Source organism: Uloborus diversus, chromosome 7, assembly GCF_026930045.1.
Source record: "Uloborus diversus isolate 005 chromosome 7, Udiv.v.3.1, whole genome shotgun sequence".
Classification (NCBI taxonomy): Eukaryota; Metazoa; Arthropoda; class Arachnida; order Araneae; family Uloboridae; genus Uloborus; species Uloborus diversus.
The window spans coordinates 72,000,074-72,144,252 of record NC_072737.1 but is presented as its reverse complement, the minus strand read 5'-3'; the positions used below and the strand labels follow the sequence as shown (position 1 = coordinate 72,144,252).

General features: G+C 37.9%; 3 protein-coding genes across 3 annotated transcripts in view; all 3 read right to left on the bottom strand.

Moving 5' to 3' along the window:
• The window catches only part of LOC129225688 (serine-aspartate repeat-containing protein I-like), a 12,668-nt gene extending 1,972 nt beyond the window's left edge, over window positions 1–10,696 (bottom strand). Inside the window, exons 1-2 of the mRNA XM_054860162.1 lie at window positions 10,515–10,696; window positions 5,992–6,200 (exon numbers count right to left, since the gene is read on the bottom strand). Coding sequence (XP_054716137.1) covers window positions 5,992–6,195 — 204 coding nt within the window. The 5' untranslated portion in view covers window positions 6,196–6,200; window positions 10,515–10,696. The remainder of the gene's footprint in view (window positions 1–5,991; window positions 6,201–10,514) is intronic.
• A 53,984-nt stretch (window positions 10,697–64,680) lies between these two features.
• On the bottom strand, window positions 64,681–88,133 carry LOC129226738 (pneumococcal serine-rich repeat protein-like; the record flags this gene model as incomplete). Its single annotated transcript, XM_054861367.1, has 3 exons — window positions 64,681–65,191; window positions 74,112–77,009; window positions 77,130–88,133. Coding segments are annotated over 3 exons (14,046 nt in total), but the record flags the coding sequence as incomplete, so codon positions are not given.
• Window positions 88,134–89,380: 1,247 nt separating this feature from the next.
• Window positions 89,381–130,786, bottom strand: LOC129226737 (pneumococcal serine-rich repeat protein-like). The gene is made up of 14 exons (XM_054861366.1): window positions 130,703–130,786; window positions 114,989–125,599; window positions 114,061–114,204; window positions 113,749–113,988; window positions 113,539–113,592; window positions 113,263–113,358; window positions 113,101–113,172; window positions 112,909–113,034; window positions 112,657–112,788; window positions 112,393–112,554; window positions 112,207–112,278; window positions 111,136–112,151; window positions 109,963–110,569; window positions 89,381–90,971 (listed from the first exon to the last, which is right to left on the bottom strand). The coding sequence occupies exons 2-14, from the start codon at window positions 125,586–125,588 to the stop codon at window positions 89,521–89,523; spliced, it is 14,772 nt and encodes a 4,923-aa protein (XP_054717341.1). The 5' UTR covers window positions 125,589–125,599; window positions 130,703–130,786; the 3' UTR covers window positions 89,381–89,520.
• Between the last annotated feature and the right edge of the window lie 13,393 nt (window positions 130,787–144,179).

Below are 144,179 nucleotides of genomic sequence, written 5' to 3'. Positions count from 1 at the left end.
TTTTCCTAATATACAATTTTGAAAACAGCCAGTCTATTTCAGGACACCTTGTAAATAGTGACTTTAATTAAACAAAGAAAAAAAATCTGGTATGTACCACATAATTTTACCTTTGTTAAACATTCTATTTCTTTTTAACAACTCAAAATAATAGATGCCTGTACTCATGTACGCGTATTCGAAGTAATACTTCTTTAATTCATATTTTATGACACTGATAAAATGCTCCAACTATAAAGCTTAGAAATATTAAATTTAAAGAATTTCGATGTGCTTGCAGAGGTAATCAAAATTGAAAGGAATACGCTGTATTGATTTGCATAAAAAGATGTTTACAATAACTAACATAAAAATGATTAAACTATTAAATGACCTTGAATGACTTTTCATCCAAAAGCAAGCTCACACTTCTTTTCATTGAAAAACGGGTTCCTTGCAACCCCGAAACACGCATCCGCAATAATTTGCAATTTTTGTGCATTAAAACGTTAGTAATTTGTCATTTAATTTTCAAGCACAAAGGTATTTAATCGTTGTTTTTCATAATAATAATGTTCACATAATAATTTATCACGGCTATGAATTTTGAAAAATCAAGATACTAACAATCACTACAAAGGCAACATTTGGGGTCCGATTTTGTGATCTTGGGACAAAAGGACTGACACGTCTGTAGTGCTCCTTTGAATTTTATATTTGAAGAATTTACTGTAGAGTTGCAGCCACACATCTGTTTGTCATTGCATATGCATGGAAGTCTTGAAGTTACTTAATTGTTGGACTAAGGCATTTGTTCTTATAAATATAGCACAAGTAAAAAGCAAAAAAATATTCGAGCAAAATTAAAGGAACAAATCAAATGCCAAAGCAGTAATACTGAGCTCCGTGAGGAAGGAGACTAACTATACTCACTATTTAAATAATGAATAGTGTCTGTTCTCGAACTCCGCGACTATCTATGCGAACGACTTCAATTGAAAAGGGGGTGATGGTTTAAAGAAGCGCATTTCTTCCCGATGCATTCAGTTTTTGCTTGCTCGTTACTTCCTTCTTGCTATCACCCCTGTTTTGATATAATCAGAAGAGACCTTACGCATGCGCAAATTCGAGTAAGGATTCGCGTTAAAATATCGGACAGTACATGCAACATTTGAGAGATCTAACTCTATTGTAGGTGTCATTTCTAATAATTATGTGAGTAGAATTTTTCAATGTCAGATGATGTTTTTAATTTCAAACCAAAAGAACCAACACTTCTTCTTATAGAAATTAGTATAAAGCCAGTTATAACTATTACAATTTAAAAATTATACTGTAATAAAAATATTTGTCAAAATTTTATCAAAGAGTATAAAAAATGGAAAACTTTATAAAAAGAAAATAATATTGGTATACAATTTACCGTGGGCATCAGTACTAGGCCAAATGAGTTTAATGTTAAATCAAGCCTAGCAACATTAGTTTTATTTCTACCGAAATTCTACAAAAATATAGATTTTTTATTTTTGACCCTATACTTTTATCCAACCTTTAAAAAGTTTAAAAATATTATCCTTGCATTTTTTATGAACGTTAATTGAGTTATTGAATTCATCACTTATACAAGAGAGGGTTCCCAAATAGGGTGTCACAGGGAAAGATTATTTTGTCAATTAATCATATTTTTTTTAACAAAATAACATTAAACATTAAATGTTAAGTTATGACTAAAACTAGGGTTGGCCACCCTCCTAAGAGCAAGGGCGCAGCTCCCCCCCCCCCACACCCAAAGATCCCAAAGACACCCCAACAGCAAGAGCCAACCAAATAAAAAAAATTACCCCCTCTAAACACTCCCCCCCCCAAAGAAAAAAGTTTCAAAGGCTCAGTCCGCGCCAGGACCCCCCCCCCCTTCCTCTCCCCTAGGTGGCACCCGTGCTAAAACAAAAAAATTTCGAATATGATCTTTCTGCCTTGCAGTGCATTCTCACTTTTTTTTTTTTTTTTTTGAAGAGAACCAAGAACAGACTTTCATTTGCTTCCGCACGAGATAAAAAGCAGTCCTGATGGAACTAGTGCTACCATCTATTGACGACTTGAATAAACGGCGACATTTAAAATCAGGTAGAAGTTTTATACTCGTGTTAAATATTACATACATCGGGGGCCGCCATTTAATGGATCAGGAGGAGCAATTGCCTCAAGTCCTTCCTTGGGTTTTAGAAAAGTATTTTATGTCTGCATGTGAGAACTTTATCTTTTCTTTTCTTTCTTTTTTTTTTTTTTTTTGAAATGTGATATGCATTGGGTGTATTAGTATAATATATACACTTACTTTTCTCATCTTTCTGGAAAACTTTTAAATGAAGGGCCTGATTTATGTGAGTTCTACCAAGAACGATATTTCTTAACACAAATGTTTACAATCGCGAATTAAAAAAAAATATTCGAATAATAATTTATGATTACAAATACATAATGTAAAAAGGAGACATTTTAATTTAATTTAAGATGGCCTATGGCTTTTCTCTGTTGCAGATACTTCTGTAATATGCTTTGCAGTCCCCCTTATCATAAAATGTTGAATTTAACGACCTATATATGTCGATATATCGAAAATATCGATACTTTGAGAGCGATATATCGCGGTATTAAAATTCTGAATCGCCCAGCCCTACTGGAGATCTATGAGTGGCTGCCATGTTTTCAATTTAAATAACAACCTGGAAAGAAAGTTCATTTCCCTAAAAGAATCCCAAGTTTTTTTTATTGACTTTGGCGTTCATTTTAAATGCTGAAGGAATCTTGCAAACATAAAGTAAAAACAGCAGAGAGTGGGAAACTTACCACATTATTCACAGTTCAAGTAATGAACTTCCAACGAATTAGTCAGAATAGTGTATGTATCACTTAATACACACACAATGGTGCCCGACCTCCAGTTCTCGGACCACATGTGCCTCCCCCCCTCCTCCCTCCTAAACTTATCTACATGGCCCGTTGATCTTTTTAATGCTACGAATCGAAAACTATGTTTTGGGAGATTATGAAGCAAATATTCATCTTCACTCGGTATTAAGACTGATTGTTGCAAACTAGAAGCCAAATGATCAAAACTTGGATTCTAAAACACTGATTTAGACTTCTAGTTAATAAAATAATCATGTAGTAACGATAGCAGCAATTATTTTCTTTTCCCGTGTTTTCTATGTTATCTAGAAGAAAGATTCAACTGCGTACATTTAAAATTTATGTGTTTTGGCCTGCGAGATTAATCTTAATATGAAGTGCGTCCCTTGGGTAAAAAAATGTTGGGCACCACAGACTTATTAGGTCATGTGACATGTTTTAGTATAGAATTTGTGATGGGAAGTCTTGCAAAGACTAGACAGACTATATATCGTCGCCTGAGAGCAACAGTAAGACATCTAATCCCAGTAATAACACTAAGATATCTTACTGATGCTCTGGGGCGACGATATGTAGAAAGTTCGACGTTTTCTTCATTTTAGACCAGAGTGCGTTTCTGCGTAGTAGTCTTTTCTGATATCATCTTTTGGGAATGTTTCATAACGAGCAACTATTGACTGAACGGAATTAGTTAAATAAATGAATTTTTTATGCAGCTCGTTTTCTACATTGTAAAAAAAATGGGCACTACTAAGAAATATCTTGCAAGCTGGGCTTCCATAGAATTTTCAAGAAACGATGCAGCTTCTCCTTAAGTGGCATTGAAAACATTACTTTAGAAGAAGCTGTGTCGGTACTGGGAACCTTTACGGATCCCAAGTTTCCTAGTAATCTTCCTAGAATTCTTTGCGAAACCCAAGCTTCCAACAATCCTATATGGAACCCAACTTTCCAAGAACTTTTCTTAGAATCCTATGTGGAGCCCAAGTTGCATAGAAATTTTCCTAGAGGTCTTTATGGAACACAAGTTTCCTAGAAATTCTCCCGGAATCCTTTATGGAACCCAAATTTCCTAGAATCCTCTACGCAACCCAAGTTTCCTACAAATTTTCCTAGGAACCTCTATGCAATCCAAGTTTCCTAGAATCCTTCATGGGACCCAAGCTTCCTAAAATCGCAGCAAATATGGTATGCGCTAAGATGAAAAGAAATTTTACCGCAAGTGAATGTTTTTTGTCAATACATTTCAGTTAAAAATGTGTATTTCAAATGAAGTGAAAACCTAAACATAAAGAAATCTGTTATTGGCATGTAAGCTTGTACCAGTTTGGCTATGTCCTCAAACTTGCTCTGGTAACCCGACAGTGGAAAACTTAAGCTTTAGTTTTATCACATTCGTGAGAGTAAGTTTTTTCTAAAAATCGCATGACTTTCTTTTTTTTTTTTTTTTTGAGAGGGAGGGGCGAATGGTGAGGGAGGGGGGTAACACTTGAAATTACCGCCCTGGGCGTCACTGATGTTCGCATGGTTCATAATTTGTTTTGAACTTTTAAAATCAACTATACAATAAATTAACAAAAGAAGTTTATTTGTTCAAGACTACAGCACCATGAAAGTACACTAATGCCAACTACGATACAATATCAGAAAACTAATTCCAGAAGCTGCAAAATTGTGTCTAAGTTCATATTTTGGGAAGCAGAATGCAAATGAGACGAACGTAAAATAGAGTTCAATTCCCTGCCGAACGATTAAGTATATAAGTCGAGGTCAGTGAGACAAGCTTGAGGATTTCAAGAATTCATATCCGTTGAAAAGACTTCCTTTATTCAAAGGCTTCCATTATTTTCCCCATCATTATACTAGCCAGGATCATAGGTCCCATCATATCGTCGAAAGCCTCTTCCTGATTAAAAAACAAACGGGGAAAAAATCAAAATGTATCTATCGTGTCGGGGGAGAAATTTAATATTGAAAGGAAATAGATCATTAAAATTAAATAAAAAATAAATACATATAGAAATTTAGAAAAGCAGAAAAAAAATCCGAACCTCTTGCTACACTATTGCATACGCATGCTCAAATCTCATGAAAGTTTCGTTGTATTTGGCAAAATGGCCACAGGAAAAAAGCTCCGGGAAAACTTATCGCCAAACTGCGATCATTTCGTAAGATTTAAGCATAATTTTTTTAATCAGCGAGAAAACAACCGTCTGAAAAGACAAAGTTTTTGTCTTGCGAATACACAAAAGCGAGAGACTTTAATTCTGCAAATTGAAAGAGTATAATGTTGTCTGTAAATTTGATAGTTTTTAATTAATGGTGTTATACTATAGCATAGGGGCTGTCCGTAAATGATATAAGCTTTTTTTCTACGTATTTTAGCCATTCCCCCTCTCTCAAAGTTTCACCTTACCTTGTCTCCTCCCCCTTGTCGCATGGGACTCTATGTTATACGAGTACAAGTATATTATTATTAAAATGAGCAATGTTACACTTCTTTTTATCCCCCTCCCTCTCCCTTATCACAATTTATGATCACTCCTCCCTTCTCAAACTGGGACATCAATTGTAGATGACCCGATACATTTTTTTTCCTTTCAAATCGGGCTACAGTAGAGGCATTGGCTTTTGCACACCTAGTGCGATTCCCCGGCATATAATCCACCATTTCACGTTGCACCACTATCGGTAAGATGCCATTGCCACGACAATTTTGAAGCTCAGTTTCCCCACTATATGGAGGCACCTGGGCTCTATTCGATGCAAAATTGCACTAGGAATTTAATTTTGTCAAGGGATAGTCCATGCCAAACGAGTACTCGAGGCATCTTTTACATGCCACATAATCATAGGACATGGACGCTGTCGATTTTCCGCATCTTAAAAATCCACCGACTGGAGCCAATGATTAATTTGGGTTACTTTGAGCCACTAACTTTCGTCATTTTCAAATTTTTATCGCAAAATTTTTTTAAAGATTTAGCTCTCTCTCTCTCTCTCTCTCTCTCTCGACGAAAATCTTCTGGTTTTGTTCCTTTTATAAATCTTCAGATAAATACAGCATTTAATATTAGCTGGAAACGTTTTAAACACACTTACCGCTGCCTTTTCAGCCTCCGCGTCACTGTCAGCTGCGGCTTCAGTTTTGGCAGCAACTGTGGTACTTTCACCATCGGGGGTCGGAGAAGCACCTGAGTCTGCACTGGCTGCTGCTTCATCGTCAGCTGGTCTGCATGACGCGTGGTTAATAGTGATGCACAATACCACTGTGATGAGGAGAACTTTGCTCAAAGCAGAAATCATCTTGCCTAAAAATATATTGAAATTGACATGAGCTGGGTGAAATATTTTTTTTCCTAATGGCAAAACGCAAAGTATGGTTTATTGGGGGAAGTGGGACACTGGAGTAAGTGAGTCACCCCCTAAAACTGAAATATGGATAAAGTTTTCAAACTTTTTTGACCAGATCATGTCAAATTTCATCACAGTGATTGGTTTTGCACATATTTGGGATTCGCTGAATTTTTTTTCTAGGTTATAGCATTTAGTCCAAAAAAAATTTTTTTTTCTTTTTTTGCTCGCGCGTTTAAGCAACATTTTTCAAAGAAGTGTTTCTAGGTTAGTTTTTTTTTTATTATTACAGTAAGTTTTTCACGTTTTGTTTAACTTAAAGTTCATACAGCAAAAAGAATTGTTGTACGAAATATTATTAATAAGTGCTTCAAACGAGAGTCCCACTTACCCCGTACATTTTTGCTTTGCGGGGTAAGTGGTTCACCTCACTATGGGGTAAGTGGGCCCCTCCATAATAATGGGAATTTCAAAATCCAAAGCGACTCGGATTAAATAGTTGCATTGGTGAAATACGAAATAACTACGATGACTTAATAGGAATTGATAGTTTAGCTACAAAAACTGCTAAAGCTGGTGATTATGTATTTGTGAAACATATATGAAAGAAAATCATTAAGATTTAAGTAGGTGTAATGTTGGAAGGTGATGATACAAATTAAAAAATACTGTTGGATTTGCAAGAAGAATAGAAATAGTGACACTTTTTATTGGCATAGTGCAGATGATGCTGGAATAATTACTGAGGATGAAGTGATAATTAATGGTTCTTCCTTAGCCAACTTTACATAGACACACTCATTTAGCGTTTTCAATTTCTTTTTCAACTTGTAGTTTCGGCAAATTTACTCAAATTGATCTTAATCAACTGTATTACAGTCATTAAACACACCTTTATATGTAAAAGTAAAATATATCCCTATAGGCTCTCAATAAGTTTCACAAACGAAGTCTTTTTTTTTTTTTTTTTCGTTTTAAAATGTTTTGTAATGCAGATTTAAAAGACAGTAAATATTTCATAAATGGATGCCTTTACAAAAAAATTATTCACACTAAAAATTTAAGTATTTTATCATCTAATACTCTCTTATCCATTTTTTAGATGTGCTTCATTTAAATTTAAGTAAGAAAAGATGATGACCCACTTACCCCTTACTTTGGGGTAAGTGGGACACCCATCCGATTTTTCAAAAAATATAATCCTTAAAAATATTTAAAGCATTGTTTAAGAAAATAATGATGATTTTTTGTTTTTTAATAATGCCGTTGATAAAATAAGACGATATGTTTAAATTTTTTGTTTCAAAACTTCTGTATAAGGTTTCAAAAACGAACTGTACTCAAAAAGGGTACCACTAACCCCAACCACCCTACAATCAAAAGCTCACAGAGAACTCAATAAAGCCCAAAATTGCCTAAGACAGCGTTTCTTAATTTCTGTGATGATTGAACAATTATTAATGTCCACTGTTTTCATTGAACCCCTGATATTTTTTCGGTCGTTAAGCTTGAATGCAACAAATTGAAAATGCTTTACTTGAAATAAAAATGAATAATTCAACAAATATTTATTGCCTTCAAAAAGTAACCTAACATAAATTTCTTTAACATAACTTCAAATAACTCATTCAAACGAATGAAAATTTAAATTTCAATGAGTTGTATTTAATATATTTTCTCCGATATACTAAAAAAAAAAATAATTTTTTCTGGATTAAAGATGAATTTTCATTTCTAGTTTAGTATCAAGTCTTGGGGTATTTAATTTGCATGGACACATAAGTTAAAAATTTTATTTCATACAATATTGTGTTGCAAATGCTAAACGTGCCAACACCGCTTTTCGTGATTATTCAAAATATTCCTGTTTTAAACTGATCCAAGATTCCAAAATTAACGTAAATTTAATTTTATTCTGCAAGGAGAATTCGAATATCGTTGGTTTCAATAAAAGCTTTTTTTTTTTTTCTATACACTGACGCTATCGAAACATTGTCGTTAAAGCTCTGTTTTTATCACTCTTAATGTTGATGATTTCTTTGCTTTTAAGTCGGAAAATAGTGATTAAAAGCTTCACTCGTCAGTTGTTTTTTCAGTTTCTTTGAGTGGCTAGTATGCATTAAAATAAAGAATGCAAGTTTCACGGAGCCCTTGAAAAATCTACCACACATATTTCATTTTTGTTTGCGTCTGTTAAAAAACAACATGACATAATCGAAAGTTTCTCAAGACTTGGCATATCAGAATCAATGGTGAATTTAAATACGTATTGAAACTCATTTCTCGACATTTCGAAAATCGAGCGTTGAAAACTTGAATACAATTTCCCAATGAGTAACAATTTACGAACCATAACGACTGCTCATCACATATTTCAAAATGCACCTGTATCAACAAGACGGTAGCTGGAACTTGTTACCTGCAATTCAAAGTGCCAATAAAGCGCACTCATAAACGTTACCTTCGCAACTTGATTCCTTATTAGTGTAAGTTTATTACATTTCATAAAATAGATTTATAGCAAGAAATATTCTAATTATGCTTTGCGTCTTGGATTTTAAAACATGTTCTCCAACCTTTATCAAAAATTCTGCCTTTCATTCTTATTATAATTACTTATTCATAATCGAACATGCATGTGTTCCACCTCTAGGCGTGCACGAAGTAAGTGTAACGTAACGAAATAACAAAAAATTGAAAAAAATTGAACAAGATATGCAAGAACTTGAAGAAGTAGTACAAATGCAAAACCGACAAATTTAAACGCAACTACATTTAAACAGCAGAACTTTTTTTCGAATTTTAAGCAAAAAATAAGGATTTTCAATCTTCTCCAACCCGATATTCTCGACTACCACCATCAGTAACAGTAGTCAAAAATAGAATTAATTTTCTTTTTCTTTTTTGAAACCAAGAGATTTTCCCCAGTAAAGTGATCGACGTTGAAGAAAGTAAAATTTCTGCTAAATACTATTTTCATTATTGAATGCATTACTTATATATAAATCAATCATTTCAACAGCATTCAATCTTCAAAATATCGATGCCTGTTCAAACGAATTTCTCACCCCAAAAGCACTAATTAGGAAGGTTAAAAAAAATTTTAATTTTCTTTCAAAGAATTTTTTATGACTTCGAAAAGATCTAATACTGCATTCCCTAAGTTAATAATTTATTCCTCAAATTTTCAAATAAAATGTTGGGAAGTTTCAGATGAAGTAAAAGTAATATTATTAAACATTTGTTTTAAAATAAACTGAAGAAAGAAATAAGTTTTTAACTGATACCGTAAGAGAAATGCAATATAATTTTCTTTTTTTAACAAAGTTATGAGAAATACTTATTTGGGAGCAAAATGATTTTTCAAATTTTTGATTGAAAATAAATTTTGGTTCCCCCGAATGTCAATACTATTATCCAGGAACAAATAGACATTTCAAAAATCTTTATTGAAAATAAAATTTTGCTTCCACAAAGAACTATTATCCCGGAGCAAAATGACATTTATTAAAACTTGATTGAGAATAAATTTTGGTTTCTCCAAAAAACAAAACTATTTTTAAACAAAGAAAACTGTCTAGAAATACACAGAAATTTTGTGCAAACGCTGTGGAAACGGTTACTCATCAAAAGTTGTATTTTCTTTCGAATAAATGCAAAAGAAAAATTAAACTGAAAAATTGCTGTCGGCAAATGAAAACATATTTTCAGCAATCTTAGCAGTAGCGAGTAACTGCTATAAATTTAAAATGTAATAACTGGTGTGGTTTTCTAAACATTTTCCTTCTAGAAAAAAAAGAACCTTATAAAAATTTAACCGTAATCGCTTGAAAATTGCCGAGTGGTTTCTAGTTATTTTTTGTAAAGAGAGTTTATTAGTTTAAACGTAGTTAATTTTAACTAAATTAACTAATTTCAGCTTTTAAGCTAAAATTTGGATTATTTCAACAACTCTCCAAAGCAAAATCCATTGTTAAGGTAAAATACAATCTCTGAAAAAAAAAGAAAAAAAATATTTGTGAGAAAATATTACGTTATATTGTGGTAAGCCTGAATGGGGAAATATTTTTGCAACAAAAAAACTTACCGTGAAAGAAATATGTTCAGAAGTCAGATTTTGTAAAACTAGTCATGACAAAAAATTTTTAACCTTTATTTGATCTAAACATTACCAAAGAAAATAGGACAAGATATTATTTTCAATTCCTGATGAAACCTAAAGGTAATTTTCTTCCCTTATTAAAGTATAGATTTTTGAAAAAAATACTTACGAAATGTTTGTAAGTGAGTGCTCTCTGGAAACCTGAAAACGAAGTGTTGTTTGTTAGTAGTGCGAAAAGCGTTTTTATTTCTCGGGTCCTACTCGTGCAGATCGTGAGTAAACTGATGCTATCAAATCGCCTCACCCACTCTTTACATATAGCTTTAATTCTTGCCTCTTCACATTCATTATGCATTTATCAGAATTGCACGCATGCTCCTATTCCATTTGAATGGCGTCTCCTGATTCGTCATCCCGCCCTCAGACGTCATCCTGCAAGTGACGAAAGAACAAGACTGCTACTTTAGCAGGACACTGCGGTTACGAAATCGTGAAATATCTGCTTGCAGATATTTGTCAGATGAGTGTCATATTTCTTTAGTTTTCACGCCATCTTGGTTGCCCGCGGAACAGCCAAGCCTGATGGCAGCGATAACGTATGGTTCGCAGAATCTCACAGGAAAGTGGGATGTCATTTGGGAAGCTTAAATGCGAGGCATTTATAATAAATCTGGCAACATATACATCGCTGTTAGTATCTAACCGTCGAACCCTCTCAAGTAAATCAAAGAAAAACCAACATACGCCATCAGCTACACAATAGCATCTCTTTCCATGTCTCTCTCAGACACATTTGCATGAAAGATTCGTGTATGCTGTCATAGGTTGCTAGACCGAGAAGTAAACTTTTATTTTTTTTCTTGAATGAAATCAAGGATTTTGCTTTGTCGAGCAAAATGCTTGCGTCGTAGCCTTCCCTCCGACCAACTCCCTCCATATTCATCAGCAATACAGCAGTGCAATATTTTGAATAATTCGCCCAAAATGCGCACCAGATGAATAAAATAATGCTGATAGTAAATACAAAGTCTGCTTCTTACCCAAATAAACATATTTACTTTAGCAACTTAAGACGTATACATAGAACCTTCTCGTTTCTTGTTTTCGTATTTATATGCTAAGAGGAGCATACCACGTACAGAATATATTTCTATGGACTTAAAAAATCTACTAAGAAGTATTTCAGACAGCCACTTATCGTTACTTGGTATGAATACGTAGTCTTATCTCTAGTTATCACCACGGCTTAAAGTCACGGTGACCTCCCAAACATTTCCTTATTCGGCAAATTTTATATGTTGATTCGACAGAAAATGGAGTTCTATTCGGCAAAATTATCATCATTCGGCGAAATTTGGAGTTCCATTCGGCAAAAGTTGTAGTTCTATTTGACAAAGTTTGGAGTTTTATTCCTTAAAAATTGCAGTTCTACTCGGTAAAATTATCATTATTCGGCGAAATTCGGAGCTTTATTCGACAAAAGTTTCAGTTCCATTCAGGAAAATTATCGGTACTCGGCAAAAGTTGCAGTTCCATTCGGAAAAATTATCATCATTCGATTAAATTTGCAGTTTCATTCGACAAAATTATCATCATTTGTCTTCGAGATCCATTCGGAAAATTGAAAATTTCCGCTGTTCTAAAAATTAAAGTACGGGACGCCCCTGGTTAAGGGCTTTTGCATTTCTTTTGTTAGAAATTAAGCCCGGAAGGTTTCCATAAGGAAAAGTTTTCCGCTCTTGCTCAAAGAGCGGAAAAAATTTGGCACCACAGCTTTATTCTACTCAAATTTTGAACTTTTTTATTGTATCTTCATTTGATCAAGTTGCGAACAAAATATATATTACTTTTCTAAGGTTTTTTTCGTGGAATCGCCATACCTTCGTTAATATCTCGATAAAATCTGTGGTAAAAGTTGAAAAATAGCGACATTTGGCCATTTTTTGAATTTTATAGATCATTACTAGAACATGGCCGTCATCAAGTTTACATGTGATGATGTCATCCTTCCAACAGTCAATCAGAAGTGATTTTTAAGGAGACATACATACCAGTACACACATATACTGGATATGGTCCGATTTTAATAGTTTAGATTTTGATTCTACCTTTTTGGAAAAGGTAATCAATTTCTGAACGTAAATGGTCAACTACTAACGAATGTAATTTTATAACTATTATTGAAATTAATATTAATTAAATCAAATAAAACAAAAAAATGATTGATTATTGTTAGTCCCGATACATTTATTGACACGTAGGTATTTTTAGTAATTTTAGCAGGTGTCAACTAAATCGAATTTGTAGACATTTCGACTAAAACGTTAATTACTGGCAGTAGAAGCTCCACGATAAGAGGTCACTGTGACCTCCCAAAAGTTACCTTACTCGGCAAATTTTGTTTCACGATTCGACAAAAATATCATCATTCGACAGAAGTTGGAGTTCTATTAGGCAAAACTATTATCATTCGGCTAAATTTGGAGTTCCATTCGGCAAATTTAGAATTTTAGTCCCCCAAAAAGTTTTAATTTAAGTCGCTCCTAACTGGGAGTTCACATTACTTCACTTGATGAATTTGTCTCCTATTGTAATGTTTTTTTAGTACCAGCACTTAACTATCCGTCAATGGAAAAAACGATGCATAGAAATAGAAAACCTTTGTTGTTAAGAAAAAGGAAAAAAAAAACGATCATAACGATAAACAAACCCAGAAAACTTAATTATAATAGTTATAATAAAATATTTAATACTTAAGAAAAATTAAAGTCTATAACATAGTAAAATACGACACAGTTGGATAAAGTTCATTTTTACTTTCTTCTATATCTAATATATAGAAGAAAGTATTGGATTCGTGCAAATTTTCGAATTTCGAATTTTGACGGATTCGAACGTTTTGAGGTGTGCTGAGTCCATTTCGACCATTTTTGGAAAATGTCTGTCTGTGTGTGTGTGTATGTATGTGTGTGTGTGTGTGTATGTATGTGTGTGTGTGTGTGTATGTATGTGTGTCACGTCTGTGTGTGACCAGTTTTTTGTGGCCGCTCTACAACAAAAACTACCACATGAAATCGAACGAAATTTAGTACACATATGTGCCCCTATGTGAACTTGTGCCCATTAGTTTTTGGCGCGAATTCCTCCAAGGGGGGTGGAGCAATGGGACGTTTTTCGAGTTACGCGTGCTTGCTATTCCTCAGGAAGTTACTGGCGGAATCAAACAAAATTTGGTCCATATGTTGGTATTAACAGGAACAGGTGCTGATTCAATTTTGGTGTCAATAACTCAAACAGGGGTTGAGCTATAGAACGTTTTTTGTCGTCAATTGTGACTGCTGTATCTCAAGAAATAATGAATGGAATGAAAGAAAAATTTATCGGCAAGTAGCCCTTAGTGGGTATAAGAACTGATTTTATTTTTGTGTCAACAGCTAAAAAGGGGGTAGCGCAATCACCCGTTCTTTTTTTCCATTTTGAGTGCCCTATCTCAAGAAGTAATGCTACGGTCTGGTTGAAATTTGGAATATATGTGAATCCATATGTAAACAGGCTTTGGTTCTATTTTGACGCCGATCGCTCCAAGAGGTGTTGATTTTTTTTTTTACTTTCTTCTATATCTAATATATAGAAGAAAGTATTGGATTCGTGCAAATTTTCGAATTTCGAATTTTGACGGATTCGAACGTTTTGAGGTGTGCTGAGTCCATTTCGACCATTTTTGGAAAATGTCTGTCTGTCTGTGTGTGTGTGTATGTATGTGTGTGTGTGTGTATGTATGTATGTGTGTGTGTGTGTGTATGTATGTGTGTCACTTCTGTGTGTGACCAGTTTTTTGTGGCCGCTCTACAACAAAAACTACCGCATGAAATGGAACGAAATTTAGTACACATATGTGCCCCTATGTGAACTTGTGCCCATTAGTTTTTGGCGCGAATTCCTCCAAGGGGGTGGAGCAATGGGACGTTTTTCGAGTTACGCGTGCTTGCTATTCCTCAGGAAGTTACTGGCGGAATCAAACAAAATTTGGTCCATATGTTGGTATGAACAGGAACAGGTGCTGATTCAATTTTGGTGTCAATAACTCAAACGGTGGTTGAGCTATAGAACGTTTTTTGTCGTCAATTGTGACTGCTGTATCTCAAGAAATAATGAACGGAATGAAAGAAAAATTTATCGGCAAGTAGCCCTTAGTGGGTATAAGAACTGATTTTATTTTTGTGTCAACAGCTAAAAAGGTGGTAGCGCAATCACCCGTTCTTTTTTTCCATTTTGAGTGCCCTATCTCAAGAAGTAATGCTACGTTCTGGTTGAAATTTGGAATATATGTGAATCCATATGTAAACAGGCTTTGGTTCTATTTTGACGCCGATCGCTCCAAGAGGTGTTGATTTTTTTTTTTTTTTTTTTTTTTTTTTGCGAATAAAAATATTTTTATTAATGCAACAATAAGAAAGATAAATCGTAATAGATTGTCGTCTGCGTATTTCTCGTGATTTTAATTGTATGGAAATGATAGGAAATATTATCTCAATGATTTAAAATTTTTAACTGTTGCCATCTTATGTTTGTTAACAAATAAAATATTTGTAATTCATTCAAGCAAGGCTTTTAAAATAACTTTCAATTTTCGCTCTTTGCTTTGCTTTTGCAATAATTCAGACATTGGGTCAAGTTTTTGCATGTGTAATTTTGTTTTTGTTGGGAATATTGCTTCCTCGTCAAGCATGGGGAGGGATCAGAAAAAAAAAAAGAAAAAGAAAAATATAGAAGAAAGTTTCGTGATGGCCACAACATACTAGTTTTTTTTTTTTGCGAATAAAAATATTTTTATTAATGCAACAATAAGAAAGATAAATCGTAATAGATTGTCGTCTGCGTATTTCTCGTGATTTTAATTGTATGGAAATGATAGGAAATATTATCTCAATGATTTAAAATTTTTAACTGTTGCCATCTTATGTTTGTTAACAAATAAAATATTTGTAATTAATTCAAGCAAGGCTTTTAAAATAACTTTCAATTTTCGCTCTTTGCTTTGCTTTTGCAATAATTCAGACATTGGGATGGTCGTCAAGTTTTTGCATGTGTAATTTTGTTTTTGTTTGGAATATTGCTTCCTCGTCAAGCATGGGGAGGGATCAGAAAAAAAAAAGAAAAATATAGAAGAAAGTTTCGTGATGGCCACAACATACTAGTTAGTTACAGCGACATCCGTAAAATGAAACTGCGAAAAGTTGGGTAAAGTAGTCATATTTTTGCCGCCAAAGCTTCTCTGGTCTAATTACAGGTGTCACCATTGTTGATATTTTTTTCTGGTTGCAGTCAAGAACACAGTTTATTTGTGAAGGTTCTATGAATGAAGTTCGCTGCTTTCTCATTTAGGAGCACTTATTCTGATTTTTGAAATCCTGATTTATTCTAATACTATTTGTAAATGCTCTTTTTGATTGAATATAATGTTTTTATTTAGTTGTATTTGACAGAAGTGTTTAGGTTAAGATGTAAACTGAATGATCTGTGTGTTTTGTTACGTAGAGTTCACGTCACTAAGAGCAGAGAGCCGCCACCGCCGTATTCGCGAATACGAAGTTCCTATTTTTCGTCCCCTACCAAAATTGGAGTAAAAAACGTTGATGCAGAGTATCATATGTTCCTAACACGTTTCTATGAGGGCAGACATGAAGAAATATAGGTACGTTGCCCTCAATGAGCCTCGTGGCTAACACAAAATGTGTTCTGGTGCAAAGAACAAAAAAAAAAAAAAAAACTGTGACGCTTGTCTGGAGGTTTGAACAACTCATTTCATGTTCAACAAACTTTCGTTAACAAACTCACGTTTGTTGACGAAAGTTAAGTTAAAAGTTGTAAATTTCGTTAACAAACTCACGTTTGTTAACGAAATTTTTTGTAACAAAAAATAAGCAATTTGTGTTGTTTATCATTAACACAATCAAAAAATCATATTTCATTGCCTGGTTTTTATCCCATTGCTGCTTCTTTAAGAAGATGTATTGGAGGGGGGATGAAAATAGGATAACAATTTTTAATTCTGTTAAATTGCTTCTTTTTTCTTTTTTTTTTTGTTTAATTTTGTTTTGACGGAAAACCACTTTTCTTTCCTGTATTTAATCTTAAATGCCATATATAGGCTCAGTTCGTGGTGTTGTATAATTTTTTTAGAGTAATTTATCGTAACACATGCTACTCAGAGACCCACAAGCTAAGGGGGGACAAATTAAGGCTACTTTACCCTACAAGTGTGTCGGAATGCGTTGTGACGTTTGTCCCGTTTCGTAAGGTACATAAGTCAAACAGCATAACTACCTGCCTTCATCAAAAAAATGGCTTATTTATACACACAGTAGTCCAAGGATTCTCCTACTTTTTCGACTCGCGGCACCTTTGAAGATTTAGAATTTTCCCACGGCACCCTAGTCCATCTCTATTATGTAAACCACAATTAGTCGTTATCTTATTTTCCCACACCTGCGCACAATGTGTGCCCATATGTGCAGCACAAAATCATATCCTCTTCCCAAATACTCCGGTGTTATATTACAAGGGCAATTATTACTAAGGCGGACCAAGGTCCTATCGTCAAATTTTAAGGGGCGGTAACTTACTGCTAAAAACCCAAGCTTTGCGTCGAATTCATGAGTCGAACCATACCATGCTGCGGACACTCGCTGGTGAGATGAATTTATTTTACCAACCAGTTTGTTGGCGCCCTGGGCTTCAAAGAGATGACATCTGCCCCCAGCTCTGTTATTCACTAATCCTGACTGAAGAATTTTCACAACAACGAAGAAAGTTTCGGAAGAAGACCGGAAGCGAAATTCAATCTCTTTGCGTTGCTCTAACGAACTCTCCACATCACCGTGTCACGCACCACTGTATAGGGGCTACTGTTAAAGCCGATGGCCGTCAAACGGAACGCGTTGCAGGGTGCCCATGCGTTATTATAACGTGAGGCACATTACTTTTGAATCTTACCTTGTATTTTAACAAATATCTTTTTAATCTCTGAGTTCAGGGAATTTTTTTGTTGCATTCAAATGTAATGGAAGCATTTTTTCTTGTTTTTTTTTTTTGCAATTCCATGTTTCTTTCTTAACATGACGTTAGTGCCATCAGTTGTAACAAAAAACAATTGTCCTTGAGATATAATTTTCAAGTAATATTTTTATACAAAAATTGCTTCGACAAATTGAAATATATTTTTAATATTCTTTTGAAACTTTCCACGAAATTTATGAGAGGGCGTATGCCCCTTTTGCTGCCTCCCTAAAAAAAGAGACACCAAAACTTCACAACTGTCGAGAGGGTCATAGACATTAGGGTGGGCCAGAAAGTGATACTTCCGATAAACGACTTCCAATAGCAAAGAAAAAAAAAGTATGAGTTGGAAACCTAAATATTGAGAAAATAGTCTTTAAAATAAATATGTGTGACTTTACATCCGAAATGGGTTTCAAAACTTGGTACAAACGGTAAAAAAATGTCACTTGGCAGAAATTTAGCACACATGAGAAGAAGAAGATTAAAATGAAGCGTTTGAAAGGTGTTAGAACATAAATTCAAAAGGGCGGTAACTTACTGAATAATTGTACGCTATTTATTTATTTTTTTTTTTTTAAATGAAGTTTGACATTTTCTTACCCTTTTTTCAAACATTGAAACTCATGTGCGATCTAAAAGATATAAATATTTATTTTTACAAATATTTTGCCCGTACATTATTTTTTTTTCTCTCAAATTGAAGAGACCTTAACAAATTGGTAACAAAGACAAAAATAACTAAAAACGAAGAAAAGGAGAAAAGAAAAGTCATTGGCTCTTTTTTCCCACATTAAGGATGTCAATAGAGGAAAAGGTGTTAAAATCGACACAGGTGTAAATATGGCCTCCCTAGTGGCTGCGAGAGGTACTGTAAACTGGGGGTGATGCAGATGGTGCCATTTACAAATAAAAGATAGCAGAGAACAGTTGGAAACATTCCTTCAAGTAGTATGGGTGAAGCATAGTTTATTGCGCGTTGTTGATGTTTTTTCTTGACTGAAAACGTTTAAGAGGTATGTGAAATCGTTTTCTTTTCATGTTCCTATGTTTAGTTAAAAACACTTTCACAATAATATCCGGAAAGAGGAGATCTTAAGCCACTTTTGAGCATTCCTTTAGTCAAGCAAGCTTTTACGTTACATGTGATAGCAACCATCTTTGCTTGGCCAAGGCTTCACTGGATACGCGTCAATAGAAACACATATCAAGTGAAGCCTTGCTTTGGTTAAATTGGTGTAAATATAAACCCCCCATTTAAAGAAGCCCATAATTACACCTCTTTTTTTAAACAACAGACATGCAACTTGCATTTTTCGTGACGGAAAGCTCTCTGACGACACTGTAGTGAAAAGGAGAAGTGTGAGTAAAATGTGTTATGTGTTAATGGGGACGTACATAAATTGTGTCGGGGCTGAAAGAGCTAGTTGTGTTAGCCATTTCTGTATTTTTTTTTATCCTGTAATAAATAAATTATCTGCCATTTTGTGTAGTTTTATCCTGCTTTTAACTTATTTTTGAATACATTTTTTTGAAGAGGGCCCACATATACACCTCATTTTTCTGGTGCTTTTTTTTTTTTTTGCTTTTGTAAATCGTAGTTTTCGAAATGAAATCACTGATATATTAATCATTGTTTTGACTTCTCGCAACTACGCTACATTTTATAGTTGTTCGTTAAAGACAAAAATATTTAATATTTTTTGAGTTGAAAGAAACTTTAAATCAAAAACAAAAGAGGATGCCCTTATTTACAGCTTCTCCGATGCACTTTTTTTCCGTTGGAAAACATTTGTCGAAAATACCTATTTTTCCGCCCACCACAATAGGCATTCCTGAAAATTTGGGATTTCGGATCCCCCCCCCCCTGCCAAGCTTTGAAGAAATTGTACGTGACTAAGCATTTTCAGCGAATCAAAGGCATGTAATTAGTTATATCGGAAACTCAAAAAAATTACAAATCGTACTTGTGCTATTTTTTTATTAATAGGCAGGATATCGCGGTACCTCTGGTGAGTGGTGACCTCTGTCGTGATCAACAATTTACTTTGGGCCGCAACTTCAGCTAGGTGATGGTTCTCGATATGGAAAGTAGTATAAGAATCTTCTGCAGTAGAGCCGATGAAATGCATTTTTTTTTCTTTCAGATGTTGAAGACATATCTCAATTAATATTTGATATATAAAAGTTTGCTCGAAAAGACTCTAGTTCATCCGTTATTTTATAATCACCGAATATTTCAATAATACGCACGTTTTACAAAAAGCCTGTTTGCACTAAAGAAAAATAAAAAAGTTCACGCATCAAAGATAGAAAGGGAAATTCAAAAGTCAAGGTTACTCTGTTCGAAGTTATGAATTGCAAATTTCCCGGAGCGGGCGTTCCAGTAAAACTCTCTCTCGGCAGTTGTTAGCAAGATTTATGAAATTATTTGAATAAATCCTGAGCGGTTTCGAAATTCTAAACGCGTTTTCCCACTGTTTTATTGACAATGACTTTTATAGGTCTCTATTGAGGAAGAAATGAAATGTTTCATTTAGGATAACGGATTTCCTTTTTCAAACCATCACAAGGATATGTAAAACTTTCAATTGTTGTTTAAGATAGGGGTATTCGAACTTTGTGCCGTGGCATCCTGGGTTGCCATGAGAAGAGGTAAGGTGTCACAAAGTGTCCATAGTATCAATATGCGGGTTGATTATCATTACAAATACGATTTTAAAATGTTCTAACATTTACACCTGTGGTCCGAATAATTTCATGTTTTACCAGAATAATTGTGAGGCAATGAAATTTTGTTATTGTTTGTTTGTTGCGAAATAAATCAATAATGGCTCTGTGGGGATAATGTATTCGATAAGTAAGAATTGAGTAACAATATGACAACGTGAAAACATGTGCAAATAAAAATATTCAAAAAGAGTTTAAAAAACTCTGCAAACAGCTGTTTCGTGGGTTGTAAAACCAAACCCCCTCATTAGTGCATAAAAGAGCGATGAAACACAAAATCCGACGACGGACAAGTGAACAAGAAAAAGTAAGACGAGAATGAGTAAACAGACTGGAAGTGGCCGGAACCGGAAAACGTTGCGACAGCAGAAAACAGCAAGGACATCTGTACCTAAGAAAAACGTTATAGACCGAAAAAGGCAGCAGATCCTTGCTGTTTTCAGTTGACGAACAAGTAAACAAGCAAACAAACAAAGTCACTTTCACATTTGTAATACTAGTAAATATACTTAAAGCCTCCGGCAAACTTCGAAACTGGCGTAATTGGCTATTTTTCTCAGTTCTGTCTGCTTAGTTTTGACTGTTATAATGACAGATGCTGCAATTGCGCAAAATATTTTTTTTTACTCTGTGGTATAATGAAACTATTTCTATCATCCGCCCTCTGTCTCACAAATCGGTCTGTTCTTGTCATTTATCCAAGGAAATATGAACCGTATAGAAATCGATATGTTCTGGATTCAAGGGCTCTAAGGACCCTTAACCTTCAAAATTTTCGACTCTGGAAAAAATATATGTTCTGCATATTTTAATTCTGAACAATTTGATACCTTATTTATTACCATACGCCAAAAACTTTTCAAGTTATTGTAAAAATGCGTAAACTTTCCCCATAGAGATTTATGTTAACAGCAGCTGTTTAAGCCTCTTTTTCTCAGGTGCCGGTTTCTTCGGTTTTCTCGTTTTGCGCGCATAATATCTCAGAAAGTTTCTTATATATTTCCTTAAAACTTTTCATACTTGTTTGTCTGGTTAATATTTATGACCTGAACCTAAATTTGCTTAATTTTTTTAAAATTATTTATTTATTTTTTGAAATTTTACAAGTCATAATCAAAAATTTCCAAAATTTTGGGCAAAAGTATATATATATTTTTTATCACCTTTCATTTTCAGGAAAAATTTAGGTTCAGATCATAAATATATACCAGACAAACATGTATAAAAAGTTTTACGGAAATATATAAGAAACTTTCTGAGATATTATGCGCGCAAAACGAGAAAACCGAAGAAACCGGTACCTGAGAAAAAGAGGCTTAAACAGCTGCTATTAACATAAATCTCTATGGGAAAATTTTACTCATTTTTACGATAACTTGAAAAGTTTTTGGCGTATGGTAAAAAATAAGGTATCAAATTGTTCAGAATCAAATTATGCATAACATATATTTTTTCCAGAAAGTCGAAAATTTTGAAGGTTAAGGGTCCTTAGACCCCTCAAGTAACATATTCTGGAAATTGTCCAAAATCATTGTTCACCAAACCAGCAGGTAAGCTATCTCATGCAAGGGGATTGGCACAGCAACAGCAAACAGATTGCTTTTCTTATATATTGGTACAAAAGAGCCATCATATGAAATAGAGACTAGACTATAGTTGAATACAATGTAAAAGTGTATGCTAAAGTGTGGTTTTTCAGTAAAGTGAGTCTTCATGCACAGCCGGTGCGCAAATCTAAATCCAGCCCTGTGGAGTTTACAATCTTTGAACAACACACGCACATGAGTCTGGAAACAACAAAGCTACATTGAAATTAAAGCAGCAGATTATTCTTTGTTCATACACATTTACGAATACCTGCTGATTCATTAAATCTTCGCTCACACTGCCAAAATGAGGAGAAACGTTTTTCCAATGAAGTGGAAATTGGCCTTTCCATAAACGTTCTTTGATTTCAAAAGAACACCATACTGTGCTAATGTTGACACAGGAATGTGTGTATCTAAAATATTTACACACCTTCAAAAAATGCCAGTACATCGCGCATAGTACGATTGCGATTTTTTTCACATTTGATAAACACATTAAAAACACAAACAGTTTCACAAATTTATAACACCTTTTGTTGTCATTTTTACTTTCAGAATTATTTTTTGCTATTAGTTTTCCAATTTCTTTTCTTTTTAGGTAACGATCGACACCCAATGGCGGACTGGAACGCCGGCCCGTCGGCCGCGAGCTGGTGCGCCCTCGGATCGAAAAAGGGGATCCTTTTAACTCCGAAACACGTGTCTGCAGTAATTTGCAATTTTTGTGCATTAAAATATTGGTAATTCATGCTGTTAACCATTCCTCCATTGTCTACCGTCCCCCCCCCCCCCAAAAAAAAAAAGAAAATAAACTGCTTTAAAACGTGTTTTTAGGTTTCGAATCTTTCAAACCTTTCCCTAATCAAAGACAGCCTAAAAATGCGTTGTTAGTGCATCAAAGTAAAAAAAATCCTCGCCGAGTCCTTGAACTCTCTCCGTTTCCCTAACGTAACAAATGTAGCTTTTCAGGTCTTCAATTTTTAAAATGTCCGAGCGAGAGCACTCAGAGCTCCCTGAATTTCACACATATAGCCTGAAATTGCGGTTTTAAAACTTCAGTATAAAAATCAAACTGGGGGGGGGGGGAGGGCAGTCGTCTAATTCTGACCTTTTACCTTAACAATTCCTTAGACCTCTATCTTAAACTGTGAAAGTCAAATTTCCAAAGTATACTTTATTAAATTGATGTTTTTGTAGAAGTTCTAGTTGTAAAATGGAGTTCACTTAGGCTTAATTCTAATCCTTCTAAAAACGAACGGTACACTTAAAACATGTCAGGACGTCCGCATTTTTTTTTTTTTTTCTTTGGACATTTTGGACATTTTGCGACCTAAGAGAACTGGGAGAAAGCGATGTAAAAAAACATTCCAACTGCTTCTTACGATTCGCATGCGGAGAAATTTATTTGTATAAAATTGTGTAACAATTCAACTGTAGCGAAGCATCCGTGGCAAAATCGGCAGTGCGTTTACCTATTAGCCGAAAGGTAGGTGGTTGAGTCCACCCAGGAGAGTAATATGTTTTTTAATATAAAAAAAAAGGCAGTCGAGTTACTGGCCAACAAAAGCTGTGCTTTTATTGAATATCATAAGCTTGTAATGTTGAAATGGTATAAATTTAATTGTTTTAACTGAAATTTATTTCGATTTGTCGTTTCATTATACCTTCAACATTATAAGCTTGTGTTAGTCAATAAAAGCATAGCTTCCTTCGTCCAACCCGCGACTGACACTTTTTTTTAATATAGGCGGAAAAGGTGCTAATCAATTCATACAGCCTAACTAGTTGATATCATTCAGAGATTTTGTCTTAATTTTTACAGTCTACTAGCTGACCCAGCCACGCGTTGCTGTGGCAAAGAAGTTGGATTAAAATAAACTTGAACTCATTATTTTGATAGAATCAAATAAATATTTTTAATGGAGCTTAAAATAGTATAGCCGATTTTATAACATATGAGATTGATAATGGGCGTTATTCAATGTAAAAACGATTCCTAAATGTTCCTGGAAAATTATGGGCAGCTGATGTGGCCAATATCTGCCAGTATCATGTCAAGCCAAAACACGGAAAGTTTTCCGATAAAAGTTAATAACCTTCCTGAAATCATCTCGGAAGCCTCTTGAAAAATTCGAAGATCTTCCCGTTTGAAGCTAGTCGTGTTTCTGGAACTTTAATGTAAACTTAGGAAGGGATACAAAAAAAAAAAAGCTTAGCACCTTTCTGATTTATTAAGGAACTTCTATAAGCAGTAATCCAAACATAGCCAAAGCTTAGCCAGAACTGCAAGCAATTATCGAAAATTTTTACTCAGTAACGTTTCGGATTTTTTTTTTTTTATCGTGCAGGCTGAAGAAAGTACTTATTGAATTTAATAAGTACTAACTAAATTTTATATGGAAAAAGCACTATACTTACGCTTAGTAAATTTTGTAAGTATAACTTCCGAAAAAAAAAAAAAACTTGAAAGTGATAGTAAATATCGAAACTGATTGTAAAATAACCGAATGTAGAAACTAAGCGTAAACCACCATAACACTTTTAGATTCTACACTACATTTTATTCACATTTGCTTTCTCTATAGTTTGTAATCAATAACTTCTTTACAAAATACACTAACTAAATTAAAAACGTATAAAAATTAAATTTTTTCAATGAAGTAGATAACATTGACTTCGAACTATTGTTTCTATTATTTGAAAACTGAAAACTGTCTAAGCACTAAGTTGTGCACAATGTTCTTGATCAACCAGTCTTTTGCTAATACGAAAAGTATAACTTTCCACGTGTGAGTAGGCAATATTTAGTAGTAGAGAAATATTTATGTTTCAAGTACAAACCGAAAGAAGACATTTTTTGTTCTTTAAATCTATTTATGGTCTTTGCAAAAGCTAAACGAATCAAAAATTGAAGCCTTTCAAATGTGTTTGAAAATTATGACGCTAATAATGGATTACGTAGCAACACAAACATTTCTCCTTTAAACTTTTCCGACAAATATTGTTGACTTTTAATGTAGAAACGTGTACCGTTGCGTAATTTAGGTGGGTTTAAATCGCGAAAAAGAATAAATTGTTGAGCCAATTTTCAACCGGAAATCGCGTAGACGCATTCCTGGTGTATCCAGGGAATTTAAAAATTCATTTGGAGTGTTTACTGCTTTGTTTTCATCGACAACTGTATAGGCTTGTTCAGCATCAATGGGGAGCTTTTTTTTAAAGCCGTCAGTAATGGCTCATTATTCGCAATAATTGTAGCTAAGACAGAGTCATTGCTCTGTTGTTATACGTTGCAAATCAGTGTTAACTAAGTCGGTGGCCCAACTATCAAGTGACGGAATTTCATAATAACTAAGTGGCAAATTTGAAATTGAAACGCAAAAACCTTCAGTTAAAACTAAAGCTTCATATTCATCTCTGGTGTAAAATCTGGATTTGGACATTTGTGTGTTTGTTAAACTTTATGAAATACGTCTTCAAACGTGAAAGTAATATAGTTTCGCCTTAAAAAATAATGATTGTGTTGGAGAGTATGTCGTCAAAATTGTTTTAAACAGTTGACGAATACTGTTTCTCCTTATGTCAAACCTGCATTAGAAAGTGTCAACTCCCAATGACTTTGTGCTACCAATAAATACAATTTGCGACATGCATTAGGATACGTATTTGACAGTCGACAATTGACGATCCACAAATATTCCTGTCTGTTCGGGAATGTTTACCGAAAACAAAACTGCTACAAAACCAGCGCGATTACAGAGGCAATTATGATTTTTAAAAAATTAAATTTATCTGGAAATAGACTCTCAATTAGTTCACTTTTCGTCTCAACGGCAGTGCAGAAATTGTCTGGCTATTTTTTGTACTCTATATTTTGATACAGTTCAATTTCACCGTTTCCAATACTCAGCAATTGCTTAGAAAATATTTATGCGATTAGATTATTTTGCGTTTATACTCGCATGTTCATGGCCAATCGCATTATCTCGTCATTACGCTATAAAAAACGTTTTTTTTTAAACATGCGTTGATTTCATCGGAATAACTGGTAATGTCTGCCGGAAGTCCCCAGACAGTGTTCAGACAATTTCGCCTAAAAGTTTATCGTTGTCATTCAAATCTTGCATAATCCTATGATGTGCTTCGAATGAATGCTTTTACTCATGAGCCATAGTACACTTATCCCTAATTATAATTTCACTCTCTTGCAACACTACAGCCATACCACGTCTTTTTTTTCTTTATTGTACGCATTGCGTTTTGTTTGTTATGAATATCTAATAGGCAACTTTAAAGCTGAATGTGCTGTTCGTGTACCATCTAAAAAAAGTAGCAGCAATGCCTGACGATGCAATTGTCACTGCAATTTTCTGTTGCGAATGTATCTTTGCAAGAATTAATGATATTAAAAATTTCCTGGGGAACAAAATAAAGAAAATAATTGTTTTCCGCTTAAATTCATTAACTTTCCTGAAATAAACCTGGAATATTTTTGAAGAATTCAGTAGTCTTCTTGGTTAAAAAGGCAGTTATGATTCTGGCACCTGCAGATAAGCCTAACGCAGAATTAATATAATAGTCTGGAACCTTCCTGCTTTTCTAAGAAAGCGCTCAAAGCATTAATACACGCATTGCCAACGCGAAGACAGACTCTCAAGCAAGCAGCTCGAATGTAGTTCCTCTGCAACTCTTGCAAAGCTTCGTGATCCAGATAACTTTTCGCACTCATTGAGTGTTGAGTCAATCTGGACAAACCGCAATCACTCCGAAACCGATACACCTATTAAATACGTTTAGTTAATCTTGATACTGGTGGAGAAAAATACTTTTCACAACGGTGTGAAATCTGCAATTTGTAGCAATTCAAGGAAACGTTTTGAAAAATATAGTTGATTTTCTCAGGAAGTAAATAATAACCTGTAATATCCCAAAACGTTATATGGAAATTCTAAGCAACATCTCTGAGTTTTTTTTATCATGGTGTTTTTAGCAGTAAGTCATACGATGTTAGAGTTATATCGATTAATTAACTTACACCGCCATCTATTCAGAATTTTTAGAACTAAACAATTAATTCACACTATTATTGCATAATTAATATGAAATTTGCAGTAAAAAATTATAAAAACTATCCTATCTTTTAAGTTTGACCAAATGACACATAAATATGAAATTTGAGAAAAATCGGTTGAGTAGTTTCGGAGTTTACCCCGAACAAACATCGTGACACGAGATTTTTATGTATATAGATTAGATAAGCTACCTAAGAATGCGCAGCAGTTTTACACATAGCAGCCTAGACTTTGATGGGATAATGTATGCATTTCAGTGGAAAAGATGCGAAAACAGTTTTCTAATGTATTCGTATTTGATAAAATGTATAGTTCAGGTACAAGAATATTGTCAAATTTTTAATTTAATGGGTTATTTTTGAATATTTTTCCGGGGCTGCACCCGACTCCCTTTCACGATCAATCCAAAGTGATTCCCATGTTGAAAAAAAAAAAATTGGTTCCCCCCTCACAAGAAAATCAGCATTTTTACAAGGTAATAGTAGAGTAAAGGGAAAAGAGAAAAATTTACCCGTTTTTCGTGCCCCTAAAATTGTGGTGCCTTGGTCTACGGACCTGCAACACCGTGCTTCTTGGTTCAGGCCCTAAGGAGAGAGGGGGGGGGGTTCTATATCCCTTGACTCCTCAAATGCGTCCTCCAAGAAGACCTGTCGGATTAGTTAAAGGAATGAAAACTTGTAAGAAGCAGTTAAAAAAAAAATAAAAGAGAGCTTAATTTCTTGAATGAAACTCTTCCTTCCTTTTTATTTTTTCTAAAAAAAGAAATCACGCTTTTAAGTATGTCTTCCTGGGACTTAAAACCAGGGCGGAGGAGTCGGAGTCAGATATGAAATCGGATTTCGGAATAAAGGAGTCGGACTCGGAGTTTATCATTTTCCCTCAAAGTCCAAAACTCTTGCAGTGTTTGCGGCATAAGCGGCTGGTGCACCAAAAAAAAAGGGGGGGGGAGGGGTCAAAAAGTGTGGGGTTAGAGGGCGTGACCCCTGAAGCTTTTATTTTTTTTTTTTTTTTAATTGGGTTACATTAAAAGCTTTTAACATTACTGTTTCTATGATCTCAAAAAAAAAAAAAATGTGAAATATGACCTCAAAAACCGAGACGGATTGCCCCGTAGAATTTACCTTCCTATTCAAAGTTCTATGTTTATGAAATAAAATGAGAAAAGTCCATTTATATATCCGAAATTTTCACTTTTTACTTTCGTGGAATAAATCAATCCTATAAAAAATTATTTTTCAATCGATCATTAGTTTTTAACGCTGAAAAGTGAGGAGACAAGGCTCCTTTTTTTTTTTATAAAGTGAGGGGCAGTTGCCCCTTTTGCCCCTCGTTCAAGCACCGCCGTCTCGATGGAAGACCTCGTTTCTGGAAGCGGAAGGGGCTACTACGTCATCGGAAGGGGGCGAGTTTTTTCCAGTCGCGGTTTACGACACGAAGCAAATATCTTTCAGTGAACGTTGTTTTTGAGAGGAATGGCCGTTGGACCGGCAGTGTGACCCGACTCGAAGTTGTGATAATTAAGGAAGAAGAATCAACATATCTTTCTGTATTCTTATTGCAAATTTAAAAAATACTTTCAGAAATTTGTAGGGAATTTTCTGAATTTGATTTATAGGCATGTTTTCCTGAGCCAAATGCCGTAATAGCTAACACTAACGGGAATCGTAGCGTGTGTATGTGTATGTACTTAAACGATAGCAACGCTTTGTTTTTAAAGTACTATACTTTCTTCATGATTACATTTTGTTAAGTTATTGCCAGTAAAATTTGAGTAATATATTGTATCATTATCTTTGAATCGCGTAAAAATAGTTTGTACGACCTTGCAAATGCATTGCTTTATAGCATGAAAAATATTTTTAATTCTTATCACGAAATTTCCTTACATTCTTGTACTTCGATTTATTTATTTAATGTACAGGCTAAATAGGTTAAAAGATTTTGACGCCCATTAAAGAGTATTGCATACTTTTGAGAGGAAATTCTGCACTTTACTGTCTTTAAAATATAATGCTTGCTCATGCAAATTAATTTCATTTTTTCCCTTGAAATATGAAATAGCATTGCTTTCTATACGACATAACTTCTCTGATTGTAGTGCTTATTTTTCTCAATTAGGATATGCCTAGCAAATGAAGTATTACACTTTTGGTGAGACTTTTACGCAATTTATTACACTATGTTTGACAACGTACATTAAAATGATTACAACGTTGTCGTCCTTGGAACATAAACATATATTTTAGTCCATTCAAACACTTATAATGAATATACAAACATTGTGGTGCGAATAATTTGGCAATAAAAAGAAAAAGGAATAAGGTCGATGAAACGAACAGTAAGTAATAAAAGTGTCAGGTGAACAAATATCCGGAAAATATTTTTTTCCACGAAGCAATTAGAGAACCAGTAATCTTGTGTATACTCTTGCATTAATTATTTACTGAGAATCGCAAGTGTATTTAAACTTTTTACCCGACTGCGCGTGTGCGACGCAAAGGAGGGTAAAGTCTTTATAAGTCTAGTAGCTGCGTTGCCCGGCTTTGCCCGGTCTACCTTGAAAATGACCATTGTGTCTAGTGACGTATTAAACATCATGCAGAATTTCTCCTCCAAGCAATGACGACTGATACTAAAATACTTAAATGAGAAAGATGGATTTAAAAAGCGTCACCGTGGAAACAAAAAGTACAATAAGTTTAAGAATTTAAAATGAGAAAGCGGGAAAGAAGGAAACGAAGCTAAAAGACGTAACACTATAGCAACGCCAAATAAAACATTAAATAATTTGAATGGAGATGAGATTTTGGAACTTCAATCAAAAAGGTCTGTAAATTTTTTCTAGATAAGATAAAAGCTTGGTAATTCGACCTAAGGTCAAGTCAGATCTGGAAAAATCTGGTCTCTGTCCAACGGTGTCAAAAAGAAAACTGTGGGACAATTCGTTCACTTTTTATTGATATATTTAATGAAGGAAGTAGGTAGGGCTCGACCGATGGCATTTTTTGGCCGATGGGCCGATGCCGATTGTTGGCCGATTGTTCAAAGATGGCCGATGGCCGATGGCCGATTGTTTTCCTCCAAATGGCCGATGGCCGATGGCCGATGCCGTTGGCCGATGGCAAAAAAAAAAAAAAATCAAACAGAAATAAATTGATAAAATTGTCAGAGATTTAAAGGATGATTGATTCATTTCACTTTACTTCCTTTCTACGAATAAGGAATTGCAATCACAAAAAATAAAAAAAAAATCAGATTTTCACCTAAATTTTTATTTTACGATCACCCAATTTAAACTTCACAAGTTTTTTTCGGCACATCTGCACATGCATATGTACAGTCATAGAAAAAAAAACGAAACACTCGATCGTATTCAAAGACTATTGACACTAGAGACACGTGTGAGGTGTCATTGATTCAGGAATAAAAAGTTCTACATAATTATGTTAAAAAATTGTTGTTAAGGGGTCGTCTTCATATTAAAACGAGCATCAACTTCAACTTTTTTAATGAGAACCCCCTTTTTTTATCACATGATTGTGATCAGCATCCTTTTTTAACTTCATATACAAAGTTTTGTTTAATTCGATCCAGCCGTTACTTCAGAATCGATTTTTGAAAAATTCCTCTCGTAATGTTAAAACGTATTTTGATATTTTTACTCATAACACAAAAACTAGATTAGGCACGGCAAAGATTGTTTTTTTGTATCAAAATATGAATCGACCCAATAATAATAACGCGCTTTACAACACCTAAAATGTAATTTTAGTTTTTTTTATTAATTATTTTAATATTTTTTGAAAAAAATATGATCTGAAACCATATTAAATTTTAACAGAAAAGCAATCTAGAAGAGGTTTTATGCGGGAATCCAAAATTTGAGCTCAAAATATTCAGTAGTTTTTGCACTATGCTTAAAACTTAATTTTTTCTCACTTTAGGGGACCGTATACTTTTTAAAAACAGAAATTATGAAAGTTGGTTTCTTCGTAAAAAAAGAAAAAAAAATGTTCAACAAAATAAGCAAACCAATTATAACGTGGTTTTTCTACATAAGAGTTACGTCTATGAATTTTTTAAATGCATAAATTTATTCGCTGTCTCTGCAGAAAAACAGCAAAATATTGCAACCGTCAGTTTTTTGTGGATATCATTCAAACGTCAATGTGTAAATAATGCGAAACACTACTTCATTGTTTAATAAAAGAATATTTTATAGAACTTTTTTAATTAAAAGCTACACTTAAAATACTTCTGTTTTTTTTTTTTTTTTTGCAATAGACAGTGTAGAATTAAAGGCTCTTCCCGGTAATAATTTGCTAAAAGGAAAAATTATTGCCTCGTCTTAATTTGGGAAAAAGCACTCGAAAAATAGCCGACAATGTGAAGTTTCGCCTTTAACAGTATCCAGATGGGTCAATAGGTAATATTTGCTCTTAGATAAGTTTACTGGCTTTAGGAATTATTATTATTATTTTTTTATAAAGTGTTTGAATAATTTTTAATGTGGTAGGAGAGGAAATTTTAGTAGCAGTAGAGGGCCGCGTGCTTTGAGCCTCATTCTGCACAAAAGTGGTAGTTGTAGCTAATTGTGAACTTTTTTTTTTTTTTTTTTGACTTCGTCAAAAATTTAACAAAACATTAATTTGCGTGTTAGATTAAGTTGAGTTTTTGTTTATTCTTAATTATAATTTCAATAATTTTTTTTTATTTATTTTCTCAGTCATTGTCCGTGCATTTCACATTAAAACTATTCTCGCAAGACAAAGACAAAATTTCATTTTTTTTTTAATAACGTGGAAAAATATCGACAAAAAAAAAAGAGTTGTAAAAAATTATTGTTATTAACTACTAGATGCCTATCTTATTAAATGCATGTTTTTCAGAATCCAATATCTGAATATTCGGCTCCACCTTTATGACACTGGCGCTCTAATTCAACTTGCTGGTCCTAATCTTTAAGCAAACAACGGGCCACATGGATCAGCTGCGAGGGTTGAATGTGGCCCGCGTCTCCACTGCGGTTTAGTTATCCCATTCGATGGCTGCAGTGGGTCCTAATAATGAGCACAGCAGCCCTGCACTGAACAACTGGTTTAACCGAACAATGAAGCAGGTGTCATGTCATTGAAGCCGAGAGTGCCTAAAAACTGGTGGATGAAGAAAATTTATCTCACCAGTGAGATGCCGTAAGCATACAGCAAATAAATTTACTTTACCTACCAGTTTATTCGCACTCTTAGCTTCAATGGTGACTTCTGCATCCCGCACGATTAGTTTCGATTCCAGTCTGCGAAATCCGTAGCAAGGTCAAAATTGTAGTCTCTGGATAGATGAAACTCATCTGTCGGGTATGCTTCGTGTAGTTTCGCTGTAGGTGCGTTAGCCTATAGCCTCACACTATAGGAAATGTTCATTTGCAAGTATATAGTACGCGAAACAAAATCAAATAATAGTACTAAGCTTCGTTTGCATGTACTAAGTTACAAAATTGGAGAAATGACAAGAAGTCTGATTTCGGTTCACCTTGGTTCAAGCTAAAATAACTTTTGTCTTTTTAAATTACGGGTTGGACCATCTGGAATCTCCTTGCTAGAAATAGCATTGGGAAATTACTTTCCTAAATTGCTTCTAAGAGTCATTACATGTTTAACTAAAACCACCAATTGTGTTATGCTTTTTTAATATTACCACGCATTATGATCTTCCGCATCAAATTTTAATTTGAAACAAATTCTCTCTCTTTTTTTTTTTTTTTGATTACAAAAAAGTCGCTAGAACAATTACCGTGTTTGTCCACTGTGTTAATTCATATAACCAAATTTTTACCAAATAGAGTTCGAGTATGAACAGTTTGCTCATTAACGGGTATTTATATTCTCCTGTTTCTGTTTTATTTTTCAGATTGATACTTCGTTCATTTTATGTATATAGAGCAAATTTTCACGGAATAAATAAACCTTGCTTCGCCCGTGTCTCCAATCTATTTAATGCTGTGTCTTCCCACGTTGTGCGGTATATTTTTTGTATTTTTGCGTGCGATGGCCCAAACTTCTGCCGATGTTCTGCGAAATTAAAAACGCGCAATTCCATTTGACATCAAAAGACTTTCTATTCATTCCAAAATGAACCTGTAACATAGGTGCAATACATTTATCAAACATATTCACATTATGAGTCTAGGGGTATAAGGTTTGATATTTACATTTCTTTGAGGCTAATTTGCTGAATGATTATATAAGCAATCCAATAGGTTTATATTAGAAAAGGCAAAAAGTTCCATTAATTTTAATTTGTATTTATTCGATTTACTAAACAGCGATCTATACGATGGACCAATCAAACCCAGTCCGTCAATCTTAATCCTGATAAACAAAAATCTGTAAATATTTTAACTTTTTTTTCAAAAAAAAAAAAGTTTTCGACAGTAAATCGCTTTTTGGCGCAACATTATCGGCCCAAAAAGTATCGAATTACGGAAAAAAGAGAGAATTTCAAAAAATCATGAATTGAACTGGATAATCTCGATCTTTTCTTTGTATACATTCCGTTACTTGATAAGCCGTGACCTTGAAAGAAGCGTTTTCAATGTGGTGACGGTCCCTAAAACGTTTTTCGTTAATAACTCCTGTTCTACTGCACGGAATGCACTGAAATTTCGTACCCTGGCTATATTTTGCGGTCTAAACATAATTATGTAGCAAAAAATAGGGGTTCCCTTTGAAAATCAAGAGTTGGTGCTCGTTTTGCTTTGTATATGGTCCCTTATCCAAATTTCACCTACGTAGTTTTAAAGAAGACTTTAAACCAAGTCGGATGACACCTTTCTTTCCTTTCTAGCATGTATAATGGTTGAATAATTAAAAGTGTTTCGTTTTTTTTTTTCTATGACTGTACCTAAGAACATGTAGATGACCGAAATATCCATTTTGAACGCTTCCTCAGTTAATTATCGCAAATTCTCTTGTGATGTCTTCATGCGCGTAAACTTACATCACTCAAAAACGTTATGAAATAGTAAGTTGAAAACTCATACGTACGTAGTATGATCTAAAGGTTAGAGGACAAGTTGTATAAAACCTTACCCTGAATAGTTCACATTACCGAAGCAAATCTATCCACAAAATAGTCACCTTGAACGAATATGCACTTCTGCCAATGTTCGTATAGCTTTTAGAAGCGCTCCTGGAAGACATTTTCGCAACCTCCTGTAAGGCCTCTTGCGCTGCCCCTTTAACTTCATCGTAATGAAGAAGGCCACTTTCATGTTGAGGATGCACGGTTCGATTGGTCAATGCTCTGATATGACAAACAAATAACATAACGTTTCGTCGGACTTAGCTCCGTGTGACTTTTACCTGTTCCCAGCAGAAAAAACATTTGCATGGACGATGCTTTCCTCCGTCAGGAGAAGATAAAGCTCCATCATAGAAGGTAGCGAAAAATGGCTTTCAGAAGTGTTTCCAAAAGTTATATGAACACTGGCAGAAGTACATAGTCCCTCAAGGTAAACTTTTAAAGGTGGATGTGCTTCTGTAATGTGAACTATTCTGGGTAAGGTTTTATACAGCTTGTCCCGAACTTTTGGATCGTACTACGTACAATCTATATAGGGTGTAGTTATGCTTCTCCTTTTTTGACTGCTGTACAATGAAAGATAAAGAACAACAGCCAAAAAAAAAAAAAAGAAAGAAAGAAAGAAAGAAAGAAAGAAAAAAAGGAAGAAAAACAAAAAGACTGTTTAATAAACAATTGATTTTTTTTTTAAATTGAACATATAACTACGATTTCAGTAATATTGTAATGATGTATGGATTTAAGTTCACTAAACATATTTAAAAAACATTAAATTATGTTATTAAATCATTCAAAAAAAATTAAGAATAAAACTATGAAACCGTCAACAAATTACGCAATTAAATTGGAAAGATTGCACGTAGACATTTTTTAGTCATCAAATTAAAAAAAAAAAGATAACATATAAATTACAATACTAAATCATAAAAGAAATATTTTTTTTTCTTATTTAAAATTTATGAATAGAAAATTTTGCATTTTTCAAAAAACTAAAACAGTGACATAAATTTTGCTGGAAAAATATTGCCATGAAAAGAGCAAGGTTCTTAAAACGCAGCTATAAACAAAATCAATATTTACACAAAGTTAATAACTGAATACATATGACTACTTGATCTGATGTTTGCATACATAATATTGAACAATTAGATTGTTTAATCTTTTATGAAGCTTTACAAACAAGTTCAAATTAAATTGTTCAATTTAACAGTAATTTTCTGAAATTTAAAAATAGAAAATCCTTGAAACTTTTCTATAAAAAACGAAAATAACTTATTCATTGATTTTATATAAATACATAAAAATAGTTACTTACAACAGAAAAAAAAAATCGATCGCTATTATGATACAAAAAAGATGGCGCATTACGAAATGGATGGGGGGGGGGGAGTCACCCTCTGATTTTGCAGTAACTCACACTTCGGCCCCAACCTCGGCCTAATATTTGTAGTACAGAACCGCTAAAACCAACACCTCGGAAGAGTTTCTGAATCTATTTCAGCATTTCCGAAGAAAAAATTCAAAAGTCCCTTCGATTTCCGAATTGTGTCACCATTCAAAACGTCTTTCTTTAATCAATTTCTTAAATTAATGCTCTAAATTCTTTCTAAACAAAAGATAAAGTTTGAAAAAAAAAACTCTAATTTTATGTATGGTGTTAGTTTTAAACAACTCAGGAGTATAACTAGAGTTTAATTTGAGAAATTGAGGGAGTGGGAGGAGGGGCACACAAGTGTTCTCGGAAATTCAAAATAGTCGTAAAAAATAGAGTTCAAAATAATCATAAACATTGAGCAAAAAAAACCCTTCCGAAACTTGCACCCGAGTTTGTATTGACTTGCAGTGGCGGATTTAAAATACAGAGTGTTTTAAAATGAATAGCGGGGTTTTGCCATCTCATATTTGTTTCCATGGTCTCCAATTCGGCAATATTTCACCAAATGACCGTCAGTCTGAGACGCTATCTTAGTTTTGCATTGAAATAAGTAATTAATAGCCACAAAAAATGAGTAAACAGGCTTTTCAGAACACCCGATCGAAAACAAAAAATGAAGTGCACAACTGGAACGTACGCACACCCCACACGCGAAAACTTATCCTTCTACAGTTTACCATTTTGGAGTTATGACTTATGAGAGATACTACGTACATCCAGCAGCAAGAAACAACGCAATAATTAACTTGTTTGGTACCTGAATGCAGTATTAAAAACTGTTTCAGGGGTGACTCAAATAAAAATTCATACTGAAATTTAGTAAACAATTTTATATGAAAACAACCTTTACTTTGTATTAAAAGGTAAAACATCAAAGGTCTTTTTTTTTTTCAAAAACATCGGCCACTTCCATCGGCTTTTCGAAGTTTTTAAGGCCGATGGGCCGATGTTTCTCGCAATTTAGCATCGGCCGCCGATGTCGATGCCGATGGCTAAATTGTTGAACCATCGGCGCCGATGCATCGGCCAGGCCGATGCATCGGTCGAGTCCTAGAAGTAGGGTAACACCCCCAGTAATTGGCACTGCACCAGTGATTGGCACTTCCAACAAAAATGTCCTAAAAAAGACTCGAATCCAATTTTTTTAAAATAGAAGGCTATATACCAACTGAATGTACATTAATTTTAAAGATTATAACTTCAACTCATGTTACTAAATGGCATCAGTACTTAGGAAAGAGAAACAATTGTGGCTTGTGTCAAATCAGCCATTTTTGTTGCAAAAGCTTCTTCTCTGGCTTAAGGGAAGCATGCACATAAATCCATTAAAATCTGACTTAAAACATATTTTAAATTTTCGTTGTCAAAAGTTTTGTTTAGTTGAAGGGTATTGCTTTGATTGTGTAGAAGTATATTTTCGTCCCTATTTAGAATTTTAAAATAATGATGGGTGCCATTTACTGGTGCTTCAATTTTGCTAGTCCCCAGTAATTGATATGTGTGCCAAGTACTGGGGAAATAGCGTCATTTTCGCGATAAAGCTGAGTGAGGTGTCATTATCATCAGTTTTTTGCATAGATTACGAATATGATAAAGCAAAAATTGAAATCGGTAACTTTTGTACAGTAATTTTAAAAAAAAAAGCATCAAAATCATCAATTTTTGAAGTTGCGGCTTTTTGTCAATTGGAGTGACTTTCACCAGAAGAAAAAATCCAAATGAAAGTTAGTCAGTAATTAATTTCATACTGGGGTTTCCGTCCTCTGCTCGATTCGCTCGCTAACCCCCGTTCGCCATCTACGGTATCTCAATGTTGCCTGCAGCGGGTGGTTTTTCAAGAGAAAGAAAACCGACTTGTTGCATTTGATAAATAAAAAAGAGGAAAACTTATGCAAAAAAGTATGCCGTATGAGTTTTTAACTATACTTGGGGCAAACCTAACTTGGTAGCATTCGTAAAATCAAAACTGTAAACCGAAGGATGAAACAGCATTAATTTCAATACCTTTTCCATGGAACATTCCAAATTTATGTTTTTATTTCTCTAAAATACTTTTCCAACATGAAGAAGAGTGATTTAGCATTAATTTATATAAAACTAGTAGTATCCGCACGGCTTTGCCCGTAATAGAAAAATTAAAAATTCTTTTGGTTCGCCTGTGTGGCAAATTTTCTCTCCAATTGGCTTGTACCCATGTTACGGTTCCACATTATGATAATTTCGTATCTCGCCAACTGGCTTGTGCCCATGTTACGGTTCCACGTTATGATAATTTCGTAATTTACTCGTCAATGTTATGATAATTTTGTTCTTAAAATTGGAATAGAAAAAGAACCACATCGAATTTTCGAAAAATCACCTCGAGTAGCACACCCCCATGCTACAATCTAATTTTGTGCCAAATTTCATGAAAATCGGAGGAGCGGTCTAGGCACTATGCGCGTCACAGAGATCCAGACAGAGAGACTTTCAGCTTTATTATTAATAAAGATAAAGACAAAGAAAACAAATTTTTCCCCATATTATCAAATTTTTAGGAAAAATGGGCTTAAAATTGGAATAGAAAAGAAAACAATCGAATTTTCGAAAAATCGCTTCGAGTTGCCACCCCCATGCTATAAACTAATTCTGTGCCAAATTTCATTAAAATCGACCGAACGGTCTAGGCGCTATGCGCGTCACAGAGATACTGACAGACAGACAGAAATCCGGACAGAGAGATCACGACAGAGAGAGATCCAGACAGAGAAACTTCCAGGTTTATTATTAGTAAAAATAAAGAAGAAGAAATCTAAACACATTCTTCCCCATATTTTTAAATTTATATGAAAAATGGGCTTAAAATTGGAATAGAAAAAGAACCTCATCGAATTTTTGAAAAAGCGCTTCGAGGTGCACACCCCCATGCTACAAAATAACTTTGTGCCAAATTTCATGAAAATCGGCCGAACGGTCTAGTCGCTATGCGCGTCACAGAGATCCTGACAGACAGAGATCCGGACAGAGAGAGATAGATCCTGACAGACAGAGAGATCCGGACAGAGAGAGATAGATCCTGACAGACAGAGATCCCGACAGAGAGACTTTCTGCTTTATCATTAGTAAAGATTACCTACTTTACATTAGCATTACTCATGTTTCTTATGATGATAAAACTTGTATGTAATTTAAAAGTAAAAAATAAAGTGATTTTCCAGTTCTATTAACATGTGCCAATTATTATTGGATCACAAGGTGTCATACACTGGGGTATCAGGTGCCAATTACTGGTGATTTTGGTAACTTTTTATATGCATATTTTTATAAAAGTATCGATTCAAATATTTTTGATTTTAGTGAACCAAATAGATGCGCAGATGTGCACTCTTGGATACAAAAATATTTGCAAGAGTGTTTTTTTTTCTAAGTACTGAAAACAGAGGTAAGTTTAAGGACAAACTCTTAAAGTGCCAATTACTGGGGTCTTTACCCTAGTGCCTAAATTTCAGCTAAGCATTAAAAAAATCGAGCTAAAAACGCAAATAACTCCCGCCGTAATTAAGTTAGAGCATTGAAACAAATTGTGTACAACGCGGAAAATTCTACCCTTTCCACAACGATATATAATATGAATGTGTGCAAGTAATTTTTCATCCCCATATTCATGAATTTGTGAAAATTGGGCCTACATTGGAATAAAAAATGAGCTACACGTCGATTTTTTTTTCTTTTTTTTCCGAACTTGCCTGCAAACCTTTCCGGGGCTAACAGAAAGATACTATGAAAATTTCAACGAAATCGACCGGGTAGTTCTCGAGTTTTGCGCGTTCAAACAGACGCTTTTTGGAGACTTCATTTTACATACGATGTAGAGATGTATGTATGTTTGTTCCTATGTGGCGTTGTAGAGGCTAAACGCCACGGTCAATTTTGGTAATTCTTAGGTCAATCGATTTGTCTTAACCTTGGGAGTGTCACTAAACACATGACAATAATCAAAATCCACCATATCAACAACCAGTTGCCGTTTTGTCAGTTCGGGATCGTGTTGAACGCTACCTGAGTGAGACACAGCGTGAGACAAATGCTGGTAGCTTTCATTGCCTGAATTTTTTGTTTACTAAATCTCTTTGGGGCCTCAGTGGCCGAGTGGTCTAAGCAATTGCTTCTCATACTTGAGGCGCTTTGTTCGACTCCCACCATGACTCTGGGTGTACTTTCTCTTCTTTCTGATATAAATTCTTTCATGTGTTGCCTGTATGTATTATCTACTGTAACAAAAAATATATCATGCGTAAGGGAGGCAAGACTCTCAGATTGTAGTCCTCATCAAAATAAACCAGTACAATAAGCATCAAAAGAATGAAAGTCTACTAATTCGATTTTAATATCTAACATGTTGCATTTGTTTTTGCCGTGATTCAGGGGACTGAGTTTCACCACGTGTACCTTCTTGACAGTCTTTTTTAGTTTTGCGAGAAAGATTTGACTGACGACGTTTCTAAGCTCGCGTCATCATGAGTTATACAGGTTGTTTATATAGCTGTGCTGTGGTTGACTTAAGGTCACGCGTATCTGCTTTAGGTCAATCACATGTAACTTTAAGCCGAGTTAGGTCCCTAGAGGGACTAATTATCAGTAGTTTAGACCGCCGCATGTTACTTAATAAACCTCACGATACAAACTGTCTCAATGAAATGACAAGATTGCGAAATGCACCGGCTTGTAATCATAATAACTTCGTCAATGAAAATTAATTTAAAAGTGTAAAATAAAAAATTATTAAATAAAAACAAAAATCCGACTGCGTAAAAACCAAAAAAAAAATAATAATAATAATAATAAAAAGAAAAATGTATAAGCCCAGTAGTTTAGAATATTATTTAAGTATTACTGAATAACTACGCTATTAAAATAGTGTTATATAGCACACAGGTAAGACAAATCATAAATTCAAAAGAAGAATAGAAGGATCAACCGTCGGGCCCATTCAAATTTTACAGGGTTCTTTGATTCAGAAAGGAATGGGCCCCGACTGTTGATTCTTCTATTCTGCTTTTGAATTTATGATTTGTCTTATCTGTGTACGATTATAAAACTATTTCAATGGTGTAGTTTTTCAGTGGTACTTAATAACATTCTAAACTACTGGGCTTATACATTTTTCTGTTTTTTTTTTTTTTTTTTGGTTTTTACGTAGTCGAGTTTTTTGTTTTTATTTAATAATTCCTTAACGTTCTTTCAAAATTCAGTTTTGTTATGCCTAAGACATAAAACCGAACACATTTATGGTCAACTAACTTTTCAAGTATGTCTATGACAATGTTGAGTTCTGATTTCATACGTGAGCATTCGCTCACTCAATCTAAAGAGTGACTTTATGCTATGCACCTCGCCTCCGTTTTTGAACGAGTTTTCCTTTTTTACAATCAGCCAGCACAGGAAAGAGTCTACAAAGTAAGGATATCACACCCAGGACACCAGGCAAGAATCGAACCTACGACCTTCTATGCCACACGCAAACAAGCACGACCACTTAGCCACGGAAGTCCCTGTAAGAGTGTTTATTTCTTCCAAAACTTATGATCAAAGAGTTCTATAATAGGGTAGAGGAACGATTCGTATATTGCTTCCATTGGCCGCCATGACCAAGCACGGAGACCGGTTTGAGAGAGATTAGAGTGACAAGAACGGTAGTTTCGTTATGAAACGTAATGAAATTCAAGCGGCGATAAATGTTTTTTATTGCGTCAAATTGCTGATATTTTTCCTCAAATGCAATTTCAAATGGGAATAACGATGAAATCTGCTCGGAATTTTTGTCAAATAATTTGAGGTTAAACTTTATAAAAAGTTTTAATGAATGATGTATAAAAACATAATGCACTGACAGAATACAGTGATTTTCAACAGGTAAATCGGGAAATTTTTAACCAGTACTCTAGAACAATAAAAAACTCTACATATTTTTTCTTTAACAGATTATAAAATAGTGTTTAAATTGTTGGATCTTACTTCATAACAGGGTTGATAAAAATCAGAATTTTTAAAAATATATGTAAAAACTCGGATTTTTTTAAATTTAAATCGGATTTTTTTTTATTTAAATAGAATTTTTGAAATTTAAATTTATTTAAATTCAGTATTTGATACTAACAAGTTAAAATGCCGAAGTTAGATGTTAAATTAGATAATTCTTTTCCTATATTTGGTTAAAAATTCATAAAGTCTAAGTTTGAGTAATTCAGAAATCAGTAAAAAATAATTACACATCTGAGCTTGATAAAATCTTGCTACAATATAAAGTCCCATATCCATATGGGTGTATTTCCCAAACATTTTTTAACAATCAAAATAAATAACACCTTTCTTTTTTCTAAGAAAAAAAAGGAAATAATATGGAATTATATAAACTCAGAAAGAATAAAAATAGAGTAGAACATTGAATTATTCCCCCCCCCCTTTTTTTTTTGAGCAATCACGATTGCTTATTGTTCTTACTTGGCTGTTTTTGGCGTTCCTATGATTTTATTTTCCCACCAGCGCCCTCTGCAGCATCACCGTCGACCGGCTCCTCACGATGCTGCTCCTATAGCGAAAACCGTCTCCAAGTTGCATCCATACCCGACACATACGCGCATACATACACAACTACCCCCCCCACACACATACACCTACACACAAATACATACACATACACACAAACACATTCACACAACTACCCACACATTCATGCCTGCACACAAACACATATGCCTACACGCACTTACACATACCTCGCCCCCACGCATACAAACACTCATTCACACAACTACCCACACACTCATGCCTGCACACAAACACAAACACACATGCACATACCCCCTACACACAAACACACATACCCCCCGCACACAAACACAGACGCCTACATATACACTCGTGATTGCGAAAAACATAATTTGAATTCAAGATGACAAAATTCAAATTAATTTTCTTTTTTTTTTTTTTTTGGAAAAATAACACCTGAAATAAAATGCACAAAATATAAAAGGAAACCATATGTTTCTTGTATTTTAAATATTTTAATAAAACTCATCAAGGACTGAAAAGAAGACTGTTTTTTAGAATTCTTATCTTATAAAACGCATGTATATTTTTTTTCACTATTTTGACTTACTGTAAGTTGAGGAGGATTGTATGTTTATTTTTTAGTGAATAAGTAAATAGCTTAACTAGGGTGGTTCAAAAATACATGTAAAAAAAAAGTTTCTCCTAGATAACAGGACACCCCTCAATATTTTTAGACTTGTGGATAGTAATATACCGGAAGAAGTTTGACTTCTTATTTCAACTGAAAGAGGGTGCTCAACTCCCTCCCCCAAACATCGTATGTATAGGGAGGGGCGTTAAAAATTACATTGAACTGAAAAAACAATGCTACATATTATAATATACAAAAGTAATATGCATATACATTCCAAAAAATTTACTTACAAAAACACAGCTGGGGAAATTAAATGTTTCCAAATTTGTAACATTTTCCATGCTACGACTAATGTTAAATTGAGCACCCTCTTAAAATTTGAGTAAGAAACTAAAATTTTTGCATTATAATACTATTAGTAAGTCTAAAAAGATTGTGTGTGTCTTGGACTCTAGCTAAAAAAAGTTTTTTTGAACCACTCTAAGCTTAACTCTTAATAGGTACATATCCAATTTAATTTATTGTTTTTAATTTCATTGAAAAGTAACCTCGTTTCATATATATATATATATATACTTTGCAAGTTCTTTCTTTTTTAATGTTAATTGCTACTATGATTTTTTTAAATTTTTTCTTCGGTTTCAATTAAAGTTATTTAATACCAATATGAATTTTTTTTTGTTTCTTTTAGTAAGATTACTTATAATACATCCTTGTTTGTTTATTGTTTTTCTAATAAAAATACTCTGAACTTCATGTCCATCAAACTCAGCCTTTTGAACTTTTAAAAAAAATTTTCTTTAAAAATCATGATTTGTGTGAACCAATGATTTTTTTTAAAATCTACTGATTTAAATCACTCAACCCTGCTTCATAAGAAAAAATAAATAAAACTTTTATGCATCATTTTTTACTTACAACGTCACATTTATTTTTAACAAAACAAACAGTCTGTAAGATGAGCCTCTAATTTTAATAACATGAAACAAATTTATTTGCACTATTTATTACTGCTGTATGTTGTATCCAACTAGAATACTGTGTGGCTTTTGAGTATAAACTTCGGACAGTTTTACTAAATCACATCACCAATAAAAAGTTAACTGCACATATTTCACAACACATCTGTTATCATACAGTTCGATAATAGTTTGAAATACATTTTTATCAAATGGAAAATTATTCATTTTTGTAAACACTAACACAAGCATGAATAAAGTTTTTTTTTTTTTTTTTTAATTACACATCTAAAAAAATTTAAACTTTGAATGAATGCGGTTGCTCTGTTTGTGCAACCATATGATGAACAAGATTTCACAATTTTAAAAACATAAACAAAGGCGAAAAGCAGAATTAAAATCTTTTAGTCGACTCGAACTCAATGCAATGTCTTGTATTCTATTCCTATTCCTATTCAGAGTCACAACTGACTACAACTGTATTTATGTCGAGGACTGCATACTAAGTGCCTTGCCTCCATTATTTTATGTACCGATAGATGGCAGCACCATCACCGGATCGAACAGTGTAAGAGAATTTAGAACTAGTTCAGGAGCAAATAGCTACCTGGTGCTAGCACCCCCAGAGGTATCGTTTCACTTGGAGGACATTGAGACCACGAGCATATTTAACGTCGCCCAGTCCCCTTTAATGAGGACGGTGGGTCTTCGACCATCGAGGTTCGAACTCAGGACCCTCCGGCCCCGAATCCGACACTCTACCGATCGGGCTACCACGGCCCCCGACTTGTATTCTGACACTCTAATTTTTCCCCTTACTGGAACATGGAAGTGTTGCCAAATTCTGTCTCTACCCTATTATAGAACTCTTTGCTTATGATGGATAGTGGCTGTCAACTCTCAACCTGTTGCTCCAGTTAAATTAGTTACATATTAATCAGTTACCTATTAAAAATAAAAAATAAAACAATTACTTACAAAATATTTCATAAAGAGTTGTGCGTTAACGGTTTAGAAAAGGAAATAACGTTTCTTTGTTAGAAGTCAAATGTATGTAGCAGTTTATTATTTTTTCTTTTCACTCATAAAGATATCAAGGTTCAACTTTTAAATCTGCTGCTCCGGCGAAACTGGAATTGAATAACTGTAACTGTAGTCATACGACCAAATCACTTTTGTTTACGTTTTGCTCTGGCGGGGAAAAAACATCGATGTGCCTTTTAATTATATAGCTCAATTGGAATTGTAGCATAAACAATGTGCTGATTGTACATCGGTGTTTTCAAAAACTCTAAATACTTTTAAGTAGTTTTAAAAATGAATACGAAATGCATTTTTTTCCTATAATGTGATTCCCTTCCGTTCAGTTGTTTTGCTGTTGTAAGTACTTTGAATTAGAAGCTGGGGAACAGACTAAAAGGGTAAGTTTTAACTTTCGTTTCGAGTTCCAATAATATTATTTTCATGCATCTATTGATGTAGATTGTTCATGGATAAAGCAAAATGTGTATCTCCTTGACAAAAAAAAAAAAAAAAAAAAAAAAGGAAAAGAAAAATTACTAAAAGCACCGACAGAATTAAGTGCTTCATTTCCATTTTGGTGTTTCCCTTTACGGTACTTCAATACTTTGAACATAAATAGAAATTAATTTAAAGGTTCCAAATACTTTAAATGAATTTATATTTTTTGGTTTGTACTGCTATAAAAAAATACTGGTCATGTGATTACATCAATAACTACACATTTTATTACTTTGGAATGAATTTGCTTCTTCTTCTTTTTCTTTTTTTCTTTTTTTGTGCATTTGTGAGGGGGGAAAAAAGAATATTGCCTGTATGGATTGGAATTTAAAAAAAAACAAAACGTCTTCATGCTGAACTGCGCTACACTGCACTATATCACCAAAAGTATTGGGACACTTTCAAAAGTTTACACTTTTATAGATTTCTAAAGAAATAAGGGATGGAAAATCACAGCTGGAGCATACATTTTATGTGGCAAAAGTTAAAACTTATTTCTTGAGAAATCCTTAAAAATGTGAATTTTTGAAAGTGTTCCAATATTTTTGATCACATAGTATACTTAGCATCGAGTGCTCTAGGCAAGTTTTTCCTTTGAAAATGGTTTTGTGTTAACAAACCCGCTAGCTACGGGCAGGGCCACGCCGTCCCTATGTGCGAGGTCGTACGGAGCACGACGGCGTCAGAGTCAAAAAGGCGTCTAGCTCTACCAATCAAAAATGCTCTAAATGGGGGGACACTCTTCATTCTTCAACCAAAAAAATAAATAAAATTAAACTTTTCACTACATCCAGGGCCCGATCAAGCCAAAGTGATGCCCAACACAGGAAAATCTGCACATTTTTCATGCGGAAGTTTTTAAAAAAGTGAAGAAATAAAGAAATTCACCCAATTTTGGTGACCCTAAAATTGTGGTGACCAGGTCCATGGATCTGCCAGACTTCATCAGGCCCTGATTATGTCGAATGGTGGCGGTGAATTTACACTGCTCATTGAAACAAGTAATCCTTTCGCTGATCTGAAGGGAAAAGTTATTGCCCTGTCGAGTCTAAACATGCTATTTACAAGCGCAATCTTTTACAATGAAAACACGTGATGCTAATTAATGCATACACTAGCATTTTACTTCCACAAAAATGCTAGTGAGCTGTGCTAACGAGGCGCAAGAAATTTTCTATTCCCCATTTTGGATCTTAAGGTGAATATGCTGTATTATAATTTGTGCAATGTATTTTTTATGATTTTTAATTATTGTTCGTTGTAATTCGACTGTTTCATGTTAAAATACTGTAAGTCTGTTTGCATACATTTTTCTTGTGCTTTATGTGTGTATATTGTAGGCAACAATTTTGATTAACTTTTTTGTTCCAAAAAGTAACGACTTGACCAAATATTACTCGATTCCTCTCTCTCTCGCCCCCCCCCCCACTTTCTTTTTCTTTAACTATTTCTTTGTCAAAAAAAGAACTTTTGATAATGTATTTGTTTTAGATATCATATTCAACGCCTTTCATATTTTAGAATTATTGACTTGACTGGAAGAGATTTTAGGTTCAGATTTTAAAGTGGAATATCTTCTATACTTCAATTTAAAAATATAATGATTATCCTGTTGTTATGTTTTAACATGAATAAAAGTTCTCTTAGTTATTCATTAATTAGAGATCAGAGAGATATTTATAGCGGCGTGAACTTTTATATTTCAATATTTTTTTTTCCAAAACGCATTAGCGTATCAGAGGAGCTCCTAAATTCGAAATAACTTCGAGATATGAAGTCAAAACGTACACTGTAATCCAGAATTAAATACTCATTTTTACACATTATTTTTTTTAATAAATTAAATGCCAAATGTATTTTTTTCTACGTCATATTTGTCTACAAAACCTCATTCTAGGGGTTAACTCAGGCCCGTATCTATAAATTTTGGGCATCCTCCCCCCCTGCAACAAAATCTATTAAGCCTTTTTTTTTTTTTTCAATTTTTTGGGCCGTTGGGCTCTTTAAGAACGTGCCCCCCCCCCCTCCCGCATTGCGCGGCCTGCAGATATGCAGATTTAGGCCTGTGTTAAATATATTTTCGTCAAACGCTACGTCATAAAGGCGCTCAAAAGACATTTGCACGACGGCGCCGATCAGACTTGGCGCGGGCCTGGCTACGGGGGTCACGAGCCAGCCTGATTGTAAAAAATCAATCAACTGTTGTATGCGTTGGCACATCTTTTTTCTGTTTTCGATAAAATATGCATTCATTATACCCCCACCCCCGGCATACCCATGAAAATATTGAAAGGCCGGACCTGCTTGCAACTCTGTAAAAAACCCGGGTAGGGATTAATCATTGGTGGTGCTCCTTAAGCTGCATCACCTCATTTAACACCCTTTTTGTAACAAAGTTAATAGAATGTACTAAAAAATCAGATTTTCTTTTGATCATATAGATTTACGTGAAATATGTTTGGTAAAATTCTCCCCGAAACAGAAGCCTGGTTATGACCCTGCTTTGTGTTATTGTAATAAGAGTTTGAAATCGTATGGGAACTTATTTGTCGCTGATTTTAACTGTTTATCATTAAAAAAAAAAAAAACAGCTGCTTGTTCGTCATTTATGTTCTAACTAGCTGCGTCCCCCGGCTTTGCACGGTCCACCTCAAAAATAAAAGTTATGTCAAGTGACGCGTGTTCAACACTCAGGCTTGAACCAAAAAAAAAAGTCAGTGAAATTTTGCGGCAGATTGCGGAAAACCCCCCAAAAAGTAAACATTTTAAATCCCCTGATTACAGGAAAAGCCTCAAAGCAAAAATTTTGTCTGTTCATATTTTAGAAAAAATAATGGCAATAGATCTTTCATCTCAATTATTTTCTTCACGCTATACATTTTAATAAAAGCATTGTTGCGGAAAGTTGAGATGAAGCACCGAATAATAATTTCAATAGAGGAAAGTCTTCGAAAAATAGGGATTTTGTGTCGAAATCTAAGTGTCCTAATTAATAGTTTTAATTGATATCTCTACTAATTATTATCGTAGGATTATGTTAAATAGCCAAACATGAAGACGGGAAGATTACGAATCCATCGATACCTGGTTCGATGGTCAGTTCACTGTCGTTCGGGAGAAGAAGCTTGTACTTACATTGATACATAGGTACATACATAGATACATAGGTTAATACGCTCAGTTTTTGATTATATAATGTAGAACAAAAAACATAGACATTTGCAGCAGTCCCTTAGTTACAATGTTCATGATAAGTGATTGAACATGGCGCACAGATGTAAGTTGCTAATAGAATACTACTTTATACAGGACATACTTTTTATTACAAGTTAATGCAAGAACTATTGTCATCATTTAGATTGTTTTCAGAATCTGCCTCGTTGTTGAATATCTATAATTCTTAGTGTTTTCTAGAAAAACTTTTGTAAGTCCTTATCTTTTATTTCCCACTTCTTAATCCTCAACAGCTGTCACTCCAGTTATGCTCGTGACTGTTTTAATGATGGTCTTTAATATTCACTAGCTAACCTAGATAAATAGTTTTCTCTCCGGATGTGTGCAACCGACTGTATTTTTCTAGAAATTCGAATTGCGTATTGCATCATAAAATGTAATCAACTCCAAACTTCCTCTTTCCGTTCATTGCTTACTCTCTCCCGATTTTTTTTTTTAAACAAAAAAAAACGAGCTGATGTGTGCATCACATGACTGTCTTTTACTCCTAGTTTACTCTCTAAATATCACCAACAGTGGCCAAATTGAAACAAATTAAAAAAAATAAATAAAAATCGCCAAATTTGTCGCCAAGCTGGCGACAAATTTGGCAGCCAAAAGACTGGCGATATATCGCCAAGTGTCCGCCAAATTATAACACCACTTGAGTTCACATCGAAATTAAAAATGATTTCCCCCCAAAAAGGAGCAAAAGACCCCTTTAGAAACACCCGAATGCAACCAAAAAGGGGGGGGGGTGCACAACTAGACTCTACTAGGAGTCTACGTACCAAATTTTAACTTGCTAGGACTTACCGTTCTTGAGTTATGTGACATACATACGCAAATACGCATATCCGCACATACATACATACGTACATAAAGACGTTACGAGAAAATTTGCTGTAATTAACTCGGGAATCGTCATTATGGATATTTCGCGTATCTATACGTGCTTAGGCACTTATCCACGTGTGGTTGAGTCGAAAAAAAAAAAAAACTCAATATTCATTCGGCAGTGAGTAACCGAAACACACACCTCTATCGATGTGAAATTTATTCCTAAATATTGGATAATGGGGAATTAGAGGGTATAACATATTCTTTCGTTTAAAATTTTAACCACAAAAATTTAAATAATGAGTGGCAATTTGAAAAAACTGAAGAGTTGGGAACTTACTGATAAATACCTAGCTTTGTCTTCAATCTTTGAGTTGAACCGTACCATTGCTGCGGTCACTCGTCTTGTGTGCTAATTCTACATTAACTAACAGTTTGTTTGGCTCTCTTGACTCCTTTAAGAGTTTTTCCGCCTGTAGCTCAATTGCTTCCTATTCCGGGCTGAGGGCTAAAAAGCAAGAAACTGCAGTCCTCGGATGGAATGACTGAGCTCTCGGTGTATTTTATGTAAACAAACCATTTGTTGACGTGTTCCAGGATTTTTATGAAAATACTATTTATAGGGGTAAACCATCTCTGGCTCTCTTCCCCCGTCCCTATGAGCAATTCCATGAACGAAAAACCACCTTCTTGAACCCACCATTTCCTATTTCAATAAAATTTGGCATTGCGGACACATATGAAAAGATAATTCTGTCAATTTCTCTTCTAGTTATAGTAGAATGAAAATTCAAACACCATTGTAAAGCTAAAAAAATAGAGCTTTCTGTTGATATATTGCATGAATTTCTTTAGATAGATTTAAAGTTCAAGGTCATTCACCGTGATGGGTTAAGATTGCGAAGGATGGTTTACCCCTATTAACAGGGCCTGATTAAGGCACAGGCCTGGGCCTTGGGCCACATCTTCCTAAGGGGCCCCAAATTTTTAAAAAGCATATGCGGGCAGTTCTCAAAAGGTGGGAACAAACACAGACTTCAACTTTGAAGCTTCAACACCAAATAACTTTCATTTTAATTAACTCTAAAATTTTTGAGGCAAATTATAATGCTGTATAGAGACAAGAATTGACATAAATTATGGAAAAAAAGCTCTTCAAATGCCCTTAAAAAAATATTTTCTTTGCTAAAAGGCACAATTTTGGACATACCAAAACGTTAACTGAGCAAATGTACCATTAAAAAAAAATTTTTTTTAATTATTTCCATACGTTTCAAAAAAAAATTAAAGGTATGAATCTTACACTGAATAACTTTTTGTTAATATTTTACACAGATAACAAAAATAAAGATAGATTATTTACTTTGTAAACGATTTTAAAAAAACGTAACTTTGAAATTTGATGTATGTCCAAAAGTTGCGATCTTTAAAATGCTATTATTTGAGAACTAAGTACATGATGTTTTCGTTTTAAAGGTATTTATCGATCCTCAGAATCAATTTTTAATTGTTTAAAAGTGTTTTCATAAGCTTTTATGCAGTATCTTAGAAGAAAAATGATTTTTCTTAAACATACATGTGAGATGTCCAAATGGCGTAACGATCTTGATGCCAATAATTCTGTCCGTTTATTCATAATTTTTGATGATCCACTGTCTTCTAACCTCAATAAAAAAGGTTATTATAATGTTATCTTCTTTAATCCATTGGTATTTTGCATAATTAATACGTTACACATTGAACAATGCATAAATTACAGTAGTAACATGGCTTTCTATGATCGAACGAAAGCCATTTTGCGCTAACATCGCCAAGCAAACTTCCGCTGGCGACATTGGCGACAACACAGTATACGATACGCTCAAGGTTACCAGAGGGGGATTCCAGTTTAACAAATGTAGTTAATCGTCAGCTGCACCAGTTTTGGCGACGTTATCACCTGCGCTAGCAATTTTTTTTCCCGCCGCTTTTATTATTTTAGAATTTTTTTTTCTCTTTCTTTTAAACATAATTCAACGATCTCGAAATAGAAATACGAATTTCTTTTTTCAATAATTTTTTTAGACATCGTTTTAATTCTTATGACATTAGAAAAAATATTCGTTATTAAAACTGATGTCATTTTTTACATTCTTTCTTAAAGAATATTTTGTTTATTTTTCCTTTAAAAATATATATGTCGTATTTATTTGTTTCTATTTTTATTCCTTATTTGTCCCAATAAATCAAACTACAAGTTTGTATAATTATTTCCATGAAGCTTTTTTCTACCTTTCATCAACTTCTTCAAAATCATTCCAAAACTTTATTATATGTAAAGAGCAGTATGTATAGCCATTCAAGTACTTCATTAATATCCTCTTTATCATTAAATTGCAAAATTCAAAAAGTAGTAAATAAAATTTTCATTGGAAAAGTTAAAAATCAGATTAACAGTTGTCAAAAATGGTGAAACTTACATTATGATGATGTCCAAAATCCGTTACCTACAGGAAAACAATGTCCAAAATCTGTTACCTACAGATTGCTGATTTAATTTGCTAATTAACAATTTTTACAAATACCTGCTGTCTTTTCATGTTCATATTTTGTGTTCTAGGTATGCATACTATAGAATAAAAGAAAAATTGATATCAAATTCGAAAATTTTTGAAATTGCTCAAAGTTAACTTTTTTGTTCCCACCTTTTGAGAACTGCCCATGCATAGCATTACAAAATCATGTATTTTTGTGAAAAATAATAAAAAATCATCTTATAGTAAATGTTATACATTATTTTGACATTATTTTACGTTGACTTTAAGTGATAGAATACAGAGGGGGGGCCTCACTTTTAGTTAGTCGGCCCTGCCTATTAATAGTCGAAACACGTCAACTTTACTTTGTTTTTAGTTTTTCAAATTTTCAGTCATGGTTTGAATTTTTGTATTAAGCATTTAAAATAAAAAAATATATTGTACCCTCTAATATCGCAATTATCCAATATTTAAGGTTAATTTTCATCCCACTAAAGGTGTTCATTGCCGATAAAAAAAAATTGAAAAATACGTGTTCAATATTTTTAAGTGTTCCATCCATCTGCAAAGTTTCATTCAAATCGGTGATTTACCCTTGGGGTAGGGTCACTTGTTATTGTTAGCGTATGGAAAAAATATTGCGAAAGGGTTGTCTGGCGTCATTAGCGTAACTAAGGGTTGGCAGGAGTGGCTCTCGCCAGGGGCGCAGCAGCTAGGGGGCGGCATTTCGACTGATTTAAATAATAATAATAATATTTTTTTAAAAATGATCATATGAGTAGAAAAATGGTTTTATACATAAATTTCATTTTATATATAAAATGAAAATAAAAAAAAAGTCTCGCAAGAAAAAGAGCAAGAGGAAAAAATAAAACAATCCTTAATTCTAATAAAAAGAGGGGGTTGGAGTTACCCATGGTGTAAAATTCTATTCCGTTTCATTGAGTTAGCTAAAGTCTTACACACACAATATGCCCACCAGGGAGCGGTGGTGGATAGCGTTGCATGCTAGATGATTTCATTTTTTTTTTCTGGGAGAAAGCGACATCTTGTCAGGTCTAGTTTGAAGTGTTTAGTCTTTCTTAGGCTAAGTATTTACTCTCATTATAATAATTAGTAAAAAGTCTTATTTAAACAAAATATTGGTGGACCTTAATTAGCGATTTCCCTATATGTAAACGGTCGTGTTTTTCACTCAATATCAGATTAGCAATTTTTTTTATTTTATTTATTTATTTATTTTTTTTTTTTTTGTACTTGATTTGCTTTCTTGATTATAATATAATTTTTTAATGCATTTTTTTTAAAGGTTTCTTCCTTTCTTTTAGTAAGTGTGTAAATTATGTTTATTGTACATTTTGTTAATTGTTTGAAACAAATTCTATTAAAAATTGAAGCTGTTTTAAAAAAATAATAATAATAAATACTCTGCTATAAACGGAACTGAAAAATGTTTATTCTCATTTGGTTCAAGAACGTACATTATTTCTTTATTAACAAATTGCAAATATTATTGGTTTTATTGAATTTATATGTGAAATGGTGAAATGGGAGCATTAAAATTTTTGGGAAGGGGAGAATTCTGAATATGCCGAATGAAATCCCAATTTTACCGAATGAAGAAATTCGAGTATGCACACATATACATACATAATATTAAGCTTGTCAGATTTCTGAAATGTTCAACTGGGACACCGGAATGCCTCCCCCCCCCCCCCCCCAGCGTCGCTAGTATTCGAAAGGTTTTTCTCAATTTTTAAAGTTATTCTCAATGCTATGAATCAATCGTTACTAATTATGAACCTAAAGCAGGGGTAATAAAAAATGACCTAAGCAGATAAAATTTGAATATTTCACTTCTTAGATGTAAATATTTACAATTTATTCTTGTTAGAAAAACATTTTGAATGAGAAATAAAAAAATTGAACATCATTAGATATACTTTTCATTTTATAGAACTTTTAAATAGTCTTTTTTGGTTTTAATCTTGTTGTGAAAATCCTCTCAAATTAATCCGGTATTAATTTTCCGAGTCAACGTTACATCATCCTAAATAATACTTCACACCTTTTCGGTCATTTGTAATCAAATTTATCTTTTTCCGGGACCTGAAGCAAACCGGCCAGGACACCGGGATTTGGCTGAAACCCGGGACTGTCCAGGTCAAACCGGGACAACTGGCAGGCCTACGATAACATCTACCGCGAAGGAAAATTGAACATCATTGAAAATAATTTATAAATAGCAAATAAGAGTATTAAGGTTGTAATATTGCCTCCTAATTTGACGAATTCATTAGTCAAACAAATACTCCGGCAAAAAAAAAAAAAAAATGGGGGGTCACAATGACCTCCGGTGACTGTTGGGGGGAAGGGGGGCGCAATTTCTGAAGTTCGCCAGTTGCACCAGACCCTCTAGTTACGCTACTGTCTGGGGTATATACTGCAAGTGGATAACTACACACACACAATTCAGTTGTTTTCATACTACTTAGAGGAAAACTGAACAAGTTAATGCTTTTTCAAGGTTTTTGAAGGCTTGATTTAAACATTATTAAAATACCCTTTCTAAATTTTACTTCTTCAGAAGTGTTTCTGTCGTCTTTCGAACAAAAACTTCCAACAAAAGTGAAACGTTCTATTTTTTTTTTTTTTTTTACTTTCCCAAATTTGTAGTTACCTAGTTGTAGTACTCAAGCGACGAAATGATATCACACTTATTTTCATTGTAATTGACTTCCTCCCCCACTTTGTCACTCTTCACCTTACCCCTTTCTCCTCCCGTTTTCATCTCTCACGCTATATTACGTAAGCATATTCTTATGAAATCTTTTTATTTTAATCGAAATGGATGTTGCCGCACTTCTTGTAACCCCCCCCCCCCCCGCCGCCGGTCTAAAACTGTCAAAATTTGAAGAACCTCCTCAGAGTTGAATATCGCTGTTAGGCGACCCCTTAAAACAAAGGCAAAAAAGTAAGTAAATCAATAATATTATTATTACTATGAAACATCAATCCTCATATAAATAATAGCCGATGATCGAGTAACCCGCGTGTTTCAACAATGAAACTCGCGCCACGGCATGATAATTTGATAATGTGTTTTGATAGTGTTTAACATGCGGGGAAAGGCTTTATTGTGACAAGACATAACTCGATCCAGTAACTTAACTGTTTTACTGGTAAGACTGTGTCATTTCAGGGGAGTGAAGAAACGAAAGAATGGGCAACAATGAACGCTACCTACTGGAGTTTAGGGTTAATCCATTGAAGTTAGGGTTACAATTTCAACTATCAAAATATCACCAAACAGGCAATGACTTCGTTGAAGTGTAGAAGAGTAGAAGCAATTTTCACCCGTCATACCTTGACAGGCGACTTTCTAATTAATTAAATAATGAATACTGAAAGATACAAGGTAAAAAGTAGGGTTATTGACTGAATACACACATGGTCGTCTGTGCCATACTACCACCAGTAGGGGGGAACTTGAAAACTGACTGCGAAGATGATATTATACATGTTTGGTTTTTTAATCTGGGTGTAAATTAATACACTACTGGTCAACTACTGGTGAAAATCAATTCGTTCCTCTATGTTAAAATTTCCGAGAGAAAGAATGTCTGCTGTTCTACAACATGGGGCTCTAGTCGGAGTATTTTAAAATTGGTAACTGTTTTAAGAATGATTAAATAAATAAGGGTTTTTGTTTATTTATTTGTAATTGCTTATTGGCTTCAGAACTTTGGCAAAAATAATAAGCCAAATAAAGCAGATTATATTTTACTGATATTGAACAGTCACTCCGGCCACATTTCTGTGAAATCCTAAGAATACTTTTGTTATAGATAATAGATATAGCTTACATTCTATATTTTGTTATAGATTTTGATATAGAAGTTAACCCTGTTATCTTCACCTCCACATGCAAGCCATAAACTCAAAACTCAAGATTAGAATTTTGTTACTCGTCTGGCCTTTCATAAGGAATGCCACTTTTCTCTCAAAATGAAGTGCACTTCCTCAAATTTAGCAAATCGCAGAATCACTCAATACGAACTCGTCTAATAATTTGTGTGTTTTGTGTGCATGAAAAAGCGTCAAAAGCAAAGCCTGACACACTCAATGCGAACTCGCCTAGAAGTTTGCTTGCAGTTCTCCATTAGTTTTGCCAATCTTTTTTCAAAGGCTTTAAGAGCTTTCCTAGTAGATCAGAATGGTGCCATTACTATACTGTTGTGAACAGGAAAACTGCAGTATCTGCAGAAATGAATTTTTGAAATATTTGAAAAAAAAAAAGCGTTTTGGATTCAATGCTAACAATAATAGGGAAAAGTTGGAATTAAACTTTTTTTTTCAGCGGAAACCAAATAAGCAAGGTTGTACAATAAAAATAACGCACAACAGATTACAAAAATGCAAAGAAATGAAAAGTAAAAGTGTGCAGTTACTGCCATTTACCTGCTCACGGAAGTAGAAACATGTGCAAGATTTCATGAGAGAATATTGATTTTTTTCCGAAAACGGTGCTCACTTTTATTTGAGAATGTTAATGTATTCCTCAGAAAGATTCCAGACTTTTTGCAGAAAAGTCCTCTAGTTTTAGCTGGAATTCTTTCTGTTTTTCCTGTCAGATGCGTTACTGGCAAAATTTAGGTACATTAGGTATCCTATCTATAAAAAAAATCATGAATTCATGATTTTTTAAAACATGCCTCGGCTACTTAAAAAAAGTCAGACAAGTCGTAGTTGTCTTTAAGATACATTCGATCTCGGTTTTAATGAGTATGAAACTATCGTAATATTTATTCGTTATAACCGAGTGCTAAGGAAAAAGTGGGTTCTTGTAAAAAATCATAAAATTCATATGTGCTTGTTTTGTTAGATTTTGATTTCTTTACGGTACTAAAGTTAAAGTAGTTGGTAGAGACGTATCGAGTACTCGGTAACTACTCGGTACTCGGCCCAATTTTGATCAGATACTCGGCCAATACCGAGTAGTTGCAAAAAATTGAATACTGTCCAAGACAGATATTAAAATTTATAAAAAAGCGCAAGCATATATAATTTTCTGCAATCAGTTACAAGTCAAATTTAAATTTTGAGAATAATGAAGTTTGTAATGCTTCAATGGAATTAGTCTTTATTTTAATGTCCCCAAAGTTAATAAAACTTATTTATTAAAAATTGTGCAAAAAAAGTGTAGAAAATATGGAATTTTTCTATTAAAAATGGATTTTTGCTACAAACAAAAATTATTTATAAGAAATATAAAAATACCTTTGCTTAAAAAATAAATGGAAATAAAACAATGTAAAAAGCACAGTGCAGACACGTGTTTTGGCATTACAAGGAATTCTTTTTTCAATGCACAAAATGTGAGCTCGTGGATTTAAAGGCATCCGCCAAAAGTCGGATTCTTCTGTCGAATGTCTTTACATTCTTTAGCTCACATTTTATGCGCTGAAAAAGACGTTCCTTGTAATGCAGAAACACGTGTCTGCAGTGTTCCTGCACATGTGTTTTATTTGCTTTTAAAAATTATTTATGTTTGGCGGACTAGAACTATAATAGATTGGTATAATTTGTTTTAATTCCAACTTGATTAATCATACCTTTTATTTATTTATTTTTAATTTTAAAAATAATTTTTTTGTAATATTTTTGACGTAAACAAAATTTTTTAAATAATGCGTAATTAAATTTCAGCAGGAATTTAGTTTTAAAAACTGGGCAAGAAGGTCTATACTACTATTCCAATAAGTTCAAAATTCATCATATGTGTGTCGGGGGTTCTTATTAAAACATAATTGGTACATGGTAACTCGGCCGAGTAGTGAAAGGCCGAGTACTCGGTAACTCGGTACTCGGCCGAGTAATGAAAGGCCTCACGGTGAGCAAGACCCACACATTAAGGGGTAAACACCCAACTGAGCGGAAGCTCAGTATGGTGACCTTCCCCGGCGCAATAAACACCAAGCCCGTCCGTAGCACAGATGACTATCGACCGCCGCACTCAGCCCGCTACGCGGACCCCCCGTGAGATGGAACCTAAGGCCCACGGCTAAGAGGTGGGGTGCGTGCGGAGAAAAGAAAAGTAATGAAAGGCCGACTACTCGGTACTCGGCCAAAGTGCTACTCGGTACGTCTCTAGTAGTTGGTTAACTTACTTTGATTGCCTTACTGTTTCTTTCTTTAGTTACTGTTTTTCGTAAAAAACGTATTATCCGATAAACATTGTCTTTGGCATCAACAAATACTTCTCCAATCCACAAATTAAAAGAAAAACCGCTGTGACTTGTTTTAAGGATTTATGACTCATTGCTTACTTTCAGTTGGATGTTAAAAGGAATTCTTCGAAGAAAAACATTAACTGACACGTAACCCTACCCAAGTGTGAATCTCTAATTTAAATAAAGCTTTACACATCGAAGGAACACTTAAAAGTTTTGAACCCGTGTTTTATTTATCGGTAACAAACACCATTAACGGGTGAAATTTCTCCCTAAGTGTGATTTTTTACTTTTTTGGGGAGGTGTGTGTGGATACATTGACAAGTCACTCTGGCCGAGTGTCAATACCGATCAGAATAAAACTTTGCACATCGCTAGAACAGTTGAAAATGTGGAAACTGTGTTTCTTTTATCGGCAACAGACACCTTGAACGGTGGGAAATTTACCTCTAAATGTGATCTTTTACCCATTTTCTAGATATTCTTACTATCAATTTTTTTTTTTTGTTTTAATATTGCATCCCATGCTTCATGGAAAGTGACATAGTAGTGCGATCTACTTAAAAAGTTTTTTAATTAAGTAGAAATAACTAGAAAATTGTTGCTTAAGTGTCAAAAAATTAAAAAGTGTTGAGCAGTCCAGTAAGTTACGCCCCTAAGAAAGGACTTAGGCAGAACTATGCAATATACCGACAGCCCGGTTATCCCATCCAGAGACTGCAATTTCGCCCTTTTTATGGACTCGATCAATGAGAGGACATCTGCCTCTAGCTCTGTTATTTCTTATTCCAGAATGATGACTCCATAACAAGGACTGCAGTCTCTGGAAGAGATAGCCGGGCTATCGGTATATTCAGGGATGTGCCAGCTGCACCAATTGTGCCAAACAGCGCCAATCACCGATCCTGCGCCAAACTGCTCCAAAAGACTGCCAAATGGACTTTTCTGCGCCACAATCGGACAAACTTGCCCCAAAACTGCAATTTTGCATTTAATGTTGCAGTTCCTTTAGCATATTTGGCAGTTTTGGATGAATATCATCAAGTTTATGCATTTGGAACTTGTTTTTACGATTTTTTGGCTTAGTCGCGATTTTTTGCGCATTTCAAAATCCGATTTCATTCGCTATTGAAAAACTGATCGGTTTAATTATTTATGTGATTCTGCTCCATTGACTAGAAAAAAATTTCACTGATCATTATTTTCAACCTTTGTTATCTTTTGCTTTCAGTATATGAGGACTTGTAAATTCGTCTTCTTGCCACGCCCACTCGAAAATGTCAATCCAATTGCATCCAAATTGATTTAAGCGAATGCCAACTGTAAAACTTAGTATTGTTTACCAGTTTTTAATCTGGGGTTTCTTAATACTTTAGGACAGAAAATTGATCTCTAGTTTTGGTTGGAGACACTTAAGATAGCAAAAATCTGGGAATTCTAACGCTCTGGTAATGAATACGCAGATATTTCAAGTTTCTCAGATTCAGGCATTTTTTCCATATTCTTAGCCTGTCAAATTTTTATTTATTTATTTTTATTTTTTCACATTTTTCATATATTTTTCACGTGTGTTTAAAACTTTCTTTTCTGTGATATCATTTCTCAAAATAATTTTTTTGAGCAATCACATTTCTTATTGTTCTCACTTGACTGTCCTTGGCGTTACGCTGATTTTATTTTCCTCTTTGCAGCACTAAAGCCCTGGATCGAGGGCTTTATGCAGCACCACCGTCGACCGGCCCCTCCCGATGCTTCTCTAGCGAAAACCGTCTCCAGGTTGCGTCCATATTCTACACCCACACGCATGCAAGCATACACCTACCCACACACACACACATACTCACACAAACACACACGCTTACATATACACACTCGTGATTGCGAAAAACATAATTTGAATTCAAAATATCGAAATTCAAAATATTTTTTTTCATTGTAATTTCATTATTTATTTTGTGATTCAATATCAAACAGTTAAAAATAAAAGGTTTTAATGTTGCCTTTGCTTGATATTCAGCTTTCTTAATCAAGTAGTTCAGTATATAAACATATATGCCAAAAGAAAAAAATAATAATAAGGTCAAATATAAGTTAATAACTTAAACATGCTAAAAAAACGGAAAAAAAAGTATCTAATAGCTCTTTAAAACTCCCTTGTAACTTGTTGAGGTCAAGATTTTAAATTCAATCATTCTTTTTTGTGTTTTTTTTAAAGCCTTTTTGAATATGTTACATAAAAGCAAACAAATTTTAAAAATACAGTATTGTGGCAAATAATTAGGAAATTTTATTTTTTTTTTCGCTTTATCACACGTAATCGAATGAATAAGCACTCAAATTCAGCTCAGAGTTCAAATGGCACTTATTTTCAAACTAGTGGTTGTTTGTACGCATCAGGTAAGTTGCAGGCACATAAATTCTTCCGCCAAGTGGCTAGAAGTTGGCAGTGTTAGTTGCTCGCTTGCTGTGGTAGTAGAGTCATGGATATCAGCCCTGAAACACGTGCTAAAGTGATTGCACTTAGAGAACTATTATTAGAGAAGACTATTCGAAAACGTTAGAGGAAATAGGCAAAATATGTGCAGTGAGTAAATCAATTGTCGGGAGGATATGGCTGCGGTTTAAGACAACAGGAAATGTTGGAACCAACCGTATTGGAAAATAAGCCGAAAAAGTTGAACTTAGACTCGTGACTACAAAAGTTTACATCGAATGAGTGTTATGAATCCTCAATTAACTGGTTTTGATCTGTCCAAGTCAAAACCAGTTAACTGAGTCTGTAAATCACATTGTCTGTTGTCTTCACATTGCTGTTCATTGTGTGTTGTCTTCACATTGTCTGTTGAAGGTGCAATGACAGCTGGTGTTGACATTGCACCTTCAACAGTGAGATACAGGGTTTTAGAACATGGGCGGAGAGCATGTCGACCGTACAAGAAGCAGCTTCTCACGCCTCGTATGAAGAAAAAAAGGTTAGAATGGGCACGGAAACAACTGAGGAGAACTGGGAAAAGGTTTTATTTTCTGTGGTTCAGGGATTTAGGTTTAGGTTCGTGAGAAGGATCAAAGGAGAACCTTTTCTTCCGCACCGCATTAATCAGGCACCCAAGTATCCACCCAAAAAGATATTTTGGGATTGTTTCTGCGTTTCAGGGACAGAATCCCTTGTTCCCGTACAAGGAATGATGAACAGTGCCAGCTAAGAATCGATATGGACGCAAAATGTGCTTCCAACCTAATGTCTAAACTTTGGCCGAACGGAGATTACGTTTTTCAATAAGACGGCGCGATGTCACACATTGAAGCAAATTTTTAATTTCTGCTCTAAAAACAAACTTACTGTACTGGGTTAGCCTAGAAACTCCCCGGACTTAAATCCGATTGAAAATTTGTGGGCTATCATTAAAAAATGTCTTCATAAATTTGAGAGTACTACGATGGAAAAGCTAATTTCGTCTGTTTTTGACATATGGTATAATGACGTTGAAATTAAAACTATATGTGCCAGTCTAGTACATTCTATGCCAAAACGTGTCTGTGATGTTCTTAAGTCTCGAGGATGTCATATTAATTATTAGTTTCAAATGTATTCATGAAAAACTTGAATAAAACTGATTTTTTTGAAAAAAATGCATTTCCCAATTAATTGCCACAATACTGTAGGTATTATTAAAGCACTCTAACTTGAACGTGCACTAAAGCAGTAATGTATTAAGCAAAGTAAATGTGCGCACTAAATTTAAATCTAAAGAAGTGTAAGAAAAAAGTAGAGCAAGACTGTACTTGTCTTTTGTGGAAAATATTAGACAAAAAAATGTAACTAAGAGAGCTTCAATTTGTAGTTGTAGTTATGGTGTTTTCGCATCCTTAATCTCCTTTTTTATTATTTTATCATGTCACATGTGTTTTTGTGTGTGAAATATACATAGTTGCCCTAAATTGATGCAAAATTTAATTTTTTTCTGCTGCAAGCTGCTCCAAATTTGCAATTTTACTGCTCCAAGCTGCTTGAAATTTGCAATCTTACTGCTCCAAATTCACCATTTTACTGCTCCAAAATCAACATTTTCCTGCTCCCAAGATTACTCCAAAGCGAGTTTAGGTCGGCAAATCCCTGATATATATATTGTGTGTGTGTGTAGTAAGTTCCTTACTTCAAAACATAATTTTTGCCACTCCGATTACACTATTTTCGTGCTCCAAGTTCCTGCAAAACAAACTTTTTGGTGAGCCAAACTGCTCCAAGTTTACTAGTTTCCTGTGCCTGAGATTGCTCCAAAAGTGAGTATCGTCAGCTGGCATATCCCTGTACATTGCATGTATATTGCCGTGTATATTTCCTAAGCCCTGGCTTAGAGGCGGTAACTTACTGCGTAATACCTCAGCTTGTCCTGCAATTTACGAGTTGAACCGCACCATGTCTGAGGACTCTCGCTGATGAGATATCTCTATTTTATCTTCCCGATTTTTTGCACTTTCAGCTTAAATGAGATGATATCTGACTCCAACTTGATTATTTCCTATTCCAGACTGATGAGTCCATAACAAGGACGAAATTGCAGATGGGATAGCCGGGCTGTCGGCATTTTGCAAGTTATTAGAAAGTTACAGAAAAAGTTATATCAACTATCTAAAAGTAATTCTAATTCTGACGCGTTATTTTTTACTTGCCTAAATGCATATTTATAATATCTGAAGCATAATCAATAACATTTTGAATAAGCTTCTTTGATAAACCGTTTGCTTTATTGTGCAAAAAAAATTGTACGATTAACTGAGAAACAATTGAAACCTTGATGAAAGAAAGGTACAGTTCCACTTTTTTTTTTATACCGGTTATATGCTTTGCATTGAAATGTATTTTTAAAAAGTATTATCTTTCGTCTTGTGCGAGATAGAGACATCTGAAACAAATATTCCGTTAGATATGGAAGAAAAGGAGCTGTAATAGGCTATATTTCTGAAGAAGAACTACAGTAAAACCCCGATTTTACATCCCTCGAATCTACGGTTTCCCTACATTTTACGGGGTTTTGTATCATTAGGTCTCAGATTTTCCGTATAATTATAATGTTAATTTAACCCGGATTGTAAGTTTGCTATTTCGAGCATTTCCCGCATTTAACGATTTCTCTGGATAGTAAAAAAAAAAGAAAATATTTAAATATAATCAAGATTTTTCCTTTTGTGCTTTTTAATGTTAAGTCACGTTGCTGAAAGTCAATTATGAAAACAGAAATGCATTCCACAGACTTTAGTATTTTGTCTGCTCAGAGTGTTTCACTTTGAACTCAATGACTAAAAAACAATCCTCTATTACGGATTATTTTTAACTTAAATGCCAGGACTCGCAACTAAATGTGTTAAAATAATCTTAAAATGGTATGTGTAATGATACTCTTCTTTAAAATTTTGATATTATATCTTTTGAAACAGACATTTTTATTTCTACTTATATTTTTTTAGTTTTCTCCTATTTTTTTCCTAAGAGTTTCCCGTATTTTACTTATTTTTAACACAGTCCCTAGAGAAACGTAAAATCGGGGTTTCACTTTATACATTTCCTAAGAAACTCGATTTTAGTATTTTGAAACTATAGTGAAATTTTTGAAACTGGAGTTATTTTCTAAAGACTACCATTGTTTTTCTATTGGAACCAAATATTGTTTGAACAATTATTGAAAATCGGAAAAGCATTTGGACTATTAAATGATTTGGAGTTAGAACGAGACAGCTCTAATGGATACAAAATAAGTACGCATTGGTAACATTTAGTTTTACTGAAATGGCATTGAAGTTGTATTCATAGAGGTAACCAAGGGCGCTCGCTCATAAGGGGCACGGAGGGGGATCGATTTCCCCTCTTGACATTAGAAGTGCTATTTTTGAAGATAAAGTTTGTATGTAAATATCGAAACATTTCAACACGAATCAATCATGAATGACTGCTATTAAAAATTTCTTTGCTTAAAAGTTTTAACTTAATATTATTCATCACCGAATTTACTTTCCGAATCGTAACAATGTATTTCAGTTAAGAAATTTGCCTTCTAGTAAAAATAAAAAAATTCACCTTTACATTGGGGTTGGAAGCATTTGTTCCTAAGTGCCCCTAATTATTGTAAATCTTGCCCAAGATTATAATAACGACGACAGTGACTAAAGTTCTCTATTAGGATATGGACAATATTTCCTAATGAGGAAAACAGAGCGTAAAATTCCTTATTGAAATAAGGTAAGAAGGAAGTTAGAAGGTAGAAAGTTTTTAAAAAAAATTCATTAATTTGAATTTTGACACCTTGAATTCAAATTATGTTTTTCGGAATCATGAGTGTGTGTTTGGAGACACTTGTGTGTATATGTAGGCGCGCGCGTGTGTGTGTGTGCAAGGATGTGTGTGTGTGTGTGTGGAAGCCTGTGTGTGCAAGTCTGTGTGTTTGTGCAAGCATGTTTGTGCGTGTGTGTGCAGACGCTCGTATTTCAAGAATATTTGACGTTAATCTTAACTCAATGAAAGATAATGGATAATGAATGTCTCGCCAATATGGTATAGTAATTTGCTCGTCCATATTATCATAATTTGCTCGGTATTGGTGCAGAGGGAAACCGGTCCAAAAATAAAATCAAAGAACATCAAAAGAGTCAAATGAAACAATAAACAATTAGTGATTGCTTGAAAACCCCCTTCAAATTAAAGCTTTAAATCTAAAAAAAATCTTAGTCCTTCTCCCCCCCCCCCCCCCGCCTCAAACTACACACATGTAGGCAACTTCTAACATAACATAAAATATCAGGGGAAAATCTTGAAAAATTAAAGTTTAAAACGATTTTTTATGATCCCTGAAAGTTTCTGAAGTATGAAACTGTCTCCCTCTTGCACCGAATTCTTAATTTGTAAATCAATAATTGCTTTAAGCAGTAAACGAAGTATATAAAAACATTTATTTAGTTGAAGAAAATTTACAATAGAAGTGTATGAATATCAATTGAAATTACTGCATGTAAAATTTTATTTGTTATCGCATAGCACTCAATATAGAAATATAACATAAAGAAATTTTTCGCTGAACATTTTTTGTACTTCTTTTCTTTTTATTATACAATCATCACTGTCAAGCGTGAAAGAATTTTTTCCATCGAACCAGAGATGGGTGAAATTACTCCGAAACATGAGTCTTTGTTAAACATAAAGAAAAACATTAATATTTTGTACATTTGAAGTATTTCACACTTCTGGGTGGAACTTATGTTAAGAAATGCTGTCTGCTGTACAAATAGTTCTCTATTTTCTTAGTATCCTAAATAGAACGGCGAGTTCTTGAATCCTCCTCCGCCTCTTCGGCCATTATCAAATGGGTTGTAACCTTCTTCTGGTAGATCAAAGTCTCCGAGCTCGAAGTTTATGTCAAGATCTCCGAAGTAGTTGTAGTCGTACTAAAAAGAAAGTCGAATTAGTGATGAAAATAGATAAGAAAATTGGAACAAATATTTTAACTATAGTTGTAGAAATATATGATAGAATATAACAAAAATACGTAAGAAGCTGTTTAAAAACCTCGTGATATGGCAGTTTACTTGTTGAAGCAGTTCTATAACAGCTAAGAGTTTGTCAAATACCTATTTATGAACACTAATCAATACTTTATGTTGTGCCTTAGTTGTACTTCTCATTTCTGTTAAGGTTTTTATTTTAAAAAAAAATTACAATAACAACATATATTCTAGCCTAAAAATATCTACCTAATTTGGCCTAGCATAAAAACTTTAATAAATTCCTCCGAGAGTTTGGAAAAGAGAAGAAAAGCTAATACTAAAACTCCTAACACGAAAAACACAGGAAAAAAACCAGGAATTTTCAGCAACGGATTAAGAGAGCGATTATAGACTCAAATCCTCAGGTCTCAATTACATGGCTTTTATTATGGAACATGAAGTGGAACTAATCGTTGCTGGATGTTTAGAAAACGTTGATCCAGTTGCATATACTTCTTAAAAATTTTGTTAAATGTAAAATTTGTTGAAAAGTTTACGAAATTTAATACTTCTGGAATGGAATGAGCTCGGTTTTCGAAGGATAACTGTCCATGAGAGAAGAAGGAGCTAATGTTCAGAGCATGGAACGCACCAGAAACTTTTGGAAGTGACCGAAAATTTAGGATCTTCTGTTTTACGAATGTTGATCACTTAATTAAAGTATTCAACCTCCTGAAAAGAACTGTTGAAAAGAACTGCCCTTTGTCGGTAATGTCTGAGACAATAACTAGGTATGCACACACATTTTTTTTTAAATAATTTTCTTTAAAACAAAAATGTGTGACTCAAACTTGTCAACAAAACAAAAAAAAAGAAAAAAAGTGTGTGACTCAAACTTGTCAACAAAACAAAAAAAAAGTATTTTTCTTTCAAATAAACTTTAGGCCAAAGTAGCCCAAACGTAAGGGTAACATTGGTCCAAACTAAAAACAATTACATAGCCGTATTAATATTTTGAAACTAAATGATCAGCATTTAAAAATTAAATTAAGAGAACCTTAGCTGCTAAAACTGGTTTCCACAGCTTGGAAGTCTGAATAGTTACAAAACTATTCTCAGAATAAGATGAGAAAAGTTACAAAATGTGGGCCAAAGTAGCCCACGTTTACGGTAGTGGACGGAATTCAGGCTATTTAAGTGTTAGAAACGTTCTGAGTGCTTGAGGACTCCCTCACTTTATTCGCAAAAAAATAAGCCCTGACTACAAATAAATGTGACCGATCTGTATAAAATGTTGAAACTCAGCCGTGTACATGGAATATACATGATTTACAGTGTTAAAGCATTGCATTATGATAAAAAATATTTCTTTTAGAGGTTCGAACACCGAGGTCAAAGTGCATTTTAAGCTCAATTAACTTGTTTTAAATAATGATGCAGTGAAACGCCGATTTTACGTCCACCGAATCCACATTTTTCCCGCATTTAACGTTTTTCATCAGGTCCCATCATCAATTTTGCTGTTATTTAATTCCCGTAATTTACGTTTTCTCGTATTCTACGTTTTCTAACTCACTCCCTTTAGAAACGTAAAATCGGATTATGTTTAATGCAATTAATTATGCAACTCTATAAAAGAAGAAAACATATTAAATACTTGTAAACCAAGTTAAATGAACAAACATGGCGGTTTTTTAAATTGTATTACCTTAAAAAAAATACATAAATACTTTTTTTTTAATGACGACTGATGACATGACACAAATTTAAATGACGACTTTTTTTTAATGACGACTTTTTAAATGGCGACTATCATATTTACGCACGTATTATTTAAGGAGTCGGGTGACACAAACAGAAATGTGTGGTGCTAAATCACCACATTATGATAAAAATTATATCTGTTTGGGGTTCGGACACCAAGGTCAAACTGTGCATTTTGAACACAACTAACTCTTTTTGTCATGTTCAATGCAAATAATTATGCAACTCTATTAATGAAGCCAAAATATTAAGTGCTTGTAAACCAAGTTAAATGAACAAACATAGTGTTTTTTTTTTAATTGTATTACTTATTTTGTTTATTTTAATGACGACTAAGCTTGTTGCTTGCAAGCAATCCGATTTACACACTTATTACTTTAGGAGTCTGGTGATACAAACAGAAAATATATTTAAAAAGTAATTAAATTAATTATTTAAAAAGAAAGTTACTTTCAAAACGATGGAAGCCTTTGAAAAGTATATTTCTTAAAACACTATAATGTTACTAGAGAAAAGTAAAACATTCCATTATTTTTTACGAATATATATATATATATATATATATATAAGAAATCAACTTAAATTAATTTTTTTAGACTTTTTGACTGAACATTACGCTTTGGAGAGTTATTTCAAAATTTCGATTTTTAATCAATTTTCGAAATTACCATTTTGGTATACTAAATTTAGAAAATCTTTCTAATTTCTTTATTTTTTAACCAACTGAGCTGAATTAGGTATCAATTTCAAGCTAATACTTTTCTCTTTCAGTAAAAACAACAAAAAGTATTCTGTGAATAGTGAGGTTTTGCCACTCCATATCCAGTTTTTATGCTTTTTCAATTGGGAGATTTAATAAGTCATAAATCTCCGGAGTACCAAATAATATCTGCATCAAAAAATTTTTGTAGTACATTTATATAATTCTCCTGCTATGTAGAAAAAATTGAAAAGGCGGTTTTTTTCAGACTTGACAAAAAAAAAGAAAAGAAAAGAGGAAAACAAAACTATTGATTGAAAATATACTAAATATTAAGAATTATAAAAAGAAGAGTAGTTTAAAAAATATTCTTAATGGCCTTATTTTGCATTTTTTTCGACATTAAAAGCCCAAACAAAATGTACCTACTATTGAAAAGTTTTCATAACGTGAACTTGTTTGTATTGCGTAACACCTGACAATGGTCTTCTACTCTTACATTACACTAATTAAGTCCAACTCTTTATTTCTCTAAGGAAGATTATTTTTCTAATTAAGCAAATTTTAAAAATCTCTATGAACCTTAGTTTGAAATTGGAAAAAATTCTGATATTCTTATCTTTTGATACAAAGAAAATTTGTTCCATCTGCCATCTTTTTAAAGAGCTCAAACAGAAGGTAGTGAAGGAAAGATACTAAGTTGTTCTGCAGTAAAGGAAAAGTTGTAAAATAACTTTTAAATGCATTAAGAAATAGAGTAAATTCTCAAAATAAATGCAATTCGTGTAAGCATGCCTTTCATTTTTTCTTCTTCGCTGGTGCTACAGCTTGTTGCTGGCCAAGACCGTCTCTTGAAGTCTTTCCCACCTAACCCTATCGTCTGCAATGACCCTCCATCGATTCACTCCTACTACCTTTAAGTCCTTTTCTACCCCATCCAGCCATCTGACAGAGGGTCTCCCACTTCGGCGTTTTCCTTCAATGCCTTTCATTTAACATTTTATAACCGACGAAAGCTATGTGTCGATTTACTTTCAAAGCACAAGAACAACGATGTGTACAATTTGTGTTTAATGTGTGTACAACAAACTGTTCTATCTGCATCATTGAAATAATGTTAACAATTGCTTGTAAGACCATTATAATGCACACTTTGGGACCAGAGCTTTTGCTTTATACAGGTTTTGGCGTTATATACGTCATTTCACAAATATTTAAACTAATATTCAAAATATATCTATATATTAGCACTTCAGAATGAGTTTTATCTGTAGTGAGTATTAAAGCACTAATTATACAATGAGTCATTCACAAAAAAATATGTTTCTTTATTACAAGAAAGTGAAATATTCTGCACTTCTGCTAGCTTCATGGTTTACATAACAGCTGCATTTGCAAGAACCATTTGGTATTTTCGTTTTACTGTGAATGCTAATTTTCATTTAAAAGCTTTGAATTAAGATGAAAAACTGTTTCAAAATTTAATTTTCCCAACAACTTTTATGTTTGCAAGGCAAAACAAAGGATTTTTTAAATTCCAGAACTTATTGTTTACTTCTGAAAAGTTGTGCGGTTTATAGAGAATAGCGTTATACAGGTCGGCGTTATAAAGGTATTCTACTGTACTCGTGCCACACACGTACAAAATTATGTACTTCTTCCTCCTTTTTTTTTCGATTTTCCCCAAAGTAGTCATAATAAATCAATTTTTCAGGAAGTGAATATGAACCAGATTATATAGGTATCAAAGAAGCCATTGCAAAGCTCAATGAAATCTCTAAACTAATATGTTGATTTCGCCATTTCAGTTAAAAAACGCCCTGATTTTGTTACCTAGTACTAATTCAAGCAGTTTTTTACATTCCTTTCATAATGCAAGCAACACAGTTTGTAGGTCATAGTACACATCATTCTTCTAATGCTTTGAAAGTGGATTGGCACATAGCTTTCGTCGATTATAAAACATGAGGCAGTGAGAAGCAAAGGGATGTAAGTGGACTTTGCGTTTAAAGTTCAGATCTTAGGTAGGTGTAGAGAAACCTAAGCTCTATGCTCCTTCCCAACTATTATTCCAATAGAGCGCGCTGCAAGCGCTTATTGAATTAAGTAAGTTGATTATAGAAAAATTTAGTGGCAACTCTGTCAGTGGAAGAGATGAAATAGAATTCGAAATACGAAGCGCAAGCTCCGTGGAAGCGAGTAATTCGCTGTTTAGAATAAATGATTTGGTTTAATCACTAATATGTAAATATGTACATAGTCTTCAATAAAGATGTTAAGTTCACTTCGAGTCGTGATAATTTGAACCTATCACTGAACCACCGGATCTACATAGAATTGCACATTTTTTCCCACAGTAGGCTTTCATTGAAAAATTTCTCTAAATTATACCGTATAGCAGCACCCACCAGAGCTACAAGTGCCATCTCTTTCCCTAAAACAGAGGAGAGGTTCTCCTACCATTTGTACTGTTTATCTCCAAATTCTTAATTTTGGCACTTACATCCCTTTGCTTCTCACAGTCTCAAATAGCAAGTATGCTTATGCCGACTGCATTTATTTCCAAAATTTACCCTACATCTTAATTCATTTTAAAGTTACCTTACTTTTTTTTTTTTTGAGCAATCAAGATTGCTTATTGCTTTTATTTGACTATTTTGGCGTTGCTATGATTTTATTTTCCCACCAGCACCCTCTGCAGCATCAGCGTCGACCGGCTCCTCACGATGCTGCTCCTATAGCGAAAACAATCTCCAGGTTGCGTCCATATCCTACACTTACACGCATACATACACGCACGTACACACACACACACACACACACATACACGCACATATATACACGTACACACATACACACACAAACACATACATACACCTACACACACATACACACAACTACCCACACACTCACGCCTGCACACAAACACAAACACCTACACACACATACGCATCCCCCCACACACGCACAAATACTCATACACACAACTACCCACACACTTATGCCTGCACACAGACACAAACACACATGCCTACATACAAACACACATACCCCCCCCACACACACATAAATACACACGCCTACATACACACACACACAACACACACTCGTGATTGCGAAAAACATAATTTGAATTCAAAAGGTCAAAATTCAATTTTTTTTTCTCTTATTTGCAGAGCAAATTAAAGTTTCCTTCAATTTCTTCTGTTTGAGCTGATGCAGGGTTCTCGTTAAAAAGGATGACAGATGGAAGATGTTTCTTTTTGACCCGACTGCGCTTGCGCGACGCAAAGGAAGGCAATGTGTTTGAGTCTATGCATGTATGTTTGTTCTTATGTGGCGTTGTAGGGGCTAAACACCTTGGCCGTTTTTGATAAATCTTAGGTCAATCGATTTGTCTTATCCTTGGGAGTGTCACTAAACACATGACAGTAGTCAAAATTCACCATATCAACAACAAGTCGCCATATTGTCAGTTCAGGATCGTGTCGCACGCTACCTGCGGGCTACACAGTGTGCGACAAATGCAGGTAGCGTTTTCACTGCCTGAATTTTTTGTTTACTAAGTCAACTGATTCGATTTTCATCTCTAACATGTTGCATTTGTTTTTGTCATGATTCAGGGGACTGAGTTTCACGACGTGTACTCTCTTGACGGGCTTTTTTAGTTTTGGGAGAAAGATTTGACTGACTGGGGGGGGAGGACTTTTTCACGCTGTTAATATAGCTGTGATTGACTTAAGTTCGCGCATTTTTGCTAAAGGTCAAGCATATGTATATTTAAGCCGAGTAAGGTCACTAGAGGGACTTATAATCAGTAATTTAGACCACCGCAAGTCACTTAATAATCCTCACGATATAAACTATCTCAATGAAATGACAAGGTTACGAAATTTGCCGCCGAAAATTAACTAAAAAGTGTAAAATAAAAAATAATTACTAAAAAATAACTATTAAATAAAAACAAAAAACCCGACTGCGTAAAAACCAAGAAAACTAAAAAGGAAAAAATATAAGCCCAGCAGTTTAGAATTTTATTACTGAATTACTACTTCATTGAAATAGTTTTATAATCGATACACACTTAAGACAAATCATAAATTCAAAAGCAGAATAGAAGGATCAACAGTCGGGTCCCATTCAAATTTTACGGGGTTCCTTGACTGGTCAAAAAGGAATGGGCTCCGACTGTTGACTCTTCTATCATGCTTTTGAATTTATGATTTGTCTTATGTGTGTTTCGATTATAAAACTATTTCAATGGAGTAGTTATTAAGCAATACTTAATAAAATTCTAAACTACTGGGTTTATTTACTTTTTTTTTTTTTTTTTTTTGATTTTTACTCAGTCGGGTTTTTGTTTTCATTTAAATACTTATTTATTTTTCAAAAGAGGAAAAAATCAGGACTTCTGTCAATTTTAGAATAAGTTTCGAAGAGATTTTAAAATATGCTTTAATCAGCAAAAAATAATCTTTAGAGAAATCTAGCCCTGGACTATAATAGTAACGCAAGATTAGGGGATCATTTTCCCGTGTGCAGGTAAACGGCAGCATCTGCAGAAATGAGTTTTCGAGATATTTGAAGAAATGTGTGGTGGACTCAATACTAACAATAGGAAAATGTTGGAATTAGACGTTTTTTTCGGGCCATTTTTTCAGTGGAAAGCAAATAAGCGAGCTTGTACAGTAAAGATAACGCACGTTAGATGACAAAACTGCAAAGAAAAATGAAAAATTAAATTTTTGCAGTTACTGTCCTTTACCTGCACATGGCAGCATTGTCAGGTGTTATGCAATCCACCCATATTTACATTATAAGACTTTTTCAGTCGTAATTCTTTTTTTTTTTACTTTTAATGTCGACAAAAATGCAAAATGAGGCCATTAGAACTGTCTCTTTAACTATTCTTCTGGTTTTTACTCCAATATTTAGTATATTTTCAATCTTTTTTTTTTTTTTTTGTTAAGTCTGAAGTGGAGATGTTTGCATAATTCTTTTCCAAAGTGAACAACTTTTTAACGATTTACGATTGATGTAAAACAAATTTTATTCTTTGACATTCCATCATTAATTGTTCTGACAAGTTTCTGGGCTATTTTAAGCTCAAAAAGGCTTTAAAGTTATAGAAAACTTGTATTTTAACTAAATTATCTGCAAGAAATACTTTTTTTTAAATCAAAACCACAAAAAACAACTTTTTAATTTTTTTCTACATAACAGGAGAGTCATTTAAATACACACAAAAATATTTGCAGATATTAGTTGGTACTCCAGAGATATTGCTTATAAAATCTCCCAATTGAGAAGGAATAAAAATTTGACTTTAGATAAGCTGTGGCAACACCCCACTATTCACAGAATACTTTTTGTGGTTTTTAATTTTAAAAAAAGTATGAGCTTGAAATTTATACCTAATTAAGCTTAATTGTTTAAAAATTAAATAAATTAGAGAGAGTTTTTATAAATTCATACCAAAAGCTGACTCCAAAAAGTAATCAAAAATCGAAATTTTAAAAACTCTGCAAAGCGTAATTTTCATTCCACAAATCTAAAAAATCAGTTTCATTTCTTCTCATAGATATCTGTTTGTAAACGAGCTGATGTGTGCATCACATGACTTCCTTTTACGCCAATTTAATGTCATTTTCTCATCATTGGCAGTTTTAATATGATTCAATGGTTTACTCTCTAAATATCACCAACAGTGGCCAAATGGAAACCAGATTAAATTTTTTTTTTTTTAATTGCCAAAATTGTTGCCACGTTGGCGACAAAACTTGGTGACCAAAAGACTGGCGATATATGGCCAAGTGTCCGCCAAATTATAACACCACGTGAGTTTACATCGAAATTAACAATGATTTCCCCCAAAAAAGGGGCGAAAGACACCCTTTGAAGCATACGAATGCAACCAAAAAAGAAGGTGCACAACTAGACCCCACTAGGAGTCTACGTACCGAATTTCAACTTTCTAGGACATTCCGTTCTTGATTTAAGCGACATACATACACACATACGCACATACATACGTACATACAGACGTCACGAGAAAACTCGTCGTAATTAACTCGGGGATCGTCAAAATGGATATTTCGGGTTACGTACGTACAGACGTCACGAGAAAACTCGTCGTAATTAACTCGAGGATCGTCAAAATGGATATTTCGGGTGTCTGTACGATCCTAGGCACATATCCACGTGTGGTCGGATTGAAAAAAAACCTCAACATTCATTTGGGGGTGAGCAAAATGGAAATTAAAGCCGATTTTTGGGTGAAAATTTTTTCGCGAATACAATACTTCCTTTTTTGTAAAAGAAAGAAAAAAAATATTAGACAAGATCTGAGAAATAAAAGCGCATAGAATTAGGCGCTTTGACGTGACATCTCCCAAGTATGATTAAATATGAACTTACTTCAGGTTCAGCTCCTAAATCATTTAAGTCGGCAAACACGTCATCAGCTTCTTCTATAGATAACACTTCTGGGATGAAATCAGCATATGCATGTTCTTCAGAATAGTCGTGCTTTTCATGTCCATGATGTCGCAGTTCATGCTTTCCTTTCAATTTTTGTCCCGACTGATAGTGGTGATGAGATAACAAAGATGGTTCAAATGACTTTCTTCTACCCTCAAAAGATCCAGATACTTCTTCCGATACGGATCCATGTCTGCCAAAGTGTCTACCATGTTTACCTAAAGGAACAAAATCACCTGAGCCTGAAACTGCACCACTTGCACTAAACTCAGCTGAGCCTGATACTTGACGGCTACCACTACGCTCGGTAGATTCTGAAATTTCCGTGCTGCCACTAATTTCAGCAGATTCTGATAATTCATTGCTTCCACTTAAATCGGCAGATCCGGATACTTCAGCTCTTGCACTTAGTTCATCTGAAACTGAAACATCGACACCGCCACTGATTTCAGCAGATCCTGACAATTCTGCACTTGCACTAATTTCGGCTGATCCTGACAGTTCGGCACTAGCACTTAGTTCAGTAGATGATGAAACATCCGCACTTGCGCTGAACTCAGCAGATCCTAAAACTTTAGCACTTGCACTTAGTTCAGCTGATCCTGAAACTTCAGCGCTTCCGCTGAATTCAGCAGATCCGGAAACTTCAGCACTGGTACTTAATTCAGCTGATCCCGATACTTCAGCACTTGCACTTAACTCTGCAGATCCAGAAAGTTTGGCACTTGCGCTTAACTCAGCGGAACCAGAGATTTCAGTACTGGCACTAAACTCGGCGGATCCTGATACTTCAGCACTGGCGCTAATTTCAGCTGAGGCGGATACTTCAGCACTGGCACTAAATTCTGCTGATCCTGAAACTTCAGCACTTGCACTGATTTCAGCAGATCCTGACACTTCAGCACTCGCACTTGCGCTGAAATCGGCTGATGCAGATACTTCAGCACTTGCGCTGAGATCGGCTGATGCAGATACTTCAGTACTTGCACTGATTTCAGCTGATGCCGATACTTCAGCACTTGCACTTATTTCAGCAGATCCAGAAACTTCAGTACTTGCGCTGAATTCAGCAGATCCTGACACTTCAGCACTAGCACTTGCGCTCAAATCGGCTGATGCAGATAATTCAGCACTTGCGCTAATTTCAGCTGATGCAGATACTTCAGCACTTGCGCTTAATTCGGCAGATGCGGATGCTCCAATCTCAGCTGACGCAGATGCGCTTAATTCGGCAGATGCGGATGCACTGACCTCAGCAGACGCTGATGCTCCAATCTCGGCAGACGAAGAAGCGCTAATTTCCGCAGAAGCAGATGCTCCAATCTCAGCTGACGCTGATGCGCTTAATTCGGCAGATGCGGATGCTCCAATCTCAGCTGACGCTGATGCGCTTAATTCGGCAGATGCGGATGCACTGACCTCTGCAGACGCGGATGCACTGACCTCTGCAGACGCGGATGCACTGACCTCAGCAGACGCAGATGCACTGATCTCAGCAGACGCAGATGCTCCAATCTCGAGAGACGCAGATGCTCCTAATTCGGCAGAAGCAGATGCTCCGATCTCGGCAGACGCAGATGCGCTCAATTCGGCAGAAGCAGATGCTCCAACCTCGGCCGACGCAGATGCTCCAATCTCAGCAGACGCTGATGCACTGACCTCAGCAGACGCGGATGCACTGATCTCGGCAGACGCAGATGCACTGATCTCAGCAGACGCAGATGCTCCAATCTCGGCAGACGCTGATGCACTAAATTCGGCTGAAGCAGACGCTCCAAGCTCGGCAGACGCGGATGCACTGATCTCAGCAGACACGGATGCTCCAATCTCGGTAGACGCAGAAGCGCTGAATTCAGCAGAAGCTGATGCTCCAAGCTCGGCGGAAGCAGATGCTCCGATATCGGCAGAAGCTGATGCGCTTAATTCTGCTGACGCGGTTGCGCTTAATTCGGCAGACGCGGATGCACTAACCTCAGCAGACGCGGATGCACTGATCTCGGCAGACGCAGATGCACTGATCTCAGCAGACGCAGATGCTCCAATCTCGGCAGACGCAGATGCGCTGAATTCGGCTGAAGCAGATGCTCCAATCTCAGCTGACGCTGATGCGCTTAATTCGGCAGATGCGGATGCACTGACCTCAGCAGACGCGGATGCACTGATCTCAGCAGACGCGGATGCACTGATCTCAGCAGACGCAGATGCACTGATCTCAGCAGACGCGGATGCTCCAATCTCGGCAGACGCAGAAGCGCTGAATTCAGCAGAAGCTGATGCTCCAAGCTCGGCAGATGCGGATGCACTGACCTCTGCAGACGCGGATGCACTGACCTCAGCAGACGCGGATGCACTGACCTCAGCAGACGCGGATGCACTGATCTCAGCAGACGCGGATGCTCCAATCTCGGCAGACGCAGAAGCGCTGAATTCAGCAGAAGCTGATGCTCCAAGCTCGGCGGAAGCAGATGCTCCGATATCGGCAGACGCTGATGCGCTTAATTCTGCTGACGCGGATGCGCTTAATTCGGCAGACGCGGATGCACTAACCTCAGCAGAAGCGGATGCACTGATCTCAGCAGACGCAGATGCTCCAATCTCGGCAGACGCTGATGCGCTTAATTCTGCTGACGCGGTTGCGCTTAATTCGGCAGACGCGGATGCACTAACCTCAGCAGACGCGGATGCACTGATCTCGGCAGACGCAGATGCACTGATCTCAGCAGACGCAGATGCTCCAATCTCGGCAGAAGCAGATGCGCTGAATTCGGCCGAAGCAGATGCTCCAATCTCAGCTGACGCTGATGCGCTTAATTCGGCAGATGCGGATGCACTGACCTCAGCAGACGCGGATGCTCCAATCTCGGCAGACGCAGAAGCGCTGAATTCAGCAGAAGCTGATGCTCCAAGCTCGGCAGATGCGGATGCACTGACCTCTGCAGACGCGGATGCACTGACCTCAGCAGACGCGGATGCACTGACCTCAGCAGACGCGGATGCACTGATCTCAGCAGACGCGGATGCTCCAATCTCGGCAGACGCAGAAGCGCTTAATTCGGCCGAAGCAGATGCTCCGATCTGGGCAGACGCAGAAGCGCTGAATTCAGCAGAAGCTGATGCTCCAACCTCGGCGGAAGCAGATGCTCCGATATCGGCAGACGCTGATGCGCTTAATTCTGCTGACGCGGATGCGCTTAATTCGGCAGACGCGGATGCACTAACCTCAGCAGAAGCGGATGCACTGATCTCAGCAGACGCAGATGCTCCAATCTCGGCAGACGCAGATGCGCTGAATTCGGCCGAAGCAGATGCTCCAATCTCAGCTGACGCTGATGCGCTTAATTCGGCAGATGCGGATGCACTGACCTCAGCAGACGCGGATGCACTGACCTCAGCAGACGCGGATGCACTGATTTCAGCAGACGCGGATGCTCCAATCTCGGCAGAAGCTGATGCTCCAAGCTCGGCAGATGCGGATGCACTGACCTCTGCAGACGCGGATGCACTGACCTCAGCAGACGCGGATGCACTGACCTCAGCAGACGCGGATGCACTGACCTCAGCAGACGCGGATGCACTGATCTCAGCAGACGCGGATGCTCCAATCTCGGCAGACGCAGAAGCGCTGAATTCGGCCGAAGCAGATGCTCCGATCTGGGCAGACGCAGATGCGCTGATTTCCGCAGAAGCAGATGCTCCAATCTGAGCTGACGCTGATGCGCTTAATTCGGCAGATGCGGATGCTCCAATCTCAGCTGACGCTGATGCGCTTAATTCGGCAGATGCGGATGCACTGACCTCAGCAGACGCGGATGCACTGACCTCAGCAGACGCAGATGCACTGATCTCAGCAGACGCTGATGCTCCAATCTCGGCAGACGCAGAAGCGCTGATTTCCGCAGAAGCAGATGCTCCAATCTCAGCTGACGCTGATGCGCTTAATTCGGCAGATGCGGATGCACTGACCTCAGCAGACGCGGATGCACTGATCTCAGCAGACGCAGATGCTCCAATCTCGGCAGACGCAGATGCACTGATCTCAGCAGACGCTGATGCTCCAATCTCGGCAGACGCAGATGCGCTGAATTCGGCCGAAGCAGATGCTCCAATCTCGGCAGACGCAGATGCGCTGATTTCCGCAGAAGCAGATGCTCCAATCTCAGCTGACGCTGATGCGCTTAATTCGGCAGATGCGGATGCACTGACCTCAGCAGACGCGGATGCACTGATCTCAGCAGACGCAGATGCTCCAATCTCGGCAGACGCAGATGCACTGATCTCAGCAGACGCTGATGCTCCAATCTCGGCAGACGCAGATGCGCTGAATTCGGCCGAAGCAGATGCTCCAATCTCGGCAGACGCAGATGCGCTGATTTCCGCAGAAGCAGATGCTCCAATCTCAGCTGACGCTGATGCGCTTAATTCAGCAGATGCGGATGCACTGACCTCAGCAGACGCGGATGCACTGACCTCAGCAGACGCGGATGCACTGACCTCAGCAGACGCAGATGCACTGATCTCAGCAGACGCAGATGCTCCAATATCGACAGACGCAGATGCGCTGACCTCAGCAGAAGCGGATGCACTGACTTCAGCAGACGCGGATGCACTGATCTCGGCAGACGCAGATGCACTGATCTCAGCAGACGCAGATGCTTCAATCTCGGCAGACGCAGAAGCGCTGAATTCAGCAGAAGCTGATGCTCCAAGCTCGGCGGAAGCAGATGCTCCGATATCGGCAGACGCTGATGCGCTTAATTCTGCTGACGCGGATGCGCTTAATTTGGCAGACGCGGATGCACTAACCTCAGCAGACGCGGATGCACTGATCTCAGCAGACGCAGATGCTCCAATCTCGGCAGACGCAGATGCGCTGAATTCGGCCGAAGCAGATGCTCCAAACTCAGCTGACGCTGATGCGCTTAATTCGGCAGATGCGGATGCACTGACCTCAGCAGACGCGGATGCACTAATCTCAGCAGACGCGGATGCTCCAATCTCGGCAGACGCAGAAGCGCTGAATTCAGCAGAAGCTGATGCTACAAGCTCGGCAGATGCGGATGCACTGACCTCTGCAGACGCGGATGCACTGACCTCAGCAGACGCGGATGCACTGACCTCAGCAGACGCGGATGCACTAATCTCAGCAGACGCGGATGCTCCAATCTCGGCAGACGCAGAAGCGCTGAATTCAGCAGAAGCAGATGCTCCAAGCTCGGCAGACGCAGATGCGCTGATTTCCGCAGAAGCAGATGCTCCAATCTCAGCTGACGCTGATGCGCTTAATTCAGCAGATGCGGATGCACTGACCTCAGCAGACGCGGATGCACTGACCTCAGCAGACGCGGATGCACTGACCTCAGCAGACGCAGATGCACTGATCTCAGCAGACGCAGATGCTCCAATATCGACAGACGCAGATGCGCTGACCTCAGCAGAAGCGGATGCACTGACTTCAGCAGACGCGGATGCACTGATCTCGGCAGACGCAGATGCACTGATCTCAGCAGACGCAGATGCTTCAATCTCGGCAGACGCAGAAGCGCTGAATTCAGCAGAAGCTGATGCTCCAAGCTCGGCGGAAGCAGATGCTCCGATATCGGCAGACGCTGATGCGCTTAATTCTGCTGACGCGGATGCGCTTAATTCGGCAGACGCGGATGCACTAACCTCAGCAGACGCGGATGCACTGATCTCAGCAGACGCAGATGCTCCAATCTCGGCAGACGCAGATGCGCTGAATTCGGCCGAAGCAGATGCTCCAAACTCAGCTGACGCTGATGCGCTTAATTCGGCAGATGCGGATGCACTGACCTCAGCAGACGCGGATGCACTAATCTCAGCAGACGCGGATGCTCCAATCTCGGCAGACGCAGAAGCGCTGAATTCAGCAGAAGCTGATGCTCCAAGCTCGGCAGATGCGGATGCACTGACCTCTGCAGACGCGGATGCACTGACCTCAGCAGACGCGGATGCACTGACCTCAGCAGACGCGGATGCACTAATCTCAGCAGACGCGGATGCTCCAATCTCGGCAGACGCAGAAGCGCTGAATTCAGCAGAAGCAGATGCTCCAAGCTCGGCAGACGCAGATGCGCTGATTTCCGCAGAAGCAGATGCTTCAATCTCAGCAGACGCTGCTGCACTTAATTCGGCAGACGCGGATGCACTAACCTCAGCAGACGCGGATGCACTGACCTCAGCAGACGCAGATGCACTGATCTCAGCAGACGCAGATGCACCAATCTCCGCAGACGCAGATGCTCCAATTTCGGCAGACGCAGATGCACTGATCTCAGCAGACGCTGATGCTCCAATCTCGGCAGACGCAGAAGCGCTGAATTCGGCAGAAGCAGATGCTCCAAGCTCGGCAGACGCAGATGCTCCAATCTCGGCAGACGCAGATGCGCTGAATTCGGCCGAAGCAGATGCTCCAATCTCAGCTGACGCTGATGCGCTTAATTCGGCAGATGCGGATGCACTGACCTCAGCAGAAGCGGATGCACTGATCTCAGCAGACGCAGATGCACTGATCTCAGCAGACGCAGATGCTCCAATCTCGGCTGACGCAGATGCTCCAATTTCGGCAGACGCAGATGCACTGATCTCAGCAGACGCTGATGCTCCAATCTCGGCAGACGCAGAAGCGCTGAATTCGGCAGAAGCAGATGCTCCAAGCTCGGCAGAAGCAGATGCTCCAATCTCGGCAGACGCAGATGCGCTTAATTCGGCAGACGCAGATGCACTGATCTCAGCGGACGCAGATGCTCCAACCTCGGCCGACGCAGATGCTCCAATCTCGGCAGACGCAGATGCACTGACCTCAGCAGACGCGGATGCACTGAGCTCAGCAGATGCGGATGCACTGACCTCAGCAGACGCGGATGCACTAACCTCAGCAGACGCGGATGCACTGGCCTCAGCAGACGCGGATGCACTGACCTCAGCAGACGCGGATGCACTGACCTCAGCAGACGCGGATGCACTGATCTCAGCAGACGCAGATGCTCCAATCTCGGCAGACGCAGATGCTCCAATTTCGGCAGACGCAGATGCACTGATCTCAGCAGATGCTGATGCTCCAATCTCGGCAGACGCAGAAGCGCTGAATTCGGCAGAAGCAGATGCTCCAAGCTCGGCAGACGCAGATGCTCCAATCTCGGCAGGCGCAGATGCTCCAATCTCGGCAGACGCAGATGCGCTGAATTCGGCAGAAGCAGATGCTCCAACCTCGGCAGACGCAGATGCTCCGATCTCGGCAGACGCAGATGCGCTGATTTCGGCAGACGCAGATGCGCTGATTTCGGCAGACGCAGATGCGCTGATTTCGGCAGAAGCAGATGCCCCAATCTCGGCAGAAGCAGATGCTCCAATCTCGGCAGAAGCAGATGCTCCAATCTCGGCAGAAGCAGATACTCCAAGCTCGGCAGACGCTGATGCTCCAATCTCGGCAGAAGCAGATGCTCCAATCTCGGCAGAAGCAGATGCTCCAATCTCGGCAGAAGCAGATGCTCCGATCTCGGCAGAAGCAGATGCTCCGATCTCGGCAGATGCAGATGCGCTAAATTCGGCAGAAGCAGATGCTCCGATCTCGGCAGACGCAGAAGCGCTGAATTCGGCAGAAGCAGATGCACCGATCTCGGCAGACGCAGATGCACTGATTTCGGCAGAAGCAGATGCTCCAATCTCAGCAGACGCAGATGCTCCAATCTCGGCAGACGCAGATGCTCCAATCTCGGCAGACGCAGATGCGCTGAATTCGGCAGAAGCAGATGCTCCAAGCTCGGCAGACGCAGATGCTCCAATCTCGGCAGACGCAGATGCGCTGAATTCGGCAGAAGCAGATGCTCCGAACTCGGCAGACGCAGATGCGCTGATTTCGGCAGAAGCAGATGCTCCAATCTCGGCGGAAGCAGACGCTCCAATCTCGGCAGAAGCAGATGCTCCAACCTCGGCCGACGCAGATGCTCCAATCTCGGCAGACGCAGATGCACTGAGCTCAGCAGACGCGGATGCACTGAGCTCAGCAGACGCGGATGCACTGAGCTCAGCAGACGCGGATGCACTGACCTCAGCAGACGCGGATGCACTGACCTCAGCAGACGCGGATGCACTGACCTCAGCAGACGCGGATGCACTGACCTCAGCAGACGCGGATGCACTGACCTCAGCAGACGCGGATGCACTGACCTCAGCAGACGCGGATGCACTGACCTCAGCAGACGCGGATGCACTGACCTCAGCAGACGCGGATGCACTGACCTCTGCAGACGCGGATGCACTGACCTCAGCAGACGCGGATGCACTGATCTCAGCAGACGCTGATGCTCCAATCTCGGCAGACGCAGATGCGCTGAGTTCGGCAGAAGCAGATGCTCCAATCTCGGCAGACGCAGAAGCGCTGAATTCAGCAGAAGCAGATGCGCCAATCTCGGCAGACGCAGATGCTCCGATCTCGGCAGACGCAGATGCGCTGATTTCAGCAGACGCAGATGCGCTGATTTCGGCAGACGCAGATGCGCTGATTTCGGCAGAAGCAGATGCCCCAATCTCGGCAGAAGCAGATGCTCCAATCTCGGCAGAAGCAGATGCTCCAAGCTCGGCAGACGCTGATGCTCCAATCTCGGCAGAAGCAGATGCTCCAATCTCGGCGGAAGCAGATGCTCCGATCTCGGCAGATGCAGATGCGCTAAATTCGGCAGAAGCAGATGCTCCGATCTCGGCAGACGCAGAAGCGCTGAATTCGGCAGAAGCAGATGCACCGATCTCGGCAGACGCAGATGCTCCAATCTCCGCAGAGGCTGATGCTCCAATCTCGGCAGAAGCAGATGCTCCAATCTCGGCAGAAGCAGATGCTCCAACCTCGGCAGATGCAGATGCGCTAAATTCGGCAGAAGCAGATGCTCCGATCTCGGCAGACGCAGATGCTCCAATCTCCGCAGAGGCTGATGCTCCAATCTCGGCAGAAGCAGATGCTCCAAACTCGGCAGAAGCAGATGCTCCGATCTCGGCAGATGCAGATGCGCTAAATTCGGCAGAAGCAGATGCTCCGATCTCGGCAGACGCAGAAGCGCTGAATTCGGCAGAAGCAGATGCACCGATCTCGGCAGACGCAGATGCTCCAATCTCCGCAGAGGCTGATGCTCCAATCTCGGCAGAAGCAGATGCTCCAATCTCGGCAGAAGCAGATGCTCCAATCTCGGCAGAAGCAGATGCTCCGATCTCGGCAGAAGCAGATGCTCCGATCTCGGCAGATGCAGATGCGCTAAATTCGGCAGAAGCAGATGCTCCGATCTCGGCAGACGCAGAAGCGCTGAATTCGGCAGACGCAGATGCGCTGATTTCGGCAGACGCAGATGCGCTGATTTCGGCAGAAGCAGATGCCCCAATCTCGGCAGAAGCAGATGCTCCAATCTCGGCAGAAGCAGATGCTCCAATCTCGGCAGAAGCAGATGCTCCAATCTCGGCAGAAGCAGATGCTCCAAGCTCGGCAGACGCTGATGCTCCAATCTCGGCAGAAGCAGATGCTCCAATCTCGGCAGAAGCAGATGCTCCAATCTCGGCAGAAGCTGATGCTCCAATCTCGGCAGAAGCAGATGCTCCAATCTCGGCAGAAGCAGATGCTCCGATCTCGGCAGAAGCAGATGCTCCGATCTCGGCAGATGCAGATGCGCTAAATTCGGCCGAAGCAGATGCTCCGATCTCGGCAGACGCAGAAGCGCTGAATTCGGCAGACGCAGATGCGCTGATTTCGGCAGACGCAGATGCGCTGATTTCGGCAGAAGCAGATGCCCCAATCTCGGCAGAAGCAGATGCTCCAATCTCGGCAGAAGCAGATGCTCCAATCTCGGCAGAAGCAGATGCTCCAAGCTCGGCAGACGCTGATGCTCCAATCTCGACAGAAGCAGATGCTCCAATCTCGGCAGAAGCAGATGCTCCAATCTCGGCAGAAGCTGATGCTCCAATCTCGACAGAAGCAGATGCTCCAATCTCGGCAGAAGCAGATGCTCCAATCTCGGCAGAAGCAGATGCTCCGATCTCGGCAGAAGCAGATGCTCCGATCTCGGCAGATGCAGATGCGCTAAATTCGGCAGAAGCAGATGCTCCGATCTCGGCAGACGCAGAAGCGCTGAATTCGGCAGAAGCAGATGCACCGATCTCGGCAGACGCAGATGCTGCAATCTCCGCAGAGGCTGATGCTCCAATCTCGGCAGAAGCAGATGCTCCAATCTCGGCAGAAGCAGATGCTCCAATCTCGGCAGAAGCAGATGCTCCAATCTCGGCAGACGCTGATGCACTAACCTCAGCAGACGCGGATGCACTAACCTCAGCAGACGCGGATGCACTAACCTCAGCAGACGCGGATGCACTAACCTCAGCAGACGCGGATGCACTAACCTCAGCAGACGCGGATGCACTAACCTCAGCAGACGCGGATGCACTAACCTCAGCAGACGCGGATGCACTAACCTCAGCAGAGGCAGATGCACTAATCTCAGCAGACGCAGATGCACTGATCTCAGCCGACGCAGATGCACTGATCTCAGCAGACGCAGATGCTTCGATCTCGGCAGACGCAGATGCGCCGAATTCGGCGGAAGCAGATGCTCCTATCTCGGCAGACGCAGAAGCTCCAATTTCCGCAGACGCAGACGCTCCAATCTCGGCCGAAGCAGAAGCTCCAATCTCGGCCGAAGCAGAAGCTCCAATCTCAGCAGACGCAGAAGCTCCTATCTCGGCAGACGCAGAAGCTCCAATCTCGGCAGACGCAGAAGCTCCTATCTCGGCAGATGCAGAAGCTCCTATCTCGGCAGACGCTGATGCGCTGAATTCGGCAGAAGCGGATGCACTAACCTCAGCAGACGCGGATGCACTGATCTCAGCAGACGCAGATGCACTGATTTCAGCAGACGCAGATGCACTGATCTCAGCAGACGCAGATGCACTGATTTCAGCAGACGCAAATGCACTGATCTCAGCAGACGCAGATGCTCCAATCTCGGCAGACGCTGAAGCTCCTAATTCAGCAGAAGCAGAAGCTCCGACCTCAGCAGAGGCAGAAGCTCCTATCTCGGCAGAAGCAGAGGCTCCAATTTCGGCTGAAGCAGAGGCTCCAATTTCGGCTGAAGCAGAGGCTCCAATTTCGGCTGAAGCAGAGGCTCCAATTTCGGCTGAAGCAGATGCTCCAATCTCGGCAGACGCTGATGCTCCAATCTCGGCAGAAGCAGATGCTCCAATCTCGGCAGAAGCAGATGCTCCAATCTCGGCAGAAGCAGATGCTCCAATCTCGGCAGAAGCTGATGCTCCAATCTCGACAGAAGCAGATGCTCCAATCTCGGCAGAAGCAGATGCTCCAATCTCGGCAGAAGCAGATGCTCCGATCTCGGCAGAAGCAGATGCTCCGATCTCGGCAGATGCAGATGCGCTAAATTCGGCAGAAGCAGATGCTCCGATCTCGGCAGACGCAGAAGCGCTGAATTCGGCAGAAGCAGATGCACCGATCTCGGCAGACGCAGATGCTCCAATCTCCGCAGAGGCTGATGCTCCAATCTCGGCAGAAGCAGATGCTCCAATCTCGGCAGAAGCAGAAGCTCCGACCTCAGCAGAGGCAGAAGCTCCTATCTCGGCAGAAGCAGAGGCTCCAATTTCGGCTGAAGCAGAGGCTCCAATTTCGGCTGAAGCAGAGGCTCCAATTTCGGCTGAAGCAGAGGCTCCAATTTCGGCTGAAGCAGATGCTCCAATCTCGGCAGACGCTGATGCTCCAATCTCGGCAGAAGCAGATGCTCCAATCTCGGCAGAAGCAGATGCTCCAATCTCGGCAGAAGCAGATGCTCCAATCTCGGCAGAAGCTGATGCTCCAATCTCGGCAGACGCAGATGCTCCAATCTCCGCAGAGGCTGATGCTCCAATCTCGGCAGAAGCAGATGCTCCAATCTCGGCAGAAGCAGAGGCTCCAATTTCGGCTGAAGCAGATGCTCCAATCTCGGCAGACGCAGAAGCTCCTATCTCGGCAGACGCAGATGCTCCGATTTCGGCAGACGCAGATGCTCCGATCTCGGCAGATGCAGATGCTCCGACTTCGGCAGATGCAGATGCTCCAATCTCAGCAGACGCTGATGCGCTGATTTCGGCAGACGCGGATGCACTAATCTCAGCCGAAGCAGAAGCTCCGATCTCGGCAGATGCAGATGCTCCAATCTCCGCAGAAGCAGATGCTCCGATTTCGGCAGATGCAGATGCTCCAACCTCAGCCGAAGCAGATGCTCCAGTCTCTGCAGACGCAGATGCTCCGATTTCGGCAGACGCAGATGCTCCGATCTCGGCAGATGCAGATGCGCCGACTTCGGCAGATGCAGATGCTCCAATCTCCGCAGAGGCTGAAGCACTGACCTCAGCTGACGCTGATGCGCTGAATTCGGCAGAAGCAGATGCTCCAATCTCAGCCGAAGCAGAAGCTTCAATCTCTGCAGACGCTGATGCGCTGATTTCGGCAGACGCGGATGCACTGATCTCAGCCGAAGCAGAAGCTCCAATCTCCGCAGAGGCTGATGCTCCAATCTCGGCAGACGCAGAAGCTCCTATTTCGGCAGACGCAGATGCTCCAATCTCGGCAGAAGCAGAAGCTCCGATCTCGGCAGATGCAGATGCTCCGACCTCGGCAGATGCAGATGCTCCAATCTCAGCAGACGCTGAAGCACTGACCTCAGCTGACGCTGATGCGCTGAATTCGGCAGAAGCAGATGCTCCAATCTCAGCCGAAGCAGAAGCTTCAATCTCTGCAGACGCTGATGCGCTGATTTCGGCAGACGCGGATGCACTGATCTCAGCCGAAGCAGAAGCTCCAATCTCCGCAGAGGCTGATGCTCCAATCTCGGCAGACGCAGAAGCTCCTATCTCGGCAGAGGCAGATGCTCCAATCTCGGCAGAAGCAGAAGCTCCGATTTCGGCAGATGCAGATGCTCCAATCTCGGCAGAAGCAGATGCCCCAATCTCCGCAGAAGCAGATGCTCCGATCTCGGCAGATGCAGATGCTCCTATCTCGGCAGAAGCAGAAGCGCTAATCTCGGCAGACGCAGATGCTCCTATTTCTGCTGAAGCTGACGCTCCGATTTCGGCTGAAGCGGATGCTCCAATCTCGGCAGACGCAGAAGCTCCGATCTCGGCAGAAGCAGATGCTCCAATCTCGGCAGAAGCAGAAGCTCCGATCTCGGCAGAAGCAGATGCTTCAATCTCGGCGGAAGCAGATGCTCCAATCTCCGCAGAAGCAGATGCTCCGATCTCGGCAGATGCAGATGCTCCTATCTCGGCAGAAGCAGAAGCGCCAATCTCAGCAGATGCAGATGCTCCAACCTCAGCGGAAGCAGATACTCCGATCTCGGCAGACGCAGATGCTCCTATTTCAGCTGAAGCTGACGCTCCGATTTCGGCGGAAGCGGATGCTTCAATCTCGGCAGAAGCAGATGCTCCGATTTCCGCAGAAGCAGATGCTTCAATCTCAGCTGACGCTGATGCGCTGAATTCGGCAGACGCGGATACACTGACCTCAGCTGACGCTGATGCTCCAATCTCCGCAGAAGCAGAAGCTCCGATCTCGGCAGACGCAGATGCTCCTACCTCGGCAGAAGCAGAAGCTCCGATCTCGGCAGATGCAGATGCTCCAACCTCGGCCGAAGCAGAAGCTCCAATCTCCGCAGAGGCTGATGCTCCAATCTCGGCAGACGCAGAAGCTCCTATCTCGGCAGATGCAGATGCTCCAATCTCAGCAGAAGCAGAAGCTCCGATCTCGGCAGATGCAGATGCTCCGACCTCGGCAGACGCAGATGCTCCGACCTCGGCAGATGCAGATGCTCCAATCTCAGCAGACGCTGATGCGCTGAATTCGGCAGAAGCAGATGCTCCAATCTCAGCCGAAGCAGAAGCTCCAATCTCTGCAGAGGCTGATGCTCCAATCTCGGCAGACGCAGAAAACTCCTATCTCGGCAGATGCAGATGCTCCAATCTCAGCAGAAGCAGAAGCTCCGATCTCGGCAGATGCAGATGCTCCGACCTCGGCAGATGCAGATGCTCCGACCTCGGCAGATGCAGATGCTCCGACCTCGGCAGATGCAGATGCTCCAATCTCAGCAGACGCTGATGCTCCTATATCAGCTGAAGCTGACGCTCCAATTTCGGCTGAAGCGGATGCTCCAATCTCGGCAGAAGCAGATGCTCCCAATCTCGGCAGATGCGGATGTATGCTCCAGCCTCGGCCGAAGCAGAAGCTCCAATCTCAGCCGAAGCAGAGGCTCCGATCTCGGCAGATGCAGATGCTCCTATCTCGGCAGAAGCAGAAGCGCCAATCTCAGCAGATGCAGATGCTCCAACCTCGGCAGATGCAGATGCTCCAATCTCAGCAGACGCTGATGCACTGACCTCAGCTGACGCTGATGCGCTGAATTCGGCAGAAGCAGATGCTCCAATTTCAGCAGACGCTGATGCACTGACCTCAGCAGACGCTGATGCACTGACCTCAGCAGACGCTGATGCGCTGAATTCGGCAGAAGCAGATGCTCCAATCTCAGCCGAAGCAGAAGCTCCTATCTCGGCAGACGCAGATGCTCCAATCTCAGCAGAAGCAGAAGCGCCAATCTCAGCAGACGCAGATGCTCCTATTTCAGCTGAAGCTGACGCTCCGATTTCGGCTGAAGCGGATGCTCCAATCTCGGCAGAAGCAGATGCTCCAATCTCGGCAGATGCAGATGCTCCAGCCTCGGCCGAAGCAGATGCTCCAATCTCAGCAGACGCTGATGCACTGACCTCAGCTGACGCTGATGCTCCAATCTCGGCAGACGCAGATGCGCTGAATTCGGCAGAAGCAGATGCTCCAATCTCAGCCGAAGCAGAAGCTCCAATCTCAGCCGAAGCAGATGCTCCGATCTCGGCAGATGCAGATGCTCCAATCTCGGCAGAAGCAGATGCTCCAATCTCCGCAGAAGCAGATGCTCCGATCTCGGCAGATGCAGATGCTCCTATCTCGGCAGAAGCAGAAGCGCCAATCTCGGCAGACGCAGATGCTCCTATTTCAGCTGAAACTGACGCTCCGATTTCGGCTGAAGCGGATGCTCCAATCTCGGCAGACGCAGAAGCTCCGATCTCGGCAGAAGCAGATGCTCCAATCTCGGCAGAAGCAGAAGCTCCGATCTCAGCAGAAGCAGATGCTCCAATCTCGGCGGAAGCAGATGCTCCAATCTCCGCAGAAGCAGATGCTCCAATCTCCGCAGAAGCAGATGCTCCGATCTCGGCAGATGCAGATGCACCTATCTCGGCAGAAGCAGAAGCGCCAATCTCAGCAGATGCAGATGCTCCAACCTCAGCGGAAGCAAGATGCTCCGATCTCGGCAGACGCAGATGCTCCTATTTCAGCTGAAGCTGACGCTCCGATTTCGGCGGAAGCGGATGCTCCAATCTCGGCAGAAGCAGATGCTCCGATTTCCGCAGAAGCAGATGCTTCAATCTCAGCTGACGCTGATGCGCTGAATTCGGCAGACGCGGATGCACTGACCTCAGCTGACGCTGATGCTCCAATCTCCGCAGAAGCAGAAGCTCCGATCTCGGCAGACGCAGATGCTCCAACCTCGGCAGAAGCAGAAGCTCCGATCTCGGCAGATGCAGATGCTCCAACCTCGGCGGAAGCAGATGCTCCGATCTCGGCCGAAGCAGAAGCTCCAATCTCCGCAGAGGCTGATGCTCCAATCTCGGCAGACGCAGAAGCTCCTATCTCGGCAGACGCAGATGCTCCAATCTCAGCAGAAGCAGAAGCTCCGATCTCGGCAGAGGCTGATGCTCCAATCTCGGCAGAAGCAGAAGCTCCGATCTCGGCAGATGCAGATGCTCCGACCTCGGCAGATGCAGATGCTCCAATCTCGGCAGAAGCAGATGCGCTGAATTCGGCAGAAGCAGATGCTCCGATCTCAGCCGAAGCAGAAGCTCCAATCTCCGCAGAGGCTGATGCTCCAATCTCGGCAGAAGCAGATGCTCCGATCTCCGCAGAAGCAGATGCTCCGATTTCGGCAGATGCAGATGCTCCAACCTCGGCCGAAGCAGATGCTCCAATCTCGGCAGACGCAGATGCTCCAATCTCGGCAGAAGCAGAAGCTCCGATCTCGGCAGATGCAGATGCTCCGACCTCGGCAGATGCAGATGCTCCAATCTCGGCAGACGCAGATGCGCCCAATTCAGCAGAAGCAGATGCTCCGATCTCAGCCGAAGCAGAAGCTTCAATCTCCGCAGAGGCTGATGCTCCAATCTCAGCAGAAGCAGAAGCTCCGATCTCGGCAGAGGCTGATGCTCCAATCTCGGCAGACGCAGATGCTCCAATCTCAGCAGAAGCAGAAGCGCCGATCTCGGCAGACGCAGATGCTCCCACCTCGGCAGATGCAGATGCTCCAATCTCGGCAGAAGCAGATGCTCCGATTTCGGCAGAGGCAGATGCTCCGATTTCGGCAGAGGCAGATACTCCGATTTCGGCAGAGGCAGATGCTCCGATCTCGGCAGATGCAGATGCTCCGACTTCGGCAGATGCTGATGCTCCAACATCAACCGAAGCAGATGCTCCAATCTCGGCAGAAGCAGATGCTCCGATTTCGGCAGACGCAGATGCTCCGATTTCGGCAGACGCAGATGCTCCTATCTCGGCCGAAGCAGATGCTCCTACCTCGGCAGAACCAGATGCTCCGATCTCGGCAGAAGCAGACGCACCGAAATCTATACTTGCTGCGGCACCTAATTCAAATGCGGCAAACGCTCCGAATTCTCCAGATGCTGTAAAAAAAATTATGTTGCTTATTACAAAGTTTTAGTTTATCTGCGCTATTTAAATGTCAACTATAATTAAAATATTGTCTCAAGAAACTATTTTCACGTTTAACTGTTTTTTATGTTTTCACTGCTTGTAAATTAGCTGTTTCACGAACAATTGTTTTAAATGTTGTTATGCTTTATAAATGGTTTTATAAAGCAGATGTTATAAATTGTTTAGAAAAATTAAAGATACCTCTTTTTCAACTTTAAATATGAAGCAGTGAGAAGCAAAGGGATGTTAGTGGCCTTTTTTAAATTTTGAGTAAATCGCGTTTAAAGATATCATCCTAGGTAGACTTTCATTGATTTGTTTTTTTTTTTTTTTTTTGCTAAATCGCGCTGTACAACAGCAACTATCAGGGCTAGTTGTACCCAAGACAGAGGAGAAGTTCACCTACCATGTGTACTGGTTATATATAAATTTTTAACTTTGCCACTTACATCCCTTTGCTTCCCACTGCCTCATATCATGTTTACGTGTTTTAAATATTAGCGTGGTGCGCCCCCTGTACGCTGACGCTCACAAACCCCCGAAAATTGCTGCGCAATCTTACATGGTTCGCTAAGATTTTTATTGTCTCTTATGGGGATTAGATTAAAACACATGTTACCATTATAACAAAATGAAAATTCCGCTGCTCTCTCTCGCAAAAAAAAAAATAGAATTAAGTAACGAGCTTATTATAATTAGAACAATATTAAAATTCCTCTCCCCAGACGAAGAAAAAGGAACTCTATGGAAATACACAAAACAAAACTATTAATAATCTATTTAAAAAGCAACTTAAAACCCAAATTCTAATGTATTGTATCGCATAAATTTTGTCGCACTTATGAACTTATGATTTTGTAAATTTTATTGTATAAGAGAGGATTACATTTCAGCGGAAGTAGATTTGTACTCTTCACCTCGAAAGCCAACAAAAGCCTGTATTATGGTTAAAATTTCGATAAACGATATATATTGGCGCAAAAACCCTATCTAGGCATAAAACTCGGCTATCTTTGTTTAAATTTATTTATTTTTTTTTTCTAATTCTAAGGAATCTCTGAGCATATCAAAATGGCAGTTTTGTAGGCTAGAAAAGGTCTTTCAAATTCATGGTCTCTAGTAACAGATTTTGCTCTTTACCTCCCGGCTTAAATTGGGTTGAGCCTAGGACTTTTTGATAAAATAGAAACCTTTATTTCTGCTGTACCAACTAATTTAGAAAATTGGAACAAGCTTTGTATGATGGAAGGAAAACATCTTTTGAACGGCATAGAACGTTAAGGGGTGTAGAAAATCTTTCATCCCTCTAACAGGCAATTTACAGGCAATGTGAAATTTTAGCTTAAAAAAATAGTTACAAAAATACTAATTCGAAACTGAAAATAAAAATCCCCAGGTTCACAGCCCCGAATCTTGAAGTAATTTTGTAAAAACTTTCAAGGCTGTAGGTCGTGTGCGTAGTCCTGGACTCAAGCCATAGGTTTCATTTCACAATTTCTTCGACGTTACTTTTTTTTTTATATATAATATAATGATTGAGATCAGTTTGCTGCAGTTGAAATACTTATCCTTTGAGCTGCCTTTATGTTCGTGCTAAAGATTACTGCTTCAAAATATACTTTTATTTAGAAATTTTAAATTGAACATATCCTTCTTCCTAGAATGATGAGAGTCACTAGTTTTGGTAGGCAAATAGTATAATGCCGTGATAAGCACAAAAGTCGTATCTGCACTTTTTGTCAAAATTGAGTTATTGTCACCAGGTGGGTCTTTGTGACATATTATACTAAAATACATATTTTTATAGTCATTTGTCAATGGGAAGTTTTTTTTTTTTTTTAAATCTGAAAAAGTTTCATCTACTTGGAGGCACACAACTTTAAACGGGAATTTCTCATTTTGAACTTGGTTACAGACACCACTTTTGTGCTTAGCACGGCAACATAAGAAACATTTCAGATAGCTAAAGTTTATTCATTTTTGTTCGGTACTCTTATGGTTTTCGCAGCTCTTTATGATATTTTTGTATAATTGCACGTAAAAATAGATTCGGGACACCAAGCTTAGATTTAAGTCTAGCCCGCTACAGCCGTTTGAAAGTGCTGTCAATATCTGTCATAAGTTGCGGAGATGATCTATATCCAAAATGACCAGCTCCTTGTTATCAATTTGTTATCTAAGAAACTTTGAGTGAAAAATATTTGTTCTGATGAGTTAGCTCTTCTGTTTCAATTAGTGAGTCCTTAGATGGATACTCAGGCATCTAGAATTTCTTACCTAAATCACGACTGTGTGCGTGTGAATTTTTGAAAGTGCAATATGTGATTACCTTTATTTAACAAGAACGTGAATGCAAAACCAACAAGGGAAAGTTTTTTAGCTCCAAGCAGTTAAGGGCTTTCTCAATAACTGTACTGGAACTCTAAGCAGCTTCCTTAAATTGTTAAAGAAAAATATTGCTTTTTGCTTTGTCCACAACTCGCTGCTCTCTCTTCTGAAAAATACTAGATTTTTTTTTTAATCCTTTGGTCCTTACAGAGCTTTTTAGCAACGTATCACATATGTTAAAAAATTTGCCAACATCAGTATTTCCTTACTTGGCTCGATAATTAAATCCATTGTAATTGGTATTATTTAACATTTGATTTGAATATTACTTATTAAAAATATAATTCATGTTGAAAAAAAAGGGAAAACTGGGAGCTAATGGTCACTTTAGGCATAATGGTTACTCAATATTTCCAATAATTGATGCATCGTAGTGGTAGTTGTCTTCACTTATTCGATTGTCAGTTATGATTAGGGTGGTGTATCACTGTGATGAACCCCTTCAGTGGGTCCAAGCGTGCCAGTGGGGTCCCTGGGGGGGGGGGGACCACGTGCGGCTGACGACCTAATCGGAACATCTACTTGCTTCCATCAATACCTGTGTAATTTTGCAGTAAGCGAGTAGGTAGTGTTTGATTTGACAATGTTCAAAAAGTCTATTATTTCCTTATTAGTATCTTAACGTCATTAATACTATTATGTTCGTATAACTTATTAATAGCACGGGCGCCCACCTGAGTGGGGGTCATGGCGCAGACTGCACCATTGAAATTTTTAAGGGGATGGGATTTTTAAGCGTATTTTTCTCTTTTTTTGGGAGGAGGGGGTCTCTTGCTGTTGGGGATCTTCACGATATTTAGAGGAGTGCGCTCTTGCTCTTAGGGAGGCACCCTTGTTAATAGTGCTTGAAATACTTAAAATGTCCGTTTTTTATTTCATAATATTGAGTATTTGCTGATAAATACAGTAGCTATTTACCCCTCTAAGAAACCAAAAATCGCTGCAATGTAAAAGTTTTCTTTTTAATTATCATTATTATTAGCATTATCATCTGTAATATTAAAAACCAATAATATTTATGCAATATGCTTTATTACTTTTATAGATTACTTTTTTGGTGCATGTAACTTACAAATGTTGTGCAGAATTTCTGATTTGAAATGCTGGACTAGTTAAAATGCTTTTAGACCCCCTAAAATAGCCTATGAATTAACACGTTTTTTAGTTGAAATTTAACTCGAAATTTAAGTATTTTAATCGTTCTTATTATTCCTTCAGCTGTTTTCCGCACATGTAACTGAACTTTAAGTTTAGTTCTTACTAATGGTTTTTATCGCAAAAACTAAAAATGTTTCTTAAAGAACTGTAAAAATATATCCCTCCTATTCCCAGTTTGTATAACACTTTCAAATGTCAGCAAAAAATAATTAGTTTGTCTACCGACAAAATGATGGAATTTTGATTTGTTACACTGATTTTACTATTAAATGCTTAGAATTCAAAACATTTAGTTTTACCCTACTGAATAAAAATAGTTTACCCATTATTAGAGTTTTGGGCCACAATAAATATGTTTGATTAAAAAGCCTTAAGATTTTCCCAGTCTTATTTGATTAAAAATTGCTAAGTTAACTAACTTTAGCCGTAAGTGGCAGATTGATCCCATGAGACAATTTAGGGAGGGGGTAATTGGGGCTGCTTGTTTTGGCACGTGCGGATATCACACGCTGACAATGCCAGGTAGGTAGCTGACCGGCTGAACGTAGGAGTAAGGCTGCTGAACGTAAAGGAAACTGACTCATCCGCAATTTTGGGCAACATTTGGCAAAAGAACTTAATAAGGTGTTTCCCTAGTATTAGGGAAAAAGCAAGAGAGCTTTTAAGTCTGAGTAGAAATAGTGTTAGGAAGGCTATTGTTCTTCTTAGTGATCATTACACCCTAAAGCAACACCTTACTATTATGGGTGTCAGTAATGAGCCAACTTGCAGGGGTTGCTTCTTTAATGAGGAAAATGTTGTTCACATGTTGTGAGATTGCAAGGTTTTTTTTACCTGCAGGTTTAAGCACCTTGGTCAACACTTGCGTGAACCTTGGGAGATTCATGACATTCCCATAAGGTTCTTGCTGAGTTTTGCTTCCGCTACTGTTCTGTTTTAAAACTTATGTTTGGGGTTTGGTACACAATGGACCTCTGGTCGCAGTGTTTGGCTCGGTTGAACCCCCTCCCTCTTCTTCATTTCATTCATTCAAGGCTACTATAAAGAGAGCTGAATTATCCACCATTTTGGTTCCAGAAGTAAACGCTTGATCCCACCATTATGTGAGTGTTTTCCAATATTTAATTAAAAAGTAATCTTAAATAATAGTTGCAGCAAAATAGCATGAATGCGATGTTTTCAACTGATACACAATTTCATATCCAAGGCTTTTAGTTTAAAATTCGAGTTGTTCTTTTATTTTTTTAATGGTTTTCGGTAGTACAGTAGAATCCCGAAAACTCGGTTTAATGTGGACCGAAAAGTGATCGAGTTTATGAAAACGCTGGTTTATGGGTAATGCATGTGACAAATTGCTCACTCGCGGCATTTCGACCTGCCGGGGTGTGACCGAGTTTTCTGGATTCGGCCAGGTTATCTAGCGCCGAGTTTTCTAGACTCTATTGCATCAAGATTCCAAGTCCTGAATTAGCAGGAAAAAAAATAATTTATGAGTTACTTGTATTCTGTAATTCACAAAATAAGTTTTTTTAAAGCTCTGATTGTTTCTAAAAGGTTAAATGTCACGATTGATTCTTGAACCCTCGCATTGCCTTGATAAGATTGTGAAAAAAGTTTAATAATTGTGATAGATCTATTTTTACTGAAGCATATAACAATTTAGAATAATTGCTTCGAAGGATTTGTCCCAAGTCTATCCTTCAATTAGGAGATCAGGTTGTTTCAGACGGTAAAGAGAGTTAAAGTAGACAGTATTCAAGGTCAACATTTGCTTCCACGGAACACAACGAAACGGTAATCAAGCTTATTTACGGGTTCATCACGCCGTGTTTCGATAATCCGTGCTTTTCGATTTTTCCTGAAAATCCCAATATTAGTTAGCTTTGATTAGCTTAGTTAAGTAAAGAAAGATTATTTATATGTTATACTCTAAAAGCATATATTTTCGTGATCCCGTTGAAATCGCGACCTTATCAGTTCGATAATATAATTAATTTTGGAGTATATGCGGGGTGTTCCGTTAGGGTGGTCACAAGGTACATGGGGAAAAACTTTTTTCAACTAATCTTTTGCGGCACCCCCCTAAAATGTGCCAATAGACTAGAAAATGTGATTTGCAAAGTTTCAAGTCATTTCGATGATATTAACACGTGCCGCAAAGAGGCTAAAGTTACGAAAAATGGCAATTTTTAGTAAAAAATCGCAGTTTTTCATCTGTAAAATCAAACCTATTCATTCTAGAAACTTCGTTCTGGTCTCATTTTATAGGAAATTTTATTCTCTTTAAGTCTAATTTCATCTTCATTTTTGTAAAAATTTATTAAACATTATTCCGGATTTTTCAAGTCAGGTCGTAGCTAATATCCTCAAAATCTCGTAAAAAGAACGGATCATTATAATATAAATTGTATTACTTCTTTTCGTTAATGGTTGTAACCCCCTTACAATGTTAAGCTATCAGAGCCAAAACAGCAATATTATCAGAAATATATGCAGTGAAATCCCGTTACAACGAATACCGATACAACGAAATATCTGTTTCAACGAAAGAAATTTTCAGCTCCGATTTGATTTCCATTATGTTGCTTGAATTTCATTACTACTAAAACCTCGTTACAACGAAGAAAATTTCTGGTAATTTGAAGTTCGTTGTAGTAGGATTTCACTGTACTATAGTTATGTCTCTAAAACTCAAAGGTAAAACAAACAACTGCATGTAAAACTTATGAAATTAGCTGTAGAAGCCATAAATACGGAACGTTGCTTTCCTCCTCGGTGCTCAGCGCTAAACAATAGTTTAAAATCCCAGTCTTGTAAGGGGTTTTCGACCCCCCAAAGAAAGGAAAAACTACGATTCCCAGGAAAGTGACTTGTGTTCTTAGACGAGGACTTGTTAGGGCTTTCGTTAAAATGACAGTCATTTTATGGCTCCTTTCTGCAGAACAAACCCGCGTTTTGTGAGTACAGTTTGTTACAGAAAAACTTCTTGTGTTTAGCTTGTTGCTACTACATCTTAGAAGTTGGTTTGAAAGGAGTTTTGATTTGCAAAGTTAGTACTTCCACTAGTCCTCAACCAGATATTTTTGAAGAATTTCAGGATGAATGATATAGATAAGAAGCAATTCAAAGCAAGTATAGAAGGTTAAAAACAAAATAAACAATCAAGGTGAAATTCCAAGCTTTCTTTTTGAGAAATAAAAACAGTAGCAGCTTAGGGACGCCTATAAGAAGTTCATTCCACTTTGCTTAACTTATTTAGGGACTCTTTTTCCAAACAATGTTACTCTTCGAGTATCTGGTGCTATTTATCACATAAGATGGATGGCGAAGGACATATGACGTAGTGAAAAGCAAAGGGATGTAAGTGGACTTTTTAAAGTTCCTTATAAAATGCGTTTAAAGTGCAGATCCTAGGTAGATTTTCATTGAACTTTTTTTCTAAATCATGCCATATAACAGCCCCTACCAGAGCTACTAGTACCATCTCTTTCCCCTAAGCAGAGGAGACGTTCCCCTATTATTTGTACTGATTATCTCGAAAATTTTAATTTTGGCGATTACATTCCTTTGCTTCTCACTGCCTCATATACTCTTTAAAAATATATCTTCTCAGGGATGAGCTTTCTTTAATCAATTTAAAGATAAAAGGTATTGAAGATATTTGATTGTTTATCAACAGTATTTACGGAAAAGTACAGTTTATTGTCTGCGATCTAGCTTTGGCCCCCAAACAAGATCTTAGTAAAATCTTTGGTTCAATACAAGAGTATTTATGAAGATGATGTAGGCACAGAACTACCTAAAATAATTAACCATTTGTGGTCCCCGAACTGAGAGAAGGTTGCATTTCCCTTTTTTGATGATATTTTAGGGAGAAAAAAGAACAAAACAAAGAAGGCTGCAAAATTCGAGTCCGAAGTAGGAGATAATGAAGATGATTGTCTTGATAGGGATGCAAAAGCACATCTCAATCTGAAAGAAGCTTAGTTTATTAGACAAAGAAGTAGGTTTTTTAATTCCTTCTCAAACTTTTTAAGATATACAATTTTTTAAAGAGAATTGAAATCGATACAAAGTTTTTAAATACTGATCTTGATAAATAGTGTGAAAACCAATATTATATTAAAGCTAAAAAGATAGTAAACAGTTTAAGAGTTGACCATGGCACAGCTGAAACAGGTGTAAAACTAATTTCTACTTAACGACAGTTTCTATTACAACTTATGTCCGAATGCAGGCACATTTTTCCATTAATCAAAATCTATCATATCGAAGCCATTACCACTTTAACTTCTCAATGAAAAGTAATAACATAATAATGTATAATTTAACAGTGTAAGCAATAAAATGCATTCGATTTTTTCCTTTTCTTTTTTGTAATTTTGACACTGTTTTCTCTTCTGAACTACTTAGTTCCTTTATTTTAAATCAGCAATTTGTTGCATTTAATTTTTAAAGTACTTCCAAATGAAGCTTTTTTAATGGATAAATCAAAATCAACGAAGAGCAAATAAATGTAATTGAATATTGTAATGCTTTTAGGCATTTGTATGAAAATTCCTTATTGATGATATCTTCCACGACCTGATATGAAAAATGCCAAGTACCATTCTATAAATTTTGTTTAAAAAATGGATAAGATAACTCAGCGCGAGAATAAATTTTCCTATAAAATGAGACGAGAACGAAGTTTCTAGGATGAAAAGTTTTGGTTAAAAAAAAAAAAATACAATTTTTTGCTAAAAATCACTGTTTTTTGTAACTTTAGCCTCTTTGCGGCACGTGTTAATATTATCGGATCGAGCTGAAACTTTGCAAATCATGTTTTCTAGTAAATTAGCCTAGATTCTATGAAAAAAATAATCTATAGAATATAAGAAAAATAATCTATAGCAGGTAGAAAAATATCTAGTCTACATTTTAGGGGGGTGCCGCGGAAGAAATTCGAAAATCGATTTTTTGTGACCACCCTAGTGTTCCGTTTTAACCTGCAAGATCTTTATTTTCGCAACCGAGTCCTAGATGTATACTTCCAATTGCAAAAATGTTCAAAATCAGATGCAGGTTTAAGATATTGAAAGTTTGATGTAAAAATAAAAATAAGTCAAAAAATACAAAATTTAACTTTTTATATGGGGCCTAGGTTCCCCAACTAATATTTAGAGAAATAACCTCCGTTGAAAACTATTACTGATACAAAAAACGTGACATTTGTGCGACCGAAACTCAAGGAGATATTCCAATTCCAAGTTTTAAGGGACCATACAAAAGATGAGATTGGAACTTTTCGCCCTTACAGGAGAATGACAAGTCGTCAAAGTAAGGAAAAAAAGGTATTTATGTTGTTTGTTGTTCAAAAATAAATACAAATGTTATGCCGTGATGCGCAAAAACACACTACAAAACCTCGAACAGTTTGAAAAACCACACTCCGCGCACACATATAATTTTAAACACTTTTTAACCCGTATATCCCCCCCCCCCGAACCCCCCAAAAAAGGTATTATTGACGGCGAGTGAAAAGTGGTGTAAGTCACAGAACGCTGCGTTTCATATCACGGTGAATATTGGTTGTATAATTTCAAACTTTTTGTGTTGGAATTATTTTTCAATGGACATTATTTCCCTAAATATAAGTTAGAGGACCTGGCGCCCGGATAAAAAGTTGAATTTTGTATTTTTTGACTTAGTTTTAGTTTTACTTCAAACTTTCAAAAACTAAACTCTGCATCTGATTTCGAACATTTTTGCAACTGGAAGTATACAGCTAGGACTAACGGTTGCGAATTATAACTGAGCACCCTGTATTTGTGTAGGGGAATGTGAGGCAAAGTGAAATTGTTAAGATGATTGAGCTTTTTCCAAAATGAGCAAATGGGAAATTTTTTCTGAAAATTACAGTATATGTAAAGAAAGAACATTGTATTTCATATTGAACTTTTTTTTTTTAAATGGGGCACAGTGAAAAATAAAATATCTTTCTAATCTCGGTTATAAAAAAATATTTTCGATCGAATTAATCGTTAAATAAAAGGTTGAATGAATAAATGAAAAGAGAGTGAAACAATAAACGAAAAATTAAATAATGCATCTGTATATATATATATATATATATATAACGTCTTTAAAACATTGGGTAAATATTTTTGCACACACTTAACTATTTATATTACACTAGTGGTACCCGCACGGCTTTGCCCGTAATAGAAAAATCAAAATATATTTTGGTTCGCCTGTATATTTACAAATATTGTATGGTGAATTTTCTCGCCAATTGACTTGTACTCATGTTACGGTTCCACGTTATGATAATTTCGTAATTTACTCGTCCGTCTTATGATAATTTTGTTCTTAAAATTGAAATAGAAAAAGAACCACATCAAATATTCGAAAAACCGCTTCGAGGTGCACACCCCCATGCTACAAACTAATTTTGTGGCAAATTTCATGAAAATCGGCCGAACGGTCTAGGCGCTATGCGCGTCACAGAGATCCGGACAGAGAGACTTTCAGCTTTATTATTATTAAAGATTAAAGATAAAGACTATACTAATTGAACTCTTTTATTTCTGTTTTGATGTTTATTTCTTCAGCGCATTAATTTACGGTGGCAATGATAAGAAAGGAACTTGTTTCAACGGTGTATGATCCAATTTATTTGTTAGTAAATTGCCTCAAGAGAGAGCAGCACAGAGAAGCGTGTAATGTTTTTGATTGTTTTGTAGATATGAAGTAACTACAGGCAAAGAGGTGTAAGAACCAACATTTAAACTTTTGAGGTATTTAGTACAAATGGTGGACGGAAATTCCATCTGTTTTGGGGCAAGAGATGGTACTAGTAGCTCTGGTTTGGGTATCCATACATTATAGTTAAGAAAACCTTTTCAATCAAGGCTCACCTACAGTTTGAACATCGCAAGCGTTTTACTGATTTTTCTTTTAAATTATTTTATTTTGGATATGACAAAATATTTGACGACTTAAAAAACAGAAAAATCGATAGTAATTTTGTGTTAATTGTTAATATAGTTATGATAGTAATTAATACAATGTAATTTCATGGGTGAACTTAAGCAAATATATGACTTTGGATTTTGTACTTTTTTTTTTCAAAAATGGCCAGTGTAATCCAGGTTTTCGAGATTTTATGTTTTAGTTCATCCATTTGAAAGCAAGGTGAAGCTTCTGACTACTTAAATTATTGCTGATGTTTTCACGCTTATTTTTACTGCATTATCAAAGTACGAGTAAAGGATTAAATATCAATTTCAGAAGGGGGTAGAAACAACAGTTTTCTTTGGCATCTTTTGATTATTCCTTTGTTATCTCCTAATCCTACTTGCATATAGTAATGGCATGCGGGACAAAGTGAAATGGTCAAATATTTACTATGCTTCTAGCGCCACCTATTTAGTAATTCTTTAACTATGTAGTAACACATGAAAATCTATTTCAGTTAACAAAAGTTTACCTCTTAAAATCAAAAAATAAAACAATACCAGCAATTTTTAAAAATTAATACACAAATTGTAATATTTTATTGTAAGTCAATTTGACTTTTTTTTTTTTTTTTTTTTGCTATTATCAAATGGTAAAGTTCTTGCTGTTAACATTTTAAATATTAATTGAGATCTAATATTCAATGTGTTATTTATTTGTTTAATATTAAGCTTATTTGTATTTTAAATGCTTTGTAATTTTAGTCAAGTGCATGCGATGCAAAATGAAATAGTTCATTTCAGTTACTCATTCAATCTTTTATCAAATCACTTTCGTATTCATTTATTAATTACTTAATTTACATTCCTTTATTTTATAATTACCTTATGTATTCTTTCATTCCCTTATTTTCTTATTCATTTACAATTTAACTAACTGATTTATTTTTTCTCATTTATTACTTTATTTATTTATTTATTGTTTCATTTCTTTTTCATTTATTCATTCATTCTTTTATTTACTCATTTATCTGATCAAAAAAATCTTTAGTAATCGAATAGAAAATATTTCATATGAAAAATACTTATTTTTCACTTTGCCCATGAACAAAAAAAAGGGAAAAATTTCCACCTCTTTTTAGAGGCACATTTACTGTCTAAAAAAAATAATAGTAATGTTTCAGTGCAAGTTTTATTTTAAAAAATAAATTGTTCTTTACGTACCGTAATTTTCAGAATAAATGTTCAGCTTGTTCATTTTGAAAAAAGTAAGTTATCTTAGCTATTTCATTTTGCTTCACATTCCCCTACTTTGCCGCATTTTGGAACTTAAAGGTCAGTTATACACACGTATACCAATTTTGCACGTACATTGGCAGTTTCTTCCGAGAATTTTAGACTTTGACTTTTAGTTGCTGGATATATTTGAATATTAAGAACTATTATGTTTCATAATATGAAGTACTTCTTTCTAATGGGTCAAGTGAAAGGCATAACCTTTAGACCTAATAAAATCCCCCTGTATAGTATCCTTTCCTTACGTGGCACCTCTATGGAGGGATGCTTTTTCCAAAAGAATTTTGACTCCCAGTTTTCCCTCTAGATGGAGACGCCTGTTCTCTCTTCGACGCAAAACTGCATTAGAAATTTAATTTTACTAACAGCGTCCCAAGCCAAATGAGTGCTGAAGTGATCTTCCTCATACCGCATAATCATACAATATGGACGCTGCCGACTTTCTGCATCTTGAAAATGAACCGATTGGAGCCAGGTTCGAACTGCTGCCTTTGGTCTTAAGAGAACAGCGTCTAACCACTACTCTACTACGTTGACTCATAATATGAAATATCAACTTTATAACTAAAAACTTCTGCACTTGAAAACTAACGATTCGCACGAGGTCATGTGTGCGGTCGCACTTGCAGCGCGTAGTAAATAATTATTTTTTAAATACAAAAAGTTTCTTTAAAAATTTGATACTTCATGTTACGATGCATAATAGTTTCTTCATTCAAATGTATTTCAATTGAAAATCGAAGCTTAAAATTCCCGCAATAAATCTCAAATATATAAATTAAAATATTATACCCGTGTAAGAGAATTCAGCAAGAAACAAAAAATATTTCGTGATGCTTCTGGTGGGGACATTTTCATTTGTTTTCAAACTTTTCTTACGCTTGTGGGCCAAGAATAACGCTATTGAATGAAAGGTTGCAAAAGTGTTATGCTTTTAAATGTTTTTTTTTTTTAATTAAACTGTTTTTCAAGTCCTGTGCCAAGGTATAGGTAAGCTTCAATTTTCAAACATAAATTATCTTTAAATATAAACCTTTTAGTGTTTACATGTAACTTTTGATTTGCTTATTATCAGGGTTTGCCGAAAAATATCGGTCGATATATATCATAATATGTATCACGATAGATATCTGGTATTTATTTTGAAAATATCATGATATTTTTACATTTTCGATATTTATATTTTCGAAGTACGAAATTTGCAGTATAAAAATTAAATGTATTAATCATATTGATATTATTCGTTTATTATTAAAAATAATCAAATGTAATTTATTTTATTTATGTATCATTAATATAATGTAAATTATATGATATTCCTTTTTTTATTTTATATTTATAAAATTATGAGTAACGAAACGATTTTAATTAAAAATGCTTTGTTGAGGGTTAAAAGTTGGTCAGAGAAAAAGGAACATGACTTATGGATGTGTACCCGACTAATGCATTTTTTTTCTGAAATATGTATGTAAAATTCATAAAAGTAGTTAGTTAACCAAAGAAAAATTTGTAATGCAGCTAATGTTTAAATAATTCAATTAAAATCAATAGAAATGTATCAGTTGTGTTATGTTTTATTTCTCATAGATTAAACTATCACATTTTAAAAATGGTTGTAAATATCTTTTATATTTAAATGCCATTCTAAGTACGTAAATTTGTATATAAAATGCATATTTATGTATATAAATAATGAAAGAAACATTAATTCTAAATTTGATGCATTATAATAATAACATAAAAATATTAACAACAGTGATTTGAGGAATCAGTTATTATTTAGAAGCTTAAGTTTGTATTAATTGAAAATATTGACTGTATGTATATATCAAAATATCCAATATATATCAAAATCTCGGATATTTTTGATATTTTCGAAAATACTCGTATCATGATATTTTCGAACCTTGCTTATTCTATTTTACAGCTGTGCCATCGAGTCGAGGGTCCTTAAAGTGGTGTACCTTTTTATTGATTTTTTTAAGTAAACTAATTTTCAAGTCCTGCGGCTAGGTATAGTTCAGTTGTCTTAGCTAGGTCCGTTGTCTTATGTAATTTTTCTTTAACTGTACAGTCTTGTGTTCACACGTAACTTTTACTATGTTTTTTCCATGTTACAGTTGTGCTATCGAATGAAACGTCTTAAAAGTGTTATGCTTTTAATTGATTTTTGAAAAAGTCAACGGATTTTCAAGTCCTACGGTTAAGTAAAGGTATGCTTCAGTTCTCTTATTCAACTTGTTTTAACAATAAACATTTTAGTAATTACATGTAACTTTAATATGTTTTTTTTTTTTTCATTTTACTGTTGAGCTATCGAATGAAACGTCCTGAAAGTGTTATGCTTTTAACTGATTTTTTTTTATAAGTAAAATGATTTTCAAGTGCTGTGATTAAGTATAGGTATGCTTCAGTTTTCGACTGTATTCGAATTGAAAATGCGAAGGAAAACAACAATATGTAAATTGCCTTTCTGGCGTAGTTGTTTCTACAGTTATATGTATGGACTCTAGAGTTGGAAATCGGTTCGATTGGTTCGAGAGCCGATGGACAAATGGTGTGAATGATGTAATGCCGCGTCAGATGTGTAGTTTAAATTTATTGATCAGCTTCAGTGAGCTTACTTTTTTTAGTTTACAATGTAATATAAACCAATAATTGGTTTTTATCTTAATGTCTCTTGCTCTACCACTCTGTTATCACCAGATCTTTTATGTAATTTTTTTTAACTATAAGCATTTTAGTGTTTACGGGTCATTCTTCGAAAAGTGTAATTTTCCGTCTCACACCTTTTACAGTAAAAACTTTAAAGAACATTTCATTTAACAACGATTTTTAATTTCATCAAAAATATATCTATTTAAACCTTCCAACAATTTTTTAATAATAATTTTTATTTCAGTATCTTTTTGGTTCACAACATGTGAATTCTTACCCCCGTGGTATGTCACACACCTTGTGTGATTGTTTATGTTGCTTAACAACTTGTTTAATTAAAAGTATACACTTGTTGATTTATTATTCCTTTCACTAAAGTCTCAAATACTAATTGTTTAAGAACATTGAAATTTTTAACATTGTGTTTTAGTTCATTTTAGTAGGACAAGGAGTCATGTCACACAATAAATTGTCACCTCCGTTACCTAAACAAAAAATGCCATTCCTCATTAACACGTGGCAGTAATGACATCAAATTTTATTTTCCATGATACAAGGGAGCCCTCTTGTTTATTTTCAGCCATAGTTGAAGTTGTGAGATTTTTGTCTAAAAACAAGAATATAGATTTTGCATTAAAAACTTAGTGTGGGTATTCTGATTTCTCACCTCCGTGAACTTGAATTTCAGGGATGTAAATTAATGTAAAAAAAAGAAGCGAACATGTTTTTATATGCTTAACATGTGCAGATTGTAGCAACAAAGAAAAAAAATTCCCTGAAAAATTGTATCTATTAGGCCTATATAAATGAAAAATTCTTCACCTATGTGACAGACCTTATTAATGTCATTATTTTTGAGGTGAAAATAAATGATGGAGAGGAAATACATCAATAATAGGCATTCTGCCAAAATTAAAAGTTGCCAGTATATCCTCAAATTTACTAAATACTATTTTTTAACATACATTTGAAATTGCTAATTAAGCCGTACTTTAATTAAGAAACCCTAATATTATGTTCCCACTAATCAATAAAATAGCTGATTGGTTTTGTACAATTAACTAAATTACTACTTTGATATTAAATTGGCCTTAATTTTTAAATATTAAAAGTGTTTTTTTAAATATTTTTTATTTATTTCCGTGAACAAGACCTTTTTTATTTTTTATTTAAGGGTAAAATAATTGGAATTTACCTGTGCCATTGTTTATGGTTACTTCTAGTAATTAACACTTTCATGTAAGACTGAAAAAAAAAAGAAATCAAAAGGTTTCAAAATTGAAAAATATTTGCGTTCAAAAGTTAACGTTTTCTGGAGAATGAGCCTTACCTACATCTTTCGTTACGTTTTTTTTCTCTTTTACTGTTGTGCCTAAAAGTGTCATGCTTGAAATTGATTTTTTTAAAAAGTAAACTGATTTTTAAGTCCTTCGGCTATATAGGTATGTTTCAGTTCGGTTATGTAAATTTTCTGTAACTATAAACAATTTAGTATTTACATGTAACTTTTACTGTGTTATTTCTATTTTGCGCAAATAAATATGTGTGAAGAAAGCAAGCATTGAATAAGTCAGACATAAGTACGTAACAAAGGTTTTTATTTTTTAATTTTAAAAAATGTCCTTATATCTCTAGATAAAATATGTTTTAGCAGCAAAACATTTGTATAATACATCAGATGAGGCAGTTTTCACTTCGTGTTACTTCGTGTTTATGAACTGGTTTTTTTGTTTGTTTGTGTCCTTCTCTTATCTAATGCAGAAGTTGCAAAGTATCATGCTTCATAAGCCCAGGCTGAAAAAGCATTAGAAAAATTAATTTCCTGCAGATGATTAACTAAATTTTTCATATCAATTCAAAACATAACACGATATTAGCTTTCTAAAGGTCTATCATTGTGTTTGTTTGTTTGTTTTATTATTATTATTATTATTATTATTATTATTATTATTATTATTATTATTATTATTATTATTATTATTATTATTATTATTATTTGTTTATTTATTTATTTATTTATTTATTTTATTTTATTTTTTTCTTTGGCACACATTTAGGGTTAAAAGGGACGAAACGCGAGAAAGGTGCTTTAGAAGTTTAAATATACCAAGATATATTAGTTCAACTTTAAACGTTTCTATTGCAGACTTGTTTATTTAATAATAGTGGTTTTTTTTTTTTCAGGCTTTTATTAAGTATAGTAATAGTTTAAATTTTAGGGATTTAAAAAAAGCAACAATCTTCATATTTTTGTCATTGGAAATAGCTACATGTACTAACAGTGGAAACCCGAGAATATTATTTTAAAGAAATACAGTAGTATTTAATATTGACATAGCTGTAATATTTGACTTAATCCGTTGAATTATGCTGTCAATGTGTGATTAATTCCGAATCGTAAGGTTACATTACATATCTTTTCGGTACAGAATGTATTAGACAAGCGGAAAAAAAACATCAATATTGTATTCTAAAAAGCAAGGTAAGGTTCAGCTGGTTCACCATGATTTCAGCTTTTTCTAAGCAATTTGTTAATCTTAATTATAAAAGTGAAAATATTTGATATTAAGTGCCATTTTCCCGACTCGAAACTTCTGGCGGCTGGTTAAAAAAAAAAAAAAAATCAGAAATCTACACTTTAATTGAAGTATGTTTAAGTTAAAAAAATTGGCTTTATACCTTAAAAGTCTGTGAATGAAACGTCATATAAAAGAGAAAATGAAAATTTGTTTTCAACATTTTACTGTAAAAGTTATTAATTATGTTTTAGAGGTAGTACTTTTTTCACGAACTTCAATACGAGAGTTGTAACTCACGAAATATACTACATAATTATATCACCACATCCGATTGCTTTAGTTAAAAAATCATAAAATACTATATCACGTTTATTTTACAGTAAAATGAAAATTTCTTCACACTGTAAAAAAATTTCGAAACGTTACTGATTATTTTAGTGTAACGTTTCACTATTTCAACGGTTTTTGTCCTCTTGCTGAGAAAATCGAGTATCATTGTCAAAACGTTTCCTGAATTGCTTCAAGTTGCACGAGTGCAGGCTTCTCACTGTTATGAAAAATTTTTTAGCTCCCAGTTTAAAGAATAACAGAGTGTATATACATTAAGTGTGTCGGTTTCAGTTCGATTTTGGCTCATCCAGACTAACTAAGGTCCCAAAGGGAGAGAATAAGTGTGTGGCACACTTGCCAACTCTACTGGTTTTTCCGGGAGGTTCCTTCATTTTGAGCGTTTCGTTCGATTGTGTATGTAACGTAAGGAGCTTGAATGTAACTGTATTTTGATGAATAGTCAAAAAGTCCTATTTTTTTGCTGAATAGCAATGAAAAGTGTGATATTGCTTTGTGTCTCAATCATCTGCTAGATTTTTTTTCCAATAGATGTTCGCAGGTATGCTGTGGGTTCCGCAGCTTTGCAAGCAGTGCAAGCAAGAGAAGTGCTTGCAATTCTGCAATTTCAATAATGTTCAAAATTTAGTTTCAATAATGCTTCTGGAGCTTTCTTGGAAAATCAGGAAGACGCCACGCTAAAATACTAAATCCACATAAGTTTTCTCTCGACTGACTTTAACCGGGGACAAATTCTTCAGAAAGATTCCATTATAATTTCAGGAAGGTTACTGACATTTAGAGGAAAATATTCCTGTGTTTTGCAAGATATGTTACTGGTAAAAATTAAGCACACCAGCTGCCCATTATTTTCCAGGAACGTTTCTGAATCGTTTTCGCGGTGCAATATACAGTAGGCTCTCTGTTTAACGACGCTCTATTAAACGACTTTCTCTATTTAACGACGGCTTATCACGGTCCCATATGGTACACTATAGTGTTAAAAGAATTCTATTTAAGGACGCTTTCTATTTAAGGACGATTTTTTTGGTCCCTTGAAAGTCGTTAAACAGAGAGTGTACTGTACCTCTGAGACTAAGTTATTTTCCTGAATATGAAATATTAAACTGCATAAAAGTATGTAAAAGGAAATACAAATGCAAGTTTGTGAGCAAAAATCCTAGTTGCAACAGATGAAGCTCAACACTCAACACCCATTACAAAACAGAAGACCAGCATTTTGTAGTTAATAAATACTACGAAAATTAGTAAAAACTTAAATTCATGAGAAAATTTTCCTACTCAGTCGCTATGTGTACTCCAGTTGCAAGTACAAATATTGTGTTTTTAGAAAGTAATTTTAATTGTTTGAATATTATTTTAGCATTATAACCAAACAAGTCTGCAAGAATTAAATTACATTTGTTACCATGGAGACTGAAAATAAATATTTAGTTTACAAATAATAAATTAAGCTCACAAAAATAGTTCCAACAAAGTGTAAATGTTAATATAATTTCAAGACTCTCTAAACAAAAAATCAGTAACGACGAACAATTCAGCAGAAATTGATTGACAGTCGTGGTAAAAAAGTTAACAATCTAGAAAAACGTCCATGACTAGAAAGCAAAGTGTTTTTTTTTTCATATCAAATATTTAAATAAAATACAACATACCTGCCGCACTTCTTTTTCTCCGCCTGAAGAATTCCAACGAAATTCCGCCTTCCACATCAAAAGAAGCATCAAAATCAGCAGTAGCACCAAATTCTGCACGAGCTGAAGCATCAATCTCAGCGCTGGCTGAAGCTCCTGCACTACCAGAAACATCGAATTCTGCACTTGCTGAAGCTGCTGCGCTGGCAGAAACATCAATCTCACCGCTGGCTGAAGCAGCTGCACTTGCTGAAGCGTCAAATTCTGCACTTGCAGAAACTGTTGCAGAAGCAGAAGCAGAAGCATCTGCACTTGCGGAAGCGTCAATTTCTGCACTTGCAGAAGCTGTTGCAGAAGCAGAAGCATCTGCACTTGCAGAAGCGTCAAATTCTGCACTTGCAGAAGCTGTTGCAGAAGCAGAAGCATCTGCACTTGCAGAAGCTCCTGCAGAAGCAGAAGCTGTAAGATCTGCACTTGCGGAAGCGTCAATTTCTGCACTTGCGGAAGCGTCAAAGTCTGCACTTGCAGAAGCTGTTGCAGAAGCAGAAGCAGAGGCATCTGCACTTGCGGAAGCGTCAAAGTCTGCACTTGCAGAAGCAGAAGCATCTGCACTTGCGGAAGCGTCAAAGCTGCACTTGAAGCTGTTGCGGAAGCGAAATCTGCACTTGCAGAAGCTGCAGAAGCTGAAAGATCTGCACTTGCGGAAGCGTGCACTTGCGGAAGCGTCAAAGTCTGCACTTGCAGAAGCTGTTGCAGAAGCAGAAGCATCTGCAGCTTGCAGAAGCAGAAGCTGAAAGATCTGCACTTGCGGAAGCGTCAAATTCTGCACTTGCGGAAGCGTCAAACTCTGCACTTGCAGAAGCTGTTGCAGAAGCAGAAGCTGAAAGATCTGCACTTGCGGAAGCGTCAAATTCTGCACTTGCAGAAGCTGTTGCAGAAGCAGAAGCATCTGCACTTGCAGAAGCTGCTGCAGAAGCAGAAGCTGAAAGATCTGCACTTGCGGAAGCGTCAAATTCTGCACTTGCGGAAGCGTCAAAGTCTGCACTTGCGGAAGCTGTTGCAGAAGCAGAAGCATCTGCACTTGCGGAAGCGTCAAAGTCTGCAAGCATCTGCACTTGCGCAGAAGCGTCAAAGCATCTGCACTTGCAGAAGCAGAAGCATCTGCACTTGCGGAAGCGTCTGCACTTGCAAGCGTTCTGCACTTGCAGAAGCTGTTGCAGAAGCAGAAGCATCTGCACTTGCAGAAGCTGCTGCAGAAGCAGAAGCATCTGCACTTGCGGAAGCGTCAAACTCTGCACTTGCAGAAGCTGTTGCAGAAGCAGAAGCTGAAAGATCTGCACTTGCGGAAGCGTCAAATTCTGCACTTGCAGAAGCTGTTGCAGAAGCAGAAGCATCTGCACTTGCAGAAGCTGCTGCAGAAGCAGAAGCTGAAAGATCTGCACTTGCGGAAGCGTCAAATTCTGCACTTGCGGAAGCGTCAAAGTCTGCACTTGCAGAAGCTGTTGCAGAAGCAGAAGCATCTGCACTTGCAGACGCTGCTGCAGAAGCAGAAGCTGAAAGATCTGCACTTCCGGAAGCGTCAATTTCTGCACTTGCGGAAGCTGTTGCAGAAGCAGAAGCATCTGCACTTGCGGAAGCGTCAAATTCTGCACTTGCAGAAGCTGCTGCAGAAGCAGAAGCTGAAAGATCTGCACTTGCAGAAGCGTCAAATTCTGCACTTGCAGAAGCTGTTGCAGAAGCAGTAGCATCTGCACTTGCAGAAGCTGCGGCAGAAGCAGAAGCTGAAAGATCTGCACTTGCGGAAGCGTCAAATTCTGCACTTGCGGAAGCGTCAAAGTCTGCACTTGCAGAAGCTGTTGCAGAAGCAGACGCATCTGCACTTGCGGAAGCGTCAAATTCTGCACTTGCAGAAGCTGCTGCAGAAGCAGAAGCTGAAAGATCTGCACTTGCGGAAGCGTCAAATTCTGCACTTGCAGAAGCTGTTGCAGAAGCAGAAGCATCTGCACTTGCAGACGCTGCTGCAGAAGCAGAAGCTGAAAGATCTGCACTTGCGGAAGCGTCAAAGTCTGCACTTGCAGAAGCTGTTGCAGAGGCAGAAGCATCTGCACTTGCGGAAGCGTCCAATTCTGCACTTGCAGAAGCTGTTGCAGAAGCAGAAGCATCTGCACTTGCGGAAGCGTCAAATTCTGCTTGCAGAAGCTGCAGCGAAGCTGAAAGATCTGCGGAGCGTCAATTTCTGCGCTTGCTGAGCGTCAAAGTCTGCACTTGCAGAAGCTGTTGCAGAAGCAGAAGCATCTGCACTTGCAGAAGCTGCTGCAGAAGCAGAAGCTGAAAGATCTGCACTTGCGGAAGCGTCAAATTCTGCACTTGCGGAAGCGTCAAAGTCTGCACTTGCAGAAGCTGTTGCAGAAGCAGAAGCATCTGCACTTGCGGAAGCGTCAAATTCTGCACTTGCAGAAGCTGCTGCAGAAGCAGAAGCTGAAAGATCTGCACTTGCGGAAGCGTCAAATTCTGCACTTGCAGAAGCTGTTGCAGAAGCAGAAGCATCTGCACTTGCAGACGCTGCTGCAGAAGCAGAAGCTGAAAGATCTGCACTTGCGGAAGCGTCAAAGTCTGCACTTGCAGAAGCTGTTGCAGAGGCAGAAGTATCTGCACTTGCGGAAGCGTCCAATTCTGCACTTGCAGAAGCTGTTGCAGAAGCAGAAGCATCTGCACTTGCGGAAGCGTCAAAGTCTGCACTTGCAGAAGCAGAAGCATCTGCACTTGCAGAAGCTGCTGCAGAAGCTGAAGCTGAAAGATCTGCACTTGCGGAAGCGTCAAATTCTGCACTTGCGGAAGCGTCAAAATCTGCACTTGCAGAAGCTGTTGCAGCAGCAGAAGCTGAAGCATCTGCACTTGCGGAAGCGTCAATTTCTGCACTTGCGGAAGCGTCAAAGTCTGCACTTGCGGAAGCGTCAAAGTCTGCACTTGCAGAAGCTGTTGCAGAAGCAGAAGCATCTGCACTTGCAGAGGCGTCAAATTTTGCACTTGCGGAAGCATCAACATCTGCACTAGCGGAAGCGTCAATTTCTGCACTTGCGGAAGCGTCAAAGTCTGCACTTGCAGAAGCTGTTGCAGAAGCAGAAGCATCTGCACTTGCATAAGCGTCAAATTCTGCACTTGCAGAAGCTGTCGCAGAAGCAGAAGCATCTGCACTTGCAGAAGCTGCTGCAGAAGCAGAAGCTGAAAGATCTGCACTTGCGGAAGCGTCCAATTCTGCACTTGCAGAAGCTGTTGCAGAAGCAGAAGCATCTGCACTTGCGGAAGCGTCAAATTCTGCACTTGCAGAAGCTGTTGCAGAAGCAGAAGCAGAAGCATCTGCACTTGCGGAAGCGTCAAATTCTGCACTTGCAGAAGCTGTTGCAGAAGCAGAAGCATCTGCACTTGCAGAAGCTGCTGCAGAAGCAGAAGCTGAAAGATCTGCACTTGCGGAAGCGTCAAATTCTGCACTTGCGGAAGCGTCAAAGTCTGCACTTGCAGAAGCTGTTGCAGAAGCAGAAGCATCTGCACTTGCGGAAGCGTCAAATTCTGCACTTGCGGAAGCGTCAAAGTCTGCACTTGCAGAAGCTGTTGCAGAACCAGAAGCATCTGCACTTGCGGAAGCGTCAAATTCTGCACTTGCAGAAGCTGCTGCAGAAGCAGAAGCTGAAAGCTCTGCACTTGCGGAAGCGTCAAATTCTGCACTTGCAGAAGCTGTTGCAGAAGCAGAAGCATCTGCACTTGCGGAAGCGTCAATTTCTGCACTTGCGGAAGCGTCAAAGTCTGCACTTGCAGAAGCTGCTGCAGAAGCAGAAGCTGAAAGCTCTGCACTTGCGGAAGCGTCAAAGTCTGCACTTGCGGAAGCGTCAAAGTCTGCACTTGCGGAAGCTGTTGCAGAAGCAGAAGCAGAAGCATCTGCACTTGCGGAAGCGTCAATTTCTGCACTTGCGGAAGCGTCAAAGTTTGCACTTGCGGAAGCTGTTGCAGAAGCAGAAGCTGAAAGATCTGCACTTGCGGAAGCGTCAAATTCTGCACTTGCAGAAGCTGTTGCAGAAGCTGAAGCTGAAAGATCTGCACTTGCGGAAGCGTCAAATTCTGCACTTGCAGAAGCTGTTGCAGAAGCAGAAGCATCTGCACTTGCAGAAGCTGCTGCAGAAGCAGAAGCTGAAAGATCTGCACTTGCGGAAGCGTCAAATTCTGCACTTGCGGAAGCGTCAAAGTCTGCGCTTGCAGAAGCAGAAGCATCTGCACTTGCGGAAGCGTCAAATTCTGCACTTGCAGAAGCTGTTGCAGAAGCAGAAGCTGAAAGATCTGCACTTGCGGAAGCGTCAAATTCTGCACTTGCAGAAGCTGCTGCAGAAGCAGAAGCTGAAAGATCTGCACTTGCGGAAGCGTCAATTTCTGCACTTGCGGAAGCGTCAATTTCTGCACTTGCGGAAGCGTCAATTTCTGCACTTGCGGAAGCGTCAAATTCTGCACTTGCGGAAGCGTCAATTTCTGCACTTGCGGAAGCGTCAAAGTCTGCACTTGCGGAAGCTGTTGCAGAAGCAGAAGCATCTGCACTTGCGGAAGCGTCAATTTCTGCACTTGCAGAAGCGTCAAAGTCTGCACTTGCAGAAGCTGTTGCAGAGGCAGAAGCATCTGCACTTGCGGAAGCGTCAATTTCTGCACTTGCAGAAGCTGTTGCAGAAGCAGAAGCATCTGCACTTGCAGAAGCGTCAAATTCTGCACTTGCAGAAGCAGTTGCAGAAGCAGAAGCTGAAAGATCTGCACTTGCGGATGCGTCAAATTCTGCACTTGCAGAAGCTGTTGCAGATGCAGAAGCAGAAGCATCTGCACTTGCGGAAGCGTCAAATTCTGCACTTGCAGAAGCTGTTGCAGAAGCAGAAGCTGAAAGATCTGCACTTGCGGAAGCGTCAAATTCTGCACTTGCAGAAGCTGTTGCAGAAGCAGAAGCATCTGCACTTGCAGAAGCGTCAAATTCTGCACTTGCGGAAGCGTCAATTTCTGCACTTGCGGAAGCGTCAAAATTCTGCACTTGCGGAAACATCAACATCTGCACTAGCGGAAGCGTCAATTTCTGCACTTGCGGAAACGTCAAATTCAGCACTTGCAGAAGCTGTTGCAGAAGCGGAAAGGTCAACACTTGCGGAAGCGTCAAATTCTGCGCTTGCAGAAGCTGTTGCAGAAGCAGAAGCGTCAAATTCTGCACTTGCAGAAGCTGCTGCAGAAGCAGAAGCTGAAAGATCTGCACTTGCAGAAGCGTCAAATTCTGCACTTGCGGAGACGTCAAATTCTGCACTTGCGGAAGCATCAACCTCGGCACTTGCGGAAGCGTCAAACTCCGCACTTGCAGAAGCTGTTGCAGAAGCAGAAGCTGAAAGATCTGCACTTGCGGAAGCATCAACATCTGCACTAGCGGAAGCGTCTAATTCTGCACTTGCGGAAGCGTCGAATTCTGCACTTGCGGAAGCGTCAAACTCTGCACTTGCGGAAGCATCAATATCTGCACTAGCAGAAGCGTCAATTTCTCCACTTGCTGAAGCGTCAAATTCTGCACTTGCGGAAGCGTCAAACTCGGCACTTGCGGAAGCGTCAAACTCGGCGCTTGCAGAGGCTGTTGCAGAAGCTGAAAGATCAGCACTTGCAGAAGCGTCAATTTCTGCACTTGCAGAAGCTGTTGCAGAAGCAGAAGCATCTGCACTTGCAGAAGCGTCAAATTCTGCACTTGCAGAAGCTGTTGCAGAAGCAGAAGCTGAAAGATCTGCACTTGCGGAAGCGTCAAATTCTGCACTTGCGGAAGCATCAATTTCTGCACTTGCGGAAGCGTCAAATTCTGCACTTGCGGAAGCATCAACATCTGCACTAGCGGAAGCATCAATTTCAGCACTTGCGGAAGCATCAAATTCTGCACTTGCAGAAGCTGTTGCAGAAGCAGAAGCTGAAAGATCTGCGCTTGCAGAAGCGTCAAATTCTGCACTTGCAGAAGCTGCTGCAGAAGCAGAAGCTGAAAGATCTGCACTTGCAGAGGCGTCAAATTCTGCACTAGCGGAAGCGTCTACTTCTGCACTTGCAGAAGCGTCAAATTCTGCACTTGCGGAAGCGTCAAATTCTGCACTTGCGGAAGCATCAACATCTGCACTTGCTGAAGCGTCAAATTCTGCACTTGCAGAAGCTGTTGCAGAAGCTGAAGCTGAAAGATCTGCACTTACAGAAGCGTCAAATTCTGCACTTGCGGAAGCGTCTAATTCTGCACTTGCGGAAGCGTCAAATTCTGCACTTGCGGAAGCGTCAAACTCTGCACTTGCGGAAGCATCAATATCTGCACTAGCGGAAGCGTCAATTTCTGCACTTGCTGAAGCGTCAAATTCTGCACTTGCAGAAGCTGTTGCAGAAGCCGAAAGATCTGCACTAGCGGAAACGTCAAATTCTGCACTTGCAGAAGCTGTTGCTGAAGCAGAAGCTGAAAGATCTGCACTTGCAGAAGCGTCAAATTCTGCACTTGCGGAGACGTCAAATTCTGCACTTGCGGAAGCATCAAACTCGGCACTTGCGGAAGCGTCAAACTCCGCACTTGCAGAAGCTGTTGCAGAAGCAGAAGCTGAAAGATCTGCACTTGCAGAAGCGTCAAATTCTGCACTTGCGGAGGCGTCAAATTCTGCACTTGCGGAAGCGTCAAACTCGGCACTTGCGGAAGCGTCAAACTCGGCGCTGGCAGAGGCTGTTGCAGAAGCAGAAGCTGAAAGATCTGCACTTGCGGAAGCGTCAAATTCTGCACTTGCAGAAACTGTTGCAGAAGCAGAAGCTGAAAGATCTGCACTTGCGGAAGCGTCAAATTCTGCACTTGCGGAAGCGTCAAATTCTGCACTTGCGGAAGCGTCAAGTTCTGCACTTGCAGAAGCATCAGCATCTGCACTAGCGGAAGCGTCAAATTCTGCACTTGCGGAAGCTTCAATTTCTGCACTTGCGGAAGCGTCAAATTCTGCACTTGCAGAAGCTGTTGCAGAAGCAGAAGCTGAAAGATCTGCACTTGCGGAAGCGTCAATTTCTGCACTTGCGGAAGCATCAACATCTGCACTAGCGGAAGCGTCAAATTCTGCACTTGCGGAGGCTTCAAATTCTGCACTTGCGGAAGCGTCAATTTCCGCACTTGCGGAAGCGTCAAAATCGGCACTTACAGAAGCTGAAAGATCTGCACTTGCAGAAGCATCAAATTCCGCACTTGCGGAAGCGTCAAATTCTGCACTTGCAGACGCTGTTGCAGAAGCAGAAGCTGAAAGATCTGCACTTGCAGAAGCATCAAATTCCGCACTTGCGGAAGCGTCAAATTCTGCACTTGCAGACGCTGTTGCAGAAGCAGAAGCTGAAAGATCTGCACTTGCAGAAGCATCAAATTCCGCACTTGCGGAAGCGTCAAATTCTGCACTTGCAGACGCTGTTGCAGAAGCAGAAGCTGAAAGATCTGCACTTGCAGAAGCGTCAAATTCTGCACTTGCGGAAGCGTCGAATTCTGCACTTGCAGAAGCTGTTGCAGAAGCAGAAGCTGAAAGGTCTGCACTTGCAGAAGCGTCAAATTTTGCACTTGCGGAAGCGTCAAATTCTGCACTTGCAGAAGCTCTTGCAGAAGCAGAAGCGTCAAATTCTGCACTTGCAGAAGCTGTTGCAGAAGCAGAAGCTGAAAGATCTACACTTGCGGAAGCGTCAATTTCTGCACTTGCGGAAGCGTCAAATTCTGCACTTGCGGAAGCGTCAAATTTTGCACTTGCGGAAGCATCAAAATCTGCACTAGCGGAAGCGTCAAATTCTGCACTTGCGGAAGCGTCAAATTCTGCACTTGCGGAAGCGTCAAATTCTGCACTTGCGGAAGCGTCAAATTCTGCACTTGCAGAAGCTGTTGCAGACGCAGAAGCTGAAAGATCTGCACTTGCGGAAGCGTCAAATTCCGCACTTGCAGATGCTGTTGCAGAAGCCGAAGCTGAAAGATCTGCACTTGCGGAAGCTCCAAATTCTGCACTTGCGGAAGCATCAACATCTGCACTAGCGGAAGCGTCAAATTCTGCACTTGCGGAAGCGTCAAATTCTGCACTTGCGGAAGCGTCAAATTCTGCACTTGCGGAAGCGTCAAATTCCGCACTTGCGGAAGCGTCAAATTCTGCACTTGCGGAAGCGTCAAATTCTGCACTTGCAGAAGCGTCAAATTCTGCACTTGCAGAAGCGTCAAATTCTGCACTTGCGGAAGCATCAAATTCTGCACTTGCGGAAGCGTCAAATTCTGCACTTGCGGAAGCGTCAATTTCTGCACTTGCGGAAGCGTCAAATTCTGCACTTGCAGAAACTGTTGCAGAAGCAGAAGCTGAAAGATCTGCACTTGCGGAAACGTCAAATTCTGCACTTGCGGAAGCATCAACATCTGCACTAGCGGAAGCGTCGAATTCTGCACTTGCGGAGGCGTCAATTTCTGCACTAGCAGAAGCTTTAAAGTCTGCACTTGCGGATGCAGAAAACTCTGCACTTGCAGAAGCTGTTGCAGAAGCAGAAGCTGAAAGATCTGCACTTGCAGAAGCGTCAAATTCGGCACTTGCGGAAGCGTCAAATTCTGCACTTGCGGAAGCGCCAATTTCTGCACTTGCGGAAGCGTCAAATTCTGCACTTGCAGAAGCTGTTGCAGAAGCAGAAGCTGAAAGATCTGCACTTGCGGAAGCGTCCAATTCTGCACTTGCGGAAGCATCAACATCTGCACTAGCGGAAACGTCGAATTCTGCACTTGCGGATGCGTCTATTTCTGCACTAGCGGAAGCTTCAAAGTCTGCACTAGCGGAAACGTCAAATTCTGCACTTGCGGATGCGTCTATTTCTGCACTAACGGAAGCTTCAAAGTCTGCACTTGCGGAGGCAGAAAACTCTGCACTTGCAGAAGCTGTTGCAGAAGCAGAAGCTGAAAGATCTGCACTTGCAGAAGCGTCAAATTCTGCACTTGCGGAAGCGTCAAATTCGGCACTTGCTGACGCGTCGAATTCTGCACTTGCGGAAGCGTCAAATTCTGCACTTGCGGAAGCGTCAAATTCTGCACTTGCGGAAGCGTCAAATTCTGCACTTGCGGAGGCGTCAATTTCTGCACTTGCAGAAGCGTCAAATTCTGCACTTGCGGAAGCATCAACATCTGCGCTAGCGGAAGCGTCAAATTCTGCACTAGCGGAAGCTTCAAAGTCTGCACTTGCGGAAGCAGAAAACTCTGCACTTGCGGAAGCAGAAAACTCTGCACTTACAGAAGCTGTTGCAGAAGCAGAAGCTGAAAGATCTGCACTTGCGGAAGCATCCAATTCTGCACTTGCGGATGCATCAACATCTGCACTAGCGGAAGCAGAAAACTCAGCACTTGCAGAAGCTGAAAGCCCTGCACTCGCAGAAGCGTCAAATTCTGCACTTGCGGAAGCACTAACATCTGCACTAGCGGAAACGTCAAATTCTGCACTTGCGGAGGCGTCAATTTCTGCACTAGCGGAAGCTTCAAATTCTGCACTTGCGGAAGCATCAACATCTGCACTAGCGGAAACGTCAAATTCTGCACTAGCGGAAGCTTCAAAGTCTGCACTAGCGGAAGCGTCAAATTCTGCACTTGCGGATGCGTCTATTTCTGCACTAACGGAAGCTTCAAAGTCTGCACTTGCGGAGGCAGAAAACTCTGCACTTGCAGAAGCAGTTGCAGAAGCAGAAGCTGAAAGATCTGCACTTGCAGAAGCGTCAAAATCTGCGCTCGCGGAGGCGTCAATTTTTGCACTTGCGGAAGCGTCAAATTCAGCACTTGCGGAAGCGTCAAATTCTGCACTTGCAGAAGCTGTTGCAGAAGCTGAAAGATCTGCACTTGCAGAAGCGTCAAAATCTGCACTTGCAGAAGCGTCAAAATCTGCACTTGCAGAAGCGTCAAATTCTGCACTTGCAGAAGCGTCAAATTCTGCACTTGCGGAAGCATCAAATTCTGCACTTGCGGAAGCGTCAAATTCTGCACTTGCGGAAACGTCAATTTCTGCACTTGCGGAAACGTCAATTTCTGCACTTGCGGAAACGTCAAGTTCTGCACTTGCGGAAGCGTCAAATTCTGCACTTGCTGACGCGTCAAATTCTGCACTTGCGGAAGCGTCAAATTCTGCACTTGCGGAAGCGTCAAATTCTGCACTTGCGGAAGCGTCAAATTCTGCACTTGCGGAAGCGTCAAATTCTGCACTTGCGGAGGCGTCAATTTCTGCGCTAGCGGAAGCGTCAAATTCTGCACTAGCGGAAGCTTCAAAGTCTGCACTTGCGGAAGCAGAAAACTCTGCACTTGCGGATGCAGAAAACTCTGCACTTACAGAAGCTGTTGCAGAAGCAGAAGCTGAAAGATCTGCACTTGCGGAAGCATCCAATTCTGCACTTGCGGATGCATCAACATCTGCACTAGCGGAAGCAGAAAACTCGGCACTTGCAGAAGCTGAAAGACCTGCACTCGCAGAAGCGTCAAATTCTGCACTTGCGGAAGCATCAACATCTGCACTAGCGGAAACGTCAAATTCTGCACTTGCGGAGGCGTCAATTTCTGCACTAGCGGAAGCTTCAAATTCTGCACTTGCGGAAGCATCAACATCTGCACTAGCGGAAACGTCAAATTCTGCACTAGCGGAAGCTTCAAAGTCTGCACTAGCGGAAACGTCAAATTCTGCACTTGCGGATGCGTCTATTTCTGCACTAACGGAAGCTTCAAAGTCTGCACTTGCGGAGGCAGAAAACTCTGCACTTGCAGAAGCAGTTGCAGAAGCAGAAGCTGAAAGATCTGCACTTGCAGAAGCGTCAAAATCTGCGCTCGCGGAGGCGTCAATTTTTGCACTTGCGGAAGCGTCAAATTCAGCACTTGCGGAAGCGTCAAATTCTGCACTTGCAGAAGCTGTTGCAGAAGCTGAAAGATCTGCACTTGCAGAAGCGTCAAAATCTGCACTTGCAGAAGCGTCAAAATCTGCACTTGCAGAAGCGTCAAATTCTGCACTTGCAGAAGCGTCAAATTCTGCACTTGCGGAAGCATCAAATTCTGCACTTGCGGAAGCGTCAAATTCTGCACTTGCGGAAACGTCAATTTCTGCACTTGCGGAAACGTCAAATTCTGCACTTGCGGAAGCGTCAAATTCTGCACTTGCTGACGCGTCAAATTCTGCACTTGCGGAAGCGTCAAATTCTGCACTTGCGGAAGCGTCAAATTCTGCACTTGCGGAAGCGTCAAATTCTGCACTTGCGGAAGCGTCAAATTCTGCACTTGCGGAGGCGTCAATTTCTGCACTTGCAGAAGCGTCAAATTCTGCACTTGCGGAAGCATCAACATCTGCGCTAGCGGAAGCGTCAAATTCTGCACTAGCGGAAGCTTCAAAGTCTGCACTTGCGGAAGCAGAAAACTCTGCACTTGCGGATGCAGAAAACTCTGCACTTACAGAAGCTGTTGCAGAAGCAGAAGCTGAAAGATCTGCACTTGCGGAAGCATCCAATTCTGCACTTGCGGATGCATCAACATCTGCACTAGCGGAAGCAGAAAACTCGGCACTTGCAGAAGCTGAAAGACCTGCACTCGCAGAAGCGTCAAATTCTGCACTTGCGGAAGCATCAACATCTGCACTAGCGGAAACGTCAAATTCTGCACTTGCGGAGGCGTCAAATTCTGCACTAGCGGAAGCTTCAAAGTCTGCACTAGCGGAAACGTCAAATTCTGCACTTGCAGATGCGTCTATTTCTGCACTAACGGAAGCTTCAAAGTCTGCACTTGCGGAGGCAGAAAACTCTGCACTTGCAGAAGCAGTTGCAGAAGCAGAAGCTGAAAGATCTGCACTTGCAGAAGCGTCAAAATCTGCGCTCGCGGAGGCGTCAATTTCTGCACTTGCGGAAGCGTCAAATTCAGCACTTGCGGAAGCGTCAAATTCTGCACTTGCAGAAGCTGAAAGATCTGCACTTGCAGAAGTGTCAAAATCTGCACTTGCAGAAGCGTCAAATTCTGCACTTGCGGAAGCATCAAACTCAGCACTTGCGGAAGCGTCAAATTCTGCACTTGCGGAAACGTCAATTTCTGCACTTGCGGAAGCGTCAAATTCAGCACTTGCAGAAGCTGTTGCAGAAGCAGAAGCTGAAAGATCTGCACTTGCAGAAGCGTCAAATTCTGCACTTGCGGAAGCGTCAAATTCTGCACTTGCGGAAGCGTCAAATTCTGCACTTGCGGAAGCGTCAAATTCTGCACTTGCGGAGGCAGAAAACTCTGCACTTGCAGAAGCTGTTGCAGAAGCAGAAGCTGAAAGATCTGCACTTGCAGAAGCGTCAAATTCTGCACTTGCGGAAGCGTCAAATTCTGCACTTGCGGAAGCGTCAAATTCTGCACTTGCGGAAGCGTCAATTTCTGCACTTGCGGAAGCGTCAAATTCAGCACTTGCGGAAGCGTCAAATTCTGCACTTGCAGAAGCTGAAAGATCTGCACTTGCAGAAGCGTCAAAATCTGCACTTGCAGAAGCGTCAAATTCTGCACTTGCGGAAGCATCAAATTCTGCACTTGCGGAAGCGTCAAATTCTGCACTTGCGGAAACGTCAATTTCTGCACTTGCGGAAGCGTCAAATTCAGCACTTGCAGAAGCTGTTGCAGAAGCAGAAGCTGAAAGATCTGCACTTGCAGAAGCGTCAAATTCTGCACTTGCGGAAGCGTCAAATTCTGCACTTGCGGAAGCGTCAAATTCTGCACTTGCGGAAGCGTCAAATTCTGCACTTGCGGAAGCGTCAAATTCTGCACTTGCGGAGGCAGAAAACTCTGCACTTGCAGAAGCTGTTGCAGAAGCAGAAGCTGAAAGATCTGCACTTGCAGAAGCGTCAAATTCTGCACTTGCGGAAGCGTCAAATTCTGCACTTGCGGAAGCGTCAAATTCTGCACTTGCGGAAGCGTCAAATTCTGCACTTGCGGAAGCGTCAAATTCTGCACTTGCGGAAGCGTCAAATTCTGCACTTGCGGAGGCGTCAATTTCTGCACTTGCAGAAGCGTCAAATTCTGCACTTGCGGAAGCATCAACATCTGCGCTAGCGGAAGCGTCAAATTCTGCACTAGCGGAAGCTTCAAAGTCTGCACTTGCGGAAGCAGAAAACTCTGCACTTACAGAAGCTGTTGCAGAAGCAGAAGCTGAAAGATCTGCACTTGCGGAAGCATCCAATTCTGCACTTGCGGATGCATCAACATCTGCACTAGCGGAAGCAGAAAACTCGGCACTTGCAGAAGCTGAAAGACCTGCACTCGCAGAAGCGTCAAATTCTGCACTTGCGGAAGCATCAACATCTGCACTAGCGGAAACGTCAAATTCTGCACTTGCGGAGGCGTCAATTTCTGCACTAGCGGAAGCTTCAAATTCTGCACTTGCGGAAGCATCAACATCTGCACTAGCGGAAACGTCAAATTCTGCACTAGCGGAAGCTTCAAAGTCTGCACTAGCGGAAACGTCAAATTCTGCACTTGCGGATGCGTCTATTTCTGCACTAACGGAAGCTTCAAAGTCTGCACTTGCGGAGGCAGAAAACTCTGCACTTGCAGAAGCAGTTGCAGAAGCAGAAGCTGAAAGATCTGCACTTGCAGAAGCGTCAAAATCTGCGCTCGCGGAGGCGTCAATTTCTGCACTTGCGGAAGCGTCAAATTCAGCACTTGCGGAAGCGTCAAATTCTGCACTTGCAGAAGCTGTTGCAGAAGCTGAAAGATCTGCACTTGCAGAAGCGTCAAAATCTGCACTTGCAGAAGCGTCAAATTCTGCACTTGCGGAAGCATCAAATTCTGCACTTGCGGAAACGTCAAATTCTGCACTTGCGGAAACGTCAATTTCTGCACTTGCGGAAGCGTCAAATTCAGCACTTGCAGAAGCTGTTGCAGAAGCAGAAACTGAAAGATCTGCACTTGCAGAAGCGTCAAATTCTGCACTTGCGGAGGCGTCAATTTCTGCACTAGCGGAAGCTTCAATGTCTGCACTTGCGGAAGCAGAAAACTCTGCACTTGCGGAAGCAGAAAACTCTGCACTTGCAGAGGCAGAAAGCTCTGCACTACCAGACACATCAATATCTCCACTTGCAGAGGCAGAAAACTCTGCACTTGCGGAAGCGTCAATTTCTGCACTTGCGGAAGCGTCAAATTCTGCACTTGCGGAAGCATCAACATCTGCACTAGCGGAAGCTTCAAATTCTGCATTTGCGGAAGCAGAAAACTCTGCACTTGCAGAGGCAGAAAGCTCTGCACTACCAGACACATCAATATCTCCACTTGCAGAGGCAGAAAACTCTGCACTTGCGGAAGCCGATAGCTCAGCACTACCGGACACATCAAACTCGCCACTTGCACTGGCTGAGAGTTCTGCGCTTCCTGATACATCTATTTCAGCACTTGCTGAGGCCGATATTTCTGCACTTGCAGAAGCAGAAAATTCTGCACTTCCGGAAACATCAAACTCTCCACTTGCAGACGCCGAGACTTCTGCGCTGCCGGATACTTCAAAGTCTCCACTAACTGATGCGGAAATTTCTCCACTTGCAGAAGCTGAAAGATCTGCGCTACCAGACACGTCGATTTCAGCACTGGCTGAGGCTGATAGTTCTGCACTGCCTGACACGTCGAAGTCTCCACTAGCCGAAGCAGATATTTCTCCACTTGCTGACAACTCAGCGCTTTCCGATATGTCAATGTCACCACTTGCGGATGCAGAAACATCCTCACTAGCAGATACGTCGAATTCTCCGCTGGCTGAAGCCGAAATCTCGGCACTGCCAGAAATGTCAATATCTCCGCTTGCAGATACATCAATTTCACCACTTGCAGAAGCTGAAAGTTCTGCACTTCCGGACACATCGAATTCTCCGCTGGCTGAAGCTGAGAGTTCTGCGCTGCCGGATACTTCAATGACACCACTTGCAGAGGCTGAGATCTCGCCGCTAGCAGATAAATCTAGATCTCCACTGGCTGAACCTGAAAGCTCTGTGCTTCCTGAAATATCAATATCGCCACTTGCAGATGCTGAGACATCTCCGCTTGCAGATACGTCAATTTCTCCGCTGGCTGAAACCGAAAGTTCAGCGTTTCCGGACACTTTAATTTCCCCGCTTGCTGACCCTGATACTTTTTCTTTGCCTTCAACAGATTCGTCATATTCTACTTTTCCTTTGCCTACCGCTTTACTCTTCCTACCAGCTTCGACTGAGCTTTCGTATTTACCGGATGTAGATCCTTCTACTCCTTCAAAATTGTACCCTTCAAAATTATTGTCTTGACCTTGATACTTCTTTCTGTTTTGTCCGGTGAAACTGATTCCGCCTCCAAAATCTCCTTCAGTTGTGAATTTTGTTTTTGTTTTCGTTTTTGCACCAAAATCGTCGCCAAAGCCATAATTAAGGTCGTATGGATCTTCTTCAAAATTTATTTTTGTTTCATGTCTCGGTGCGGTTTCGAAGTAACTTCCTACTCCTCTTCTGTTTCCGAACTTGCTTCCTAGTGTGGTTAGCCCAGTAAAGTCAAAATCGTTAAATTGTGGTGATGCTACCGGCAGTGACTCTACTTGAGAAATTAGCAGGCCATATATAGTGGTAACCACTATCGCCTTGAAAATTTCTTTCATGCTCGACAGTGCTGAAAAATGAAGCAGACTTTAGTTTAAAATTTGAAAGGAGAAAAAGCTATTGTACTAGTAAGTAAAATAGTATTTATATAGTTTTATTATGAACGACGACGAAAACGTGAGAATTACAAACTATAGAATATTATTGTTTTATTTATTTATTTATTTATTTTTAAGTGATTTTTATTAAAAATTGCTCCGTTTAAATAGAACACCTCCTTTTATTCAAATCAGGATCTAATTTTTATTTACATCTTGCTGTGTTTAGGCAATCAAGATTAACTATACTTCTTAACTTATTTTCTAACTTCTTACAGACACCGAATCTTTTGCATACTCGAGCAAAACAGAAAAAGTTTAAGCCAGACGATTTTTGGGATCATATCGCTTGCAGTTCTTTTGTGGTAGATTTGTAGTTTGACGTTTGATTTTATGTACGAGCATCTTATGCATAAATAATCTTACTATAGTAGCATCAACTGTTGATGATTTTCCCAGTAACTAAAGTATCATGCATCATGTAAAATATACTCACTGCCAAAACTTAAGGACCTGTCCCGTAAACTTTTCTTTTAAGGGTGATGGATAAAAGAACACCCTGACCCCCATTTTTTTCGAGGTCCTTTCTTGCCAGAGCTGTGGATTTCCTTTAAGTTTTGTGAAATAAACGTTTAAGAAAAAGTTTTGTTTGACTTTTCGCATGCCGGGGGGTCCTTTTTCCGCCCGTGCTCTACTGCAGTTGTATCCTCAAGCTTCCGGTATGCAAGAGCCATGGAGTCTCAAAAATTGCAGTGCGACTTGACGCCAAAACTATAAATCCGCCTATGATTTTGAAGCTACTATTATTTACAGAGATAGAGTGAGCGATATATTTCCCGATTTATGCTTAACTTTTGGGAGTGAATATATTACACTACATTGAAATATTTAAGAACAGATATTGTCGCCTCAAAATAACACTAAGAATCCCAGAAATAACACTAAGATGTCTTATTGCTGCTCTAAGGCGACGATCTATGTTAGCCGATTCCATGCATGCAAAATTGTCAAGCGTCAATTTTTGCTCAAAATAAGATAAAAATACTCGTTATTAAATAAAATGTCCGAAATCACAGTTTAATAACATTGAAATCAAGTCATAAAATTTCCCAGAAATTGTGAAAAAACATTTATTTAATGAGCTTTCTTTAAAGTAATATGTGGCATAACTCAAGAACGGTATGTCCTAGAAAGTTGAAATTTGGTACGTAGACTATTGCGCACCTTTCTTTTTGGTTGCATTCGGATGTTCCAAAGGCGGACTTTTACACCTTTTTGGGGGGAAATCAATGTTAATTTCAGTGCAAACTCAAGTGGTGTTTTAATTTATGCAAACACTTGGCCATATATCGCCAAGCTTTTAATCGCCGTTTTGTCGCCAATTTGGCGACAAATTTGGCGATTTTTTTTTTATAATCTAGTTTTAATTTGGCCATTGTTCGTGATATTTATAGAGTTAACTATTGAATCACATTAAAATTGCCAATAATGGGAAAATAACTTTTCATTGGTGTAAAAGGAAGTCATGTGATGCACACATCAGCTCGTTTAGCTATAAGAGCAACAAAAGTTCGAGCTATTGATGCAACAAAAAATGCATCATGAGATTACTATTGATTTAATTTCAGTTTATTGCTGCTCCACTCCTATTAGTCAAAGCGTGATGTTATATAGCCTATAGCTTCCCTCAATAAATCAACTATTCAACACAAAAAGATTTTTTTTAATTCGAACCAGTAGCTCCTGAGATTAGCGCGTTCAAATAAACAAACACTTCAGCTTTATATTATTAGCATAGAATTGTGCTACCTGGGAGCATAATAGTTTTTCAATTCCAGGCTCATGAAACAGTGGAAACAAATATTACGTTTTTCGGAATATATTGTTTGATAGAATACGGAACTTTTAAGTAATACTACTCGAGTTTCATTAAAATATCTTACTTTTACCAAAAATTAAGGATTTTCTTCGAAACCGATGAAAAAAAATATTAAACCTTTTGAAATAAAAATTTGGTTACCCATGAAAAAGCTCTCATATGCTTAACTTTTTATTCAAATAGAATTTGTATCTCAGAACAAAACTAGCTCCCCAAAATTGCGACTTTCAATTTATTAGTGGATTGTATGTAAAATCCTATTCCACATCAAGCCATATGAACGTAATCCTTAAAAAAAAAAAAATCCTTTGTTATTATTTACCAGTGGGAAAAGAGCTCAAGTCCCATCCTTTGTACGCGCCACGTAAACGTCTTCGCTCTCTACTGTAAAGTAGCGATTATGTGACTTGCGTTACGGTGCGGAATGTAAAATCCTGTCCCACATCGGACCATATGAGCGTAATCCTAAAAACAACAATCCTTTGTAATTGTTTACCAGTGTAAAAAGAGCGCAAGTCCCATCCTTTGTACGCGCCACGTAAACATTTTCGCTCTCTACTGTAAAGTAGCGATTATGTGACCTGCGTTACGGTGCGGAATGTAAAATCCTGTCCCACATCGGACCATATGAGCGTAATCCTAAAAACAACAATCCTTTATAATTGTTTACCAGTGTGAAAAGAGCGCAGGTCTCATCCTTTGTACGCGCCACGTAAACATTTTCGCTCTCTACTGTAAAGTAGCGATTATGTGACTTGCGTTACGGTGCGGTATGTAAAATCCTGTTCCGCATCGAGCCATGTAAACGTAATTGTAAAAAAAAGGCCTTTGTAATTATTTACCAGTGTGAAAAGAGCGCAAGTCCCTTCCTTTGCATGCGCCATGCAAACGTTTTCTCTCTCTCCTGTTATATGACCTACGTTAGTCTGGCTCTGAGGTACAGAAATATTGCTTCAGATATTTTTTTTTCAAGTAATTATTTTATACCTGCTATCAAAAATCAAACTACAGTTATTCAAAAAAATCCTCAACTTCTGCTTTAAAAAAAAAAAAAAAAAAAAAAAAAAAAAAGATGTTCCATTCTTGTTTAATGGTGTACTTGCATCTATTGGCGCGAAAAAAAATCCTAACGCGTTGCGTTATCTAAAATTGTGAAATGATGATGTAATAAATATAGCTAAATGTTGTAATATTGTCAGCTTCTGAACCAATGCCATGAATGTTATAGACAAAGTTTTGTTTAAAAGTTGATTACAAATTTATGCTAAAAAATAGAGAATTGTTTTTTGAAACTTTGAATTTTTGGTGTTCATTTTAAGGTAGGCGAACACCCTAAATATTTTTTTCTTTAGTATTCAATGCACCTTTCTAAAACTTTATGCTATTGTTAAATATAACATAAATAACACATTTTGACTACTTATTTGTTGAAAAAAAAAATCAATAGATTTTTTTTTTTAAACCATATTGTTAACCAAAAACTACCATTTCCTTAATACTTCCAATGCATTCGTTTTTTCATAATTTTTAAAACTTTTGGTGTCTATCTTTTCGTTAGATACCAAGAGAGTGATATGATCATCCAAATTGGAATTTTTAACTAAAAACAGGTTTCATGGGTAAATGTTTGAAAATTTCTCCCGAAAATCGTGATTTTTGCCGTCTAAGTTTAATTGATCATTATTTCAAAACCACGTATTGCATGTACATTAACTTTTCGAGTTTTATATCACAGTAATATGTTTAATTACTATGTTTGCAAAGGTTCAAATTTTTAGAGTTAATACTCTTTTCGCTAGAGCTGTTGACGTAAATTAAAACAGTAAAAGTGGTTATGAGAAAATCAAGAAAGAAAAAATAAATTTCAGTCATAAACTTGGCATTTGAGTTTAGTAAATATCTTCTAGTTTTCTCAATAACTCACCGATATTTATAAAAAAAATTGCGGATTTAGAAATAAGAAAACTGGAGCTGTCTAAATTTCGCAAAACGGATTTTTTTTTTTTTTTTGAAAATTAGGGTGTTTGCCTACCTTAAAATGAAGTGAGCTATTTAGCAAAATTTAGTTTTTCTATACTATATGTTTTTCCTTATAAATTGACCTATTTCATTTGTCTCTAGTATAAGTGTTATTCAAATAAGACGAAATGCTTTTTCTTAAAATGTCATCTTAAACCATACATACAGTTAGGAATCCATTGATTGGATAAAAAAGTTCAGTAACTATCAATGAAAGCGTTAAATATATCAATAGCGGGAAGCAAAGAGCTGCTTCAATTAGATTGTTATCCAAATAATTATTGATGAGCATTATGGTCGTAATGTTAGCCGCTGATTGAAACTCATATCGACATTTCTTAATCAAGTTTATAAAGTCAATATAACGGGAAAGTGTTTAAATATTTTAATATTTGCAAATTTTGTTCCCTGTATTTCAAAAAAGCAAGGACTGCTGTAATTCGCATGCTCCACTGCAGTCGTTTCCCATCTTTGTATTCCTCCTTACGGTTGAAATCCATGCATTTACTTATCGCATATAGAGAAGATGCTAACGAACAGCTTGCTTACTTCTTTACAGTGTGTAATGAAAACAAATCCTCATATATATAATAGCGAATGATTGGGTAACGCTCTTGACGTCAACAACAATGAAACTCGCTCCACGGCTTGATAATTTGATAATATGTTTAGGTAATGTTTAACATGCAGGGAAAGGCTTCATTTTGACGAGACTGAACCGGATCCGGTATCTTAACTGTTTTACTGGTAAGACTGTATCATTTCAGGGGAATGGAGAATCGAAAAAGTGATCAACAATGTACGATATTTTCTGAAGTTTAGGGTTAATCCACTGGAGTTAGGGTTAAAATCTCATCTATCAAAATACCACCAAACAAGCAATTGCATCGTTCAAATGTAGAAGCCCGTCATAGTCACCCGTCATATCTTGACGAGCGATTTTTAGTTGAGAAGATAATAACGAACAGTTTGTTTACTTCTTGATAGTGTGAAATGAAAAAAATATTAAAATAATTAATATTGAACTTGCCGAGTCATATCACGGATGGAAAATTGTATTTTGCATATTCCTCCTTAACCGACGCAAAGTTGAAACGATTCTAAACCTCAAAGGTACCCCAAGCAGCACAAGAATTACAAAACATTAAAAGTGTTTCGACGATCAATATATCCTTACCTTGTTCCAATCCCCAACACAAGGTGTTATTGGTGGGAGCCCTTGTGAAAGTGGATTTTTGAAGATGGCGGTTGCCAGTGTGATGGAGTCGGTTTTAATGGGACCTATTTGTACTTTTGAACGGTGCAAGTGTGGGGGAGTGTAAAGGGGACTTGTCGACCGCTATGACGACATCCGTCGAATTGTTTGCGAAGCTGGAACCGTATTAGCTTCAATTCCATACCCTGGCAAACAGTAAACTCAAAAGAGGAACAATTGATTTCGATTTGTTATCTTAGAAGCCTCCCAACTACTTAACAAAATTTATGATTTGGAAAAACACCGCCCAATCGGTGCACAAAAACAACTCGCTGCACAAAAATTCTTTCTTCATACTAAGTCATATTTACCGAGGAAGCTACTCGAAATGGATTTTTGTGTTTGCCTTTGAGTAAGCAAACACGTTCTGAATTGGGTACCAGTATCACCTATGTTTCATGGTCATTGAATTCCGTATTGCTATATAAATAAACAAAAATAATTCTGAATCGGTTAACACCCACCGAAATTGTCTTTTACCATTAATATATTCCAAATTCTGCATATTTAGTTCGTTAACACCCTGAAGTGCAGAGTAATGGGGTGGTTTCCATCAGTCAAAAATAGTACTTTTTGTCACTGAAATTGATAAAATAAGCAAAAAAAAAACATGGACACAGAAAATACTTTCATTTTCCCAACAGTTATTTTTTAATTAATTTTTTAAGATGTCCGATTTTTCAAACAAGGCGTGGTCTTGATGACGTCACAAATGATGATCTTTCGCCCATCTTTCTACCGCGGTTCCATGTTATGATAATCAAGAAGTGAATTAAAATTGCGCCCTACGCTTGCTATCAACCATATCGTTGCCAATACACGTGAGCCCGAAAATTATTTTTAATGTGCCTTTTAATTTACTTCATTTCTAATAATATAAAAATATACTTTTTAGTTACTGAAATGTATAGAAAAAAACTTAGGGGCACATTGTTGATCATTTGAATTCGCGCAGAAAGTCTTAAAATACCATTTTTAAAGTAAAAGTCATATTATTTCCAAAATTCTTAAGCTTACATAAAGCTATAAAAGTATACTATTGAACATCCATTTTCATGTTTTACATACATTTCTCTTATGCTGAAATGACTCGGGATTCACCACGTGCAGGCCCGTCATTTCAAATTTTCCAGAGGAGGGGGGGGGGGGTCAAAGAGCTCAAATTCAATGGAATTTTCAACGGAAAGAACCAAAAATCACGCCCCCCCCCAAATTTAAATACATTTATTTCTCAAAGCGGTAGTGGGTGACAATAAACCACCCCATGACCCCCTAAATGACGAGCCTAATCAGGTAGCGATGGCAGCAAGTCGAGTCCAGCTCACTACCCTACTCAATCAATCAATCAACCAATTTGGGTGTGATTTATTATGCTGAATTTCTTTAAATTCTAACTTCGTGTCAAATGTTCTTGATCTAGTTGTTATTTTCTATGAAAACCTTCTAGGTTTCCCTGCTTGCAACAGTTTCTTGAAACCTCTGCCACAAGTTTTGCACATTTCTCTACCGATTTAGTGTGGTATCAAATATTTAAGCTATGGCAGGGTTTTGACTTTCAATAAAATTCAAAATCTTCTGTTGCCATATTTGACAACAATGCTAGTGGTATCAGCTTACACTTGAAACGATCAATAAGTTCATAATAATCTGCGGCTTGAAAATTAATTAATGAAAGCTTGAAGAATCCTGCCAGCTCATTTCAGACTTTCAGTATTCTCCGGTACCCTAATTCTCGAATGTGCTGTGTGTTGTCCAATATCATGGCCTCATCATATTCTCTATCTCTCCGATGACAAAAGAACGAGTTTCAATGAATGACGGGATCAAGGATTTCTCTTAATGATATTCGGTAAATTCTTGTTGTTTGAATGACCTTTAGTATATGCTTCAAGCCGTATTTCACGGTGTACTACATCTTAATATCAAACCAAACAGAAGCGTAGATCTTTACTATAATTCTTCCTGCATCAGCATTACGCTTGTCGGACTAATTTGAGAAACAAAAATTCCTATTTCCTAACAGCCCTTAACCGTTGGGAATAACTGAGGAGTCTGGAATTCTTAACAGCTAATTCTGGATCACTTGTTGAAATGTGATCGGGGTATGGAAATTTCAACGGTAGGGTGAAATTTCCGTGCCATACTCAGTCAGTAGAGAGATGTATAAAACTTGTGTCAGAGAATGTTGGAAAAGTTTGCGGGCATGAAAACCTAGATGGTTTTATTAAGTAGATAACATTCAGATCAAGATCTTTGATGAAAAATTTGATACTAAGTCAGATTTTAAAGAACTTAAACAGAAAAATCACACACAAATTGGTTGGTTGGTTGGGCACAGTTGGGAGGGAGGGGGGAGAGAACTCGACTTGCTGCTACCTCCACGTGGTGAGTTCTGAGACATTTTTACATAATGGAAAAATAAGTAAAGCATTAAAACGGATTTTTAATATTTATTGAATAATAATAAATATTGTAAATATTAAAACTGCCATAACTTGAATATTTGATGCCACACTCAATTGGCTGAGAGATGAGCAAAACTTGTGACAGAGGCTGAAGCAAAATGCCGCAAAGCGTGATAACCGAGAAGGTTTTCATAGTCAATATCAATCAGATCCAGGCATTTGATACGAATTCAGAATTTTAAAAACTTCAGCACAATGAATGACATACAAATGGGTTAGTTGATTGAGTAGGGTGTGTTGAGTGGGATTTGACTTGCTGTCAACGCCACGTGATTAGGCCTGTCATTTAGGGGATCGAGAGTGGTTTATTGCCCCTACCACGGCTTTGAGAAATATATGTATTTAAATTTGGGTTGTCGTGATTTTGCTGATTACCGTTGAAACTTCGTTGAATTTGCACCCCCCTCCGTCTGGAAAATTTGAAATGACGGGCCTGCAGGTGGTGAATCCCGAGTCATTTCGGCATAAGAGAAAAATGTAATATGTAAAACATTAAAACGGATGTTAAATAGTATATTTTTTATTGCTTTATGTCAGTTTACGAATTTTTGAAAAAATATGACTTTTAAATTAAAAATGATATTTTAAGGCTTTGTGGGCGAAATCAAACGATCGACAATGTGCCCACAAGATTTTTCTATACATTTCGATAACTACAAGGTGCATTTTTTAACTACTAGAAATGAAGTAAATCATGTTTTGAAAAAATATATACGTCATTAAAAGTTGCCGATTTTTTCTATTTTTTCTTAACTTGAGGGCTCTTGTAGAATTTCAAAAATTATTTATAATTTTTTTGATTATTTTTCCCGTTATTAGGATGCCAATGTGCAAATTTTCCGTTCTATTACAAATTGATTACAGAAAAAAAGTGTTTTCGACCCACCCTATTGAACACTCTTTAACAGAAAAACGTTGGTATCTGCCTCTGATACCGCGACTATCTTCAGAGGGAGTGATAGAACATAGCTAGTGTTAATTAGAATTTGGTTTAGTATTTCTAGAATGTTTTAAATACCTAATTTTGGTGACGACAATTCAACCTATAACCATCACCAAGGTCCTTAATAGGACGGAAAATAATTTAGGTACTAGAAGTTTTAACGGACTATTTCGGGGACTTCATTTTTTAATTGAAAAGCATTGAAAAGTGTAGTTAGTTAATAAAGAAGAAAAAATTTATAATCCATAAATTTTTCCGAAATGTGCTAAACAAATAATTAATAGTTGATACATTTCTTTTCTTTTCTTCGCTTAATTTCCTTCTTTCTGATTTCTATGAAATTTAAATCTTTTTCAATAAGCGCATCGATGAAGGGTTGGAGGCATTCGACAATAGTAATTAAAAGTTGACGAATTGCTTTCCAGGAAAGCTTCATTTTGATTCATAATGTCTAGAAAAACCGAGCTGATGTGTGCATCACATGACTTCCTTTTACTCCAATTTAATGTCATTTTCTCATTACTGGAAGTTTTAATGTGACTCAATAGTTTACTCTCTAAATAGCACCAACAGTGGCCAAATTGAAACCAGATTTAAAAAAAAAAAAAATTCAAATCGCTAAATTTGTCGCCAAGTTGGTGACAAAACTTGGCGACCAAAAGACTGGCGATATATCGCCAAGTGTCCGTCAAATTATAACACCACTTGAGTTAGCATTGAAATTAACAATGATTTCCCCGAAAAAGGGGCCAAAGACCCCCTTTGGAGCATCTGAATGCAACCAAAAAGGGAGGTGCACACCTAGACCCCACTAGGAGTCTAAGTACCAAATTTCAACTTTCTAGAACATTTCGTTCTTGAGTTATGCGACATACATACATACACACACGCACATACATACGTACATACAGACGTCACGAGAAAACTTGTTGTAATTAACTCGGGGATCGTCAAAATGGATATTTTGGGTGTCTATACGTTCCTAGGCACAATCCATGTGTGGTCGGGTAAAAAGATAAACTCAACATTCGTTCGGGGGTTAGCAAAACGGAAATTAAGGCCGATTTTTGAGTGAAATTTTTTTTTGCGAATACAATACTTCCTTTTACAAAAAAGGAAGTATTGTAAAGTCAGAACAAACAACGTAAGTAGAAGCACAAATTTGTAAATTACAGCAGACACGTGTTTCGGCGTTACAGGGTGTCATTACAAAAATAATGAGCTTATGGATGAAAAGACATCCGACAAAAGCCAAGAGCAGATAAGCATGCAGCTTAAAAGATAAAAACAGCGGATTAGCCAAACACCAATGACAAAGTTATAAACCGATCAGGAACCAATAGGAATGCAAGCAAAGGCCAGGAGCTTTCTCTTAGGTACGAACCCAGAAAGAAAGAATTCAATTGGACAAGGATTAAGCCGAAGCTTAAACAAAAAGAAAAGAAATTGTCAGTAACCGTGAACCGCAAGAAAGGAAAAGCAGAATGGAAAACCATGAAATAAAATAAACAGAAACAAAAAATATTCGAAAAAAGGAAAAATAAAGATAAATAGAAGAAAATTGGGGGGGGGGGTGTCAATCAAGACAAAAAGGTAAAAACAAACAAAGGAGGATAGATAAAAATGAGTGGGAAAAAAGGGGAGTATTAAAGATATGGGAGCCAAATGTTAGAAAAATATGGAACTGAACTAAGATCGTTAACTAAGTTAGAACTGTTCCTCAAAATATGAAAGGATTCCCAAAAGTCAAGATCTGATGAATTGGGGCATTTTTGGATAATCTGATAAGAGTTAAAATCAAAAGAGTGATTCGAATCCCAACAATGTTGAGCAATACTAGACTTATTTAATTGTTGTTTTTTCACATAATTTCGATGCTCTTTCAAGCGAATTTTTAAAGCACGCCGAGTCTGTCCAATATAGGCAAGTTTATAACTACAATTAATTCTATAAATTCCACAACAATTAAGAGGGTGAATAGGATCTTTAAGAGAAGAGAATGAAAGTTTATTAATAGGAGAGAACACCACCTGGAATTGGAAACGTTTTAGAATCTTAGCAACCTGATAGCTTACAGATGGAAAGAATGGCAAAACAACCAAATTCTTTCTGATGAAGGTTCGGTTAAGAACATTAGTTTGGGATTTATTTGAAAGTTTTTTATAAATGGAATCAATCAAAGTTGGCGGATAGTCTCTATCAATTGCCACAGCTTTAAGATAATTAAGTTCCACTTTAAGAAGTTCCGACGAAGAACAAATATTAATTGCGCGATAAACAAAAGAATTGAAAGCAGAATATTTTTGATTTGGAGGATGAGACGATAGTCTATGAGGAGGTAAAGAGACAGCAAAAGGTTTGCGATAAACAGTAGTTTCAAAACCAATTTCAGTACGAGAAACAAGTACATCAAGAAATGAAATGCAATTATTCCGTTCTTTCTCACAAGAAAACTGAATATGAGGATCAATGGAGTTTAAAATAGATAAAACCTCAGCACTCTCAAACTGATTCTGGTTCATTAGAACAAAACAATCATCAACATACCGAACATAAAATTGGAACTGCAGTTTTTGGAACAGCTTAACCTCAAAATAATGCATGTAAATATCACTAAGAATGGGGCTAAGTGGGTTACCCATAGCCAGACCATCTAACATAATATAAAAATTCCCATTAAAAACAAAAGAACATTGCTTAAGACAAGTACGGGTAAGGAAAATTAAATCCTCAATTTCCGTATTGGTGAAATGAAATTCAGAAAGTCTTCTACGAAGGCATAACAATGAACCCTCGACGGGAACGTTCGTAAATAAAGAGTTAACATCAAAAGAAGCCATAAAAGAATTATTTGGAACGAAACTATGAATTTTTTCAACAAACTCAACAGAATTTTTAATAGTAAATAAATTTTGACTCCTAAGGGGAGAAAACACAGAGACTAAATATTTTGCAAGTTTGTACGAAGCCGTACCAATATTGGAAACAATCGGCCTGAAAGGAATACCAGCTTTATGCACCTTAGGTAAAGCATAAAATCTAGCACAATTAGCAATAGATGGAACAACAGAGCGTTTAACATTTGAAGGAATAGACTTAACAGACTTGACAGCAGATGCAATAGTTTTTAACTCTTTATCACAAGGATCTTTAGAAATTTCAGCATATGGCCCAGAAGAAATCAAATCATTAGTTTTATCAACATAAGATGATTTGTCAAGAACAACAATTTGGCCACCCTTGTCAGCTTTGGTAACAACCAGATCAGAATTCGAAACTAAGTCTTTAACAGAACGGCTAACAGTATTAGCAAATACAGGTTTAGAAATTTTCGAGTTAAAGTCAATATTAGAAGCTATAAGATGCCGAATCGAATCTTTTTGAGAGGAAGTTAAGGCACTAAATTTAAAAGCTTTCTCAACAGGAGCAATAAGCTTTGAAAAAGAAGGATTAACACTCACAGCAAAATTATCATTACATTTTAGAGCCTCAATTTGAGAATTACTTAATGGAACGCTAGAAAGATTAACAACAACATTCTTATTAACAACAGGTAAATTATCAAGAGGAACGACATGAGAAGATTTACAAAGCATAGCTAATTTCTTTTTCAAAACAATTTGATGTTTATCAGAGGAACGAAGGGTTCTAGACCAAGAATTTCTGTCAATAATGTTAAAGTTAGGAATGGAATTAGAAACCGAAAGATGTAAATCATAAAGTTCACGTTCAATAAACGATAAATGTTTCCTAGTTTCCTGGATCGAAGCTCTGAGTAAAGCCAATTTCGACCGAAAGATTACTTTGTCAATTTTTACAGAACGTGGTAAATTACATTTCAAAGAAATAAACTTCGGAATAATTTTCTTGCGCCTACACACTTGAAGAAATTTTAAATGGTTCAAAAAACGAAATTTCTTAATCCGAAGATTGGCAAACCTATTGATTTGAGACATAATCAAAAGCAAAACCAAAACAAATGAAAATAAACAAAATCAAACAATAACAGAATGAATAAGAAACAAGAAGTAAAAAGTCACGATCAAAATACAACAATAGACAAAAATTCCGAAAACAAAAACAAAAACACAAATTGCATAAAAGGCGGAAAATGTAAACGTAAGGCCCGTTTAAGCCAAAATAATAAGATAAATAAATACCTTTGTGCTGAATAGTAAAGTCAGAACAAACAACGTAAGTAGAAGCACAAATTTGTAAATTACAGCAGACACGTGTTTCGGCGTTACAGGGAACGCCTTTTTCAATGCAAAAAATAATGAGCTTATGGATGAAAAGACATCCGACAAAAGCCAAGAGCAGATAAGCATGCAGCTTAAAAGATAAAAACAGCGGATTAGCCAAACACCAATGACAAAGTTATAAACCGATCAGGAACCAATAGGAATGCAAGCAAAGGCCAGGAGCTTTCTCTTAGGTACGAACCCAGAAAGAAAGAATTCAATTGGACAAGGATTAAGCCGAAGCTTAAACAAAAAGAAAATTGTCATTAACCGTGAACCGCAAGAAAGGAAAAGCAGAATGGAAAACCATGAAATAAAATAAACAGAAACAAAAAATATTCGAAAAAAGGAAAAATAAAGATAAATAGAAGAAAATTAGGGGGGGGGGTGTCAATCAAGACAAAAAGGTAAAAACAAACAAAGGAGGATAGATAAAAATGAGTGGGAAAAAAGGTGGTCCTTTTTTCCCACTCATTTTTATCTATCCTCCTTTGTTTGTTTTTACCTTTTTGTCTTGATTGACACCCCCCCCCCCCCAATTTTCTTCTATTTATCTTTATTTTTCCTTTTTTCGAATACTTTTTGTTTCTGTTTATTTTATTTCATGGTTTTCCATTCTGCTTTTCCTTTCTTGCGGTTCACGGTTACTGACAATTTCTTTTCTTTTTGTTTAAGCTTCGGCTTAATCCTTGTCCAATTGAATTCTTTCTTTCTGGGTTCGTACCTAAGAGAAAGCTCCTGGCCTTTGCTTGCATTCCTATTGGTTCCTGATCGGTTTATAACTTTGTCATTGGTGTTTGGCTAATCCGCTGTTTTTATCTTTTAAGCTGCATGCTTATCTGCTCTTGGCTTTTGTCGGATGTCTTTTCATCCATAAGCTCATTATTTTTTGCATTGAAAAAGGCGTTCCCTGTAACGCCGAAACACGTGTCTGCTGTAATTTACAAATTTGTGCTTCTACTTACGTTTTTTGTTCTGACTTTACTATTCAGCACAAAGGTATTTATTTATCTTATTATTTTGGCTTAAACGGGCCTTACGTTTACATTTTCCGCCTTTTATGCAATTTGTGTTTTTGTTTTTGTTTTCGGAATTTTTGTCTATTGTTGTATTTTGATCGTGACTTTTTACTTCTTGTTTCTTATTCATTCTGTTATTGTTTGATTTTGTTTATTTTCATTTGTTTTGGTTTTGCTTTTGATTATGTCTCAAATCAATAGGTTTGCCAATCTTCGGATTAAGAAATTTCGTTTTTTGAACCATTTAAAATTTCTTCAAGTGTGTAGGCGCAAGAAAATTATTCCGAAGTTTATTTCTTTGAAATGTAATTTACCACGTTCTGTAAAAATTGACAAAGTAATCTTTCGGTCGAAATTGGCTTTACTCAGAGCTTCGATCCAGGAAACTAGGAAACATTTATCGTTTATTGAACGTGAACTTTATGATTTACATCTTTCGGTTTCTAATTCCATTCCTAACTTTAACATTATTGACAGAAATTCTTGGTCTAGAACCCTTCGTTCCTCTGATAAACATCAAATTGTTTTGAAAAAGAAATTAGCTATGCTTTGTAAATCTTCTCATGTCGTTCCTCTTGATAATTTACCTGTTGTTAATAAGAATGTTGTTGTTAATCTTTCTAGCGTTCCATTAAGTAATTCTCAAATTGAGGCTCTAAAATGTAATGATAATTTTGCTGTGAGTGTTAATCCTTCTTTTTCAAAGCTTATTGCTCCTGTTGAGAAAGCTTTTAAATTTAGTGCCTTAACTTCCTCTCAAAAAGATTCGATTCGGCATCTTATAGCTTCTAATATTGACTTTAACTCGAAAATTTCTAAACCTGTATTTGCTAATACTGTTAGCCGTTCTGTTAAAGACTTAGTTTCGAATTCTGATCTGGTTGTTACCAAAGCTGACAAGGGTGGCCAAATTGTTGTTCTTGACAAATCATCTTATGTTGATAAAACTAATGATTTGATTTCTTCTGGGCCATATGCTGAAATTTCTAAAGATCCTTGTGATAAAGAGTTAAAAACTATTGCATCTGCTGTCAAGTCTGTTAAGTCTATTCCTTCAAATGTTAAACGCTCTGTTGTTCCATCTATTGCTAATTGTGCTAGATTTTATGCTTTACCTAAGGTGCATAAAGCTGGTATTCCTTTCAGGCCGATTGTTTCCAATATTGGTACGGCTTCGTACAAACTTGCAAAATATTTAGTCTCTGTGTTTTCTCCCCTTAGGAGTCAAAATTTATTTACTATTAAAAATTCTGTTGAGTTTGTTGAAAAAATTCATAGTTTCGTTCCAAATAATTCTTTTATGGCTTCTTTTGATGTTAACTCTTTATTTACGAACGTTCCCGTCGAGGGTTCATTGTTATGCCTTCGTAGAAGACTTTCTGAATTTCATTTCACCAATACGGAAATTGAGGATTTAATTTTCCTTACCCGTACTTGTCTTAAGCAATGTTCTTTTGTTTTTAATGGGAATTTTTATATTATGTTAGATGGTCTGGCTATGGGTAACCCACTTAGCCCCATTCTTAGTGATATTTACATGCATTATTTTGAGGTTAAGCTGTTCCAAAAACTGCAGTTCCAATTTTATGTTCGGTATGTTGATGATTGTTTTGTTCTAATGAACCAGAATCAGTTTGAGAGTGCTGAGGTTTTATCTATTTTAAACTCCATTGATCCTCATATTCAGTTTTCTTGTGAGAAAGAACGGAATAATTGCATTTCATTTCTTGATGTACTTGTTTCTCGTACTGAAATTGGTTTTGAAACTACTGTTTATCGCAAACCTTTTGCTGTCTCTTTACCTCCTCATAGACTATCGTCTCATCCTCCAAATCAAAAATATTCTGCTTTCAATTCTTTTGTTTATCGCGCAATTAATATTTGTTCTTCGTCGGAACTTCTTAAAGTGGAACTTAATTATCTTAAAGCTGTGGCAATTGATAGAGACTATCCGCCAACTTTGATTGATTCCATTTATAAAAAACTTTCAAATAAATCCCAAACTAATGTTCTTAACCGAACCTTCATCAGAAAGAATTTGGTTGTTTTGCCATTCTTTCCATCTGTAAGCTATCAGGTTGCTAAGATTCTAAAACGTTTCCAATTCCAGGTGGTGTTCTCTCCTATTAATAAACTTTCATTCTCTTCTCTTAAAGATCCTATTCACCCTCTTAATTGTTGTGGAATTTATAGAATTAATTGTAGTTGTAAACTTGCCTATATTGGACAGACTCGGCGTGCTTTAAAAATTCGCTTGAAAGAGCATCGAAATTATGTGAAAAAACAACAATTAAATAAGTCTAGTATTGCTCAACATTGTTGGGATTCGAATCACTCTTTTGATTTTAACTCTTATCAGATTATCCAAAAATGCCCCAATTCATCAGATCTTGACTTTTGGGAATCCTTTCATATTTTGAGGAACAGTTCTAACTTAGTTAACGATCTTAGTTCAGTTCCATATTTTTCTAACATTTGGCTCCCATATCTTTAATACTCCCCTTTTTTCCCACTCATTTTTATCTATCCTCCTTTGTTTGTTTTTACCTTTTTGTCTTGATTGACACCCCCCCCCCCAATTTTCTTCTATTTATCTTTATTTTTCCTTTTTTCGAATATTTTTTGTTTCTGTTTATTTTATTTCATGGTTTTCCATTCTGCTTTTCCTTTCTTGCGGTTCACGGTTACTGACAATTTCTTTTCTTTTTGTTTAAGCTTCGGCTTAATCCTTGTCCAATTGAATTCTTTCTTTCTGGGTTCGTACCTAAGAGAAAGCTCCTGGCCTTTGCTTGCATTCCTATTGGTTCCTGATCGGTTTATAACTTTGTCATTGGTGTTTGGCTAATCCGCTGTTTTTATCTTTTAAGCTGCATGCTTATCTGCTCTTGGCTTTTGTCGGATGTCTTTTCATCCATAAGCTCATTATTTTTTGCATTGAAAAAGGCGTTCCCTGTAACGCCGAAACACGTGTCTGCTGTAATTTACAAATTTGTGCTTCTACTTACGTTGTTTGTTCTGACTTTACTATTCAGCACAAAGGTATTTATTTATCTTATTAGGAAGTATTGTATTCGTGAAAAAATTTTCACCCAAAAATCGGCCTTAATTTCCATTTTGCTCACCCCCAAATGAATGTTGAGTTTTTTTTTTTTTTTTTTTTCCAATCCTAACACACGTGGATATGTGCCTAGGAACGTACAGACATCCGAAATATCCATTTTGACGATCCCCGAGTTAATTACGACAAATTTTCTCGTCACGTCTGTATGTACGTATGTATGTGCGTATATGTGATGTGTGTATGTATGTCGCATAACTCAAGAACGGAATGTCCTAGAAAGTTGAAATTTGGTACGTAGACTCCTAGTGGAGTCTAGGTGTGCTCCTTCTTTTTTGGTTGCATTCGTATGATCCGAAGGGGGTCTTTTGCCCTTTTTTGGGGGGAAATCATTGTTAATTTCGATGTAAAGTCACGTGGTGTTATAATTTAGCGGACACTTGGCGATACATCAACAGTCTTTTGGTCGCCATGTTTTGTCGCCAACTTCGCGACAAATTTGGCGATTTTTTTAATTTTTTTTTTTCATTTTATTTATTTATTTTTTATTCTATATATATATATATTTTTTTTTTTTTTTTCAATTTGGCCACTGTTGGTTATATTTAGAGAGTAAACTATTGAATCACATTCAAACTGCCAATAATGAGTAAATGACATTAAATTGGAGTAAAAATAAGTCATGTGATGCACACATCAGCTCGTTTGTAAAAGGAAGTAAAAAGGTGTATTTGGTGTTTGTTTTTTCTTCGTTTGCAAGCATAAAAAAAGCTTTATGAGTCTTAAAACTACTGGTTCGACGGCTCGTCACCTTGACTGGTATATGACTGAGGGTATGACTGACCGTATTATGCCTGGATGAAGGTTTAATGCATGTTATCTCAAATTGATTGTATGAGTATACAGACTGAAATAACTAAACCAACAGCTGTCGAATCTGGACGGGTGCTATTAGCGAAAGACCTTAAAGCTGGATTTCTTAAGATGGAAAGAATGTGCTTTTTGTACATTAGCTATTATTGTTATTATTCCTATTCAGAGTCACAACTGAATTTATGTCGAGGACTGCATACTAAGTGCCTTGCCTCCATTATTTTATATACTGATAGATGGCAGCATCATCACCGGATCGAACAGTTAATGAGAATTTAGAACTAGTCCAAGAGCTAATAGCTACCTGGTGCTAGCACCCCCAGAGGTATCGTTTCACTTGGAGGACATTGAGACCACGAGCATATTTAACGTCGCCCAGTCCCCTTTAATGACGACGGTGGGTCTTCGACCAGCGAGGATCGAACCCGAGACCCTCCGGCCCCGAGTCCAATGCCTTACCGATCAGGCTACCACGGCCTTTTATTGTTATTATCAATTTAATTTTTTGAATAGCAGGATGGAGGTAATTTAGAAGCTTCTTTTGAAGAAATGATTCTTTTTTTTATCGATTATAACATGTATTCTTAGGAAAGTAGAGTGGCAAGCGGAATTAGTTGGGGAAGCTTTGAGAAATTATTTGAGCTTTGGGCTACTATTTGACATTCGTGGTATAAGTTTAAGCGTATTAGACAAAAGAAATAGGGGGAGACTGGGCTATTATATATGTGAAAGTTTGTGAGGATGTTTGATACTCTTTCACTCAAAAACTATTGAATGGAGTTTAATGAAACTTTACAATA

Coding starts and splice junctions, on each gene's coding strand:
- LOC129226737 (XM_054861366.1), bottom strand. CDS start 125,588: ATGAAAGAAATTTTCAAGGCGATAGTGGTTACCACTATATATGGCCTG. Junction 113,989..114,060: donor TTCTGCAACAGCTTCTGCAA/GTGCAGAATTTG, acceptor CTGCAAGTGCAG/AATTTGACGCTTCCGCAAGT. Junction 110,570..111,135: donor CAGCTTCTGCAAGTGCAGAA/CGCTTGCAAGTG, acceptor TTCAAGTGCAGC/TTTGACGCTTCCGCAAGTGC.